The sequence below is a fragment of the Trachypithecus francoisi genome, unplaced genomic scaffold (assembly GCF_009764315.1).
Source record: "Trachypithecus francoisi isolate TF-2019V2 unplaced genomic scaffold, Tfra_2.0 Lachesis_group2, whole genome shotgun sequence".
In the NCBI taxonomy this organism is placed as follows: domain Eukaryota; kingdom Metazoa; phylum Chordata; class Mammalia; order Primates; family Cercopithecidae; genus Trachypithecus; species Trachypithecus francoisi.
Window position 1 is genome coordinate 100,078,019 of NW_022681465.1, and position 144,179 is coordinate 100,222,197.

The 144,179-nt window shown below is 40.6% G+C and overlaps 1 protein-coding gene across 4 annotated transcripts; it reads left to right on the top strand.

Annotated features, from left to right (window-relative positions):
• The first annotated feature begins 13,083 nt into the window (after positions 1-13,083).
• On the top strand, positions 13,084-97,514 carry PIK3R1 (phosphoinositide-3-kinase regulatory subunit 1). 4 transcript variants are annotated; one of them, XM_033179750.1, is made up of 16 exons: positions 13,084-13,219; positions 24,066-24,785; positions 69,569-69,661; positions 70,109-70,183; positions 75,993-76,124; positions 76,921-77,122; positions 77,319-77,398; positions 88,664-88,766; positions 89,467-89,565; positions 89,669-89,849; positions 90,074-90,199; positions 90,888-91,030; positions 91,266-91,442; positions 91,538-91,606; positions 92,287-92,457; positions 93,567-97,514. In XM_033179750.1, exons 2-16 carry the CDS (start codon positions 24,452-24,454, stop codon positions 93,754-93,756), a joined length of 2,175 nt encoding a protein of 724 aa, XP_033035641.1. In that variant the 5' UTR covers positions 13,084-13,219; positions 24,066-24,451; the 3' UTR covers positions 93,757-97,514. The 4 variants fall into 4 exon arrangements, with proteins under 4 accessions (XP_033035641.1, XP_033035642.1, XP_033035644.1 ...); XM_033179751.1 differs by lacking the exons at positions 13,084-13,219; positions 24,066-24,785 and adding an exon at positions 36,294-36,312; XM_033179753.1 differs by lacking the exons at positions 13,084-13,219; positions 24,066-24,785; positions 69,569-69,661; ... (2 more) ...; positions 76,921-77,122; positions 77,319-77,398 and adding an exon at positions 83,875-85,136.
• Positions 97,515-144,179: the final 46,665 nt, after the last annotated feature.

The window sequence follows — 144,179 nt, forward strand, 5'->3', positions numbered from 1 at the left end:
ACAGAAAGTATGAAAAAGAAAAACTTGGAGACGTCACCTCTGCTGAAGTACTGAGCCTCGTGTTAGGGAGAACACTAGGTTCTGGATATTTATTTATTTATTATTATTATTGTTATTATCATTTTTTGAGATGGAGTTTCGCTCTTTCACCCAGGCTGGAGTTAAGTGGTGCGATCTCGGCTCACTGCAACCTCCGTACCCGCCAGTTTCAAGCGATTCTCCTGCCTCAGCCTCCCGAGTAGCTGGGATTATAGGCACCCATCACCATGCCTGGCTAATTTTTGTATTTTTAGTAGAGACAGGGTTTCGCCATGGTGGCCAGGCTGGTCTCAAACTCCTCACCTCAGGTGATCCACCCACCTCGGCCTCCCAAAGTGCTAGGATTACAGGTGTGAGCCACTGTGACCGGCTGGTTTTGGCTACTTAGTATGTAGTAATACTAGGTTTATACTATTACATGGAAATTGGTAAGGGAATTAGGGAAATATTCAGATATCATTTTAATGGGACTCAGTGTGGATTGGATAAAGGAGATGGTGATGGTGGTGGAAATGAGGGTGTGTGCAAACATTCCCGGACAGGTAAAGGGCTTAGGAAGAGATGTGTATTCTCTTTTCCTTCCAAATTCAGTGACTGAAAAAAGAGCAGTAATTGCCAACTCCTCTGCCACAGTTGTGTGGTAAAATTATGTGATAGAGTATTTTATAGCATTTCAGGTTTAAGTGAGTTTTGCCTTAGATTGCAACATCAACCTGCCTGGTTCCTCCTGTTTTTCATGTGGCGCGGTGCCCAAATTTTGTACAAGATTATTAATCTTTTACAAGGGTATTGTTGACAGTCCTGTAATCATGTATACAAGTCATAAATCTTTTCTTCAATAAGTCAATGGTGCGTGTCATATTTGGCAAGTATTTCCCAGGCATTAGCTAAACTGGAATGATAACAGTGAGGCCATGGGCTAGAACAATGAGGCCTGGATTTATTTATTATTATTTTTTTCAAGACAGAGTCTCGCTCTGTCGCCCAGGCTGGAGTGCAGTGACGCAATCGCGGCTCACTGCAACCTCTGCCTCCCGGGTTCAAGCAATTCTCCTGCCTTAGCCTCCCAAGTAGCTGCAATTATAGGCATGTGTCACCACGCCTGGCTATTTTTTTTGTATTTTTAGTAGAGATGGAGTTTCACCATATTGGCCAGGCTGGTCTCGAACTCCTGACCTTGTGATTGCCTGCCTTGGCCTTCCAAAGTGCTGGGATTACAGGCATGAGCCACCGCGCCAGGCCCTGGATTTATTTTTTATTTAACTATATATATATATTTTTTTTTCTTCAGAGACAGGGTCTCACTCTGTCAGGCTAGAGTGCAGTGGTGCAATCATAGCTCACTGAAGCCTTGAACTCCTACCTCAAGCCATCCTCCTGCCTCAGCCTCCCAAGTAGCTGGAACTACAGGTGTATACCATGGACCTGGATTTAGACTTAGGTTCTTGTCATCGTTCTGTCACTAACTAGCTGTGTGACTTGAAGTATTAACTAACTTTGTATTATAGGGATAATTATCTAGCTTCCCTGGGTCTTGGTTTTCTTATCTGAAAAATAGTTAAACTAGATGTATGCAGCACTTGCCAATTCTATAGTTCAATATTCCTGAAGTAGACAGATTAGGTGATCCCAGAGGTCTGAAACTCTGTGTTAATTATCCCAAAGTCTTTTTGGGCCCTTTCAGAATTTCTCCTAGGTTTGTGGTAATGATAGATCAGTTAATAATTACAGAAGTTGGACTGAAAGTTGCCTGGAAGTGACACAACACGGATTTAGAATACGGAGCACATTAACCCAAATGGAAGAATCATTCAGACAGTGAGGCAGCACATGCTGCTCTAAGAGTCAGAAGACCCAAGGGGAGATTTGGTTCTGTTGTTTCCCACCTGTGGGACCTAGGCCAAATCATGGAGTTTTCCCAAGTCTTTTTCTTCATCTATAGAATGAAAATCATGATACACGCTCTGCTTATCACCCAGGGCTGGTGTGTCAAATAAAACAATTTATGTAAAAGCCCTCTTTTTTTTTTGAGATGGGGTTTCACTCTCATCCAGGCTGGAGTGAAGAGGTGAAATCTTGGCTCAATGCAACCTCTGCTTCCTATGCTCAAGCGATGCTCACACCTCAGCCTCCCACGTAGCTGGAACCACAGGCACATGCCACCATGCCCAGCTAATTTTTTGTAGTTTTGGTAGAGATGGGGTTTCACCATGTTCCCAGATTGGTCTCGAACTCCTGAGCTTAAGCAATATGCCCACCTCAGCCTCCCAAAGTGCTGAGATTACAGGCATGAGCCACCACAACCAACCTGTAAAAGCCCTCTTTAAACATTAAAATTTAATACAAAACATAAGCTACCTTTTCCAAACACATTAGTGGTTACATAATCTAATAACTTCTAAAACATCCTAAATTATCCATAGTCACTCTGTCCAAAGTCATTCTTCCAAATAGAAAGTTGTTGCTTTCTATTTATAACAGAAAGGAAATCCTTGTTAACATTGTGATGCATCTACCAACGAGTTTAAGTGTTTAAATGAAAAATTCTAACCCTTTTTTTAAAAAATCAATATTATCAGAATACAGCCTTGCCTGATCTAAAGTGTTTTCTTTGCACAGAGCTTAGCAGGATTCAGAGAAAAGTCTATACGATAGGAGCTAGACCGGGGAGGCCGATGGGAATGTGTCTCCTTTATTCTGTGAGCTTGTCTGAATGCTAGGGGCCAGGTTCTGTCGGCAGCACTGACAAGCTCTGGGTCCCCTCCAGTGGAGGGAACAAAGGCTGGGGTTTCTTTTGAAAAATTCTTTCTGAGCAGCGAGATTGTCCAACACAGTTTCCTTGATAAAGGGCTCATTATCTATCAGTGTGACTTTGCCCTTAATTTTTACGCCGGCAGTGCCAACATGAACATACTCAGGCAAATCCTTTTACCCAGACAGCTGTAACAGTACCCTGATAATGTGTGCCAGTGCTCAAGGCTTGGGTGTGGAATATAATCAACCACAGCCTAAATTTTCTATTAGTCGAATCTCCAAGAAATATAATTTATTAGCTTGCTCTTCATCATGTTTACGCTCCTTGTCACTTTTCAAACGCAAGCTCATTTTCAGATAAGCATAGTGGAATGTTTCAGAATTGCATCTTTAGTTCAACTAACACATTCCTTATGGATCTAAGAGAGTTGGCTTTTGTTGGAGAAAGGTAGGTCCAAAACTTTGGAAAAAGTGACCTTCTGAGAAAGAAATCAATACAACAATGAACACATGATGAATCAGTCTGACAGAATCTTTAAATGGTGGAGAAAATCTGGTTATCTCCCAAATCTGAACGTAGTGATTAAGTTTTAGTCTCTAAGAGGTGGGACTAGAATATGATGTTAACTGAAGAAGCTGGATGCTAAGTGTACTGTAAGTGTTGTAATACAGTTGTAATCTAATGGAATGGTTGTGTAGAACTTACACAAAAGGAAATCAGATAATAAGAGTTAGTTCACGTTTATCAGGCAGTCCAGGGGAGAAGGTTCCTGAGATGGGGGATGAAACATTCTGCTCACTAGGAAGATGAACTCGATGGGGTGACCGTGACACTTCAATAGGGTTCTACAAAGCCAGGATGAAATATCCCTCAAGACTCTCCACCATCATTTACTCTGAATCTATGCTCATTAAAAACAACTTATCAATGAATAATTCTGCTTCCAGGTTTTCCTAATATTGGGAAGGGGGTTCTGTGAACATGATTTCAGGCTGCTATGCACTGAGGTACAGGCTGTGCACTGGACAAGAGCATCGTATGAAAGGGAGCATCAGTCACAAGACAAACCTGGTAGATTTAAGTATTTCTTATGACAACTTTGTGGCATATATTAGAAAATTTTCATTGTACTTAACAAAATCAGTATTTCCTAATAATTTTCTGACTTGATGAAATTAGAACACCATGAAGAAGAAAATCCTTTTACTTTTCTATTTTTCTTATGACTTCATTGAGATATAATTGATATATAATAAACTACACATATTTTAAGTGTACAATTTAATGAGTTTTGACATATGCATATACTCAGGAAACTATAGCCTTCACTCCCAAAAGTCTCTGTGTGCCCTTTATAACTCAACCATCTTTTCACTCCTGCCGCATCCCAGCAAGGCAGCAGAAAACACTGGCATGCTTTCTGTTGCAGATTAGTTTGGATTTTCTAGAATTTTATAAAAAATAAAACCAAGTTGTATATATACTGTTTTTCTTGTCTTGTTTCTTTGTATTAACATCATAATTTTGATATTCATCCATGTTGTGTGTATCAATAGTTTGGGGTTTTCAGGGCTGTGGTTGTGAAGAAGATCGAGACCTGTGATGGGAAGCTGGTGTCTGAGTCCTCTGATGTCCTGCTCAAGTGAACAGCCACAGCAGCCCCTCCCAGCCTATCCATCCTGCTGCTGCCCCAGAGCCCATGAGAAAGGCCCCTGTGCAGGAGAGCACAGGGAACAGGGGACCCACCTGAGGCTCAGCCCTATCCCTCAGCCAACTAGGGGAGTTTACTCCCTGGGGCACCCCCCTTGTCCGTGCCTCCAGCAACAAAACCATTCAATTGTTTTTGTTTTTTTGTTTTTTGTGGTTTTTTTTGTCCAAAATAAAACCTCTGCTAGCTCTGCAAAAAAAAAAAAAAAAGTTTGATGTTTTCTTTTGTTTTGTTTTTTTGACAAGTAGTATTCCATTGTATGGGAATACCATAATTTGTTTATTCTTTTACCTGTTAATGGACATTTGGGTTATTTACAATCTGGGGCTACTAAAAATAAAATTCCCATGAATATTCATCCACAAAATTTTGTATGGACACATGTTGTTATTTTTCTTGGGCGAATACACAGAAGTGGAATCACTGGATCTTACAGTGGATATATGTTTAGCTTTTAAATAAACAGCCAAACTGTTTTCTTGATTATATCATTTACATTGATTGCCATCACCAGAGTTATAGAGTTGCACCTGTTCCATATCCTTGTCAACACTTGGTATTACCAACCTTTATAATTTTAGCCATTCTAATGGGTATGCGGTCATATCTCACTGTGTTTTCTTTTTTAATTCAGCAAGTATTTATTGGGTATCCAGAGAATACAAAACAATGTCCCTAATGTGGTTTGGCTCTGTATCCCCCACCCAAATCTCATCTCAAATTGTAATCCCCAAATGTTGAGAAAGGGACCTGGTGGGAGGGGATGGGTTCATGGAGGCAGTTTCTCTCATGCTGTTCTCATGATGATGAGAGAGTTCTCACTAGATCCGATGGTTTAAAAGTGTGGTAGTTCCCCTTCATTTATGCTGTCTCTCTCTCCTGTTGCCTTTCAAAGATGTGCCTTGCTTCTCCTTCGCCTTCCACCATGATTGTAAGTTTCCTGAGGAGAGGCTTCCCTAGCCATGTGGAACTGTGAGTCAATTAGACCTCTTTCCTTTGTAAATTACGCGGTCTCTGATATTATCTTTATAGTAGTGTGAAAACAGGCTAATACATTCCCTTTATATATATTTGGCCCTTAATTATTTTTTAAATTTTTATTGAGGTAAAACATATAAGATAAAATTTGCCATTTTAACCATTTTAAGTGTATAATGTAGTGGTGTTAATTACATTCACAATGCTGTTCAAATATCACCACTATCTATTCCAAAATTGTTCATCATCTCAAACAGAAACTGTATCCATTAGGCAATAAGTTCCCATTCCCACCCATCCAATCCCATACTCTATTTTCTGTCTCTATGAATTCATCTATTCTAGATATTTCATATAGAAGAATCATACAATATCTGTCCTTTTATGACTGGTTTATTTCATTTAGCATAATATTTTCAAAGTGTATCCATGTTGTAGCATGTGAAACAACTTTCTTCCTTTTTATGACTGAATAATATACCTTTGTATGTATACACCACACTTTATTTATCCATTCATGTTAATAAACACTTGGGTTGTTCCCACCTTTTGTCTACTGTTGAATACTGCTGCTGTGAACACTGGCTTACAAGTATCTATTTGAGTCCCCCCTCATTATGATTTTAATTTGCATTTCCCTAATGACTAAAGATGTTGAGCTTCTATTCATGAACTTGGTTGCCATCCATACATCTTTTTTTTCTGTTTTTGGAGACAGGGTCTCAGTCTATGGCCTACATTGTAGTGCGGTGGCTGAATCCTAGCTCACTGCAGTCTTGAATTCCTGGGCTGAAGCAATCCTCCCACCTCAGCCTCCCAAGTAGCTAGGACTACAGGTGCATACCACTACACTCAGCTAATTCTTAACATCTTTGTTTTATTTTTTGGAGACACAGGATCTTGCTATATTGCCTAGGCTGGTGTTGAACTCCTGGCCTTAAGCAATTATCCAGACTCTGCCTCCCAAAGCTCTAGGATTATAGGCTTGAGACACTGTTTTTGTTTGATTAATTGTTTTGGCACTGGAGTGCAGTGGCAAGATCTTAGCTCACTCTGGCACTGGAGTGCAGTGGCAAGATCTTAGCTCACTGTAGCCTCTGCCTCCCTCAAGTGGTCCTCTTACCTCAGGCTCCTAAGTAGCGGGGACCACAGCCACATGCCACCACTCCCAGCTAATTGTTGTACTTTTTGTAGACACAGGGTTTTGCCATGTTGGCCAGGCTGGTCCTAAACTCCCAGGCTCAAGCAATCTGCCCACCTTGTGTTCCCAAAGTGCTGGGATTATAGACATGAGCCACCATACCCAGCGCCATCTATCTTCTTTCGTAAAGTGTTGTTCAAGTCTTTTGCCCATTTAAAAAAGTTGTAGTTTTTTTTTTTTAATTAAGTTGTAAGAGTTCCTTATGTATTATAAATACAAGTTCTTTGTTGCATATGTATTTTGAAGGTATTTTCTCCCGCCAGGCACAGTAGCTCAAGCCTGTAATCACAGCACTTTGGGAGGCTGAAGCAGGCAGATCATGAGGTCAAGAGTTTGATACCAGCCTGGCCAACATGGTGAAACCTTGTCTCTACTAAAAATACAAAAATTAGCCAGGCATGGTGGTACATGCCTGTAGTCCCAGTTACTTGAGAGGCTGAGGCAGGAAGAATGCTTGAACTTGGCAGGCAGAGGTTGCAGTGAACCAAAATTGTGCCACTGCATTCCAGCCTGGGTGACAGAATGAAACTCTGTCTCAAAAAAAGAAAATATTTTCTCCCAAGATAGGGCTTTTCATTGTCATTGTCTTTTGAAGATCAAAATTTTCAATTTTAATGAAAGGTCAATTCACTGATTTTGTTTTTTTCTTAAGTTCAAGTTTTTTTGGTCCTGATATTTAAGAAATCTTTTCCAAACCTTTTTTTTTTTTTTTAAGTTTTTTGAAGTATTGTGTTAGCTCTTAAATTTAGGTTTATGATCCATTTTAAGTTAATTTTTTATATGGTAGGATATAAGGTTCAACTGGTTCTCCAGTTGTTTCATGCCCACAGATGTTTCAGCACCACTTGCAGATTGCCATAACGGGTGGTCCTGTTGATCTGTTTCCAGATCTGGTTCTGACTTACCAGACCCTCAGAAGGATAATCTAGACAGCATTTGCATTCTATTGTTTCCACTGCCACAAATGTAAGAAACTGGTGTCAAGTTTCCTTTCACCCTTCAGACCTTTCTCCCTCACTGAGTGCCCATGATGTACCAGGAAGTCTGTTAGCTGCTGGACTCATACAAAAATAAAAATTCGCTCTTGCTTTCAAGAAAATAGCACAGAAATCTGCCCAACTCAACTGGGATAATTGTATTTTAATTTTTTTAAGGCGAGTTTTTTTTTCTTTGCAGGTGATTTTGGGATCAGATATTGAGCAACATTGAACTGAAACTGTAACTCAGGTGGCTCATTTACTTCCATTCCATACTGATTGACTATTTTCAGAGTCTTATTCCTCAAGTATGAGGACTGAAGAACTAAAAGAGACAAGAATCCCTAGAGTATGCATTGTTATCAGAGACCTTTGAGTATAGGTGATTATTACCTGATTTGCTCTCTGGGATACATTAAAGTTTCCTCTCCTTCTAATGCTTCAACATGAATAACAGCTTGTAAAAGCTCAGAAACAACAGAATGGGAATTACAGTACTATTGGCCTTCTGAATTCTTACTCTGGTAGTATATTAGTCCATTTTAATGCTGCTAATAAAGATGTACCCGACACTGGGTGATTTATAAAGGAAAAGAGGTTTAATGGTCTCAGAATTCCACATGGTTGGGGAGGCCTCGCAATCATGGCAGAAGGTGAAAGGCACATGGTGGCAGGTAAAGGGAGAAAGAGAGCCAAGTGAAAGGGGAAACCCCTTATAAAACCATCAAATCTTGTGAGACTTATTCACTGCCATGAGGACAATATGGGGGAAACCACCACCATGATGCAATTATTTCCCACCAGGTCCCTCCCACAACATGTGGGAATTATGGGAGCTATAATTCAAGATGAGATTTGGGTGGGGACACAGTCAAACCATATCATTTCACCCCTGGCCCTTCCCAAATCTTATGTCCTCACATTTCAAAACCAACAGCGCCTTTCCAACAGTCCCCCAAAGTCTTAACTCTTTTCAGTATTAGCTGAAAAGTCCACAGTCCAAAGACTAATCTGAGAGAAGGCAAGTCCCTTCTGCCTATAAGCCTGTAAAATTGCAAGTAAGTGAGTTACTTCCTAGATTACAATGGAAGTACAGGCATTGGATAAATACACCCATACCAAATGGGAGAAATTGGTCAAAGCAAAGGAGCTAAAGGCCCCATGCAAGGCTGAAATTCACCAGGGCAGTCAAATCTTAAAGCTCCAAAATGATCTCCTTTGACTCCATGTCTCACATACAGGTCACGCTGATACAAGAGGTGGGCTCCCATGGTCTTGGGTAGCTCCACCCTTGTGACTTTGCAGGGTACAGCCTCCCTCCCGGCTGATTTCACAGGCTGGCATTGAGTGTCTGTGGCTTTTCCAGTGGCACGGTGCAAGCTGTCAGTGGATCTACATTTTGGGGTCCGGAGGACGATGGTCCTCTTCTCCCAGCTCCACTAGGTGGTCCCCCAGTAGGAACTCTGTGTGAGGGCTCCAACCCCACATTTCCCTTCTGCACTGCCTTAGCAGAGGTTCTTCATCATGGCTCCACCTCTGCAGCAAACTTCTGCCTTGACATCCAGGTATTTTCTTACATCCTCTGAAATCTGGGCAGAGATTTCCAAACCTCAGTTCTTGACCTCTGTGCACCCACAGTCCCAACCATGTGGAAGTTGCCATGGCTTGGGGCTTGCACCCTCTGAAGCCGCAGCCCAAGCTGATTTAGGTGTAGATTTTAAGCTAAGTAATGCAAAGATTCATTCCACTTTCCCACCCCCCAACACATCAGTTAGCAGGCAGGAGAAAGAGAAAATAAAAATATTGCACAGAAGAGCACAGTGTTTTGCCCCAGGGTTGCAAGCATTGATATCTCACCCATTACCAGTTCCCAGTCATTGAATGCCTACAGTGTTTGGTTCTGTTAGAGAACAGAACATTTAAAATACTTGACTCTTTAGATCATCAGGCTGACATTCCAACAATCCAGTACTCTTCTTGGGTGACTTTTCTTTTTTTTGGCCACTTTATTTTGTGATGTGTAGCATCATAACATCACACTAACCTAACCCACATTTCAAAAAATCACACGAATGTGGCCTAACCCATATTTCAAAAAATGTTGAATTCATTGCCAGCATTCAATAATTGGAAAATTGCTCATAAAAATCTGAATTTCCAGCTTCTCTAGGAAAATTGGAAAATTTGGGTTCACATTCCTGTGTGTTAACAATTAGCTAAACTCTAGTTCAGCTGCTCTCTTTAAGACCAGCCATTTGTACTCTACTGTACCCAGAGGGCTTTCCTAATGGCACCTTTCTTAAATGGCTCCTCCAAGGCAGTGGTTCCTAAAACCTGGCTTCACACTGGAATAATGTGAGGAGCTTTAAAAGTTACTAATGCCTGCATTTCACCCCGGAGATTTTGATGTAATCCATCTGGGGTACAGACCAGGTATTGAGATTTTTATAGGCTCCTCAGGTATTTGCAATGTGTAGAGAAAATTGAGAACCCCTGTCTAAGACAGAGCTTCTCGAAGTTTAACTAGCATAGGAATCACCTGAAAATCTTGTTAAAATGCAGATTGTGATTAAGTATGCCTGGGATAGGGCCTGGGATTCTGCCTTTCCAACAAGCTCTTACATGGTTCCAAAACTGCTGGTCTATGGGCCTCACTTGAGAAGGGTCTAAGCCATTTGTATTTCATGTTGGTTTTGAACCCTAAGATACATTCTTAGGTTTCAAGTCTAATGAAAGCTAATTCTAGCACTCACAATATTGATGTAGCGGGAATGATGATGCCAAATGAGAGTATCCTACCATACTTTGGGGAGAATTCTTTCTCAGCCTGTGGCCACTCAAAGCCTTTCTTGATATTTGGGGGTCCTTGACTTCCTACGGCTGACTTCCAAAAGACCTTCACCTTTATGCCCTGTGACACCCCTGTATCACCCCTTCTGTTACAAGTTGTACATCTTCTGTTATTTCCAGTTCCTTGCTGGTGTCACTACCTGCCAACCGTTTGGCCATCACTGATTGAACTGTGGTGTTTGGGTACTTATGTGAGTATTTTATTGCAGAGGTTTTCAATCAGTGTTTCCAGAAGTCCTAGAGTAATAGTTCTGAAACCATAGCATGCATCAGATCACTTGGAGAGCTTATTAAAACACAGATCGCTAGGCTCCACCCTCAGCATTCTTGATTCAGTGAGGACAATTTGAATTTCCAACAAATTTTCAGGAGATGCAGATGTTTCTAGTCCAAGGATCCAGAGGTTCTAGACAGAAGGAAGGGAGGTGGTGCAATGGGCCTCTTGGCCTTGTTACATGACTTCTTAACTTATAGCAGTTGTATTTGGGGATTCTAGACTAGATATTTTTAAATAAAAAGATTATTTTTAAAAAGTTTGAATATTGCTGTTTTGTTGCCTTTGCTTCTGTTTCATAGAAATCGATTGAAGGTGAAAATAAAAATGCTAATACTAGTGATATGCGGGGAATATCATCAGTTTAAAACAAATGAAATAGTGAATTTATTCAGTATATGAAAAGAGAGCCTTATTTTCTTCCCTTGGGACACTCTTCAGACTTATATGTTCAAATATGATGAAAAACTGTAAAGGAAATACAACGTACGCTGGAAATAAATTACTAAAGAATGTCTAAATGAGGAGGTGCATTTGGGAATTTTATTGATTTTAGGTTTGGGGGTGAACAGAACCCCACTGTAATAGTGCATAAGGCTCTTTCCAGCTATCTCCAAAAGAAGGAGATAACTAGCAAGGTTTTCACTCTTAGAGTTTGTTCAGAGTGGAACCTAAAGGAAATACTGTGAAGGTCACAGCAGTTTCATCTCAGCTTATTGGATTGGATCAAAGCAATTCTACTGCAAGGCAAGTTACATCTTTCATTTACAGACAGAGAATGCATGAGGTCCTTTATTTCACACAGTAGTTGTGAAGGAGGTACCTTGGTAAATTTCATATTTGCTTTTAGATAAAGTGTATTCTTAAACCTGATGTGGGTAGCTGCCTGTTTTCGTGTCACCTCTTCAAGAGACAACTTGGAATAATAGAAACACCAGTGTCTGAATAGCCTAAAGTGGAGCTTACTTTTCTGTTAGGTGAGTCACCTTTAAAAATTATATTTTTTAAGGATAATCGATGAATTTTAGGACGTTCTTCCCTCTACTTCCAACGCCTACGGGAATAAACCACCAAATTCAACGTTTTACAGAGGCCAAGTGCTTAGGTTTTGTTTGTTTTAAGAGTTTTCTTGCAAGGAAACTGGGAGGGAACGATAAAAGGGCTTTAGGCACGCAGCGTGGGCAGGTGCAGGGCTTTAAGTTGCAGAAAGGAGAATCTGGAAAGAGCTTTCAGGAAGCAGATTCTCACATGTTTTAATATGAAAGAGTGGCACACACGGGGTGCTGGCATTCCATCTTACCATCAGTGGAAGGTTTGAACCAACAATTTTTTTCTGGAGCAACTTAGGTAATTATTACTTGAAGAATCTGCATTTCAAAACTAACACCTTTAAGAGACAATGTAATTCACCTGAGCTTCCCCCCGAACCCCTCCTGCCCGCCGCCACCGACCCCGCGAACGCCGAGGGGCCCGTGGTCTGCCTAAGTGACCTCCATTTGCTCTGTCATCTCAGGACTGGAAGGCATCAGCATACACCCTCAGAAAACTCTCTTCCCTTCTCGTGGGTCCGCCTGGCTCCCGGAGGTGGCGGTGCCAGGCTGCCGGAGTTAGCCAGCGGCAGGCTGCGGGCGCCCGTCCCTCCGGTTCACCCTTTCACCCCTCCTTCACCCGCGGAGGGCCAAGCGGGTGGCGCGGGTTTTCCGCCCACTGGGGAGGCTGTGCTGGCGAGGCCAGGAATTGCAAGGCCTCCCCGCTTTGGCGAGCTCCGGAATCCGAGTTCTCCCCACCCCAGCCACTCTGCTGGGGCGCTAGGGGCTCGAAAAAGCCTGGGGTTGGCTGCAAGACACTCGGATTAGAGACGCAGCCAGCCTCCGGGGAGGTCTGAACTTGTCTTCGACCTCCCCGAACCCCTCCGCCTCTGCGCTGGGAGACGCCCAGCAGCCGGGCCGACCCGGGACGCGCAGAGCCAGAGCACTCCGCAGCAGAGGCAGCGCGCAGCACCGCTGTCCGGGGCATCCCCGTGGCTGGGGGCGGAAGGCGAGGGCGGTGGCAGGAAAGGTCCGCCAGGCCGGAGCTCGCTCCCCCACAGCCGGCCGCCGGCTGGGAGGCCAGAGCTGTGCGGGCGGAAAGGGGCGGAGCCGCGGGCTCTGGTTGGTGTGGGCTCGGGGGCGGGGCGCGCGGGGCCGGGCCGGAGGCGGGGCCGGCGCCGGGCGCTGGAGCTGCCGGCGCACGGAGAGGAGTCGCTAGCAGCTGGAGCGGAGTTGGAGGAAGCAGCGGCCGCGGCGGCGGCGGCAGGCTAGCGGTCGGAGACGGCGAGCACAGATCGGGCACGGCCGGCGGGTCGCAGCTGGGCTGGAGGCGCGTCGGAACCGAGCGGGCAGGAGGCCGCCGCTGCAGCGCGGGCCCCGCAGAGGAAGGAAGCCGGCGGGCGGGGGAGGTAGGCAGCGGTGGCCCCGGGTGTGTGTGCTCGGGCGGGGGAGGCGGTGCATGTGTGCGCGGCTGCCGCGGCTCTCTTCCTGTCACTGGCAGCCGCTTCTCCTTCTGCAGAGCCCCGCCGCGGGGAAGCGGGCCGGCCACCGGCCCTCCCCGCCTCCGGCATCTCCTGGCCACCGGACAGCACTCCCCCTTCTCGCTGCCGGCGTCCTGCGAGATCCCGGCCATCCTGGCTCCCGTTTCCCCTGTCCTCCTGTGAGCTGGTCCTGCACGCCGCCGGTCGCATTTGCCCCCGGAGTTGCCGGCGAGCTTGGGCTTCTCCCCACCCTCCATCATCGCACACTTCCGAGGGTCCCCGCTGTAGCCTTGCTGCAGTTTTCCGCGGCCCCTCACCGGAGGAGAGCGCCCTGGCCGCTGCTTTCGTGTTGCGGGAAGGAGCGCTCCCTTCGCCCGTGGTCCTCCAGCTGCAGCCAGGGTCGCTGCCCGGGCCCTTCCCGGGGCGGGAGAGGCGGCGGTGGTCCGCAGAGCTCGTCCCCTAACCCCCGCCTTCCGAAGTTTGCCGCCCTCCTCTTCCGGGATGGGGGAAGTGCGCCTCGGGGCGGTTGGTCGCTGGGGCCCTAACTCGGCGTCTAGTGCCAGCCAAGCTTGGGCAGGTTGTTGGAGGTATATTTAGTGGGGTCCTGGAACAGCCCGGAAATCCAGCTTTTTGGAACATGGGGCGAGACGGGAGGGACCTGCCCAGCAATATGGAGCCGGCTGGGGAAAGCCAGGGAGCGTGCAACCCGGAGCTAAAATATCGTGGGCAATTCTCTGGAAACCACAGCTCTAACACTAGTGAACTCTAACCACAGCTCTAACCTAAGCTCAGAAATTGCCCCTCAGATCACAAGACAAAGAGAACAGAAAACCTGTGGCCAGGCACTCCTGTGCAGAAATACACTTTGGGAACCAGAATTGGAGCCTGAACTGCAAGGGTATACGCAGAATGGCTGTTACATGTTGAATGCAGAATGTGTGTCAACTGGATTTGGGGGAATTCTTCTGTTTCCCGGGGCGCTATTAATACCGGAAAGGTCTCACTTCCACCGTTAATCCCTTGAGCTACAGCGCTGTTGGTGTCCGAGTGTGAGTCTGCTCTTTATTTGGGGGCTTCATCATTTTAGGGTTTTTTTTTTTTTTTCCTGTTCTTTTCCTCTTTGTCAGCCAGTGCGAAATACCAGTGGATAAAGCAGTTCCGGGTTTTGAATGCAACATAAGATTGTCATTTTGGTGTGATGAGGCTCAAGTTTTAGTAATCAGGCGGGATAGTCACAGAGCTTATTGGTCAAGGCTTGATGTAGAGTTATATTTTAATACTTCATTAGTTCTGTTACGTTTTGGCAACCTTAAAGATGGTTAGATATTAGGTAGGAAGGGTTGGAATAGGCAGATAGGTTAATTTCTTAAGCGGGCTAGTAAAGTATTAGATCACCACAGTTTGAATTACTAGGTATTTGGTGACTTCTGCACAGGAGAAGGCCACAGGTATCTTTTAACATTGAAAAAGGAAGAAAAAACAACTCACTAGCTATAACTTTTTGACAGATTACACTGTTCTTGAAAAACAGTTTAGAAGCAAGCAGATAATAGTTTTCTTAGGTGCAAAAGTTGAGTAAACTTTGGGAAGCAAATGTTTCTGACCAGTATAAAGAAAATAAGAGTAATGTGGTGTGTGTGCGCGCGCGCGCGCGGCTAAAGTTTGGGAAGAAATATTGGTTCAGAGTAAAGGTTTAAGTTGGAAAGGCCAGTGGAGGAGGCTCCCTGCCTTGCAGAACTGCTGGGCAATGTCACTGCTTGCCTCTTCAGCTTTTATATGCAGGTCATACTGCTTTTTCCAGAGAAGTGTATATAGATTTTTATGATTGGAAGAAAGTTCAATGTATCTGATACTGGCTTGCAAAGTGTAATGTGCATTTACTTTTAACTTTCATCTTGACTTGGGACCTGTTCTTAGTTGCATAACAGAACTCTGCAGTGTACACACTACTATCTGATGTTTTATCTGCTTTTTTAAATCTGCTTTTTAAAAATGATATCAGTAAGTCTTTTCGTATCCATGATGCTGTATAGTCAGTGTAAAAAGCATTTTATTTCCCACGTATTAAATGTTTTTTCTTTAGCGATTTCTTGAGTTTAAATGTACTAAGCGCAGGAAATCCTCACAGAATAAAGTTGGTTTTGGGAAACAGAAGTGGAACAATAAGTCATAGGAATACATATTTTGATTATCGATAGTGATGATGGTGATATGCGTTTATCTTCTGGTAATATCAGTTTCACCTAAAATGATTTTTGAAGGACTTTGAATTGTAAATGCAAACCTACTCAAACTAACCAAAATTTTGTACCATTAAAAGTGTTGGCCGTTTCTTTACATTTTTCCATGAATGTCATGTAATTTTTAGGTTGATATGTTGATTGAAATTTCCTTTTTTCTCTTAGGTCATTCAGGGGAGTATTGTAAAAAGGCATCCAGTCTGAAAGACTGTTCACATGATCATTAAAATAGGAACAATTCTAGTTCAGCTTTTATTGTGTTTGCATTTTGTGATTTGCAAAATGCTTGTTTTTTTTTTTTTTTTTTTTTTTTTTGAGACGGAGTCTCGCTCTGCCCCGCCCAGGCTGGAGTGCAGTGGCCGGGTCTCAGCTCACTGCAAGCTCCGCCTCCTGGGTTTACGCCATTCTCCTGCCTCAGCCTCCCAAGCAGCTGGGACTACAGGCGCCCGCCACGTCGCCCGGCTAGTTTTTTGTATTTTTTAGTAGAGACGGGGTTTCACCATGTTAGCCAGGATGGTCTCGATCTCCTGACCTCGTGATCCGCCCGTCTCGGCCTCCCAAAGTGCTGGGATTACAGGCTTGAGCCACCGCGCCCGGCCGGTGCAAAATGCTTGTTTTATTGAATAAAGAGATGGTGAATGAGCAGGCTGAAAAAATGATTTTCATGCTCAAGTAGAATATAGCCAATTGAGATAATGTTTGTGTTGGGTTTTAGAATTCTCTCACGTCAAGGCATACACAATGCAGATGATATTGTATGTTTCATATGGGCTTCTCCAGCTCTCCCTCTTGCAGGGCACAGGGTTTGCAAGTGAAGGCAAGAGAATGAAGCATTTTAATGAAGTACTGGAAGCCTAGAAAGTTAGTTATCAGTGGAAGGAATTATCAAGTTAGTTTTTACTTTAGAAAGCAGAATATAAATTATATCACAGCTTTTTATCAAAAACCTAGGTTGTAATTAATTTTCCAAGTATTCATATCATTTACTGCATTTTCCCATGCCTCCTTTACATACACCCTAATGTGATTACTTGCCATGATTCTGCCAATACTTGTATGGAGTTACTTGCCTAAAAGAGTGGCAATTAATGACCATTTCATGTACATTAGGCCACATGAGCTGAAAAAGTAGACTATATAATTACTTATAAACTTGTCTGTTTGGCATTTATTTAGGTGTTAGGTGTTTGTTTATTTGAAAGACTGGAGTGATTGTAGTATAGCATTACTAGAAAAAAAAGTCTACTGTAGAAACATTTTTGGAGATTTTATTCTGCTCACATTGTTTTCCTTAAAGTAAATCAAATACATATCCACAGGCACCTGTAGTCAAAATAGTTGTCAGGTTAATGATCATCTAACAGAGTATTGAAGTCACAGGAGTCTGGCCAAAGTGTGAGGAGACTCCACCAGTGAGTGCAGTGAGCTAATAAAGCCAAGGCATCTGGGCCAGCCATTCCTTGCCTGTTGTCTTCCTCCCTGGATGTCCCAGTGTCCCAGCCTGGGGTTCTGCCCCAGGATCAAGGGCTGTACCATGAGCTACTTATCTCTACATCCCGGAGATGCGCACACATGGGCACATCCCTTCGCCTCTCCCAGGCCTCCTTTGTCCTGACCTCTGCAGAGCCGTCCTCTACCCCAGGTAAGGAGAGAGCTACATGGGCAAAGTCCACACTTAGCCTTTATCTATTTACTCCAAAAGGGGTTTAAGAAAGCAGGGAGTTTTATTTTAGTTAGATTCAGGATTCATTTAGAACTGTTTGCGAGTTAAGAGGCAATGCAGAAGAAAATTCCTCACAAATGTTTGTTCCTCTGTTAAATCTGAATTGTATAAATGACAGTAGGTGACATTCAATACTAATAGAAATAACAGTAATATCATAGTTGCAGTTTACTAGCTATGTAACTTTAGGCAAAGTATTTAACTTTTATCTGCTTGTTTTCTCATCTGTAAAATGGAGATAATAGTTGTACTTAGAGTGGTTGTAATGATTAAATGAGTTGATATATGTACAACTCTGAGAACTCTGTGCCTGGCACATAGTAAGTACTATGTTGGCATTAATTATCCTAAACTCCTATTATCAAGTATGGAGCTAAGTGCCTTATATATGTCATTTTGTCAATCCTCATAGTGACTCTGTGAGGTGTAGGTTTGCTTATATCTGTCTCACAGATGATAAAACTGTGCCACAGAGAGGTTTAAGTAACTTTCCTGAGGTTACATATTTAGGTACTGATTGGGGCAGCTGCTTGAATCTGAAGCTCAGTGTTCACACTAACCTTGCCAAGAAGTTTACAGAATAGCATCTTTTTTTTTCAGAAGAAGTGAGACTTAAAATCATCCCCTTCAGTCTTCTCATTCCTGCCCCCTCAGGTCCTCTCTGTTGTGAGGATGCAGAGAACCGGAATGGTCAGCCTCATGGCCTTTTCTGGGTGATAGGATCTGTCCCTCAGGTCCCAGAAGCTACGTCACCCTTTCTCCCAGCCTCCGCGTAATGGTTACTGCGTGCCTAAGCGTTGCCATCACCTGGGCCAGGGTCATTCCTCTGTGTCTCCTGCAGTGCCTTCCCATCATGTTGGCTGCTTTCTGAAGAGCCCTGTCTCCTTGTTGTGTTACCTGGGCTTGTGCTACCGGTTCTCCTCTCCCTTGCCCCATAAACCCAACACCAAAAGGGCTTGTAGGTGAGAATTACAGCCTATACACCCTATTTACCCACACCACACACCCACCCCTGAGCATGGCAGCATGCAACACATTCTGTTTAGTTGGTTGGTTTGGAAATGAATTTGATGTCTATTATTTGGGGTTAATCTGAGCCCATTATTTTCATTTTATTTTAATTGATATAAAATCCACATACCATAAAATTCACCCAAGTTCATCATTTCAAATTGAAGGCAATTTATTATGTTTTCTAGGTGCTATGGGTTGAATGTGTCCTCCAAAATTTACATGTTGGAAATGTAATCCCTAATGCAATAGTGTTGGGAGGTGGGGCCTAATAGGAGGCTGTGCTCTCATGAATGGACTAATGTCATTATGGCAAGAGTAGCTTAGTTATCTTGGGAATGGGCTTGTTATAAACTCAAGTTTGGCCCTATCTTGCTGTCTTGCCCTTGCAAGAGGAGGGAGGATGAAGGCCTTCACCAGATGCCAGTGCTGTGCTCTTGGACTTTCCAGCCTCCAGAACCAAATATACTTCTGTTGCTTATAAATTATCCAGTCTCAGGAATTCCATTATAACAACACAAAATGGACTAGGATATTTTAATTTTCTTCAGCTTGATTTTCATGATTTCTGGGACACCATGATTTGGAAGGTAAAACATTTTTAAATAATGATTTTTTAAAAGACTATGAATTTAGGTGAGGAACTTGACCTAGACTCTGAGCTAGCACACTGGTGTTAAAAAGACAGAATGTAGAGAGATATGGGCTGTGGGCCCAGGAATCCTTCCATACCCTCCTGCCTTGGTTGAAGACCCATTTTGCTCTGCCATCCAATGCCGAACTGCTAATTTCATTGGGAGATACAATCACATGACTTGGATATATTCTTGATCAATTTAATGTGATTTAGAAATATCCTGTATTCCTGCCTCTCCATCACGTTTTCCAAATTCTTGTCATTTCTAAAGGGGGAGTGGAGTAACTCAACAAAGTCAGAGAGGGCTTTTTTGTTTGACTCTTTGCCAAAATGCCTATAGGTTAGAGGGTTACACACAAAATCTACTTTACAGCAGTTGTACATTAAGTAGCTTTGGATTGCTACTTGTCAAACATCAGAAACAATTTTATTTTGGGGAATAGAAAGAATTGCTCTCTATCTTAGCAGGGACATAAAATATGCTTCTGATTAATGGGATTGCAGGCAGTCATTAGAAGGATTGAAAGACTGGAGAAAAATTCCTTAAACAAAATTTTGAACTGTTGCATATGATATTGTATAAGAGTAAGTTAGTTTACTTGTTCGTAGGATTCCTTTATACCCTTTGTTACAATAACTTATGCATGCACTAGCTTGGAGCCTGTATCAAAAAACTGCCTTGGTTATTTGAAAATATTACATTGTAGATAATGTTATCTACATATAAAAAACCTTTGCTATGTGAATAATCATGTCACAACTGGGTGAAAATCGTTCAGTGGGCAGGTATATGTAGCGAAAGAGAATGGAGGTATAATAGAGTGAATCTGAGGAAAAATCCTGTTGATCTGGATAGTTTAGGCTCCAGGTCCATCTCGGTGCGGGGGATTGGTTACACAGGTATTGCCAAATACCTCAAGCTGCTGGGTGCAGTACTGTGAAGAATTTGAGGATGAGAGAAAAGAGGGACTTCCCAGTCCTCTAAATGTAACAGTCCTTGTGGCAGTGCCATATCCCCCCAAGTAGGAGCGGAGTTGTTGGGAATTGTTCAGTGGAGGGGCCTGGGATAGTGGCAGGAGGCAGAGGTGCTAAGAAGGATACAGGTGGCAGAAGCTAAGCTCATAGAGCAGAAATAGGCAGGATTCCAGAAGTGGGCAGCCTTCCAGAAGTGGTGTGCCCAGTATTCTCTTATTCACTAGTTTATGGACTTCTTTGGCAGGGACACATTTTAATGAAGTCTCTTTGGAAGAAAATTTGCATGGCTGAGATGCTGGGTTTTGGAGTTGATGGAACTGCTGCCGAGTTAAAATAGCTTTTTTGTGTGTGCAGGTCGTGTGAAAGAGCCACATACACTATCAGTGAAGCCGCTGTCTGAGACAGTTGAAGAGGCACACAGACAGTTAAGGTTAATTGGAGTGATCAGCCTGTGTAGGCCAGGAATCTGCATCATTGACACCAAAGCAAGTTGAGTTCAGGCAGTAGATGCTAGAGGTGTTAAAAATGGGACTTACGGAGTCAGACTGCCTGGATCTGAATTCTAGTTCCTCTTCACAATTGCTGAGTATTATCATGACAGAGATACTCTCTGTCCTATGTTAAGTGAGACTACTGATAGTACCTGTTTTTATATAGTTATCTACACACATACACACACACACACACACACATATGACTATATCTATATAGTCAGCATCATCATATCATCTAATACTAATTGGGAGCTATATGTGTACAAACTCAATCATCATCATCATCACCCAATGCTTAACTGGAGCTTTATGTGTATTAACCCATTCAATCCTCAAGAATGACAGACATCAAAATGGACATGGCAGTCAGGAGAAAGTGTACAACGTGCAAAAGAGTAGGGGTGGCTGCCTTCTCTATCTAGCTAAGGGCTCTCTACACCTTATCACCTTTTGGTCCTGTCCCCACCCCAATGACTTGTCTGCTCTTTTTTTTTTTTTTTTTTTTTTTGAGACGGAGTTTCGCTCTGTCACCCAGGCTGGAGTGCTGTGGCCGGATCTCAGCTCACTGCAAGCTCCGCCTCCTGGGTTCATGCCATTCTCCTGCCTCAGCCTCCCGGGTAGCTGGGACTACAGGCACCGCCACATCGTCCGGCTAGTTTTTTTTGTATTTTTTAGTAGAGACGGGGTTTCACCGTGTTAGCCAGGATGGTCTCGATCTCCTGACCTTGTGATCCACCCATCTCGGCCTCCCAAAGTGCTGGGATTACAGGCTTGAGCCACCGCGCCCGGCCTTTTTTTTTTTTTTTTTTTTTTTTTTAAAAAAACGTTGCCCTCAGACCACTTAACTGACACTGACTAATGGCTGGCCTTGAATTAATGTCTGCATCAATGGATGGATGCCCTGTTTGTATCCGTCTTCCTGGCCTTGCTTTGGGATCTCAGAAGACAGAAATGGTGTGTTCCATTTAGCATCCTAGAGTCATAGAAGATTTGTGGTTCTTTTTATCAGATGAGGACCCAGAGTTCTGCACAGGGTTCTTCTTACACACAAAGTAAGGTTCTTCTTACAGGTGGCAAGGGAGAGAGTTTGTAGAGACCTCTAGTTCTCTGTCACTTCTGACAGGGATTGCCTCTCTAGTGTCTAGCCTCTAAAAAGTCATCATGTTCCTTAGGTTTTTATTTCCCTTTGCACAAATTTAGCATCAGGCAGAGTCAAGCACAGCTTTTAGATTTGTAAAACCTTGACAAGACTTGGAGCCTTTTCTTAATACAGAGCCCCCTGTCAAGGAACAGCTTCAGAGGTAAGCTGTGAGCAGGGGCTTGCTTGATGGTTCCTGGGGGATTGAAGATGGGGGAGAGTTTGTTCATTATACTTCCCATTCTATTAGGAATGCCACCAAACTGGCCCACTGGGTGGCTGGAATAAAGGAAGTGTGAGGAAGCAGCTGGCATAAAGATCTACCCAGTCTACTGGTTGAGGATTTTTTTTTTTCCCCTAAAAGACATACATTGCCAGGAAAAGCTAACAAAAATTTCAAGGCAGATTTGGAGGAATTAAATTATTCTTAGGCATATTGCCTGGTTTCTAAGCATTTAGGGATATGTAAATGTTCGTGTTCTTTAGAGGTCTATGTCTCTTTTGTACAGAGTACATTAGTACTAAAAATGAGATTTGCTAGTTCTACATTTTCATGTGAATTTATGCAGTGAATATTCAATTTGATTCTGGATCTTTTGAAAGGAAAGGCTTTCTTTAAACAAATAATATGGCTTATTTTTCTGATATGGTCTACTGGTTGCTTTAATTCTTTTCTCCGACAACTGAAATGCAAAGTAGAGTACTGTCCCCAATTAATATTCTTGTTCCACAAAGACTTCCAGTGTTTGTTTTTGCTTCTTTTAATATGTAACTCTCCTAAGTGTGTTACTGTATTACAGCTAAGAGGCTTTAACCATGTAAAGTTGAATACTTTACACTTCTGAATGCCAACATAACAATTAATCTGTGATTAGAGTTTGCTTCTTAAGATGCCTCCACTGACGAGTGCCTATAATATTAAACTTCTAAAGTGTTCCACTCTTTAAAACTTATAAAAGCTCTCTTTGATATAGCCCACTGAAATTGTGTGGCTATGGTTTTTATTGCTTTATTGTGCAGCCAGCTTAACTGAAACCTTTGGGTGGCTTTTACTCTTTATAATAAAGATAACATTGAGAAATGCCTGGAGTACAAAGTGTACATGTGTACATGCCGTTCTCAGCCATCTACTCTGACTTAGTAACTCTCTAATTCCCTTGCCTCCACTATGTTTAAGAACAAAAAAGAAAAACACTTCCATTTCCCATTTCCTCCATCAAGCTCTCTTTAGAGAGTGATCTGCAGCAGCCATTGCTACTTCCTCTCTGATATTTTTGAACTCCTTAAGACGTTCTTACTGTCCTCACTACTGGACTGGAATCTGCGTGATGATTCCATCATGGGCGAAGCCCCAAATTATCTCGCCTTGACTCAGTCTCTCCTGTCTGGATGCCTTTGTAGGATTTAGTCTTAGGGATCACATTTTCCTATGTGAACTCTTCTTCCTTGTTTTTGGGACGTTGTCTCTAAACCTTGACTTTCCCTCCTCAGTTACATACATTGAACTTCACTATTTGGCCCTTGGATCATTTTTTTTTTTTTTTAACTTTTAATTTGTCCTTGTGATCGCTTCCATTCCATTGAGTTCAGCCTTGCCTAATTTTGGCTGATTGCCAAATCCCTAGTGTGTTTCCTCTTCTGAATCACAGACCAGGGTTTTATCAGCCACTAGCACACTTGCACGGGGGTGCCCAGAATCACCGTCAGCACATCAGGTCACCTGGCTTCTCTTTGCCTGATAGTGCTACAAACTCTCATTCATGCAGGATCAGGCATCCTTTGCTCCTCTCGTTCTCGCCCTACATTTAAGCATTTGCCACATCCCACATGTTCTTTCTCTGCAGTGTTTATTTCACTCCTCCCCTTTCCACACCTGCTGCCACCTCGGTTTGTGTCCTCACTGCCTCTTGGCCAGACCTCTGCAACATACCTTTCTCACACATTGTGGTTAGACTGATATTCCTCAAGTGCAGCTCTGATCCTATTGCTCACTTTTCACCAAGCCCTGTCAGTGTTCCACATGGTGGACTGAATCACTCACAAACTCAGCATGGGCATGCGTGATGTCCTACAGCCCCTACCTAAATCCCTAACCCCAATGCCACTGCTCCCTCTTTGGCTTCAGACTGCCTGTTCTAGCTCTTCTCAGAATATGACATTTTCTTAGTAACTTCTGTAACTAACATCCCACCACACATTCCGTTCTGTCTTCAGATTCCTGCAGTTAGTGTGCTTTCTCCCTCATTTGAACCCTGTAATGTTTAGTTTCTGCCTCTCTTATGACATGTACTAGTGTTGCGGCTCTTTGTGTACTAGTCTTATCACTGAGACATTGCCTCATGCCGACACTCCTCCCCTCTGCCCCCGCCCAGTGTTCTTAGAAGGCAGGGACTGCCTTACTAATCTTTGTTGTGTATATTGTGTCAAGCAATAGCACACTGGCCTGTGTCTGTCTGCCAAATCGATTAAGTACTTGTTGAATGGAAGTAGAAATTCCAATTAATACAGATGGCAAAGTGTGGTGTTCATTCTTAAGTCTCGTTTTTTCATTCCTAGGTGAAGCTCGTGTGTGGAGTGCCATGGTACAATCAGACGACAGATGGACAGTGTGACAAAAGTGTCAGAAAGGATTGGGCCTCGCTGTGAGAGTCAGCCTGGATTCAAAGTGTTGACAAGTTGCTGAAAAGGAAGCCAGTGGGAGGACTGTGGCACGCAGAGGAAGTGGAGCCCTGTCTTCGGTCACACCATTGATGGAGGACAGATGGACAGCCGTATGGCCAGTCACCTCTCCTCTTAAACCTTTGGAGAGTGGTCCTTTGTCCTCTACTGGACACATAATAGGAATTCTAACACACTGTCTGAATTCACTTTTCATAAAAACGTAAAATCAGACTGCTTTGTACAGCCAGGCTCAACTGTTGCATGGTAGCAGATTTGCAAACATGAGTGCTGAGGGGTACCAGTACAGAGCGTTGTATGATTATAAAAAAGAAAGAGAAGAAGATATTGACTTGCACTTGGGTGACATATTGACTGTGAATAAAGGGTCCTTAGTAGCTCTTGGATTCAGTGATGGACAGGAAGCCAGGCCTGAAGAAATTGGCTGGTTAAATGGCTATAATGAAACCACAGGGGAAAGGGGGGACTTTCCGGGAACTTATGTAGAATATATTGGAAGGAAAAAAATCTCGCCTCCCACGCCAAAGCCCCGGCCGCCTCGGCCTCTTCCTATTGCACCAGGTTCTTCAAAAACTGAAGCAGATGTTGAACAACAAGGTCAGTATTGATAAGTGATTGCTTAATGACTCCCTTTCTTTTTCTTTTTAAGGAAAAGTCTTAAGTTTGGGTTGAGTTATTACGTTCTGGGCAGAAGTTATCTTGGCAAGTGCACCTGAATTGATGTGTGGTGCAAAAAAGCTTGGTCAGTCATTACACAACTAGAAATTTGTGTTTTTTTTTTTTTTTTTTTGAGACGGAGTCTCGCAGTCGCCCAGGCTGGAGTGCAGTGGCCGGATCTCAGCTCACTGCAAGCTCCGCCTCCCGGGTTTACGCCATTCTCCTGCCTCAGCCTCCCGAGTAGCTGGGACTACAGGCGCCTGCCAACTCGCCCGGCTAGTTTTTTTTCTATTTTTTAGTAGAGACGGGGTTTCGCCGTGTTAGCCAGGATGGTCTCGATCTCCTGACCTCGCGATCCACCCGTCTCGGCCTCCCAAAGTGCTGGGATTACAGGCTTGAGCCACCGCGCCCGGCGAAATTTGTGTTTTTGACACCCAAAGGAAATTCTCATTAGAGCATTTTAGAATTCAGATTTTCAGATTAAGAGTGGTCAAGGGGTATAATGCAAATATTCCAAAATCCAGAACAACATGATATCTACAACACTTCTGGTTCAAGGCATTTCAGATAAGGAATACTCAACCTGTGTATATCTAATAATAATTTTGGGAAAGTGGAGGGTAAGTCTAATATAAGTATGTTTAACATAGTTTGTATGGAAAAATGTAGAGAGTAATAAAATGACCACAGAACTCAGGTGAGAAGAAACCATTGTTTTTATAACCCGGTATCTACCTCTTGGTTTCCTCTCCAGGATCACTGTGGCCAAAGCTGAAACCCAATCCTATAGTTAGTATAAAAGTAAAGGGATTTCACTTCCTTTGTGGGTAGTGTCATTTGTAGCATTAATGCCTATAGTCTGGTTCACCTTCATGAGGGGAAAAAGCATTCACTGAATACTTTTCTTAAATGGAAACCACCTTCATTCAAAAACCACTTATTGCTTATTGGAGATGGTCCATACTTGCGCTTCGGGCACAACTGTGTCTTTAAGGTTTATCTTCTGTTTGGTTTCACACAGAGACAAGCCTTATGCTCAGCTTTAGTGTTATCAGCTTTGTCAAATACCGGTTTCCTCACTAGTAAATCACATGCATTTTTCTTTTTTCTCTTGTAGTCTTTTTTGTTAGGATCTAAGAAGGGAATGGGAAGGAATGTTTAAGATGGGTGAGCCTAACTGCAGTAGTTATATATTGAGGAGACCTGACTGGCATCACAGGATATTTCTGGAAGAGATTCTGGTACCATTAGTAAGCTGTTATGCCTTCTTTAATGTTGCCTTATTCTAACACAAGTGAATAAGACAATGAGAACAGAGAAACAGAATGCAAGGGTAAGAGCTGCCTTTCAGTACTGAGTAATAATAGATTGGGAATGTTGTGTTAAAGTCAAGGAATTTACTAATGATACCTGAAGAGAAGCCCTTTTCTTTCCCACACCCAGCCCAAAAGGGATACTTATTTCATAAATGTTACACTTTATAATGTTCAAATAACATCTTTTATTATATTGTTCAAAAGCCAAAGTTAATTTTTCTTTGCAGATGAATCAAAAAACCATGACTCTCCACACATACATAAGTGATTTTGTCAACCATTGCAGCACTTAGCAGATTGAAGATACATATGTATAATCGTTTTTCTGCACCAAGTTATATATTTTTCACCTTTTATTTTTTTAAGTTAAAAACATTTTCTTCAGTAGGCTAATTCAAAAGGAAAAGTGATTTAATTTTTCCCAGAATACAGAGCTTTACAGAATCATAAAAATATCTCAGTTGAATAAGAGAAGATTATTTACAAGGTGGAATAAGGGCACCTTGTCAAGAATAGTTCCAAAACAATTTTATAAAAGCAGTTTCTCAACAAAATTGCATTTGATAATTGCTATCAGGCGTAAGTTTCTTTGGATATGGTGTACAGAAAAGCAAGTCTTTCCTTATAGAAAAAGTCATTTTTTTCTTTTTATATCCTAAACTATTTTATAATGCTTGCTTTCTCATGTAATGTGATGACAATTGAGATTTTTAGCAGCTTTTCCATTTTTCTTTAATACATGGAAAGGTGGAGTGAAATGAAAATTTTTACCAGAATTCAAGAAAGAGACTCATGATAATGGCATAAAAGTATTAGAGCCTGAATATAAATGAGAAATTAGGAATAACTGAAAGGTTGAAAAGAGAGTGGGGGGGGGGTCATGTGGGGAGTATAATACTAAACATTCAATTTTCTAGAAATGTTGGTCTTGTATTCTCATTTAAATATTCCTACAAAGTGAGAATTCAATAGCTCCTATGAGTTGCTTGTTGAATTGATATGGAAAGTAGTTATAAGGATAAATTTTATATGTTGGAACCTATGAGACTGGTTTCTTTTGCCTCCGTTTGTATTTCTTTGAAAAGCTTTTGTAGTGACAAATTGTATGAAGGCAAGAAATGATAGTTCTGTTCTGTTCTTACTGTAATTGAATTCTTTAGTTCTTTTTTTTTTTTCCTTTTAACACCCTACACCTCCACCTGACTTAGCCAGTTTTTCATGTTATGCTGTGTTTATTGCATTTAGAAGGTTATTCCTCACCAACCCCCTGCCGCAGGTCTAGGATTTGTTTTGTGGACTTGGCACACCTCATTAATGGGCAGCAGGGTAGATAGAGGGTGTGAGGACAGCCTGCATACCAATCGTGTGTCTGTGTCCTGCTGAGCCTTGCTACCCTCTCTGTTTTTGAAAGGAAGTTGTCATTAGACTCTGGCCAAAAGTACATTCTGTGAGAGATTCCTCCCTGTACGATAGAGTCTTACTTTTCTACTTTGCTTGTATGTTCTTGGAAATAAAGCTGTGACATTTTACTTTTTGACAGAAAGAGTCAGAAACCCTTAGGAAATCTTATATACAGTGCTGTACTTTCTTCCAATACATTTTGCATGCAGTTTTTTAGGAAGCCTTGGCATATAGATTGAATGAATTGTTTTAATTGGATAATCTTGGATGTTTTGGGACTTAAATACATTTAGTAAGCATGGCCCGAGTCCTTATTTTGCACTAGAAAGCAAAGATAAAAGATGAAATCAAGACTCAAGAGCCAGCATGCCCTGAGATGCTCTCTCATGCCTCTCTTCCACCTTAGAGCTGTACTTTGTCCCCTCTGCTTGGACAGATCTTCCCCTAGACATCTGAGACTGACCCACTCTCACTTCTCTGCTCAAATCTTTCTTCTCATGGAGTCTGACTCTACTCACGATATTCCATGCTGGGACCTACCTCTCTGCTTTTGCAAATCATTGATTATTTAACCCATGATATCATTTACTTATTATGTTTATTGTTCATTGACTGTTCCCTCTGTTAGATTTTTAAGCTCCGTAAGGGGAGGGATCTTTGTGGTCCTCCATTATCCTAGGTATCTAGGACAGTGTGGTAGGTTCCCAGCATGCTGGTAAACATGGGCTGCTGCAGCTCATCTTCTAACTATTTCACTTTCTGCATTGCTTTTGAAATTGACCACATGCTCTGAATGTCATGTGCAATCATACAAAGCTTAATGGCCCATCTTGTTTTAGAAAATAACAGCTTATTTATTATCCATATCCTCCACATCTGAGGCATTCTGCCTTGGCCTTCACCATTGCCTGGTTTGTCTCCAGAACTCTTCATTTTCTTCCCAGGGCCTAGGACAGGTAGTTCTGCTGGTGGGAAAGTGCGTTAAGCTGATAGTGCCTTCAGTCACTTAAGTCAAGTGCGTAGAGGGTCTGTCATGGCCAGCGAGTATCCTCAGAGCAAATTCTGTGCCCTTTCTCCCATCCTTTTATCTCCTTCCCTTTGCATGGGGGCTAAAATTGCCAATATGACAATGACATTTCATTTTTCTACAAACCAGTAGAGCCATATGTTATGTTCTTTGGAGAGAACCTCTTCCATGTTTTGTTTGGATAAAGAGTGTGCTGGGTGTGCAAGGTGGGTGTTACATGCTCTTGGGTGAGGCAGCTATTGAAAGGCAATCTTCTGGCTTAGGCTGCTCAGATCCTGGCATCCTGTCCCGCTACACACAACCCCATTCAGCCAGGGTCCTATATTTTCTGTTGTACACAAGGAAATGAGTTGATTGAAAGTGGGGATATAGGGATATGGGAATAAAAATATATTCCTCTGTCATATGTAAGCCATACCAGTGAGGCTATTTCTCAGGACAGTGGTTTTAACTCATACTTTGAGATCCTTTAATTAAAGTCATACTAATGCAGAATATTTAGACGAGTGAGTCTGTGCCCATGTTAGTTTGTGGAGTGCACTGAAACCTGCTAATATAAGAGATTACTTACTGCATCTCCACCTCCATCCTGACCTACACAACCCTCCCTGGCTCCTCCTGCAGACTCTGACAGTGGATTTCAGCTGGTTTCAAACGTAAGACATAAAGCGTGCATTTGGCATGGCTTATGTTAAATTTTGATCAAAATCCCTTCTAAACAGAAAAAAAAAGTCCGCCATTGGCGTTGGTTTTCATGGTTTCCTGAGGCATGTTATTGTTACATTTTTCACATTCAGCATTTGAGTGTCCCTTCATGGTTGTTGTTCCCTGTCCAGAAAGCAGGGCTGCAATAAATCACAAACGTTGATACACTGTACAGAGGTCACAGAAAATAGTGACCTGATCCAAAATTACACACCTCTGCTGAGCCCGTTGGTCATAACCTACTGCTGTCTCCTTCAGGCAAATAGTGCTTGTGCAAGTTATTTGCTTTGCTTCACAAATTCCTGCCTTTATGAATTCTGTTTTCTTTCAGAATATACTTTCTCATAACATTCTTCACCTTCCTTCCTACTTAAATAAGCCTTTGCTGTGAACTTGGAGGTTTGTCTTGTTAAGCCCGAGTGATGGGGAAAATCACCCAATTTATGGTGCTGACTGCTCGTTCTGCATCTATCAACCACTTTGTTTTTGCAAGGAAGTTGGGTCAGTTACAGGATCTCAGAAGATAAGGGCCTTTGAGCTCTGTCTCTAACTTCTGACCAACCAGAAAAGTTCATCAGGACATTATGGAGATTTCTACCCAGGCATAAAAATTTAAGTGTTGGCCCTCTGTATTTCAGTAGGAAATGAAATGTATTTCTAAAAGATGTAATGAATATAATTGATTAAAGAGTGTGTCTGAAAAAAACAAATGTGCTAATTATTTTGAATAAAATCAAATTAGCCTAACCACTTATCTTAGGGTCAGAGAATATGTCATTTGCATATTAAGTTACGTATTGCAACACAGTTCACCCTCTCATGAGTATTTATTTATATTCTCATTACATTTTTGATTTTTTAAAAACATGTTTTCTGTTAATTTTAGTTATTTTGTTTCCCTAAAAATGTGTAAGAGAAAGGAAAGTAGCCCTAATTAACAATTTGTGTATCCATGGTTTTTTGAAAACGAAATTGACAAAAAGAGGATTCTCACCTTTGTTGCTTTTTAGCAGGAGGGTTCTGATCCTGAGCTGGCCTGGCCATTTGAGGAATTCACAGGCACGCTCTGAGGGGCCTGTGAGTAGGGAGGCTCTCTCGCCCAGAGAGGACAGGAAGGCATTTCTGCCTCCTTCTCCCAATCTGTTATTTGAAGGGAATTACTTGAACTTCTCTCCTAGAGCTTTGGTGACAGTTAAGTCCAAGCTTGCAGAATAAGACATTATTTGAGGGGAAGCTTTCTGCCAGGTGTCCGTTTCTGCCTCCGTCCTTTAGAATGTTTGTTCAGATGCTTTTGCTAAGGCTTCTGGCTCTATACACTTCTTCCTATGTTCTTTTTTCAAAAATGGGAAAAGGGTCCAGTGTCCTTATATGTACATCGTAAGTGAAACCCTCACACACCTCTGATTCAAATAGGAGTTATGTAACTAGAGGGAGCATATTTTGTTTTTTGGCAACTAAGTTAATGTTGATATTCGAATACAATTTTCTTTGTTATAAATATGGAACTCTCTATTTAACTTGTCAATAGATTCTTTGATAAATTTGATGTCAGTCTTCTCTGGTTTCTAGATGAATGCATCTTTGTCTGCCAGAAGAGACATTCTGATTAGTAAGAATTTCTTCTCTGAGTGAGAAAAAAAACTAGGAATTCTGAAATTCAACAACAAATGGTGACTTACATCTGCTAAGTAGCACCCGAAAAGGGGAGAATTTTTCACCTATGGCAAATAAGAGTGCCAAATATGACATTATTTGCATATCCATGTTTTGATTAGTAAAAACCAAACAGACGTTAGTACAGCTGGCTCTTGCCTATATGTGTATGTTTGTTGCTAACAAATTTCCATGGGGAAGGATGTAACATTGGTCTGAAGGTTCAGATAGGTGAAAATAACGTGGTATAATAGCTTGAAATGAGAAGTATAATTGCATGATGGATTATATCTGAATGTTTTGAGGTCGTGAGTTTACATCATTCAATATCAAAGCAGTCCTCAGGCTTTCAATAGAGGAGGACACGTGGAGGGGGATGAAGCGAACTAGAAATGGGCTTTATTTCAATTACTTGGGTATAGTGTACCTAAAATGTCAAGTTGTTTAACAAAATATCAGACTACTTTATAAATGTGTTATTCCTTCTTACCAATTTATGTAAAGGACCATGATATTTTATTTTTACTATGAAAATTCCATGCAGTATACAGTGAGTAGAATTACTGTAGTAGAAACATTGTTAAAATATAACTTTGAATTAAAAACAAAACATGGTATACGTTGTTATATAATGGATAACGTAGTGTATACATTGTTAAAATATATCCTTGCAGTTTAAAACAACACAAATTAGCTGCAAATCTTTGTTTAATTATGTATGCAGAACTTTCTCCCAAAGACTTTATACCATCTAAAGCATGGTTGTGATTTTCAGGAATACACTCTCTGGACTGTTTCTTGCTTGGAGGTGTTTGCAATGTGTTTGTATTCATCTCTCTATTCTCAGTTGGTAGATTATGTAATGCCTATAGATTATTCTGTCCTGTCACAGTTTGATTCATATTGAAGTTATAACTGTGAATTTATTATAGCATATTGCAGGAGACGTAATTTGATGATCAAATCTGATATCCAAGAGAGTAAAGAATATAGACATAAGTGAAATATAAATCTGTGACATATTATTTGAATCAGAAATTCCACATTGCTTTGCTTTCTATACGTTTCTTAACCTTCTAGTTCCAGTGTTCTCTAATTGTAAGATGAAAAGCTAAATGCTGTGTCTCTTTTGAGTTTTGGCAGCGTTTTTGTTTTAATCCTTCTCTTCCTAATCAGAAGAATTGTTGGAGAAATAAGACCCAGAAAAATTGGTTCTCACTAGTAGTGTTTCCCCAATAATGCAACCCAGAAGCCCTGTATATGAGAATAAGGGAATGCAGTGAGAGGATTTATGCAGAGAAGCAGCCTATGATGGTCGGAAAGATGTATTTACTTGATCTCATTGCGCGATCTGATTGGAGACTGATCCATGGATTGTATGGGATTATTGCTTATGAAAATTCCTACCTGGTTCCAAGTTTTTGCAAATGCATGTGGCGTATGGTTTTAAGATATGTTTCACCAGTGTGAATATTTAGGCTCTACCTCTGTTGGTGGGCAGTTAGCAATTGCTGGTATCTAAACTGGTGTGAGACTTACTGCCTCCTTTGAACGGCATCTGTGCAGTAGAGCTAAACTCATTGACATGATCTGTGCTCAGAGTTCCTACAGATTTGTTTCATACATATTTGTTAAATTTTGCAAGGTAAGTAGAGAGTGATGGTTATAACATTTTGTTTATTCAGACCCCTCTAAATCTACCTAAGAGGTAACACGTTAGCATAAGCATTAGACAAGGCTGCATTGTGAAGTCAGAGTGACTGTCTGGGGTTGTCATTGTCATCTTCCAAGCTTTCTCCTAAAGAAGAAAATTGACGTAATGCTGTCAGACTCGGCACATGAGACCAGTGCCACAGCAAGCACTGGTTCCAGCCTGCTACTGGTTTTTTGGTAAAATGCAGTTTTCAGAATTACTCAAGGGCATTAATAAGATTAACTTTTATGATATTAGATATAGTGTGTTAACTTTTTAGCTATTGTTGGTCTTAAACACTGATGGTTTTATTTTTATTCCATTTAAAAGAATAATTTTTGAGGCCAGTTGCAGTGGCTCACACCTGTAATCCCAGCATTTTGGGAGGCCAAGGTGGGCAGATCACTTGAAGTCAGGAGATCAAAACCAGCTCGGCCAATATGGTGAAACCCCATCTCTACTAAAAATACAAAAATTAGCTGGGTGTGATGGTGCATGCCTGTAATCCCAGCTACTAGGGAGGCTGAGGCAGGAGAATCACTTGAATCTGGGAGGCGGAGGTTACAATGAGCCGAGGTTGTGCCATTACACTTCAGCCTGGGTGACAGAGTGAGACTGTCTCTAAATAAATACATAAATAATTTTCAATGCTTAAGAATTTTTTTATCAGTAAACAGTTCATTTGAAATTTTTTTTTTCCTTTTGCATTATTGTGTCCCAACTATAGAAATATAGCTGAATATTTGTGGCATCATTAATGCATAATTTCAAAGCATTTTACACATTGTTAACTTAAATCTTACCATGTTCTTTCAGGTAGCAAAAAGTAAGTTTGTTTATTATTTATTCAGAAGTATTTGAAGAAGTTAGAACAAGATGACTTTATTGCTAAATAATAAGGAATATCTGTGGAGTACCAAGGAATGAGATATAATGAATTTGGTTAGAGTATATCAAAGTACATATTATAGTTTTTGTCTCACACTTCCCTGTGGATCTGTTTAACTGTTGAAAATGTCTTCTTCAAAATGAACCTTAAACATTTGCAAATTTAGTCTTTGCTAATTATTCTGCCAGGCTTTTTTTTTTTTTTTTTTTTTTTTTTGAGAGTCTTGCTCTGTCGCACAGGCTGGAGTGCAGTGGCTCAATCTCAGCTGACTGTAACCTCTGCCTCCTGGGTTCAAGCAGTTCGCCAGCTTCAGCCTCCTGAGTAGCTGGGACTACAGGTGCCCGCCACCACACCTGGCTAATTTTTGTATTTTTAGTAGAGACGGAGTTTCACCATATTGGTCAGGCTGGTCTCGAACTTCTAACCTCAGGAGATCCACCCGCCTCGGCCTCCCAGAGTGCTGGGATTACCAGTGCGAGCCACCACGCTGGCCCTGCCAGACATTTTATAGATATTTTTCATCTGACCCTCACAACCACCCTGCAAAGATGGCATATTATGACCATTTTTGAGATTTAAAAACTGAAGGTCATGTGATTGTGTAAATATTTAAAAAGAAAGGGGACTTCATAGTGATGGTGCATTCACAAGATTCAAGAACATTTTGGGCAAGTCAGGCAGTCGTGGGGATCGCCTTAAGCAGTCCCTTGTGAAGTTATCGGTAATTGAATTCTGCTTTTTGGGTGGTCTTCAATTATGTCTGCTCTATCTGTTAAGTTTCACTAGCTATTACATTCATACAACTCCAGAAATTTACCTCCAATTTATATGTGACTTACAACATTTTCTTATGTCTGGTAAGTATTTGAAAGGATTGAATTACAAAGAGACGGATAAGGCCATGAAGCTAAGACAAAGTTTTGGGTATATGCATGTAAATGCAATTTTTCTCAGGAAGAAATACACCATGATCAGATAACTCAAAAGTTTTATAACCTTGATAAATAGATTTACCTTCATTTCTGTTGTTTTTGAAGAAGTTAAATGTCTGCTTTAAATGTTTCCCTGCGTTTCAAGTTTTCTTACTTCAGACTCATAATTATATCATTTTGATTAAAATGAAGCACAGACTGGAGTTATACTTGCTTAAAAGCCAAAAACTTGAGGGTATCCTGCATAAGAATTGTGTGCTTTGGCCTGTGGATAGCAGCTGCTTGAAATCCGTAAAAACAAGAAACTTGAAGTTGACTCAGATAAATCTGAAGTCTTGTACCTGAATTATGTCAAGGTTAGCAGTAAATGCCATTTAAAAAGACTGAGTACAAATTGCCAAATTCCTTTGAATGCCAAACCGTAATTCTCAGGAAAGTCGGCCACTGCCAAATTTATAACATTTGTGTTTCTGTTACCTGAATTCCAAGGGCAGAGGGGTGGATGAGGGGGTAAGTGAAAGGCACAGGTGAATTTTATTTTCAGGTGTCTAATAGGACAGTATGACATTGCCCAGAGATCGTCTCTCAAAGGTAGTGAGTGCCAGCAGAACTTCGTGAATGCATTTATTTTTGCTTATTTACTTATTTTCCCATTGAATTAAAAAAACCTTTAAAAAATGTTTTCTGAGTTAAAAAGGCCTCTGGCTGGTAGTCCTGAGACAGCTTCTTGAGAGTCTCCAAGAGAACCTCTTCTCACTACAGTCTGAAGAAGATAGGAAGAAAAAAAAATTATTCTAAATACATAAAACTAGAATTAGTGGGGAGAAATGCATAGTGTAAACTCAACAGAACCAGGGTTAAAAAATATAGGATAAGTTTTGACTACCTAAAAATAGCAGGGCAGACCCATCCCCTCCCTAATTCTGTCCATAATTCAGAAAGGGCGCAGGGAACTGTCCTCAGGAATGCTCTTCCCCCCTCTTCCTTGTCCTCTCTGACAAAGCCTTTCTAATCAGTAGGAGGTTACAAAATGAATTACTTTTAAATTTATACCTCTTGTTCACGTGGGAGGACCTAAAGGTTGCCTTTTTATTGTTAAGCTTTATAATTTAAAAAGGTATAAATTTAAAAGTAATTCATTTTGGTTAACTTAAAAAGTAATTATCAAAATAAAACTATAAAGTGTATATCTTCTAAACATGTAGAAATATATATTCCAAAAGATAGGCAACAAAGAATAAAAATATTACAGGGAAAATGTTTACTGTATATGAATATTTTAAAGAAATACAGACATAAACATATGTATGTACAGAGATACACATATATACATATAAAATTGACCATATACATGTATTTATGTGTTCAACACACACATTATTTTTCAGGTACTGCGCTAACCTTTTATTCCATTGACTTGTTACTTTTCCTAAGAACTCTATGACACTGGCCTTATTATACCTGTTTTAAAGATAAACAAGTGTACTTAGATGATGGCCCAAGGTCACACAGCTAGTGGAGGAGCTGGGATTTCACCCCAAACAGTCCGACTGTTGACCCAATGCTCTTAAGCAACTGTGCAATACAGCGAAAGAACTGGTGGGGGTTAATGTTCACACTGCTTCATGCTGCTGACTTCTGACCAGCCACAGGGCACCCTGGAGCCAAAGGCAGATGACTCCCTGGCTTGCCAGTGACGTATGATGCAGTCTGATATGACAAAGTGAGTTAAGCAAGCAGATTTTTCCTCTCAGGAAACACACCCAAGAACAACTAAAAAGAATAAAGCAGATGTGTGAGTTATTGTCCTTACAGCAAAAGAACCTCATCAGAACCACAGGCTGGAAAGAGGTGATTACTTTTAAAGGGCAGTTCATTCCCTCTGCATGTTGGAACCTGTGGCTCTTAATTGGCTAAAATTTTAACCTTCAGTGTGGCCCTCACTTGGCTTGTACTTCTTAATGTTGTAGATAACATTATAGATTTATATAATAGTCAACTTTTATATATATTACTTATATATAAATGTTTATAAATATGTATTTGTATATAATATGTATTTATATATGATGATATAGAGTAAATGTTATATTTAAACCATCATATAGAAAAGCCATTATTGGGTACACTGTACAAATCTGCCTTTATAATTGAGTATGCTGTTTCACTAAAAGCAGCTTTAGAGAAAGGACTGAAAGCTAGCTCTAACTTGCTACTTCACTAGCCTTCATTGTTTGGATTGGCGTTGCATGCACAGTTATATTGTAACTGTCACTTGTGGTCTAATCTTCCCCTTAGGGGAAACTTGAGAAACCTGGTCAGCTTTAACATTTAGAGGAAGTTTAAACATATTGGACCATAACATTCACAGTTGTTTAACCGAAACTCCAGTTCTTGTCAGACCACATCTCTGCAGCCCTTCTGTGATTGGAATCATCTAACTTTGGCCCTCACTAAGGAAAAATTTGACAAGATGCAAAAAAATGTTTACTCTTGTTTTCTTTGCCAGGAACCTGAGTCTGTGCAGCAGACTCTGAGACCTCTTTGCCTACCCCAAATAAGTGAATTGTCAAATTCAACTAAGTGAATTATCACTGTAACTGTTTTTTATTCCCATAACTGCTTTCAGTGAATTCCAACCTAGTTGTTACATCCTTTTAATATTTTGGGTAATTATGTTCTTTAAAAATGAAAATATTTTTTCCTTCCTTCCTTTCTTCTTTCCTTCCTCGTTTTGTTATAGTCTAGCTGTGAGACCAGTTGCCCTTCATATATTCTAGAAGAGAATGATGGGGTGAGTTTCACAGTGATCTTTTTCCAAAATGCAAAACCACTGTCACTCTCTACCTCCCAGGCAACCCCACTCATTCTATTTTCTAGAACACATTTAAAATATAGTTGAGGGTTTTGCTTAGATGATGACGAGTCTCTTGATTCAGTGGACTCCTAAGGGACCATCTTTCACCAGCACTAAATGCTGTTTAGTTCACATATTGAAATGTTTTAAATTATAACTTAGCAATTGTAAGTAGTAATCTTCAGATTATATCGTCTCACATTTAATGTATAATTTCCTAAGAGAAGGAAATGGTCCTAGTAGGGGTTAATAGTTATAGTAACTATTAATAATACTGATGACTACTAGTTAATAGTAATTAAAGCCTCCTAAAATGAGAGGAAAAAAAATCTTTTGTTTATAAGGGTTAAAAAGAAGAGTTGATACTTAATATTTTTAGTAAAATCCCAGTGCATGTTTGATTAATTTTGTTACTTTATTCTGGCATGTAGTTGAATAATTACCTGAATTTTTGACTTGCTGAAAAGGTGGTAGTTGCAATTTTTTTTGTTTTTTTTTTTTTTTTTTTTTTTTTTGAGGCAGACTCTCGCTCTGTCGCCCGGACTGGAGTGCAGTGGCCAGATCTCAGCTCACTGCAAGCTCCGCCTCCCGGGTTTACGCCATTCTCCTGCCTCAGCCTCCCGAGTAGCTGGGACTACAGGCGCCCGCCACCTCGCCCGGCTAGTTTTTGTATTTTTAGTAGAGACGGGGTTTCACCGTGTTAGCCAGGATGGTCTCGATCTCCTGACCTCGTGATCCGCCCGTCTCGGCCTCCCAAAGTGCTGGGATTACAGGCTTGAGCCACCGCGCCCGGCCTTTTTTGTTTTACATTACTGTTTTTAGTTCATTACATCTAGATGCTACATTTTCCTTTTCTTAAATACAAGCAAGATAAAATGTTTTACCTCTGAGATGAAAAATTTGAAATTTCTTTAATGTGATTCCTTACTAACACAATTGCAAGCACGCATTGAACGTTTGCTTTGTGCCAGGCACCGCGTGCTGTGTGCTCTACCTACCTAATCTCACTTAGTCCACTTAGTCCTATTTGCAGGTTGAGGCTTAGAAAGAAAAAGAAACTTGCCCGGAGTCCAACACTAGTAACTGGTAAAGAGCAGGTCTTTGCATTAGCTTTTCTCACTTCAGGATGGATTCCTCCCAGCACCACACTGTACCACCCTCAAGACGAGTTACAGGAGGAAAGGAACCTCTGGCGGTATTAACTAAATCTTAGCAAGTAGTTGCCTGTACATTGTAGACTTTTAAATACAATCTCACATTTCTGTGATCTTTATCCAGACACCAGTTACCTTCAAACTAATTTAAGAATCTTATAGATATTAAAAATGCTTGATTGGTGTCAAATCAGAGACTTATTTGTGACAATTTGCACACACATTTGGATAAAATGCATCAACTTCTTTCAAAGTTTACTTGAAATAAAAAGGGCAGAATATGAAGTATCACAGGTTAAAGCAATGTCCTCATTCCATTTAGGCAAAAGTATTGTGATATTTGAATATTGTTAGTTTGAGAATATGGAATCGTACTCCTTATAGCAATTCCAACCTAGAAAAAGATTTGTGTTTTAATTGATGGGTTAGGCAAAAAAATTAATCTTGGCATAGAGGAAAGAAACAGCTGTGACTTAGAGGACTTGAGGCTAGAACATAGATCCAGTGTCTGAAGTTTTTCACGTGGCCTCAAGTTGAATCTTGCTCAGAGAATACATGGTGGTCAAACTTCACATCATAGTCATGATGTATGAAGCCAAAAGAAAAGTCCTAGTTTAGTTGCTGAGTGGTTCCATTAAATCATGAACGTAGGTTTAATGATTTTATTGGAAGCATGACTTCCAGTGAGGCAAGGCAGCAGGCCCCAGAAGAGAGGTCTTCCATGGGTAGATAGGAACTCAAATGCTTTCCCAGACTGGACCCAGGAGACCGTGTCAGGGACTGTGATATGGCTTACCACCAGGACAGATCATTCTATCTGTCTAAGGAGTTAGGGTATCCCCAGGAGCTGTGATGGGAGGTAGAAATTCACACCTGTGAAATGGGAGGTATGCTGGGTTGAACGAGATAGCCCAAGGCCTGTCCATGAGCTGAGCCATGGCCAAGGATTTCTTAATTCTAGAGGCCACCTTCTTGAGCTTGCCTTCTTTTGAACTTGGCCCTCAGTGTCTGGGTAAGTTGGAGTGTGACTATCCAGGGAAAGCCCCTGGTTTGTATTTAGTCAAGTTGGCCAGAGAAAACTGGATCTAAGCGGGAATAAAATTTGCTGACCCCCATCTCAGAGGTTAACATTTTCATTTGTGTTTTCCATGACTCATTTTAAATTACAGTGCTCTACAAGTATAGAAAGAAGCCTTCCTCTTCCCACCCTCCCCCAGACACCACATAATGGAAAAAGCAAGAATTTTGTGCATAAGCAAGTCCTTAAAACACACACACACACACAAAAAGGCCAGCCTCTGATGGGACTTCTTTCCTGCCAGAAATCCCACTGGTCCACTGTCGCAATTTTTACAAAAGGCCACGATGAAAGAGTAAGGCCCATTTTGAGCCCTTTGCTTCTGTATTATGTGAAACATAACTTGTATTTCTGTTCTTGGTATCAGAGTTGTTAGTTTTTGAACATGTAAAATCTACTAGGCTCTCTGACTGTTAAAGTATAATTTTGATTAAGGAAAGATTTGTTCCACCGCTTTGATTAGACACATAAAACTTTGAAAAGTTTTGATGTTCTGTTTCCTGTTTTAAAAAAGTGTGTCCTCTCCTATGAACTCTAACTAGATGAGAGGATTTTCCTCAGAGAAAATTCAGCCCTGGGAAGAACCATCTATGGAGGTCATAACCTAGAAAATTCTTCAAGGGAAGTTGCAATGAATTAAAAGAGGTTGGAGTCAGAAAGTTCTGTTCTACCAAATTTGTGCTAATAGTTGCACCTTTCTTTCCCAGAATGGTCACTGGAGAAAATGTGTAAACCAACTGCAGACAAGTATATCTGTTGCAGCTTTTCTTTTCCTTTAGTGACGGTTCAATTAGTTAACCAGAAGAAGCTACTGTACCATCAAGACTAACTCCCAGCCCAGGGCTTCAGCATAAAGTAGCTGCTCAATTAATTTTGGTGGATCAGGGGCAGAAACAAGTTACCTTTGGGATGCAGATTCTGAATAGTATACCATGAAACGATTAAATGAATGAGAGTGATGGGGGCTACTTAATTGGAACTATGTAAAATGGCTCCTTAAGCTTCATGGACAATTGAGTAACTTCAGTTTCCTCTCCACTCTTGTTTACTTCCTGCTCTTCTAGAATCAAGTGTTAGGTATTCTGGTCTCTTACAATGAGAAGATTAAACAGCTGTAGTTTAAAGCATTAATCTAGAGTGTTCTGTGGCTGCATTAATTATATTTTCTACTAAGATTAAATTGCAGATGGATATAAGCAGCAATATATATTTATCCAGGGCAAACCAAAATTCCGTTAACCAGCCATCCTCGGTGACTTTTTATTTATATATAAAGACCTTTTTAAGTTGAAATAATTTAACTTGATTTTCCCTCAGTTAGGTAGAAGAAAAATGAATTGGATGCAGAAAACAGTTGTATGGAGTGTATTTTCATAGGTACAGGACTTGAGTGACAGAAAATTCTTTTTTTTTTCCCCGGTGGGATTTAGCAAAAATCATGTGTTGAAAGTCTCTTGACAAAATGGGTCATAATTAAAGACTTTGGGATTTATTTATGGGTATTTTAATTAGAAACATTAAGTTTACTCAGTGGTCCTTGTGAAAACTTTTCTCTCACTGCCTATTTTATATCAAGTAACAACATTTTTGTGAGTATGAAGATGAGTTTTAGGGCCATTCATTTCTCTGGGACCCCCATCTGCTTCAGAGAGCTTTTCTTTTTCTTTCGCCTATTAAACTTCTGCTCCAAACCTCAAAAAAAAAAAAAAAAAATGAGTTTTAGCTGTAACCACATTGTAATTCGTGCTGAATATATGAATGCTGCTGTTCACTGAATAGTTAACTGGTCATATCCCTTGTTAATTTGAAGTTTTCTTCCTTTGTTTTGGAATAATAGTTATAAGGCAACAAGTATTTTAGAAAAAATGCACTTGTTTGAACTTGTCAGATGTAGTGTGACTCTGTGGGACTAGACGTTAAGAAACCATATGTTTAACTGAACATCATCTATGATATTCCATCTCATAACATGTTCCATGAGTTTCATGGACAATTTCTAAGAAAGTAGCATGCAGTTTTATCAACCTCTCTGCCTCCCTTGGCACAAGGAGTAATTTTTCTGTTATTGAGGGGGCAAAACAGAGGGGTAAAGGGACTCATACAGTTAGTTGCCAGATTAAGTCAGGCATCCAAGTCACTCTGCTTTGGGTTGATTCTCTGAGACTCAGCCGCTGATTTCAAAAGGAGAAATAGATTTCAACATTAGAAAAGAATACAGTATGGAATATATGATGGGTCTTATTAGCTATCTCTTATTTTCTAATCCAGAGAGCCTCCTAGTTGGAGGAAAAGCTTGAACTACATACGTATATCAGCAAATCTTTGTTATATTTTATAATTCTTTATTGCATTGTACGTGAATATATTTAGCAGTGGTTGTACATTTTGGAAAGTTTAAGAATTTAGACAAATATACTTTTTTTAAAACAAAGCTGGTTGAGTTTTGAATATGCTGTTTTGATCCTTATGAGCATGTGGGAGATACATAGGAGAAAGAGTTTGTTACTGATGTTATAGAATCACCAACGCAGCATTGCACTTTTGTTCTTTTCCATTCATTGTTCTTGCTTACGTGGAGCACTTGCAAACAGGCTGGACATCTCAGAGTTCTGAACAATGCCCTTGGCTAACCGTTAGTCCTAATTGCTGTGACTAATGTGCTGTGTGACCTAAAGACGGTAGCATACTTAACCTTGGTTTTCTCATCTGTAAAATAGAATTGATGACCTCTACCAAGCCAAGGATTTCAGTGAGGCCCTCAAAAATAAAAATTAAAAACAAAAATACATTTGGGACAAACATGAAAAAAATTACTTTTTAGACTGAAGTGATGCATTTAAACCTGAAGAAAATGAAAGGAATTGAAATTGTTTAGCCACAGAAAATAAAGACCAAGGACCAATTTAAACAGTTGAAAATTATATGAAGTAGTGTTTTATGGAGAGTAGTAATAAACTCTTCTTCACCTTCTTTGAAGCTGTCCAAAGAAGAAATGAAGTTAAATTATTGGAGGCTTACATAAGTCAGTGAGCATGAACTGACCAGTTCTTTTGAAGACACATGATTGAGTATTCTCTTCAGTTGCAATGAAAGTGACAGTGAATTTGCTGAACACCTGTGTACATGTTTCCCCAAAGAGACCACTGGAATAAAGTTTTGTTTTGAGACAGAGTTTCCATTGCATTTATAAGTCTTGTCCCTTGAAGGATGTTTTCTGGTAAACACCTTTATTCTTTTTACATTATATGTCTTCATTACCTGTACAAGTTGGTTGTGAGCCATTCCAGAGTCTTTAGTATGCTGTATGGGTGTATTCTATACTTTATGACTTATTTGGAAGTCATAATAATGTCAAAACCATGCCTAGCCATCCCCTCCCCTGCAAAGTCTCTTTTGCTTTGTCTACTTGGTGTGTGTTTTTTTTTTTTTTTTTGAGACAGAGTTTTACTCCTCGCCCAGGCTGGAGTGCAGTGGCGCGATCTTGGCTCACTGCAACTTCTGCCTCCTGGGCTCAGGCGATTCTCCTGCCTCAGGTCGCCAAGTAGCTGAGATTAAAGGTGCCCACCCCCATGCCCAGCTAATTTAGAGAAAGGGTTTCACCATGTTGGCCCTCCTGGTCTGGAACGCCTGACCTCAAATGATCCATCTGCTTCAGCCTCCCAAAGTGCTGGGATTACAGGCGTGAGCTACCGCGTCTGGCCATGTATGTCTTTTTAAAAAGATTTCCGGGACTTCTTTTTCCTTTATAAATCCAGAATTGCATTAGCTTAATAAATAACAAGTATCTTGGTTATATGCTTACTAACTGTCAAATAACTCATTAGTAAGAGAAAAAATGCTGAGCCTAAAGAGGGGAGAGGAAAGGCAGTCTTTCTGAAGCCGAAGCCTTTGCCTAAATCCTTAGCAATAAAGATTGCCACCTATTGGTAAAAAGAAGAACTAAAACTCAAAGGTGTTTGCTGTTCTTACAGGTAGTTTTAGTGTGATCGAAATAGAATTCTTTCAGTGGTGCTCTTGGATAAGGGACTTGGAAATCTGTGATTTGATAAGGAACTTTTCCCTCTGTTTTGAATTTGTCATGGCTCATCTCTAAGTCATAATAGTTTTTTGAGTAGAGGAGGTATGCTGCTCTCATGGTCTGTCTTAAAATTATATTTTTGAGATAGAATTCCATTTTAATGAATAAGTGGATTTTAATTGGACACATTTTAGAGGCTTGGTGATTGATTTTTGAAAACATTTTTCCTTTTTCTTTCTTTCTGTCTTTCTGCCTTTCTTTCCACCACAGCTCACTGCAGTCTGAACCTCCTGGGCTCAGTTGATCCTCCCGCCTCAGCCTCTTGAGTAGCTGGGACTATAGGTGTGCACCACCATGCCTGGCTGATTTTGCTGTAGAGATGGGGTTTCACCATGTTGCCCAGGCTGGTCTCAAGTGATCTGTCCACCTCAGCCTCCTAAAGTGCTAAGATTATATGTGTGAGCCACTGCACATGGCCTTGTTTTTTCTTGAGACAGGGTCTTGCTCTGTCACCCAGGCTGGGGTATAGTGGCGTGAACATGGCTCACTGTAGCCTTGACATCCTGAGGTCAAGTGATCCTCCTACCTCAGCCTCTGGTGTAGCTGGGACTACAGGCTAAAAACATTTTTCTAACTCTGTTGTTTGTTTGGGCTTTCCTTCATTCCAGCCTCTGAAATCCATTATTTCCTGCCCAACTGAAATGGGACAGGCCAGTGGTGACATTGGCCTTTGGTCCCAGGGCCTGTTTTTCCAGATCATGGGCACCATGCAAAGACGACTGCCCTAAACGGCATCATTTCCCCAGAGTCATTGAATGTCCTTAAGGTGTGTTTGATAAAACAAAAAAAGTTTTTTGTTTTGAAAATTCTCAAGCATTTCCATACTAGGAAAATGTTCTTTTTTTTTTTTTTTTTTTTTTTTTGACAGGGTCTTGCTCTGTTGCCCAGGCTGGAGTGCAGTGGCAGGATCTCGATACACTACGACCTCTGCCTCCTGGGTTCAAGCAATTCTCCTGCCTCAGCTGGGACCACCGGCATGTGCCAGTAAGCCTGGCTAATTTTTGTATTTTTAGTAGAGCTGGGGTTTGCCATGTTGGCCAGACTGCTCTTGAACTCTTCACCTCAAGAGTGACCCGCCTGCTTTGGCCTCCCAGGGCACTGGGATTACAGGCATGAGCTACCACGCATGGCCAAAGATGTTCTTTTTAATGGTGTTTTCCCCACTATTTGGATGGATATATAAATTCAGTTACTAAGATGACTTAGATTTAAATATAAAACACCAGCGTAGCAGATTTTGATTCTTAAATACACCTCCCCTCATTGTCCCCTGTATCTAAACACCCTTCAATTCTTGAGAAAATTACGATTTCCATAGATCAGTATTCTATTTGTGATAGTGTGTGTTGGTAGACACCCTAACAAATTTATAAATAAAGCCAATACTCTTTTGTATAGTGCCCTTATTTTTTCTTTACGTCTGTTCATATTTGGAATCTAAGCTTTTTTATATGAGGCACTACCCAAATAATCATTTGATGCCCTTTGTTGGCATTACACGTTTGGTCAATTATTTTGGCAAACATTATTTATCCGCCACTGGGAACTAAGCACTGTAACAGCTAAAGAAAGAGGTCATACGAGGGAAATTGGAAGACTCATATGTGATTTGTTTCAGTTTTTATGTAGTATACCTATATATGTGTGCAAAAAAATGTAAACTGTTACAAAGCAACATATTGATGAATTTAAATGAGTAGAGCATAATAAAAGCAAAAACTGAACAGAAGAGTGGTTGGAGTGAGGCCATCATAAACCAAGAGATATTTTCTGAAGGAGATGACCATGTTTGTATTTTCCAGCATACTGCTATGGATGTCAGCATTAGGCTCATACATAGTATTGCAGCATGATTCAAAAAGGTGAGATAGAGGGGAAATAAGATAGCTTCATAAATATTACCAAGGAATTTAAGACATGAGCATTTTATGTAGGGAGGTTGAAATGCATTGTTATAATCAGGCTGTGTAATTTCCTTCTGTCAAGACCTGCCCATTTACCGGTAATGATACCTTCTTTCTCTTCTATTTTTGTCTCTTCCTTTAGGAAAAGGAGTATATGCTTACTCATTATTTAAAATTCAGAGTCATTTTCCTGTTGCAGTTGGTTTTGTTCCTAGAACCACCAAAGAAGAGTAGAATTAGGTGCATGTGAAACTTTTATTTCTGCTTTTTCTACTCAATCAACTTTTATCCCTTTTTAATTTTTACTCTCTCAACCATCAGTTCTGTATCATGGTATCTCTCCTTGGTCTTTGTGTATTGTATTTCTATAAAACCCGAGGTACGGGGTTGTTAAAATACTGCTTGGATATATTATCTACCCTGGCACTAAGTGGTCCTGTCACAAAATCCAGTTAAACACTCATTGAAGTATTTAAATTGTTTCATTTTTAAATAGCATCATATTGGGCATTGGACTTCTTAACTAAACTATTTCTTTCCTTAAATGACATTGGTTAATTCAACAAGCCATTGTAGGAATTCTGTTAACCCAGTAGCTTCTACTACTGTGCTACTATGGTAATGACTTAGCTTCCCATAAAGCTGCATTTTAATAGGTGTTTATAGTCACCAATTACCAGGTACTCTTTGAAAGGAGACTGCTTGTGGTGGGGTGGGGGGCGTTAACATAGATACTTTCTCAGTCAAGTAGCCATTGAATTTTTTCATGTAGAAGACAGTTCATAGCCTATTTGGGCAAATGAATAACTGGATGAATACCCATCTGGGAACCCCTAAAGAACTGAAGATAATTCCCTGGCCACCACTATTCACAGTCATCTATTATGTGCTTACTGTATGCCAAATATTGGGCTGGATTCTGGGGTCACCAAAGGGAAGAGAAAATCTTCACTGCCTTGAGGGCAGCTAAAAACTTAATGGCGGGAAGCTGAGAGCATGAGTGAGTGTGCCAGCCAGCTGGGTGAGCAGCACAACTTGGCAACAGCCGGGAGACACCCAGTGGTGTGTGTCTTCCTTCGCCCTTAACACTTGCTCCTCTCCAGTTCACTATGTTTCTTTTCTCTCTGGGGTCTAAGGAGCTTAGGCTTCACTGCCTGCTCCTCAGATTGTTGGAGCAGAAGCAGGGAGTGGGTGCCTGCCACAGGACATGGGGTCCCTAGAGACAGGCCCCGGCATGGAAAGTCAGTGGAAACCCATGCATTGCTCTCTGGCATTGCCACACCTCTTCTGCCACCTGCCTCCCAGCCCTTTGCATTTCCCCAGCTCTGTCAGCTCCTTGCCTCTGACATCAATGATGAAAGTCAGGGATGGGGGGATTAGATTATTTCCATTGGCCTTGATAGACTTAGACATATAATAGAAGCTATAATAAGTGAGTTAGGTTTCCATGTTTGTTTGCTGAAGTTTACATCACCCTTTATGTCACCAAAACATGCCCATTTGCAGTCATCGCCATTGTAGTCATGCAAAATCACTTGAGTGAAACAGGCTTCAGAGGTCTAATCTGGGGACCTAATCACCATTTATAACGTTTTTTTGGGGAAAATGTGTTCTGGATTTTGCACAGCCAACTTATAAATGAGCTTTGGGAACACAATCCACATGTAAGTTGGAGACTTCCTATTATTAGCATTCAACCCTGTGAGGAGGGCCCTTGCTTTGTTATCAGGCCTGTGTGTCCTCAGCCCTAAGTTCCTAAAACCAACACTACTTGAGGAGCTTGAATTGGTGCTCTTGGAGTTCTTTAGATTAGTTATGAGACTTCAGAACCTGTTTACCAGCAGTACTGAGCTCAAGGAGACCTAATTCATATCCTTAAGAAGATTCTTTTAAATCAAGAGAGTGTGTGTGTTTTCCTTTTGTGAACATAGGAAAGTTAATCTGGTGCTCGGTGCCTGTTTTGTGACTCCCCAAGGGAGAAGGGAAGGGAGGGCAATGATTGATTTCCAGATAGGATAAAAACCAGTCCGCACACAATGGGTTACTGCCACAGCTTTCTGATAAGGATCCTGCTTCAACTATCTGAAGAGATTCTTCAAGGTGGAGGATACAGTGGTTATATTACTCTCACCCTTGTTATTATGGAAGGTAAAATTCCTAGATCCTAGATTTAATTTTGAAATAGTAATTTAATAATGTCTGGTGGAAACCTCTTAAAAAAACACTTGGCAACGCATCTCTGGTCGCACTGTGCTTGAGATGACTTTTAGGCTGCCAGTTCAGAAGGTGGAAGATGTAAACTGTGTTGATGAGTTGGTTTTTCAGTGTACCCTGTTAGGTTCCTTCTTTAAAAAAATAATAATTTTTATAACGAGTATGTCTTTGTGAGCCCTCACAGCTCTTGAAGTTTTTACTTGTTTGGCAGAACTAAGGGCACTGGACGTTTGTAAGCCGCTCACTGACACTTACAGGAAGGGCATAAAAGGGTGCTCAAGTCAGTCTGTAGGTGGTGGGGGCAGGGTGGAAAGAGGGGATTCCTGTAGGCCTGGATGAATCAGCCACTGATTTCTGATGGTAACCCCAGCTGCAAAAAAGTAGGAAGCATTTTTTATGGACAGAACTGCAACTCCTTTCTTTCAGGTTTTTCAGCCTTTTCACACTTTTCCATTCTTCAGACTTTGCAAGTTTTTAAACAAAATCTTTGTATTTCCTCAAAGGAAAGCACACAGTTGACTGCCTTATGAGAGGGTAAGGAGCAAACTCTGTCTCATTTGAGGAGGGGCTCAGATCAGGAGTTGGGTAGGACCCTTGCCCGATTGGGGGTGGTGGAGCCTTGGCTGTGTGCAGGAGTGACTGTTCTTGGAGATGTTCTGGTTGGATCATGAGTTTGGGCTTGGTTGGAAAGCACTGCCTCAAGTTCATCAGCAGGAATGAGGCAGAATTCACTACTTGCTGTCTTAAGACCTTTCTGTCTGCCAAGTGTTTGAGCAATCCCTCACATCTCCCCCTTGAACTAAAGAGCAATGACTGGTCAAGAGCCCAGCAGGGATGAAAAAGGTTGGCCCCTTGCATCCTTCATCTGCTGTTTAGACTAAGGGCCACATTCTAGACCACTCTCAGCCACGCTGTCCTGAACCCTAGGATCAGCAGAATTACAGGCCCAATTTCAGGCAGACGTGAGCTTGCATCTGATGACAGGCGAGTACCTACATGTGTCTTTCATTATTCCATTGCCTTAGGAGATGCTGTTTAAGTTGGCAGATATACTTATTGAAAGCAAAGCTTGTTGCTGGTGAGATTACTGAATTTACAAAAAAAAAAAAAAAAAAGGGATCAGATGCCAAGGGAGAGGGAGGGAAGTGTGTAGCATTTAAAAGTGTGGTGAAGCCATCAAGTTAACAAGAAAAAGTAGAATAAAATGTGGTTTCAATTTGTTGTACTGGGCTCAAGATGATAATATTGCAATAGTAAACTGGAGGGATGTGTGTGTGCAAATGTGAGCACATGTGTGCTTTCTTTCTGAATTCAAAATCCTAGAAGTTATTAGAAGTTCTAATTTTAGTTCCCAATTTAATGTACTCTGATAGTAAATTAGTAATTTTCAAGGGATTTACTGATAATCAGAACAAAGGTTTGCAATTTCTAGGACAGATCCCCAATTTTGGGGGCGGGAAGGAGCACTTTATATTTCCCTGAAACCTTGAGTTATTGGGGCCGAACATGTAGGGCAGATACTGAATGACCAATCCTAATGCTCTTCGCAACTTTGCTAAGTAAAACCCCGCTGCCATCCAGTGGCAATTGGCTATACGGCATGGTAGCTATAAAATAGGCCCTTTTCTGCCTTTTCTCCCTCAGATTCCACCTTTCTCAGATGCTCCCAGTTTTGTTTTTTTCCCAGATGGCACCTGACACTGTACTTGACAGGAAAAATCAAGTTTATGTCTGGCTTAAGTAATTCAGGGCAAATGTGCATTTCTTTACCTTGTCTTTTCTAGCAGTACTAATTTTTATCTGCATTGCATTTTTATTTTCTCCCCTGATTTGTCATAAAGCACATACTTTTTCCTTGAATATTTTTATTGCCTTAGCTAAAGAATTAATGCTTGGTGGTATTTCTGCTTGTCATAGTTTTACTTTAGAGTAGATTTCGCTTATATCTTTGTATTTATGCTTTGAGCTGTGGTTTACCAATTTCCTAGCATGTTTCATGACACTTATCCTACATTTCAGACAAGGATTTATGTGTCCCATAGGATTCAAGCTGGACTTGGAGAAAGAGCCAGCTAGCAAATGGAATTATTCTGACTTGTGAAAGGTTCCAGCCTTTTTAAACTAGGCTCTGAGAAATGAAAAAACAAATATTCTTGGGAAGAAACTGGGTTTGTGAGTACTTGGCTAGAAATTTTAGGAAAGGAAAGAACATTTCCTCTGGCCTCAGGAGCACATTCAATGTGAAATATTGCTGCCTTTAAAAGAGCCAAACTTAAATTTCTATTTGGGTCATTTATTTGACTTGAAAATAAAGGGATCTATCTATCTATCTATCTATCTATCTATCTTTTTTTTAAGGTTCAGAACCCTATTTTAAATAAAATGACATTCTAGTAAGTCAGGCACAGGCAAGATGCCCCCAACATGAGCTATTAATTAAAAACAGCCGGAACTTCTGGAGGTGTTTGCAAGTGTCTACCATGAGCTTGGGGACTGGTGAAATCTGGTACAAGTTAGTTCCAGCTGCACACATTTGCCTTATTACAGTTCTTTATAATAAATTAAATGCATGCTTCATACATCCTTTGGTGTAGTCATATTCTCTCAGCACTTGACTAAGCAGGTGGAAAGTTTATTTAGTCAGAGGATGACTGAAAACAATGAACTATAAACGCATCTATATCTACTCCAAGAAAGAGCTAATAAATGTCATGTTTTTTATTTTCCTGTGGACCCCATTTTTTTTTTATGACCTTTCCAGAATCTTGAGTGATTTTTAAATGTTTGCCCTTTGGTCATAAATACAGCAAGTAAATGTGAGTCTGCACACTCGAATGTTATATAAATCAGTTGACCAGTCAGTGTTGGAGAAAACTTCTCAGGATTGCTCTATGAACTCCCTGTTCTCTGGCACAGTCACCAAATACAAAGATAAACCAGGAGAGACTTATTCCCAAGAAAAGAATTATTCTGCATCCTTAACTTACATATAAACTGTTGAGATGTTTCATTTTTTTGTATGGTCAAGCCCCTTCTCTCTCTTCATCAGTTAGTATGGAAATTGGAAGTTTACTGAAAAGAGTTTTGAATCGTGGGATTTTAGATTTGAAAAAGACCAGAGGGATCATCTACTACAAACTTGCCAAAAAATAAAAAATGAAACCCCCCAAAGAATAAATGATCCATTGCTGGGACACTGGAATCTCTCTATAAAGGAGAAATCTTATTAAGGTATTTTCATCTTAGGCCTCTAACCCCAAGGGTATCTTTACAAAGACTTTATTTTAGCGAAGCCTTCAATAAAAAGTGACCTCATGTCAAGAATTCTGAAGAGAGGGTTACGGAATATTGGTTTGATATTTAAGTCATTGTTATCTTGGAGCTGGTCTGAATGGACTGATAAGTGGCCCGTCACCAGTTGTAACTTACTTTTACAATTTTAATGTGATTTAAGGGAGGACACTCTTGGAAACGCTTAGTTATGGTTCATACCCATAATCGTGTTTCTTTTAGGTCTTAAAATTTTATATAATACAGGGGAGTAGATTGCATCAGTACAGTCTTTTTCTTTTCTTTCTTTTTTTTTATGATGCAAACAAAGCAGTATCTTAAATTAAATCAAGGTTTCTTAAGGTTCCAGATTCTCATTCCTAAATTTTCCACTGAGTAACCTCCAAATTCTTCTCCTGCCTTTGTCCCTAGTTGACACAAGTCAGGCCACAATTTTTTTTTTCCTGCAAATGGACGAGCTGCTGCTCAGAGGCTGCACTTACTGGTGAGAGATCCTTCAAGGGAAATGAATCTAGAATGGCCTGGAACATTTGTCGTTGGGTTGCTCCAGAGCTTTATTAGAGCTTCTGAGATTTCTAAGTAGGTGATGAAATTTAACAGCATCTGATTTTCTAAAATGACCAAAGGAGAATTGTTTCAGTCCCTGATTTGCAAAGTACTCACTTTTTGGTCCTCTCAAAATTTTTATCAGATAAAGATTTTTCTATGCCATGAATATAAGAAATAACCCACTCTTACTGATAAAGGGAAGTTAGTGTTGTAAAGGAATAAATGGTGATTCGGGGCTCTTGGGAGTCTTTGGAGGTATTCATTCTCCATTAAGCTATATCCCAATACCATCATTATCTGGGTCAGCCTCTGATTCAACCTCATCCTGTGCTTCAGCAGTGGGGTAAAACAAATGTCACTTGTTAGCTGCTTCTTCGTGACCTTTATAGACTATGCATTAACTTGAAGTCCTGCCCCCAAAAATAGTGCTTGTGGGGAAATGAGTTAGTGATTTTATGAAGATAATGGGAGTTGAGGAAAACACTTAAGTTTGCTTTTCTGAGCTCTAGCTTCATTTTACTTCTTAGCCTATTTCATTGTCTCCACTGTTTTTTCTAACTTGGAAGGAAATCAGATGGCGAAAGTGAAACATACTGGCTGTCAGTGTGAAAAAGCTGCTGCCTATAGCACTGGAATTCTCTTGTCATTAATAGCTCTTGTAATCAACAGATTCTAATGTACAGAGTCATAAATGCTCTTGTTGTCATTTGGAAAATTACAGATTCCCAAAAAGTGGTGATTATTTGGGGCTTTGGGTCTGCAAGACAGTTCACATTAAAATGCTGATAATATCTTCAAAAACCACAGAGCCATGGGCCTTGCAGGCTTGGTAACTGACTGCCTTTGTGGTGTGGTTTTATTCTTTCTACTGAAGCACCTGGTTGAAAGGAGTGGGATGCTGAATTCATAGGGGCGTGTTCACAAAAATCTTTAACACCAAGTATCTGTTTATTCAAAATAGTGCATAGTTCAAAGCAACCTTGATTCCTTAAACTAGATGTTTTTATGTTCTTTAATGAAAACAGCCTGAACGTGGTTATTAATTTGAGTCTTTCTCCATTATGACCACCCCACTCTGCTTTTCTCTTTGAGTATCAAAAAAAGTATAAAAACATTTTGTAATTATTTATTTATTTATTTATTTTGAGACAGAGTCTCACTCTGTCACCCAGGCTGGAGTGCAGTGGCGCCATCTCAGCTCACTGCAAGCTCCGCCTCCCGGGTTCACGCCATTCTCCTGCCTCAGCCTCTCCAGTAGCTGGGACTACAGGTGCCTGCCACCATGCCCGGCTAGTCTTTTTGTATTCTTAGTAGAGACGGGGTTTCACCGTGTTAGCCAGTATAGTCTCGATCTCCTGACCTCATGATCCACCCAGCTCGGCCTCCCAAAGTGCTGGGATTACAGGCGTGAGCCACCGTGCCCAGCAACATTTTGTAATGTTTTAAAGTGCTACATAAATTCAAGGTAATATTGCTATACTTCTTTTCTGTTACCTTACGAAGTTGATTGTTGTTGAAGCACCAACAGTATGCATGCATGGGTATTCAGAATGACCATCTAGTCTCAGCTGTGCAAAATCCATTATTCATGCTGGGCACAGCAGCTCATGCCTGTAATCCCAGCACTTTGGGAGGCTGAGGCAGGCAGATCGCTTGAGCTCAGGAGTTTGAGACCAGCCTGGACAACATGGTGAAATTCCGTCTCTACAAAAAGTAGCTGGGTATGGTGGCATGTGCCTGTAGTCTCAGCTACTTGGGAGGTTGAAGTGGGAGGATCACTTGAGCACAGGAAGTCGAGGCTACCGTGAGCCATGATCTCACCACTGCACTCCAGCCTGTGTGACAGAGCAAGACCCTGTCTCAAAAAAATAAAAAACAACAACAGCAAAAATAACAAAATTCACTATTGAGGGGAGCATTTTAATGATATTAATTAGACCTATTTCAGTGATTTATTCACAGCAAAGTACTAAAGAGCTATGTTTTCAAGAAAGAGTGTGCCTGAAATTCTACAATTAGAATTTGGCTTGAGGCCCTGTTAAAATCAGCAACATCTCTGTAATATAACACATAAAGCTTCATTGGTCATTTTTCCATTTCATTTTTGTTTTTTCATTTCAGTGTGAGTTTAATAGACTCTTCTCTAAGAGGCTAGCTTTTGAGTGGGGCAAGACTAGAGAAGACCATAAGGCACTATGCAGTCTCATGGATTGAGAGGCGTGATTAGCAAGAGTGTGAGATAATGGAGAACGAAAAATAATGCCAAGCTGGGTTAAAAAAAAAAAAAATTTGGGAAAGAAAAAACAGGTGCTCAAGACAAGCCTCCTATTTTTCAGTTTGGCCTAGCCCTAGCCCTATTGAAGAAGGTTAGTACATTCACCTGGCCAGTTGTAGCTAACTTGGTTACCTGGCAAGTGGCAGGGACACAGTACATTAGTACTTGTCCTATGGTACAGGGCATGCTTCTCAGGGTGTGGCCACGCCAGGGAGAGGGAACACGTGCTTTATGGGGCCTACTCAGCCATTACTGTGATATGTGCCACCAGGATCCCAGGACCTTTCATGGTCCAGTCTGAGGTGGGAGCACCACAGAAGCAAGAGCTGTCTGGCCCGGCCAAGCCCAGATTACCCTAAAATCTTACGGCTTTTTTCCCTTCAGCATTTTAAATTATAGGAGCAAGTAAAAGTATACATAACACAAGGCAATCTGAACAGGTGGCTGATAGCTGCTTCATCCAGAGGAAGAGCCATGAAGTTCCCCCTACCCGCACATTTCACCCCGTCTTGTCTGCCAGAAATCCTGTGGAAATGCAGACATAGCCATGGAGGAGTAACCCATGAACAAAGGGCTGGTGATTATAATTTAATGTTGTTCTTTTTACCCCTTTGGCTGGCTGGCTGTGCAAAGACAGGCCCTGCAGGGAAGTAATGTATTTGTGACAGCCAGTTGGGGTTGGGAGAGATGGGCTGTACTACACTTTGAATTTATTATGTTCTGCTAATACTTTTACTCCTATGCTGGAAAGTTATGTTTTCCTTCCTTTGTTAGATAATTTTTGCAGAGTAGTTTAACATTTTCAAACATTCACTATATATAGCACTTTTAAAATCCAGGAACTGTCATTTCCAAAGAAGACTCCGTGTCTATAATATTAATTTCCTGTCCTCTCCTCATTGCCTTTTTCAGACATCCACTGTAGACAGCCTCTGTTCCCCAGGAACTAACATTTCCAAAGGAAACTCCCTTGCCTATAATTCCCTGTTCTCTTCTTGTTGCCTCTCCTGAATAATAATTTTTGATTCAGTACCTTTTAGCTATTTATAATGTTATCATATAATCTGAGTTTGGGAACTGCTTGCCACTTCCAGTTTCTGACACCTAAAACACATTTGATACTTAGGGAAAACAATAGCATCCTGAATTTTTAGAAGACATAGTTTTCTCTTGGGGATCCAAACTGGAAGCAGATAGCTGTGAAGCACATTTTTTCTTAGAAGAGTCAATTAGGAGCTGGGTTGAAGCTTCACAGTCTATGCACTTAGAGTCAGGTTTTAGGACTAGAGCAAGCACTGTGGGCACCTGTTGTAAGAAAACATCTGACAGCACGAGGTGCTAAATTGCTTCAAAATCCTCCACAGCTCGTTGGGATGCTACCTTTTTAGCAGGAGTTTGAAGCCCAGGATGCACTTAACATTGTAACCAACACAATTGAAAAATAGGTTCCATGTTCTATAGGGATGGATTCATTAAACTGCATGTTCTGGAAAAAGGATGTATTAGAGACTTTGAATTTGAGGTTCCTGTGTTATATACATCTCTGAGCCATCGAAGAAAAAGCAGCTCCTTAAGGTGCCTGCCTCTGCCTCTGATACTAGGTACATATTTCGACCTCTGCCCTCTTTAAATTCTTTTCATTTGTCTTGTAGCCAGTATCGGACATGTTAATGACCACTAACTTTATAAATGAAATTATTGCAGCTCATAATGTCAAGATGTGAAACTAAGCAGGCCTTCGGTTTTCTGACTTAATAGCTGAACCATACAAGTCTTTCCCTGATCATGGAACCTTCTGTCTTCTGCTGTCAGCAGACTGTCTCTAATGAGAGGTGCACAGATACTTTTGGTGCTTATTTTAAGGGAAGCCAGTGGCAGATGGAGAGCCATCAGATGAAACTGTTATTAATCACGCCATTTCTGAAGATGTTCTGACTCCACAGCCTGCATTGTGACAAACGCCAGGATGCCAAGTTCCTAGTATTCCAGCAGGTTCTTAGTATATAACAAACACTATCAGTGCCCCCAGCTCCCCTGTCAACTTTGACTAAATGCCTTCCAACAGAGTTAAACTGTTTTAATCTAATACATGCTAACAGTAAAAGGACACAGAACTCTTATTTGACCCTCTTAACATCTAAGGAATATGGTACTTTTTTTCTTTATACTTATCTTTGAATTCAAAGCTAACACATTCTTCAAGTAACTAAGTTCACACTAAAGAAAAATTGCAGGCATCCTCTAGAGCCATGCTGCTCAGTGTAGGAGCCACCAGCCACATGTCAAAGCCACACTGAGCCACTGAAAGGTGGTTGCTATAAATTGAGATGTGCTATGAGCGGAAAACAAGAGAGAAATAAAGACTAACATATCTGCTTAATAATTTTTATATTGATTGTATGTTGAAATGATTATATTTTGGATATATGGGGCTAAATAAGAGATTAAATTTCACCTGTTGATTTTGCTGGTGATGTGGCTACTAGAAAATGTAAAATTACATGTGTGGCTTACAGCAAGACCCCACTATTTACAGAGCACTGAAAGTCATTCTTCCCCTTAATTCCTTATCTAAACTCTACTCATTGACTATTTTGTGTTTCTGCACCTTTTCTTCCAAAATAAAGTTGCTAGAAGGCATGACTATGGAAACACTTTATCTCCTACTGTGATTTTTCAAGAGTGAGGAAGTTTAGTTGTCACCATGAAGGGGAGGGGTTCTGTTCTCATTTGGTAAACATAGACCAGATATGCTAAACATCCCATAGAATATCTTAGAAAAAGAAAATTACAGTAAGTAGAGAAATAGATCAAAGAGTGGCTATTCTTGAACTCTCTACTTTCCAGGTCTTTTTGGCTAGAGAACTCTTTTTCTAACTTTGTTGCCTGGCTTTTGGCAGTTAACGTCCAAAGTAGTGCACTGAGCTGCCCCCAAAAAGGGGTAGTTTGTAAGGAAACCATATGCCCTGTGGGACCTCATGGGATGACATTTAGTACATAAGGATCTCTTGGAAGGGAGCTGCCTTTATGTCCTCTAAACCAGGTCATCTCTTATCAGTTAAATCCTGGTGCTGACTAGTACAGCTGTGTGAGCCTGGACAAATCACGTCTGAGCCTGTTTTTCTTCTCTGTACAATGAAAATGATGATAGAACCTTTCTTATAATGTTGTGAAAGATTATATTTTCTGAGATAATTTTGGTAAAGCAACTTAGCATAGAGCCTGATACATACTAAGTATGTTGTGTATGTTGGCCATGATTATTATTGGCTTCTTGGTAATGAGAGCCTCAGATACTAAGGGCAGTTTTTAGTGTATTATTTCTGATCTTGTGTAATCAGAAATACCACATTTTTAAGAATGTATTCTTTTCCAAAGAATTAAATGACTCTCAGAGGGGAATGGATAAACCCACAGAGGTTTTGGAAATGGAGCTGTTTCCTCTAAGTTTCATGACTTCTAATTAAGCCCCTTTATCTGTTTTATCCCTGACATTTGTACTCACTGTGTAGATCATGAGCTAATTTTGCATGGACTCTCCCCTCCCATCATCTCTTAGAGCTCAGCAGTGCTGTGCATGCATTAGTTAAAAATCTCAAACTATCCAAATGAATTGCATTTATTAGCAATTTAATGCTGAAACTTAGGGAGGAGAAAAAAAAAATCAAAGATGAAGTAGCAAGAGAAGGACCCTTGGATACAGCCAGACAGGGGTTGTAATATCTGCTCTGCCAAACATCAGTTAAGTGATCTTGGTGTAGTCACCAAACCTCTGAGTCTCTTTCCCACATACAAAATGAGGTTGATGTATTTCACAAGGCTGTTATCATGACTCAAGGAAATGACCTAAATGACTAGGGTAGTGACAGTTCACCTCTCTCTCTTCATGTTGCTCTCAGTCTCATGATCTCCTCCTCCCCGCAACCCCATGATTTATAGAAGCCAAGTTACATTCTCTGATTTATAGCTGCTGTAACTTTGGAATACATTTAAGAACATGGAATTGGTGTCTTTTGTTAGATCCACATACAGAAGTCACAGAAATGTTTTCATCATTTTGAATTTTACTGTTCATTCTGGCAAAGTGAAAATTTATACCAAAACACTATTTTAAACCACCCATCCCCTGGGTTAGAAATTATAAGTTAGTGTAGCCCAGTGAAGTATAATTAAATGTTGCCATTCTCCCATTTATTTAACTTCCTTCCCTCCATATTTGAAGTAATTTTCACTTGGTGCCAACTCCAGTCATTCTCCAGATGCCTGTGATTTCTTCCAGATTTTCAACACATAGTGGCTAAAGATAATATAGAATTATTTTTTAAGTAATTTGTGATTAAATGTAAATTTAGTAATGTTATGTTGGGACATGTGATCTCCTTGACATTTTCTCTAAAACACAGAATTTAAGAACTATAAATGACTTTAGAACATCTAGTTAAACCTCTACCACTTCACTGTTATGACAGTGAGGCCCGGAGACATTAAATGTTTTGCCCAAAGTTACCAACATGTTGTTGGCAGAAAAATCTGGAACATATGGCCTCATCTATTGTCTGATTTTTTTCTACTAGCACAGTGCCTTTTCAATTGCTTTTTATATGATATAGTGACAATCATAAATAGGTAGGAGATTTAATCAATACTCTTTAAAAAAAAAAAAAAACTCAAAGAAAGCAATTGTATTGAAAACCCCTTTCTAGTTTTTCCAGTAGGTTACATTAAATGGCCCCAAAAAGTAATTTATGGGCTAAAATGAATGTCTTCAGAAGGCTAACATAAAAGATGACCAACAGGGGGAAACCTGAAACAGCCTTTTAGATAATTTGCTTAACTTCTAGCCCTTTAAAAAAAATTACTCAAGCTCCTATTAGAGCCAACAAAAAACATCTGTTGTTTTATTTATAGCCACAATTTCTAAGAAGCATATTCTATAGCAGATGAAAAAGTAGTTGACAGCTTATAATTCATAAAGTTACTGAGGCCTAATCTAATAGAACAAAATGTACAAACTCCCTCCTGTGGTTCAGGCCCTATCACTTCCCTTTCAGCTGAAGACAGAAATGGCGCAACAGAGAAGTGGAGCATAGGTTGTTATGGTTGTTAAGGAAGAGGCGACTCTGAGATGATAATGCAGAAAGGAATACCCTGCAGTGATAAATGATTGCTTTCACCTCTGGGCCGTCCACCAGCCTGAGTCACTGCTACTTTTTCATTAACAACATTGTACGGATTTTCATTATAGGAAGCCAACATTTTGCTGTGTTCAATCTACAGACTGTTAACATTGTATTTCCATCAGGAATCTAAAGTGTTAATTAAAATGACCGATTGAATAGTTCCCTCTCTGAGTGAAGCTTTCAGTTTACCCCTTTCACCAGTTAGTTCTAGTCTATATTGACATAACTTTCTCCCTGCTGACTCTTGAGCAATTATTAGAATTCACTCACTACTCAAATATCACCTCTCTGTATCTGTTGGCTTATTTCTGGGAATCTTTTTGAGAACATGACCAGGCTTCTTTCTATGATCGATATATATATATATATTTTTTTTCTATATTTTGGTTCTACTCTATCTACAGGGTCTTCTGTATATCAGTTTTGTATGTTTTTTTTTTTAAGTGCATTGGTTTGGCACAAGTAACTGTAGTACTATTTATTACCCTGAGCTTTTTTGAGAATGTAGTGATAGGGTCCAACATCTGCCCAAATTGACCCATCTCAAGTTATAATGCTAAAACCATAACCAGAAGAAGCTCATTAATTTCTTTAGCAGAGAGGTGAATAGCCTCTTGTTCATTTCACTGCTGATCACAGTCTGTTTTTGTCTGAGGTAGTGAAAGTATATTGCTTCATTTTATTAAACTCTGATTCCTTACACAATTAAGGATTGTGTTTACTTTTATCTCAAAATTGTTACTTTTTAATATATATAGTCTTGTATCAGTGATCTTTTCAAACTTTTAAAATGAAGTCTGAATAAATATTATCTTAAGCATTTCTTCCGCACCAGCTGATAGGGAATTTTCTGTACAATATTTCCAGGCCTCTTGCCTTTCTTGCCTTTATTTTTGTTCGCAATTCCACATGCAGGTCATTGCTTTCCCTTTCTCTCCCTTTTTGATCATGGGTGCTTCAACTCCCTTCATATATTTGTTAAGCATATTTTACTAAGATTTCATTTTGGGGTGCTTGCAAATATATATTACAAAATATGTATTTTTAAAAAGTTATTTGCGGGGCCCTCTGTCCACCTGATGATTAACTAGAAGAGTCTTTTGTACCTTGCTAAAAGTGATAAGTTAGCCAGCTATATTTAGCTGTATAAAACCCATGACATCCTTGGGGAAGAATGTGCTTTGTTTAGCTTTATGAGAAAATATTTAATAAATGCTGTCTTGAAAATATTTAGCCTGGCTGAGTGGGCTGGCAAGGCTTCAATACTGATAAAGCAGAGGTGATGGTGAGAAGCTGGCCTTCTAGTCCAAGCTCAAGTTGAAAAAATGCACCTCTTGTCACTAAGGGTTGCAACTGTCGCCAAGTGCTTGTCCATCAGTGTCATGTAAAGATTTTTTAACCTCACATATGGCGTCACGCAGCGTGTCTGCCTTAAAAGGCAACCTAGATTCAGAGGGGTTACAATTGGCTTTGAAGTCCCATCTGTTCTTTAAAATCCTAGCTTTATTTCTTACTACTGGTATGACTTTAGGCAACTTGTTTAACTTTTCTTAATTTCAGTTTTCTCACCTGTAAAATGGGGACAATGATAATTCCTTCCAGCGTTGTACAGATTCAATGAGATAAAACGCTGAGCAGAGTTTCTTACACTAAGTGTTCACTACGTGGGAATTATCATCAGTAGTAGTAATTTGTCATCAGCCTAACATTTTCCGTCCCTCCCTAACTCCTCCCACCCCACAGGAAATACAAAGAGCAAAGTCCTCTTGAATGTGGTGAGGTGGGAAAGGCTCTGGCGTGGGCATCAGGAGGCCTCGGTCCTCGGCTTGAACTTCCTGTGGGACCTTGGGCCAGTTGTGGCTTACATAATCCCTCCCCACTCATCAGTACACAATGCACAGGGCAGCAGAGCTCCCAGCTGCTAGTCTCTCTTTTGATACCTAATTCATTGTGGTATCAGACCGAATTTGATATGATAGCTAGACCCTCCAGTCCGTAAGCATCAGCTGGGGTCTGGTGTAAGATCAGCCTGTAAAACTCAGGCATGTAGGCAACAAGTTATCAGTAAGAAGGTCAATCATTGGGATTCTGTCTCCCACAGTGGTCTGGATTTCCTCTTTGTGGCAGGTGGGGTCAGCCTCAATCCTTGCTACTCAGAGTGTGGTTGTGGTGCAAGGACTGACAGTGTGGGCATCACCTGGGAGCCTGCTGGAAATGCAGAATCCCAGACCCCACCCCGACCTGAATCAGGATGTTAATATGTACATTAAATTTGGGGAACCACTGCCTCAAACCATTGCTCTTGGTAATATTCTGACACATAGAGGGTATTTACTAAACACTTACAGAATTTGTGTTTGACATTGACATTTTCTAAACAGGGTTCCATTCCTTTCTTTGGGTGTAGTGTACTGATGTATTAGGTCAGGGTTACCATAACAAAACACCACAGACTGGTGTTTAGGTCTGTACCACCATAGACATTTAGAAATTATTTCTCACAGGGTGCCAGTGTGGTTGGGTTCTGGTGAGGGCTCTCTCCCTAGCCCCCAGGCTGCTGCCTTGTCACTGTGATCTCACATGGGAAGGGTAGGAAGAAAGGTCTCTGGTGCTGCTTCTTATAAAGGCACTAATCCCATGGTGAGAGCACTTGCCCTCAGGACTTCCTCTCAACTCAGCTGCCTCCCAAAGGCCCTGTCTCCAAATACTATCACATTGAGGGTCAGGACATCAACATGAATCTGGGGGGAAGGGGCACAATTCAGTCTGTAGCAGCTGACTTCGCATCTGACTTTAAAATGCGTCTTTAAAAAAAAAGATGTGCTGGCGGATAAACATGTAAATAAAGCAAATATGATAAAATGTTAATTATAGAATCTAGGTGAAAGATAATGTGGGCATTCACTAAACAATTCTTTCAACTTTTCAGGATATTTAAAAATGTCAGAGAAAAAAACCGCTACTCTCTGTAGTTATTTGAAAGGAATCTGGTGCTGCTTTTTTCTCCTCATTTCCATCCAGGCTTTCTTAAGAGTGCTTATTCGGTCTGGCTGGACAAACTTGCCTTTTTGGCAGTTCCTCTCTCTCTCCCCACTCACTTTCTCCTTGGTCAGCCAGTGGCCTGCTTCTGCACTGTCAGTGAGGTCCCAGCCTGTATCCAAAGCTTCTTTCTGGTCTCTAGTCTGCCAGTAGCATCTTTCTGTCCAGTTCCTCTCCATCCCCTGCCCTGTCCTAATATTAATCAAGGGATCTTTCAATTGCTTGTGACATCGCAGCTTCTCAAGTTACGTTTTAAGACTCTGCTTTATTATTTTTAAGCATTTCTAACATGACATTTATAAGTTTGACTCTGAAATTTATCATCACATATAAGTAGGAGAGAAGTGTCTCTACAAGTTTGCCCTCAGCCAGAGATAGTGTGGTTCATCTGGAATGCCCCTGCCTTTCTCTGGTTATTAATAGGGGCTCCTATTGCTTTTCCATTTACAGTGTTAATTATCTGCATTTCAAAGTAGTTCATAACGAGAGAGAAATATTAACTTGTTATTTGGGGATGAAGTACAAAAACTGCTATTATCAAGATCATTTAACTTGAACATAATCAGAAAGTATTAAGGTTATTCCCTTGTGGGGTTGACCATCAGATATCTGTGTGTTTCCTAACACCCTTATTGCAGATACCTTTTAAAGAAGGGAGGCTTGCGAGAAGTGTTGGGAAACTTACTATAAGCTTCTTTCCTTGACTGGCACTTGTATACTGTGGCGCAGGGAAGACAAGCCCAAACTAAATACCTAGGCACTACTTAAGAACTTTGTGACATTGGCCAAATAGTTTCCTTGCCTTTAAATTGGGTATAATACAGACTATATACCTTTGAACTGCTATGAAAAATAAGTGAAAATATTTCTGTAAAATACTTACTGTGGGAATGTGGCTTCTAGTTGATGTTCAGTACTAATCATTCATTCAGCAAACAGCCTACCGCCCATTGCGTGGTATGGCCTATGATTTGTCTTTTTTCTTTTTGGGGGCTTCTGGGTCACACTTTGTATGAAATGTTTCTTAGCACACCGAAAGACCAACTTTCCTTATAAATCATTGGCTTCAAAAGTCCTGTGGACTCAAGTATAAATTATTCTTCTGGTGAAGAGAGGAGGAAGCCCCTTTCTTCCCCATTTATATCCTGCCTAGCATTTTAATTTGCTACACACTGTAAATTGTAATCTTAGAATCAAACTCCAATTTAGGTGATAAGGATCACAATTAATTAGGCTAGCCTGTCAAAGATTAAATGTAATCTTGCATTTCAGTTACCTCTTAACTCTGAGGCTTTAGCTAAGGCCATCAGAAACAAAGCTGTTAGGTCTGCTTATGTTTAATAAGATTTTTGCCTGCTGTTTGTTTTCTATACCAGTCTGTTGTCTAGAAATAAAACGAATGGACAGAGGATCTCAAATCCCTTTCATTTGTTTTTAGCTGTGCAGCAGGAGAGATAAATGGGAGAAGATAAACTTAACGATATTAAAGACTAATTAGGGTATCTGAGGAGATTTGCAAACATCTAGTTTAAATCTGTTGGCAAGTCTTTTAATTCACTCCTGCTAGTTTTCTCTGAAAATAATATAGTTATGGCTGAAGATTTATTTCCACATCTACTCTTTGTACTCTCATTTTCAGTTGCCCATACTTTTTTTCTCCTTCCTCCAAAAAAAAAGAAAAAGTTCTTGTTTCCACCACGCTCAATATAATTTAGTACACAGTCGTTCCAACTTCATTTTTTCTTCACATTCAGTGTTCTGAATGTGAAGAAGTCTAGTGACTCAAATATATTAGTATTGTGGTCCTTTTGGGGAAAAGTGTGATAAATTGAAAATATTTTGGTTTTGACTTCCGAGGATTTTGAGTATTATGTATATATACAAAGGCAAAATGCAAGTGTTTACCAAATATGCTTCCAGCTTGCTTCCTTAGAAGAGTATTGAGAAGACTCTAAGTATGATAATTTCTGGTCTTAAAACCTGCATTTGCAATCGGTGTATTTCCATAATCTAAACAATAATAAAGATTACATGACTAATTCTAACAATAATAACTACCTATTAGTTTGTGCTTTCTACATACTGGGCACGAGCCTTGTCATGTTTATATATATATATTATTCATTTAATCCTTATTATTGCACATAAGTATTCCCATTTTACAGATGAATGAATGGGATTCAAGTTAATTAACTTGCCCAAGATTGCTGAATTCAGTAAGTGGCAAAGCAAGGATTAAAACCTAAGCTTCTTTGGCTTTAAAGCTCTGCTTCTAATCACTTTTTTACTACTGATTAAACAGATGTGTCCCCAAAATTAAGGAACTCGTCGTTGGATTTTTTGCTTTGTTTTTGCTTAAAGAACACAGGCCATCATTTGTTGTAGTGTCGCCCATAAAGCTTAATACGTTTAAAGTTCAGGGTGTTAATCATTATAAGCATAAAGTATGAATATACTTAAAAGGTTTGTTTAAGAAAATAATTGGGATTAGATTTGCCCACCAGAATATACATTTTTCACTTGAAGTCCTGAGAGAGATTCAGACAGAAATAGCTTTGACTCAGTAGCAGTTAGCAGACAGACTAACATCTTGATATAATATTGATCCACACTTTGCATATACACTTTCTTTTCTTTGTATTACATTTTTAGAGGTAAGTGGCAGTTTTTCACACACTTCCAAACTGCTTCCATCGGTAATGAAATATTTGGCTTGGGCAGCCTCTGGAGTCCCAGTGTTTCAGCTTAAACTTTCCACTCTGCCCTGCCAGGCACTAACTTGAAAATATCTTTTTTTATGGAGAATGCTTCCCGAAGGTGCAGCTGTGTGCTGGTTTCATTTTGCACTTCATAACGGTGTTGGCACCACTTAATGCAAAGAATGCCACTGTCTCCCACACACTGCTGGTGCCCAAGGACTGTCGAGGCCTGTCCATGTCAGTGGTTTGGGAAGGGCTGAAGTTTGGAGAGAAGGCTCTTTTTCTATTCCATGTGATTGGCTGTCACCAGGGCAAAGGGGGAAAACCAGAACTAGTGGAAAATGCAGCATCGGATGTGTCATCAAATTTTCTTCCTACAACCTGGAACACCTAGTTCATTGGTGTTCTGGTCAACATTGAAGGCTGAATCCTCCTTTCTTTTGAAATAATGCATGTCTTGGATTCACTACTTTTAAACATTTCTGCTGATATTTATCCTTTTCTTTCTAAGCAATACTGATTGCTCAATGAAAAATGATTCAGCTAGTGAAAAACTGGGATTGGGTTGTAGTAAAGGAATCAACAAATGTGCCCTGATTCTGAAGAGTGGAGTTGGTTCTCCAGACTTATCCACTGTGCCACAGCACGCTTCACAACCAAAACCCATTACTTATTCAGGTATAAAAATCAAAAGCTGAACTGTAATGAGAATTTGTATGTAAACTGTTGGAGGATGGTGCTCTGTTAATCTGTGTTTGTTCCATACCCCCCCATATAATTGATAATATTTGCATCTTTTTGTTTTTAGTCCTGTTATTTTTTGGTTCATCAAACTTTGTAACGTGGTGCTTTATCGTGGACTTTTCAAAGAACAACTTGCCAAATTTGGTAATTCCTAGCAATTGTCATTTCCTGTTGGAATTTCTTAAAATTGAATCTAATGGAAAAGTGATTCTTGACCTTGTGTATTTAGTAAAATTAAAGGCATAGTTGATTTTAGGATTGTCATAAAAATTAATATTTTGTTTTAAAATACTTTTTAGACTTTCAATGGTACTTGATCCTATTGTTGGAAGTAGATGATATAAACTTTAAAGCTTTTTGGATAGAACTTTCACATTCCCCAAGTCTAAATATTTTAAAGAGGAAACGGATTGACTCACAGACATTTTGTACTAAGGAATAGAAAATCTTTGAATTGCCATTTTAAAAAAACAACCTTGTAAAATTTACCATTTTCAAACTCCAGTTGCAAAATCCTGACCAGCTATGATGATTCATACATTTGAGCGATAAAGCTTTTTTCAATATTAAAAATTCAGTGGGGAGTCACTCAATACATTACCAAAAGAGTACTTATGCTTCCTAGTACCTATGTGTATTTTTTTGTTTTTTTCTTTTTAAAGCAGTCTGGTGTGCATTTTGAGAAAAGTTCCAGTGTTCTCACAGACACCTGACTTGGTGTAGCACAGTGCTTTTTAGAAACTTCGTCCAACACCTGCATGAGTAATGCATAAAACATACGATGTTTTGTAGCTCAGGATACTGCAGGTAAATTAACACTTTTTGCCAAAAAAAAAAAAAAAAAAACATTGAAAAGACAAAGGAAAGCAAGGAGGTTTTGCTTTTTTAAAAATTTTTTTCAAGCTTGATGAAGAAAGAGAGAGCTGGAAACCCTTCTGTATGAGCATTTGCCAGCCCAGCAATATAACAACTTTTGGGTGCGTATTTCAATCACAATTAGATGAAATCTTTAATTATCATTTAATTTAACTTTCATATTTGCCTGCAGAAATGATTGTGTTGATAAGACTCTGGATTGAGGCAAACCTTTATTAAGTAATTCTATTTTCAGAGCCAACATTAAAGTTTTTTTTAATTAAAAAAAATGCCTGTGTAATTTATGAGAAAAGGGGAAGAGGAATTGGCATGTTGGTTGCATGAGAGTTGCATGGATATGTATTTAATATGTGATCTTTAGCTTTTTGAGATCTGGGGTGTGCTAAGTCTTGTTAGTTTGAGAGGCCTAAGGAATGACACAATAATGGATCTTAATAACACTTTTCTACATCATTTCTCTACCTGTATATTTCCCTTCTATTATATATGCTGATAGGATATTTCATTGTGTTCAGTGTAGAAGGTGTTTGTGAGAGAGGATACTTTTGTGAGTTGATATTAAGGCAAAGGGAAGTGGCTTATAATTTATCAGAGGAAATGAAATGGTGTACCCTTTCATTTTATAATATTTCTTTTAAATTTTTTAATGCTTTTAAGTAGACTATGAAATCTTTAAGACATTTGTATTTTAAGTGCTTTTCAGATATATTTACATTTTAACATATAGAGATTTGAGAGATGTCATTGCTGAACTTTTTCATAGGATCACCCACACGAATTTTCTTTTCAAAAGAGTATGTCCTAAAGCTTATTTCTAACCCCAAACAGATTGCTAGCCCATTCCTGGATGTTCTGATTCTGAAGATTTAGGGTGGTACCTGGGAATCAGTATTTCTAGCACGTTCTCCAGGTGGTGCTTAGCTCTGGCAGGTGTGGGAGACACTGGAGAATGGTGAAGTTCTCACCCAGCCCTCTGCACAGTGACTGGAAAGTTAATGGCTGGTCGTTCATGCTTTTATGAAACCTAAGATGTGTTACAGTGATGTTGCAGTAGGACAAAGTCACTCAGGAAATCGAGTGGTAAACATTGCAGGGCTTTGAGTTCAAATATTGATTAGCTCTATGTTAAGATGCCTTGTCTTCAGGGATAGCTTTAGAGTGGGGTCTGTAACACAAAGCTGACTCGGGAATCTTTCATCTGCCATTGACAAAATTTGCCCTTGTGCAGGCAGATAAGACTATACTCTCTAATACCGTGGGCACTAGCCACATATGGTTGTTTCCATTTACATCAGTTAAAACAAAAAATTCAGTTCTTCAGTTGGAATGTGGCTGCATTTTACTCAATAGTCACCGTGGCTAGGCATTGCTTTATTGGAGAGCACAGCTGTAGAACATTTCCGTCATCACAGAAAACTCTAATAGACAGTGCTGCTATAAGATTTTCCTTCATAATGTAACTCTTCTCTTTTTATCCTGGGTAGTTGTAATGCTAAATAGAATTAGGTAGAAAGATCATGTGTCTATCTATGTACTGCACATTGCATACTGCAGTCTGAGTGTTTTTGCAAAACGACTTAATCATACTTCATTCTCTGAGATCAAAATTTAGTAACACTACTTTGGTAGCATGAATGTGTTCTATGTTGACTTTTAGTACTTGAAATACAGGCTTAATTAAAAATTTGTTGGTCAGGTGCAGTGGCCCACACCTGTAATCCCAGCTTTTTGAGAGATTGAGGTGGGCGGATTGCTTGAGTCCAGGAGTTCGACTGGACTCAGCCTGGGTAATATGACAAAACCACATCTCTACTAAAAATATACAAAAAATTAGCTGGGAGTGGTGCTGTACACTGTAGTTGCAGTTACTCTGGAGGCTGGGGTGGGAGGATCACATGAGCCCATGAAGTTGAGGCTGCAGCGAGCCATGATCATGCCACTACACTCTAGCCTGGGTGACAGAGTGAGACCCTGTCTCAAAAAGAAAAAAAGGAAATTTGTTTACCATAGTATATGGCTTATAATAAAGAGCTCTACTGGTAAAATCTCACAGAAACAAAACTGCAAATATTTAGTCTTTCTCAGATTATATAAATTGTTCCTAGAAAAGACTGCAAGTGATGAGGCTAATCAACAGGTTGTACATATATTTTCATAATGACTTTAATTTACCTTTATTTTACAGTTTCACAAATTTAAGATGAATATATTTAGCTCCCTCTTCTGGCATAATTTGAGAATTTTTTTGCTTACAATGGTTTTATTTTTTTGGACTGAGAATAAGGTTATCAATGTAATGTTGAAGAATGTTATTTATGAGTGTCATCCAGTTAGATTTTTTGGTATCATTACAAATGGTTAAAATGCATGGAAAAAGTTTATGAAAACACCACATTTTAAAAACTACTAACTGACCAAAAAATATATAAACAAAGGCTTTGACAAAGTTACACAAAAATTTAATTTGATATCAAGTGGGCAGTATTCATTCATATTGGCTTCTGGATCTGAGACTCAGCCCATACCTGGCATTTGTGAGGCTTGGGGCAGGAATGCAAAAAAGAGGCCCAAGTAACCCGTGCCTAAATATTTTTGTTACAAATCATGTCAACATGATTTATAACAAAAAAAATCAATAAAATCTGTCCAATAAAATTTTATTATCTGTTCAATAAAATCTGTCCCATCCTTTCTGGACAGTTATTTCTTCCTAATAACCAGGAGGAGAGATCTGAATTCAGATTCTTGGGCTCCTGAGAGTTCTGCCCTAGAGTGTGGTATTATGCAGAGAGCTGGATCCTGGTTCATCCCTGGCTTCTCCCTGCACATCCAAACTCCCATCCATCCTGCCACTCCCCTCAACTTTGGGGCCCAGGGGTGTACCTAGACAGGGGGGTTTGCCCTGGGGAGAGTGGACCTGGGGGAAAGGCCGTAAGAGGCCATTTAGCAGGAAATTTGGGGGCATTACTCTGAACAGACTCTGGGTAAGAAGCAGTGGGCATATCACTTTGGCCTGGACAGTGCGAAAGCCCAGAGCGGGAGTTCTTCTTGCTCGGGCCTGAGTTTGCTAAGATGAGATGTAATTAAATTATTTTGTACGTCCTTCATTGTGGCCTAATGCATTCAACTATCCAAATTAAATACAATGGTAGGATTTTGTTGTTTGCAGCTTTGACTCTCCCGGACCTTGCAGAGCAGTTTGCCCCTCCTGACGTTGCCCCGCCTCTTCTTATCAAGCTCGTGGAAGCCATTGAAAAGAAAGGTAACCAGACTGCCAGAAGGCATCAGTTCACCCTTATTTCATGGCTGTTATTATTTGTCTCTTGTGCATTCATTAAGTAAATTTCCTACTATCAGCTATGTCCAGATACTCTGCTGGACACTCAAACTGTTTAGGGCTAAGTACTGGGGAAAATGTCTTGGTCTATAATTTCTAACTCTAGATTAACATGTAGTTTCCATATGGAAACTATTAAATTCTTCATAATTTAATAAATACGATTAACTTTCTTCTTAGAGGCCAGATGGTTTTGCCAAAATTATCTACATGCCAGATAAGATTAATAGTAGGAGTTGACTTCCAAGAATATTTGGTACGCATCTAGAACAGATACTGGATGGAAACTGGAATGTCTCTGGCAGCAGGCTCACAGGTTCTCCAGAGAGCTGCGTTTTGCATACATAGTCTGTGGTCTGTTTTGTGTCCTAGGTCTGGAATGTTCAACTCTATACAGAACACAGAGCTCCAGCAACCTGGCAGAATTACGACAGCTTCTTGATTGTGGTAAGTGTCACAGAGCTGGAAATACAAATGGGAAAGACAGGTCTTGGCTTTTTGTTTCAGGTAATGCACACACAAAAAATTGAATTTAATCTATGCAATGTTCTAAATTTAAAGGGAACTCAAATCATGCACAGCTCCCCCTGCCCTGTTATGGTAACAGTGCAAACCTTTGACATTTTTCTCCTGAGTTGGGCTGCAAGTGTGTGCATGCCTCCCTTCAGGCATGTTGGCCATCATCATAGCCATCAGGCCCTGGGTCCTGCAGAGGAGAGAAACCACCTCTTGATGTTTCTCTCTCTCCGTATATCTACCATCTTTCCTTGACCCTGAATTTGGCTACATCTATTTCATCTGAAGCAGTTAAAAAATATTTTTAACCGGGCGCGGTGGCTCAAGCCTGTAATCCCAGCACTTTGGGAGGCCGAGACGGGCGGATCACAAGGTCAGGAGATCGAGACCATCCTGGCTAACACGGTGAAACCCCATCTCTACTAAAAATGCAAAAAAATTAGCCGGGCGTGGCGGCGAGCGCTTGTAGTCCCAGCTACTTGGGAGGCTGAGGCAGGAGAATGGCGTGAACCCGGGAAGCGGAGCTTGCAGTGAGCCGAGATCGCGCCACTGCACTCCAGCCTGGGCGACTGAGTGAGACTCCGTCCCCCCCAAAAAAAAAAAAAAAAAAATTTTTAAGCCTATGTCACTTAAGAAATGTCTCTTCTGACATCCTTTTTCTTTTATTATCTTTCCCTTCCATTTTCCTTTTCCCTTTCCCTTTCTTTCTGGCTTGCCTTCTTTCTTGCTTTTTCTTGTGTTGAGTACATTAAGTAACATCATGATATTGTTATGTTCAGTGCTGTGCTGATAAACCAACTCTCTAGGAAGAAAAAGGCCCTGGTTTGTAGCGTCTGCCAATTTTTGTGGCATGAATATTCCCACCGGGGCTTATTTCAAGCTAACCAACATGTCACTGGATGTGGAACTGGGAAGAATTGAGGACAGTTTGGTTAAATGACACTAATTAATTTAGCCAAGAGGTCGTTAGTACCCCACACACCCACTTCCTCCTTTGGCATAGAGAAAAAACTACAAATCAATTTACTTGCTAGCATTCCAGCAAGTCATCTTCTTATATTGACTTCTAAAATCTCTCAAGATCCTTCATTCCCTCATAACACTGAACAAAAATTATATACTGCCTCACATCATTTTAACTGAACTTAGGTGTTTAAACCAAAAAGAGTGAAACCCAGTTTTGCACTCCTTCAGAGGTATAATTGTACAAAGAAGGCCCACATGATAGTAAATGAGAATTTGAAGCGTGAGGCAGTTTCAAAATGAGGCAGCTTCTGAGACTTTCTAGAAAAGAGGTCTTTTTGGAGAAAAGGAGGAGACTAGACCTTTATCAGTATCAGTAAATTCTTACACTTGAAATGTTCTGACCAAATGTTTTAAAAGTTAAAAAAATGTTTAACTTCATTTTTCCTTTGTACATGGAAATCAGTTGCATGCGAACAGGGCATATCCTCTTTGCTGCTCTGCCTCCTGCACCTCCCACAGAGCAGATCATTAGAAGTTAACATGCAGAACACTCAAGGTGAAAAGGCTTGTTTTTTGGTCTTTCTGACAGCTTTATCAGGGCATTAAGGAAATGCTGAATTTTGTCCTTAGCCAATTGAAATAAAGACACATGTTTGGGTCAGAAAATTGGTCAAATTATGAACATGTTTAGTCACAGGAAAAGTTTAGACATCAGAGCCTGATGAAGTGGAAGTTATTTGAGAAATAGTGGTTAGGTTTGTAATGTGATCAACACAAAATGATGCAGTTTAGTTGTTAAAAAAAAAAAAAAAAACTCTTCACACCACTCGCAAGATAGTGTCAACAACCAAGACTCACGTCAACGGTACATTTTGACCGACAGCTTTCCTTCCCCAGTGAGATCAAAACACATAGAAAAGTGGTTTCATTTGGAGTCTGTGCTAAAAAAGTGAATTCTGTGCCCCCCCACCAAATATAAATAAATGTTGTCCAAACTTGGGAGTGGATCTGCCAGGTCTGTTTCCAACTCAAAGATTTTTCAATACATAAAAATATTGTATAATATCCTGGAGGAAGCTCCAAAATAGTCACTTACACCAAAAAAAAAAATTGTGGCTTTTAACTAACCTTATGAATTACCAGTGTTTGAAAAGGACAGACATGGCAGACAATAGCCCACTTTTATTAGCACCTGCTAAGCTATTTCATCCACACACTAACCTTGTGATGTACATCCTAGTAACTTTAACTCTCCAGAAAAGAAAGCTGACCCTCAGGTAAATAATTTCTTTCACAGTTTTCAGTAGCTGAGTGACTCCAAAAGTCCTTGAATTTTTTCTGTTTTTAAATTTTGCCCTAAAATAAATTGTTTCTTTGTCTCATGCAAGTTTTAATGATTCAGATTTTCACCTGACAGTTTTTGGTGTCTTCTAACCTGACTCAGGCTTTCTTAGCCTTGGTACTATTGACATTTTAGGCTGGATAGTTCTTTGCTGGAAGAGTGGCAGCCTGTCCCGTGCATTGTGGGATGCTTGGCCACATCCCTAACCTCTACCCACGAGGTGCCAGCAGCATTCTCCCCGAGTTGTGACAATCAGAAATGTCTCCAGACATCTAGGGAGAGACCTGAAGAAGAGGGGACTCCATTCCAGGGGGAGGGAGGGAGGAGTGAAGAATTGGAGAGTTGACGGGGTACCTGTCATGAGTAGCTCAGTGAAAAGTGAGGTAGGAGAGAATGCAAACTCCTCCAACCAAGACCTAAAGATTATGTAGCTCTTCAAAAGCCATCACATGACAAGTGTGAATAGCTAGTGGGAGAGCACGTTAGGCCAGTTTCAGTGCAGAAAAGGATTCTTAGAGAGCAGAAGTCAGATAAATAAAACAGACTTTGTCACTGACTCTAATTGAATTTGACATAAGGTAAGTTTACCCAAAGACCTGCATAAGATAATTTTATTCATACACTATAAAAGTTCTTTTGATATACCTCATGTGTTAGAGAAGGGCTTTGACAAATTAACTTCACTCTAAGAGCCTTCTAGTTCAGTCCACAAACATTTAACACATTGTATGTGCTGGACACTGAGGGATGCGAGAAGAGCAGGTGACAGCCACAGTCCTTGCCCTTGACATACCTTGGTCTAGTAGGGGGAAACATAATCCCATATGATGATTATACTCTTTGGGAAGTGTCTTGATAGAGCGATGGCTCATTAGCACTGCAAAAGCACAGAGGGAGACCCTGCCTGAGGGAGGGGTGTGTGTATATTTATTATCTTAACATTTATATTGCATCACCAAATGTTTTATCACGTATTTTAGGATAAGCAAATTCAGTAATACTAATTTTCCGGGCAAAGAGACATTAGAGGAAACACACAGGGGCAAAGTGTATGGGAAACCAGAAGCACGGCCAAGAGTGGTGACCATAGAGAATTCCTATAGCGACACACACACACGATTTTATTTGGCGGTATTTAATTATGCTCACAATTGCATTACCTTCAACATAGATCCTTTAGGCAAAGACCTGCAATGGTATTGCCCCTCCTACATTTGTTAAACATGTGATAGGTCTCTGGTTAGTTGTTTGTAGGACATATAAGTGATTTAACACTTTGTCTCTCACCTTTTAAATTTAGTAATTCTTTTCCTCAAGTTGACCTGTCCATATCCTATTCCAGTCTGACTTTTCTTAGAGCTCTGTGGTTGGGTGACTCACTTTTGGAACGTCAGCCTACTTAGTGGGGCAGGTTTGGTTTATGATAACGATATGTCCAAGGAATTTTTGTAGTCTTAGGCTCAACCTCGAATGATTTATACTATCATACTTCATTGAAGGGTATCTAGGCTACTACCTTCTCCCACTCACTTATACTCAAACACTTTGCAGTAAACTTTCATACTTCCTCATTCTCTCCTAGGCCACAGCCCAATGCAGTCAGTCACTGAGGTCTTGATAATATCTTGCACATTTCTAACTGCATTAGAATTCAGACCCCCATCACCTTGATTCAGAGAACTAAAACTGGTAGTTTTACTTCTAGCAGCACTCCTTTCCAATTTATTCTTAACACTGTCATTAGTAAAGCTGTTACAAATGTACTATCTTGCCCATCAGCCCACCTTTTCTCTACTGAGTACACAAGTCCCCAGATCACTTTCCTCAAGTTACCCTTCACATTGCTAATGTACATCCTTCAGCAGCAGCCAAAGGCCTCTTCTTTTCTGGAGGCCCGTGGTCACCCCTGCCCCCAGATCTTTGTTTCTAGCATCTCTTTTTTCTGCTGGGCATTGTGTCTTTTTCCAACCCAAGTACTCAGAGTGCCATGCATAGTGAGTGCCTGGAGAGTGGTTTTGATTAGTATCATCCCCGTTATTGGATCGCTTGACTTGTTTCCCAGCTGCGGCATTTACTGGACAGGTATGCTTATCTTATTTTCTGAGATAGTCTGATGTCCACAGGTTAGATTAGTAATACTCAGTCAGAATTAGGGAGAAATATTGTAAAAATGTTGAAATTATTTTCATAGATATTGTTGAGCTTGGTTGCTAAAAGTCTGTAGTATCTTACTGTTGAATCCGCCACTCTGTTGGTGACATTTACATGAATTCTGAGATGTATCAACTCAAGTCTTAGGAAATCTGGGAATATGCATTTTTCAAATTTTCCAGTTGAGGTTTTAGGAAACATTTACTATATGACTAACCATTCCTAGTTAGAACCCTTCTCAGTCAGGGCAGAACCACCCTCAGAGGGTGTTAGGAAATGTTTGGATTCTATATTCGTTTGCTCAGGCAATTATAACAAGTTACCACTGACTGCTTGGCTTAAAACACAGAAACTTGGCCGGGCACAGTGGCTCACGCCTGTAATCCCAGCACTTTGGGAAGCTGAGGTGGTTGGATCACAAGGTCAGGAGTTCGAGACCAGCCTGACCAGCATGGTGAAACCCCGTCTCTAGTAAAAATACAAAAATTAGCCAGTCGTGGTGGGACGCGCTTGTAATCCCAGCTACTCAGGAGGCTGAGGCAGGGGAAATCGCTTGAACCTGGGAGGTGGAGGTTGCAGTGAGCTGAGATCACACCAGAGACGCATTCCGGCCTGGGCGACAGAACGAGACTCCATCTCAAAAAGCAGAAACTTACTTCTTGTGGTTCTGGAGGCTAGAAGTCTGAGATAAAGGCATGTTTGGTTTCTTCTGAGGCTTCTGTCCTTGACTTGCAGGTGGTTGCCTGCTCACTGTGTCCTCACAGCGCTTTGTCCTCTGTGCCTGTGCATCCCTAGCGTGTCTCTCTGTGTCATTTCCCCTCCTAGAAGGATATCAATTAGATTGGATTAGAGTCCACTCTAATGGCCTCATTTCAACTTAAATGCAGTCACTTTCTGAGGCACTAGGGGTTTGGGCTTAGAGGGGTGGGATAGAGGATGGGGTAGGTAACCACTGAAGATGCAGCCCAATTCAGCCCATAACAAAGGTATTATTTTTTGTTGCCCCAAAGTCCAGAGGTCTGCTACTGGCATCATGGGCAGGGGGTCAGGCATCCCAAATGCTTGCAATATGTCGGACAGACCTCTATAGGAAAAACTGTTCTACCCCAAATGCCAGGATCAATTCCTACAAGAAGTACAGCTAACGAATACTTTGTGTCTTATATTTATCCTCATATTGCTTCCTTTTTTTTGGTCACACGAGTCAGATGTTCAGAAAATTAGCCAACTGATGTATTCTATAAAATAAATGTCTGAAATATTTCTTAAAATGTTTCCTAGATACAGCCTCTGTGGACTTGGAAATGATCGATGTGCACATTTTGGCCGACGCTTTCAAACGCTATCTCCTGGACTTACCAAATCCTGTCATTCCAGCAGCCGTTTACAGTGAAATGATTTCTTTAGCTCAAGGTTTGTTTTTTCTCTTCTGAGAACCTCATTGGACATACATGGAGATGTAGACATGCTTGTATATGTGTTGCATATAGAGATAGTGGTTAGAAAATAGTAGTAGTAGCCACCTGTTCCTCCCCCAACAATACCACCTCAAATTTCCTCCTCCACCCAAGCATCCAAGAGAAGACCTAGATTCTCATTTGCTTGGGAAGCCTGTCTGCATGTCAGAATCAGAAATGGCTCATTGTTAACCTATCGGTCTTAACAAAGTTTGTACGTCCATGAAGGACATGGTCTTCCAAGTACCAGTGTCAGATTCAAGGAACCGGGACTAGGATCCAGTGATGGGGGATGTTCTTGTCACCTTCCCTGAGTGGCCATAACAGAATGTGTTGAGGGAAGAGGGCTCTCAGTTTTAGGAGCTAAGGTTCAGTTAAGTGCTTTGGGGACAGGAAACTGTGGTTCGTAACCTTCAAAGTTAAAACCTGTGATACTTATCTGATGCTCCTCTGAGTTAGCCAATCACACTTGAAGCTGCTCAATACTGGGTAAGTTGCTGCCAGCACACCCTAAACAGCTTGTGGTTTTTTTTTACACACTGAGCTTCTTGCTTTTCCATTTGACCTGAGATTTCTTCTTTCTCATAATGCATTTTTTAATGAGAAGGACAAATGTACTGTGTGCTTCTCCCAACTGCTTTTTCAATGACTCCTATAGCTTGAAGAAAGAACAGAGCTTTTCTCGGTGTTTATTCACTGATACCTGGAAATAGTCTCTTACTCATTTCTCTTTTTTTTTTTTAAACTTGCAGAAGTACAAAGCTCCGAAGAATATATTCAGCTATTGAAGAAGCTTATTAGGTCGCCTAGCATACCTCATCAGTATTGGCTTACGCTTCAGTATTTGTTAAAACATTTCTTCAAGCTCTCTCAAACCTCCAGCAAAAATCTGTTGAATGCAAGAGTACTCTCTGAAATTTTCAGCCCTATGCTTTTCAGATTCTCAGCAGCCAGGTAAGTGAAAGGAGACAAACATGTAGTTTGGGGTGATGAGGGTGGTCCTAAATGGATTAGTCATGACAATGTATTCTAAATATACTACTCCAGAGATGCATGCCCAAATGCTATCACATACGTTCACTTGAGTGTATATAATGAAAATGAGTTTGCTTTTAGGGAAACGGTTTCTAATAAACTCTCTTTCTTACAGCTCTGATAATACTGAAAACCTCATAAAAGTTATAGAAATTTTAATCTCAACTGAATGGAATGAACGACAGCCTGCACCAGGTAATGCTTTTTGAACATTTAACATTCTCTCATTGTTCCTTTTTTTAGAGCCTTAAAAAATGATGGCTGTAAACCTCCTTTGAAGTAATACAGCTTCTTATGGAATTACGAATGGTAGTAATATGTTACCTTGTGATTTAAAGAAAAAAATAGCTGAGTGATAGTGTATATGTTAATTATTACCTGAGTTTCAACATTTGCGGATTTTACATTAAACTTGGTTTTAGGTGAGAGTTTGGAGAGTTCCCTGTACCCTTCAACATTTATGCTTCAGGTTGTTGAAGAAATTTATGGAGTTCATTTTAGTTGTTGACATTTTTGTTTTTCTTTCTAATACTCATAAAGTAGGGGATTTATAATTACCATATAATTTAAAGTATTTTAGAATGTGTTTTTTGGAAGTGGGTATGCTGAGAAATGCCTGTCAAAATAAACATTTTCAATAATGCGAGCAGTATGAAACCAGAGCGTTCACTGCAGCAAGTTTGAGCAAGCCAGACACTTCTTTGAAAGCGGGCTGCTGTTCAGTTAGCCATTTAACAAAGCAGGAAATGTAGACCGTGTTAGCAATGCATTTAATTTAAACTGATGTATTTTTCTTCTACTGTGGAAAGTCTAAACAACCTCATTTTGCTATATACTAGTTAAAAGTTAGCTAATCGTCACTGGTGATTTAGAATAGTGATTAGGGTCCTATATGTAAAGTTTCAGGACCAGTAAAAGGTGTTGCTTGTAGTCTTAATTTATGCCTGGAACTTAAATGAAACTCCATGAATATATTTATTATAGGTAATATGTGCAGATTACCATCTTTATCTCGGTATGAACAGGCATGGGGACTCAGTTTCATCATCATGCAATGGAGAGTTAAGTTGTGCTTTTTCTTAATTGGGTATTGCACAGCCAGGCTTGGTTACTTGCATCTGGATGGGGCAGCCTAAGAGAGGCCAGGGCCTAGACTCAAAAGCCACCTGCAAGGGGGTAGGATAGAGGATCGGGTAGGTAAACACTGAAGATGTGGGTATTGGGAAAGATTTATGTGGACAGGCCCAAAATGGTACCTGTGGTACCAGAGGTGAGAAACATCAGGTATAGTAGATAAGGCAAGCATGGGATGTTCCAAATCACAGCAAGCAGAATGTTTAACAGGGTGCCCAGAATTCTAGGTAAACTACGTCAAAGAAGACTGTCAACAGGTAGGGCCTAGGACTTCAGTCCAGGGGGTGGCCAAAAGGCTTCATCTCGTTTGAGTACACAGGTCACTGTGAATGGATTTGACAGCTCTGTGCTGGTGTTCAGAGGCTGCCTTTGGACTTAGTGGGAAAGAATGGGCATAGGGATGTGGCATGTGGCACTTAAGTTGAGGTTTATGTTAAAGACTAGGGAGAGCTGGACCCTGCTTTAAGTGAAGGCTAGTGGGGGTAGTCCTGATCTTTTCAGTGGCCACCCCTCTAGAGGGAAGAGACACAGGGAAGCCAATGCCAGACAGGGTTTGACAGATACCCACAAATGAATTTATCACATGGAATTTTGGAAAATTTCTACTACACAAGGTATAGTAGAATCAGTGGTAGAGTTTGATTAGCCTGACTGGTGTCACCTGGTTTAATGTCTTTGTTAGTTGCATCCTAATTCCACCAAAGTAAAAATGGGTATCTGCACTATTTTCATAATGCCACCCAGAAAGCTGTTTGATATGTCAAAGGACCCTATATTTCTCTACTGAGCAATTGGTGCGCCTGTTTCAAAGGAGGATTAGTTCCATCAGCTCTGCTAAAGAATGACAAAGCCTTGAACATTTGCTGGATCATCCCAGTATTTATGTGGTCTCTTTAAAAAATTAAATCCAAGTAGGTTTTAAACTCTAGTTTGAGCCGTTTTCCCAGGAACTTTGTGTGATTTGTATAGGACCTTTGGAATTAAATGGCTGTTGTAGTATCTGTCATGTGTGCATACATTGTACTGCCCATTCCAGGAACAAAACATCCCCATCCAGAACATCTTTGTATTCAGGAATGGCCCCAGTGCAAATGACTAGTTTGGCAACCTGGGTTGAAGAAATGCTTAGGCCTGGTTTTAAAAATGCAATAATTTCTTAGAGTCCTTCAGCATTGCCACAGCATGTGCTAGTACCAGACAGAACTTTGAAAGTATAGCACCTTACATCTCCAGTGAATGGCCATTTACAGTAACATTGTTGTGAACACACATGAGTACCTGAATGATATTTAAGGGAGACAAAAGCAAGACTCTGTTATAGGGCAGATAGACAGCATTTCTAATTATTACCAGATAGAAGTTGAAATGACAAAGCTTATGATGTTTGAGGCAAAGTATCAGTTCAAATAAGACCCATTAGCACATAGTATCTAATTAAATGGTAGGTGGGAGTGCACATACTCTAAGTACAAAAAGGACTTTAGAGATGCAGCTGGTGACTAGGGTAATGGAGTAGACAGAAAAGGCTCATAGAAGAAATAGGGCTTGAAATGTGTCTTGAAGAATAGGTACAATTTGAATAGGCAAAGGAGAAATAGCATTTTGATGCATGGAGTTTAAAGACCTATTCAAAATAAATTACACAGTACAAAATAATGGCTTGGTATTTTACAAAAGCAGTACATATTTTAAGTGATAGTATCACAAAAGAAGCATCATTTTAGAGTTGAAAGCATTGTCCAGCTTTACCAATTTAGACATGAGGAAACCGAGACCCACAGATAGAGATTTGCTGTGTGCTACCCAGCCAGCAGGGGCCCAAACCGGGTCTGCCTGGGAGCCACCTCCTACACTCCAGCCCGTTCTATCTGCCATGCCCCTGCTGCCTGGGTTTTTGGAATCTTCATGAGCAATGAGGCTGCTTTTAGTGTCCAGTCAAAAACTCATCTGAAGTTTCCAGCATGTAATAAACTAAAAATATGTGAAATTAGCCCCCATGGGTCACACATAGTAAACAATGTCAGGGCAATGTTTATACTTTTCAGGATAAGGCTCCAAATCACTCCATGAGCCATAGCGGTGGAAAAAACAGTGGGCTTCTGACTCAAATAGATCTGGATTGGAATCTCAACTCTTTCCAGAAGCTCAGCTTTTCCAAATTATTTTCCAGACTGTGGAACTGGGTTAATGCCTCTCTCCTGGGGTTGGTATGAGATTTAACGAACTGATCATTTATCTACTATCTATCGCATCAACTCTAGCTTTTGAGGCCTTATGGGAGCTGTCCTCATTCAGCAGGTCTGATTCCTTCAGTCCACCTATTCCTCATTAGTTGTGTGAATTCTGTCAGGCCTTTTTCCTTACGCCATGTTCCCAGCCAGCAGAGCTACGGCCTCTAGGAGCCTGTAGGGGGCAAAAAGAGACACTCTGGGAAGTTGCCTCCCTGATGTGGGTATGTTGCTTGGAGGGAGGAAGGTGCGTTTGTATGAAGCCATTCCTCTATATGTGGCTTGGTGAATGGAGCAGCCTAGATTTCATCACCATTCCTCCATCTTGCCTAGGTGCCTTTGCACAGTGCACAACATATGCAACCATACGTAGCTGCCCCAAGCAGTGCCATCCATTTATCTCCACTCAAGTAGGTCCTTCCCCTGTTTTATATGCAAGTTAAGTCGACCCTTTCAGTATGTTTATGCCTTTAAGCTTTCTGTCATCTTATATTTAACTGTCTATAGTTTTTCCTATTAATCTACTTAATTACATTTCTAACGGGCAGGGGTAAAGGCTTCTTCTCCTTTTGAGCTCTTCCTAGCAGAGAACTAGATACAGCATAATAATTATCCAAATTTATTCTTTGATAAACTTCCAACTTTCAAAGAATAGTCACACATCAACACATCCAATGCATCCAGAAATCCTGTGAAATAAGGATTCTCTTCATTTACGGAGGGAAGCTAAGATTTGGAAAAGGTAGGGCACACAGTAAGCTCTCTGAGCTTTGTTGATAGTTTGCTGTTCTATTTTGTTAAAAAGTCTTAAAAATATTTAAAGCCAAACAACAAGTTTTCTTGAATCATTGTGTTCTCTTTACCCAATTAATACTTAGGTAGGTAAAGTAGATTTCTGTAGGCAAACCAAGGTAAAAATAAGTCTATTTAACACAGGGTGCCTTTGAATGAAACCCATTATAAGTGTATTTACATATTTCAGATTTCATGGATATATTCAGAAATATTAATGTAGTATAATTGAAGTCTAATATTGCACCCTCAAGCCCAGAGTGGAAAATAAATGACTCTTTCTCCCCCTTGCCCTTCTACACCTGTCAAAGTTAATTTTTAACCACTGGCACATTGCAAAACATTCATCCTGAAGAGCCTGATTCATAAATCTTGTTTTAAATGCTCTGGGCTTGGTTCTCAACCCAGACTAAAGGCAAGCACTAAGGTAGAGGGAAATGACATTCAAAGAGTTTTACTTTTCTCCGATTTAATTTTTATTGGGTTTAAAATGTGGTCTGACATTAGAGGGTTGCTTCAAAGGGGATAAATGCAACTTTGAAAAATTACGTGTTTTTAGATGCGTAGAACTAAACAGGCAAGCCACACTAGATTTTGTCAAACAATAGTTTTATTTGTGCCCTGAAAGAGAGACACAGGTATTTTGGTATGTATGTGTTTAGGAGGGGTATATAGTCAGTTTTACTTTTGTTTTCACAGTGCAGACTTCTCTTTATCTCAAGGGACAGGATCTGAGGGAGAATTGCAGGGGGGGAGTTCTTTATTCTGCTAAGCAGTGGGAATGCCTTTTCAGAAATCTGGTAGAATGTGTCAGATTTTATACATATGTAAACCTGGGCTTATTTATACACGTAAATGGATGTTTTCGGTAGCACAACATCAATTAAGACCAGTGGATATGGAGCAAATAATTTGAATTACCCTAAAAGGCCCTCTGTTCTACACTGTCTTAAAGGTATGAAGGGAGGTATTCATTTTACCCTTAGATGAAGATTTTGGTTAATTAATTTTTGTTGTCTATTCTTTTTTTCATGGTCTTTGTTCATAAATGATGTCCCACAGAAAGAAGTGTTCTAGGTTGAAAGCTGCTTGTGCAACATTTGCCACTTGATGGTGAATTGCACGTATGAAATATAGTATTCAGTTTGTAACTTTTGCACAGTTTAAGGATCAAGAGACATTTTCCTGACTATATCTGCTGAGATGTGAAATAATGGCCTCTGAAATGAGTTTTCTGAAACTTGGAGGAAAGGGAAAATGATCCATATTGTTTTCAAGTATCCAGAAGGTAAAGTTAGTTTTCCAGTGTGTCTAGGCCTTTGAGGTCCCAGAGAAATGCTGACATTAAAATACAAGTTTTCCTAAAAGACTATCAGCTTCGTGAAAGGTGTACTTTTTACTGATTATTTGTTAGTGAGTCATATAGATCAAGTGACAGTAATTTAACTATGTGCATTAGTTTGTGTCAAATTTGGACATACAAAATATACAGAAAGTTGATGGTTTTCTCCCAAAGCAGGAGTTACCGATTCATTTCTACCAGCAGAGGGCTCCCTTTTTTAAGCTAATAAAGAACATGTGTCTTGCAGATCACTTTTTAAACACTAAAATTCAACGGGAAAAAGATTCAGCTCACACTTTCCTAATATAATAGGACTTCTCTGGTAGATGATTGTACATATTGTGAGAAATTTGTTTAAGGCAAAGTTTTTCCAACCTATTTCAAGACTTAACTTTCTATGCATTGAGAGAGTACTGCTTTCCAGTGGCTCATTTTCTTCTGAAACAGAAAATATACTGTTGGACTTAACAGAGCATTTTAATCTTAGAAGGTTTTGACATGAAACATCATGTGAATCCAGACAGGTATGCTTAGGAGACTGATGTTTCCAATGTTTCTAGCTTTAGGAAGGCTATTTTTAAAAGTAGGGCAAGATTATGCAGCTCAGGATGCAAGGGTATTCTCTGAACTAACCATATGTCCCTGTGATCAGATGGCAGATTCACTTATAGACTTATTTCCATTGGGAAAGTTTTTCAACATTTTATCAGTTGCACGAAAGGAAAGTTTGTAAAATCACTTTCATCGTGGGTTTAACAGCACTTGCCAGATATTTCGAGTAACCTTGAAGCTGGTTCCTGCTGTTGGCCTGTGTGGACTTTATGTGACCACTGGATCACTTTCCCTTGCAGAGTATGAGGGTATTATTGAAAGAACCTATGTCTTCAAAGGGAATGAAATGTTTTGTTTTAATTTAAGCAAGCTAAAAATAGAAAACAGAGAGTTTTGTTGGGGGTGTGAAATTTTTTGCACGTGGCTTAAAAGATTAACTTCAGTTTTGTCCATTTTTTTACTTTCTCTAGCAAAGAGAAGTGAGGACCAGGGACAGTGGGTAGAAAAGGGCATTTGAAACCATCAGAAGATGGGGTTCTAGTCTTAGGGCCATAACCTTCTGCAAACCACTTCACCTCCCTGGGTCAGATTTTGTTCCCCCCCCATGGCATGAAGGAATTGATTGATCTCTAACTTACTTTCTGGTGTAAAGTTTGGTGATTTCCCTGGATAACCTTAAAGCTATCTATGCTGATGCAACTGAAAATTTTCTTAGATCAAATTTTAATTATTTAAATAGTAGTCAATCCCAAGTCTTGTCTGTTGCCCATTTTCTCAAATAAAGGGCAAACATCCACTAGAAAGGTATGCCCTTCTCTGCCCTTCTATCCTTTACCCCATTAGTTGGCACATAAACCTAATGCAGAGACACCTTTTAATTAGCAGGTCATATGGCCATTTAAATGCGAGTTGCAATCAACCTCATAAAAATAGCCGCAGTGTTGTTTTTTTTCTAAATCGTCACATGATCATGGAGTATAGTATGCATGTGGTGTGGGGTTTAATATTCGTCCGAGGATGCCCTCCTACTACTTACTATTGAACACTTTTGTAATCTGCTCCCTGCCCGAGTTGTTCACAAGGGCTTTCCTGTTACACCTGCGGGGCTGTCTGTGCTGGTGTGTGGGAGGAGGTGCAAGAGGTAGACACGAGCGAGGCACTGTGTTCTGGGTTGTTCCAAGAGGTTCAGGCCTTTACAAGTGAGGCTTTGATTCTATTTTTTGCTGAACTAGCTCAGCCACTTCCTGTGTTTGGCGGTGCATAGTGCCTCGCTTCACTGTCGGCTACTTGAGCCTCGCGAGCCAGCCAGCGCGCTCAGCAGCCAGTGAGACTATTTTAGGTCCTCTCACAATGGCCTTCTCATTTCCTAGGCGAAAATGATCAAGTTGGTCTTGCATTGGCCACTTGTCAGCCGATGACAACTTTGACTTGGGCTCCCCTCCCCCTCCCGAAATCCCTAGCTCAGCAAATATTTGAACCTGCCCAAGTTAATCATGAAGCTGCGATCTTTATCTAAGGGAGACGTGCGAGCGCCTGAGCTCCTTTCCTCCCCAGTACAGTAGCGAAATCCAGTTGGCTTCTCAATGACGAGCCGGCGGTGAGCGGCGGTGGCCCGGACGCACTGCCGGGCGGGGCGTGGGGCGGAGGGACTAGCCGAGCCTAGCGGAGCTGTTCCACTGTGCGTGCCCGGAGGGTCCTGGCGGCGCCCCTGCTCCTGCGCGCACTCTCGGCGCCGGGCACGAGCACTGCCCGCCCGGAACAGGCTGGGGGGAGGTGCGGGGGCTTGGCCCACTTGGTGGAAGAACAGCTTTGGGGATTTTTTTCTTTTTTCATTGTCGGATACAGGCATTTCAAAGGGAAACCGTTGAAATGCATAACCTGCAAAGTAAGTTGCCTTGAATTTGTGCACTTCTCTATTCCTTCCCTGTGGTTTATCTGAGCGGTGCCTTTCTGTAGTTTGTCTTGGAGTACGTGTGTGTGCGTGCGCCCCTGTAAGCGCTGCCTGGGGAGGACAGATGGGAGATTAGGGGAGACACTCCCCCTGTCCTCGAGAGGGACAGTGGCTGGGAAAGATAGGGTTTAGGTTGGAAGTTCAGGAAGAAGGTACTAATTACAACGTGTTTGGTTGGAAGTTGGTGCCAGGCCAGGGCTTGGAGAGACCATGGAAAATCACCTGTCTCCCTGCCTTCTCCCTGGGTTTTGCCACAGCAAATCCAACAGCCAGACTGGTTTGCACCGACGGTTCCCAAATGCACGGACTGGTACTCTGGGCTGTTACACCGGCCACAGCTGCTCGGAGAACTTGTCTCCTTGCTTTGGGGGAGGGTCGACATTTTCATTAAACTAAAAAAGAATGTTTTTCTGAATCTTATCTGAGGGCACAACGCCACTTTTACCATTTTTATTTGAATTTGAGTTCAGGTTTATCTAAACTTAGGCAAATAGAAAAGTGGGAGAGGGTGGGAGGGGACAAGGTGAGCCTGCTTTTCCCAATAATGGGAAAATGAATTAAACTAGACGGGGGACGTCAGAGAACAGAATGCCTTGCCTTTGGTCTGCTTTTTCGTATATTTTATGATCCCAAATTTTACAGAAAGTCTCAAGGGTTTCTGTGTTTTTTAAATGGTCACACACATATGTGACATACATGTGTACATAGATCACAGAGCCCACTATAGTTTTTTAAATGAGCCACATTTACGTGGGGGAAGAGCCCTCCCCCTGCCATCATAATATTGTGAATGTAAAGAGAGATTGGTTCACAATGAGAATGTACAGTAGGCTCCTATAAGGGTGACAGAATTATATGCAGAATGACTTTGAAGAACCAAAATTGATTTATTTATATTAAGTGGTGCTAAGAAGGAATAATTGTCCCGGAGTGAGGCATTTGAGATAGAGGGGAAAAAGAAAAAAAAAAAAAAGTGATTACATCATCTTCCCGTTCAAGCAGTATTAGTAGTAAAGATGGGTTCATCAGTGAAACATTTTGCAAAGATAAATATACCTCTACTCTGCATTCTGACCTATAGCCTCTTTCTTTTTGGAAGAAGCATTTTCTTTGCCCAGTTTTTTTAGGCAGTCACATTAAAATTCTCATTAATAATGTTGACAATTACGTTTATTATTTCTGCTAATAGGCATCTGCATTCCTATTCAGAATTTTCATTGTTAGTCTATAAAGTCTAGTTTTAACTTTGGAATGTTTGGTAGAGGAGGACATTTTATCTACACATTTTCTTTTAACTGTCCTTTCTAATATGGTACATTTGTGACAGTGTTTAAATTCTAGGTTTTCAGTGAATTACGGAGGACCGAAATTAAATACCACGAGTAGTCCGTTCTGCTTCTCTTATACATGAGAGAGATCTGAGGACTATAAAATATAGCTTCAGTATACCCTTTTAATGCCTCTGTAAGATTTTTAAACCAAGGAATGACTGGGCTATCTATAAACCCAGATGCACTAAGTGGGGAGAAAAGCTCGGAGCTGCAGCATATCAGCTTTTGTCAACCTGCCAACAGCAGAGCGTACCATGCTGCAAGGAGTAATAAACAAGGAATTAGAAAACTCGCTGCTGGAGGAGAACAGTCAAATTAAACACCTTTTTGAAAGGATGAGCGTGTATATATTGCAGTTCTCTTAAATGTAGCTTCCCAGTGAGGTTGGCATTATATTAAGGCTGGTATAGAAGAGAACCGATGAAGCAGGAGTGGTCTGGTGACATTTTTCTGACTTGATTGGCTGGGGCGTGTGATGTAATAGGTTTCAGTGCAGCCCCTTATAGGTTTTAAAATGAATTCCAAGACACCATTACAAAGAAAGCCGGACTCTTTTCTTATAACTGAGCTCAGCCAAGGAAACTCTTGCACAAATGTACAATACTGTTTGGAATATGGAAGACCTGGATTTAGAATATGCCAAGACAGATATAAATTGTGGCACAGACTTGATGTTTTATATAGAAATGGACCCACCAGGTAATACTGCGGTATTAGAATTAGTTAATTTCGTGGCTTTTTAATTTTTTGAAAGCTACTGTAAAAAATATCCTTTTTAGATTTGTTTTTATTAATTTGTTTCATTGATAAAAATTAGTTTGTTCATGGCTTAAGAATTAAACAGATTGTTTGACTGTCTGGAATCAAGCAGCTCAGGCTGTGTGTGGTAAATGCTTATTCTTACTTGAATGGATATGAATTGAACTCCAGTTTTTCACTGGTGTCTTTTGTTAATCGAGATCCTTCCCTGGGTGAGTTATGTTGTGGGATATTGTCCCTGTAATTAAAATGATGCATCCTTTGTGCTGCTTTTCTCTGTTGCCAGTGGATGAGAACAGTGTGGCACTTTGCAGTGATAACAGTACTTTAGAAAGCATGTAAAATGTAGCAGTGATTACAACTCAGTTCTCTAGATATTGAGACTTTGCTTGTCCTCTCTTATATTAAGATATTATAATGAAAAAGGAAGTTGATGTTCCATTATTGTTAGTCTGTAAAATATTCTTGGTAGATAACTGAAATCATTTTTTGCATAAGTTAAAATAGTAACAGTGCTTTAAAACTTATGACAGAATTTACCTAAAAATCCTAGATTTGTTTTGTTTCCTAAGTTGTTTTATTCCAATATTAGCTCCCCTGCCCCCATTTAAGATATTCAGGAATATTGCAGTCTTTTATTTGTCACCAATTGGTATATATGAATACTGATTTGACATTGAGGAAGGGGGATATGGTTTTTAATCATACCTGGCATATAGAGCACAATTTGTCCAACAGAATATTAACATAAATACTAAAGAGATTTAGGGCACAGATGAGAGTTTCTTAAAGTGGCTTTTTGCAGAACAGTGCCTGAAATACTAAGATTAGAGAAACCCAATTCCTCCTCTTAAAACATACTGCTGTAGAAAACATACTGCTGTAGATGAGCCTTTTTATTACTGCAACAGCGTTTGTGGAGGACAGACACCAAATCTGTCTTTCATAATTAAATAAGAGGAGGAAATTAAAGCCAACTCATGTTATTCCTGCTACTCATATGTTCATAGTTTCTTACTGTAGATGGATTTGACCAGGCATGAAACTTTAATATAACTAGAATCTAGAAGTATAGAATGTCATGACTCTGGATTTACTTTGAAATTTATTCACATGGCCAGCCCAATTTATTTGTCACTTTCTAAGTTTCTGTCTCTTTTCTCCTTTTCAGTTTCATTTCTTTTTGAGCCATGCTCTGAAATATTTTTTTTTTAAGAAAATTCTCTTCCATATTGCATGGAATTGTGAACTAATGCTGTATATTTCAGTTACTCTAATTTTTTGATTTTTTCAAAGTAAAGGTACTCATCTAAAGAAATTTAGTTCTAATGTAGTTGGGATTGTGAACAACTTTTTCTTTTTCATCTGCAGCACTGCCTCCTAAACCACCAAAACCCACTACTGTAGCCAACAACGGTATGAATAACAATATGTCCTTACAAGATGCTGAATGGTACTGGGGAGATATCTCGAGGTAAGGCTACAGAAACTTCGTTTTCACTAGATACAGAGAGTTTTAGATTAAGAGAAAGAAAAGCACCAGCTTGCTAAGTTCCATTTTTAGGATATCATCCAACATAAGCATGAAGCATAGTTGGTTCTCTTCCAAAGACGACCAGAAAAAGTCACTGAGCGCTGGAGAACTGTGGGTGCTGGATGCCACAGGAAATTAAATACCTGGGAAGTTTCATTATTGACAGAGTTTGAAGGCACTCTATCTGTTAAGCACAACTCTAAGAATTCTTGTCTAACACAGTAAGAAAACAATGCCATTTTATGTTAGCTTTGGGAAGGGGGAGTAAGGTTGGAGAAACCTTTTTGAGATCATGAATTTCTGTGCTCATTTGTCAGAGAGATTGTAATGTTTACTTGAAAAAATAAAAACTTAGTACCACAGATACACCAGTAGTGAAAGTGATATGCACCTGTTTGTGATGAGACTGCAATTGCTGACATTTCTATTTAAACAAATTATTAGTAAGCTTTTATTAGTAAGCTCTGAAAATGCAATTCATTTAAATCTATGTGGGCAGGAGGAATATGGGCACTCACTGTACTTTTCACTTGATTTTGCTGTGAACCTAAAACTGCTCTAAAAAATAGTCTATTTGAAAAAATATAAATCTGTGGTCACTGAACCTTAAGATGAGCATTGTTTTGTGTTTTCATTTCAGGGAAGAAGTGAATGAAAAACTTCGAGATACAGCAGATGGGACCTTTTTGGTACGAGATGCATCTACTAAAATGCATGGTGATTATACTCTTACACTAAGGTAAGCCGGGGAATATAGCTGAAATTAGGGTTTTGGGCTGATAGTAAAACATATTTCTTTATTTGAAAATGTTAATACCTTTATTTTTATATTATTTTTACAGGAAAGGGGGAAATAACAAATTAATCAAAATATTTCATCGAGATGGGAAATATGGCTTCTCTGACCCATTAACCTTCAATTCTGTGGTTGAATTAATAAACCACTACCGGAATGAATCTCTAGCTCAGTATAATCCCAAGCTGGATGTGAAATTACTTTATCCAGTATCCAAATACCAACAGGTAATAAAAACTGAATGAATTATCCAGTTACGATGTTTAGACAAGATATTTGAATACTTAGAAAACATTTGAAACAGATGAATTACATGTAATCAAGTCTAAAAAACTTTACATTTGTAATTACATAATTGCAATTTTAAAGATGTTTCCATGTCAGCTATTTTGTTAAACAGTTGTTATTTGATTAAATACCTCATCCATTGAATTTATTTTAATCTTTTTAGGATCAAGTTGTCAAAGAAGATAATATTGAAGCTGTAGGGAAAAAATTACATGAATATAACACTCAGTTTCAAGAAAAAAGTAGAGAATATGATAGATTATATGAAGAATATACCCGTACATCCCAGGTGAGTTTTCTATGAAAATCAGATTAAAAGTTTAGAACTCTTAGTTTTTAAAGACTAACATGGAAAAAAGAATTTAAAAGGTTTTTATGAATGAAGTGGGGGTGAGATCATTTATTTGTGAATCATTGTTGATTATTCTAGCATATCTCTAAACCTTTAAACCAAAAATTTTAAGTATCAGAATAATAAATTAAGTTCACGTGATACCTGAAGCAGTCACTGCGTTTCAAGTTGATTTAATTCCTGATAGAAGGATCCTATTTAGATTGGAAGTTAGTAATAACTGGAAGTTTCACAGACTTGTCTAATCCCTGAAACGGAGAGTTAGGCATTAATATATATCCTGCAACAAAAAGGAAGGGCTACATTTACTGCTGTGTTTTTCTAGACCCTTACTCTTCACTGGTCACTCATGTATCTGGGAATGCCAGAGGGAATAGAAAACAACAGAGATGCTATAGAAACTACAATAGCTTTTAGGAAGATAAAAACTATGGGAAATTGCCAAGCAATCATTTTTCATAGATTCTCCAGAAGAAATATTTGTTTCTGGGATACTATTTTAATGGATTTTATGAATTTGAGTCCCACTCTGCTAATAATACAGATCAAATGTCCTGGTAGTGTCTTGCAGTAAGAAATTGTTCTATGAAAGGTGTGACATTATCTTTTTAAAATTATGTTGCAGGAAATCCAAATGAAAAGGACAGCTATTGAAGCATTTAATGAAACCATCAAAATATTTGAAGAACAGTGCCAGACCCAGGAGCGCTACAGCAAAGAATACATAGAAAAGTTTAAACGTGAGGGCAATGAGAAAGAAATACAAAGGTTAGTGAACCATGGTTGTTTCCCTTGTTCTTGTGCTAGAGATAACCAAAATCCTCTAAAACCGTTTAAAAATGATCTCACTTTCTGTGGTTTGAATGATTTAAAAATGACAGGAAGAGAAGCCACGCTTTACCTGAGGAAAACTGCTGGGAAACCATAGTGAAACTTTTCATAAACTCTGGGGACTGTTCATGACGTACCCAGATAATGACAAATGCATTTCTTTTGCCTGCAGGATTATGCATAATTATGATAAGTTGAAGTCTCGAATCAGTGAAATTATTGACAGTAGGAGAAGATTGGAAGAAGACTTGAAGAAGCAGGCAGCTGAGTATCGAGAAATTGACAAACGTATGAACAGCATTAAACCAGACCTTATCCAGCTGAGAAAGACGAGAGACCAATACTTGATGTAAGTATTTGAAATGGAATCCTATACATGAATAACTGGTGATTGCTACAATTCAGGATGAGTTAATGCGTTCTTTTTTCACAACTGTTTTTCAGGTGGTTGACTCAAAAAGGTGTTCGGCAAAAGAAGTTGAACGAGTGGTTGGGCAATGAAAACACTGAAGAGTAAGTAGTTACTAAAGATGGTGACAGCAGAAGATTTTTCTCATTTTAGGAAAATGCATGACTTGCTTTGTTTTTAGAACAAGTGAGGAATTTTACTGAGTTTGGAACATCTTGTAGGAGAAAATGTATAAACTCAGTGCCATTATCCAGAATTTTAAAAAAGGAAAGCTTAGCTAAGGAGGACTAGGATTTATTTTTACTCATAATGCTGTGAAACAACTCTGTGTCCATAATGATGTCCCCGAACATCTGAAAAATCCCAAAATATTTTTGGAACAGCCAGAGAAAAAATAATTATGCTTAATATATTTTAAAGCTTAAGTATATACTTTGTTTGAATTATTCAAAAACTGGCAATCTTCCTAGTCAATTTCCTGATCTAAACTGGATAAACAAGATTGTTTTAATACCTTCCACTCTGCCTAGGTACCTGAGTGTGGTTGCCTGAAAACAGAAATAGTACAATTGATTGCTAACTCTTTGTCCTGGGAGGTTGCACTGGAGGCTGAATACCAGGAGAGGAAAACTCAGGTCAGGCAGAGGCAGGCATGTGATGGCCAGTCTGACTGGCTTGGTAGGGGCCAAGAGGGAAGTGAGGGGGGTATGCCTAGGGAAGACAGCAAGGCAGGCTGATGGCTCCGGCACTGTTCATTTAGAAACTTTCTGTCCTGCCTGCCTAGCCAATATTCGCTGGTGGAAGATGATGAAGATTTACCCCATCATGATGAGAAGACATGGAATGTTGGAAGCAGCAACCGAAACAAAGCTGAAAACCTGTTGCGAGGGAAGCGAGATGGCACTTTTCTTGTCCGGGAGAGCAGTAAACAGGGCTGCTACGCCTGCTCTGTAGTGTATGTATCTCCAGCAAACTATTCTTCACAACATCTCATGAAGAGATGTTTCATTCATTCATTCATTGAGTTTTGAAATAGTCTTGAATAAGCTTATAGTACAGTAATGTAGAAGAGAAACCAAAGCAGACGTAATACCATTTTAAAGTCTAGCCAGAACTATATGTTAATACAGTCTAATAGAAACATACATGTATGTTAATACAGTCTAATAGATACCTACTGTTTAGCTGGAAGACTAGGGTTTGGATTCCCATTCATTGCTAATTAATCACGAGACGTCGCTAAACCTTTTTTTCTCGTCTTTAAAATGGAAGCGGCAATGCCTGCCTTTTTTGCCTCTCAAGGCTACTATAGTTAGAATCTGAGGTAATCTATGTGAGAACATCACCCATAGGAAAAATACTCATCAGGAACAGGTCAAAAAAGAGAAAGGATTCTGATCATTATCCTTGAGACAGGTATACCCACATGGGATCACTGATATCACCATTTCAGAGAAGTTAATGTCCTCTAGTAGGGAATGGTTCTAAAAGTATGTTATACTCCATGATCGCCTTTCATTTAATGAGGGAAATATTCCTACAGCAAAGAAGGGTCCTTTTGTCCTTACTTTGTCTAAGGGCACATGCAGAGATGGAGAGTTGTGCAGACACCTCAAGGACAGCCAGAAAGAAGGAATCCTATGAATAATTGTCCTGGGAGTAATAGTAACACTGCTAGTCATGGAGCACTGCTGATAGTTGTCCTCATCATGGTTGGAAGCTACCATTTGTTGCATGCTTACCGCATGTCAGGCATTTTCTCAAGCATATTGCACGCATGATCTCCTTTCATTTCTCAAAGTAACTGTATTACATACATTTTACTGTTGTCTTCCCTTTAAACCATTTTAAAGATGAAAATAAAGTAGGTCAGTGAAGCTGGGTTACCTACCCAAGGCACTCAGCCAAGTGTCTACCATGTGACAGGGCCAAGAGTCTACTGTAACCTAGGACCCTTTCCCCAAGTTGAGACTGCACAGTGATGCTTTTTATTAAACATGCTCTGTAGAGTTGTGAATTGTCTTGGGCAAGCTCAAAAGACAGTTTTTCTTCTCTCCTCTCTAGGGTGGACGGCGAAGTAAAGCATTGTGTCATAAACAAAACAGCGACTGGCTATGGCTTTGCCGAGCCCTATAACTTGTACAGCTCTCTGAAAGAACTGGTGCTACATTACCAACACACCTCCCTCGTGCAGCACAACGACTCCCTCAATGTCACACTAGCCTACCCAGTATATGCACAGCAGAGGCGATGAAGTGCTTACTCTCTGATCCTTCTCCTGAAGTTCAGCCACCCTGAGGCCTCTGGAAAGCAAAGGGCTCCTCTCCAGTCTGATCTGTGAATTGAGCTGCAGAAACGAAGCCATCTGTCTTCGGATGGGACTAGAGCTTTCTTTGACAAAAAAAGAAGTAGGGGAAGATATGCAGCCTAGGGCTGTATGATGACCACACGTTTCTAAGCTGGAGTGCTTATCCTTTCTTTCTTTTTCTTTTTTTCTTTGGTTTAATTTAAAGCCACAACCACATACAACACAAAGAGAAAAAGAAATGCAAAAATCTCTGCGTGCAGGGACAAAGAGGCCTTTAACCATGGTGCTTGTTAATGCTTTCTGAAGCTTTACCAGCTGAAAGTTGGGACTGTGGAGAGCGGAGGAGAGAGAGGCAGAAGAATCCTGGCCTGAGAAGGTTCGGTCCAGCCTGGTTTAGCCTGGATGTTGCTGTGCACGGTGGACCCAGACACATCGCACTGTGGATTATTTCATTTTCTAACAAATGAACGATATGTAGCAGAAAGGCACTTCCACTCACAAGGGACGCTTTGGGAGAATGTCAGTTCATGTATGTTCAGAAGAAATTCTGTCATAGAAAGTGCCAGAAAGTGTTTAAACTTGTCAAAAAACAAAAACCCAGCAACAGAAAAATGGAGTTTGGAAAACAGGACATAAAATGACATTCAGTATATAAAATATGTACATAATATTGGATGACTAACTATCAAATAGATGGATTTGTATCAATACCAAATAGCTTCTGTTTTGTTTTGCTGAAGGCTAAATTCACAGCGCTATGCAATTCTTAATTTTCATTAAGTTGTTATTTCAGTTTTAAATGTACCTTCAGAATAAGCTTCCCCGCCCCAGTTTTTGTTGCTTGAAAATATTGTTGTCCTGGATTTTTGTTAATATTCATTTTTGTTATCCTTTTTTAAAAGAAATGTACAGGATGCCAGTAAAAAAAAATGGCTTCAGAATTAAAACTATGAAATATTTTACAGTTTTTCTTGTACAGAGTACTTGGCTGTTAGCCCAAGGTTAAAAAGTTCATAACAGATTTTTTTTGGACTGTTTTGTTGGGCAGTGCCTGATAAGCTTCAAAGCTGCTTTATTCAATAAAAAAAAGAAAAAGATATATGAATATGACAAAGTATTGCTGAGTCCAACAATGTTGTTTTAAGACTCTTAAAATACGGTACCTGGCAATGTTTATTTCATAAAGAATTGTGAACTTCTTGAATCTAGGGAGGGGGGAATGTAGTGAAGGGATGTATCAGGTCGGGTGGTGGGAGGGAGAGGCAAGGTTATATGCACTTTGTCTTTCTCATGATTTACGGAGAAGTGAATAACTGCAAAGTGAAGTTGCTTCTTCTACTTCAGTCTTTTCTCACTTTGATTTGCTAGTTATCAATTAATGACAATTACAAACCTACTGTAACTAACACAGTGTGACTGGTCAGGTATTTCAGTTCTTAGGAAGGAAGTGCCACGTTTGTTTTTGGGTTCCTGGAACAATGCTCACCTTTGTTTAGAACAGTGGTTTAAAGGGATGATCTCTGTCACATTGGACCATCCATCACGACCAGCAAATACTCATTTTAGGAAAAAAAAGCATGATCTGAAAAAATACTTTTGGTGGGATGTTGGTTACTCCTAGCTTTCCATTCGGTTTAGAACATAAAGCAAATGGACACAATCGTACTGTCACTGCTCTGGACTGTGTGGAGCTCGCTAAGGTCATGGCCATTGCAGGAATCCAAGTGGCAGTCCTTCTCATTCATCCTAATCATTGTATGTGCTTCACTACGGGGGGAAAGGAAGCATAGTTAGCATAATGTTTCCCGTTTAGGGCAGGAGTGAGAGATCTCTCTTCCTGATTTAGATCTGCAAAAGCTGGTATGTTCAGTAGGAACTGTACATGTGTTAGGAGGAATAAAGACTAATTAGCAACCATAATATGGTCACTACCCTAATAGATTTAAATGAAATCTTGCAATTTCAAATTTCCCTTTCTCCATATTAGATTTACCCACAGCTATATTTCTGTTTAAGTACTAGGGTGAGGGTTTTCTGTTCCTTTGTTTTTTAATGTTGTTCCTTTTGAAAGAATCAGTCTTGCAGCTGAGTGAATCATCTGTAGAATGTATTTTTCCTCTTTACATGAAGCTACTCATACTTAAGCAAAAGTCAGTCTTACAGCAAGACTGTTAGCCCTCAAACTTGACTTCACTGATCTGACCATCTCCCTCTCATCGCCAGACAACAGATGATTTCCCTGGTTTAGTCTGTGTCTCTGCTTTAAAGTTATTGTGATATCCTTCTAGATCACACACAAGTCTAACAGTTAATTGGTTAATAGTTTTTAAACTAGGTTTGTGAGTTTTCTTTGGTAGCACATGTATGCTATTACATACAAATTTTTATTTCTAAAATATAAGATCTGAGATTGACTATTTTTATTAAAAGCTGCAGTTTTGTGAATTTTTGCTTCAACAGTCTTTGCAAGATGACATGGTATTTAGGCAGTTGCCTTATTTTTGCATCTCACAAACATAAGTGCAATAGATCTTTTCATTGAACAGCAAAGTAGGATTCATCATTCCATATGACTGAGTTACACCAGACCTATTCTGCCCAATGCCTTTTTGATTGCGGTGTAGCTTGCTTACCGCATTTGTCTTTTTAGGTATTTTGCTAGCCGGGCACTTTGAGTTTCATCAGACAGTCCTCCTAACAATAGTCTGAACGGCTGAGTATACATAGATAACAGCAGAGGCACTCCTGATATGTGATTTTATCCATACATCAGTTTTTCCCACCCAGTGTAGCATCCTAAAGATAAAGCCAGAAGCTAAGCTGCAGTGAGGCTGTGATAGGGCATAGAAGTGGGAGCATTGGGACCTCACATTACACACACGAGAGATCATAACCACGTGAAAAAGCAAAAAGCATGTGTTTGCAACATCTGATAACTTCACGGCCTTTTGATATATGTATATATGTATATGTGCATGGACTGTGTTTCCAGTACACCTTTCAGCCAAAACAGATCCACAGTAGTTGAGTTCAAGTACATAACAAGCAAACGTCTAGTACAATTCTTATATATGTGTATGGGATTTTTCCCATTGAGGTTGCTTTGTTTTGTCTTACAAAGATGAAAATTGTTTGCAAGTGAAGTGAGAAGTTCATATTTCTTTGGCTTTTTTGTGTTTTTAAAAGTTACTCCTTTTAGGGAGCTGGTCAGATGACTTCCTTAGCTTGGAAATCCTTGTTTTCAGTGTGTCGAGTCAAAATGTGTTTATGTGAGCTGTCACTGTGGGGAACCAATTGCTTTGTCATATAGCTGGTTATGAACTAGTAACATGTTGGGGAAGTCCTACTGATGTTCCTTTGGAAGAAAGATTCTGCTGGTTTTAACAACTGTGCTTTTGCTATGCATGGTATCCAAGTTAGTTGAATCGCAGACCCTGAGATCCGTTTGAGTTTAGGGTCATTTTTAGAAAGGGGCAGTTTAAAGCACAATGTCTCACATGGGACAAAGTTCCAAAATGCCAAATTCTTATTTTGTAAAAAACTAGTTCTAGAAAATACTGGTGGGGAGGAAATAGAATTGGGTCAATTGGAAAGACTATCCAACTTAACATGAAACTTGTCACCATGAGATAGCATTAACTGCCCAGGATGCTGCTATATATATATATATGAATATATATATACACATATATGAATATATATATACACATATATATGAATATATATATACACATATATGAATATATATATACATATATATGAATATATATATTTTAAAAAAAGAGCAAAACAAAAAAAACTCATTTATACCTGTGTATTTTTTAAAGCTACAATCAGTTCAATGTTTTTACAAATCTGTTTATATGACATTATTAAAATAAAGTTGGTCTTTTGACGAGAGGGAGGATGTCATGGTCAGTTGTAATTTTGCCTTCACAAGGCAACTGGGGTGGGGGGTGGGGGTAGTGTGCCTCCTTGACATTTCGTTCAAGTTATAGATTCAGTGGAGCTATGTCTTGTTTTAAGTTGCTTTAATGCATTGTATTAGATCTTCAAACAGAATAAAGGTTGTTTTGAAACTTAAGTTTTGGGTTGGAATTTCACTTACCACCTAAGAAATCTTTCTAAAACAGCTGTCTTTTGGCTTATAAATATTGCTGCTATTTCTATTTCTCCCACCCACCCCCTTTGATTGTTATCACAGTATCTCATTTTTACAAAGTTGAGAAGGACATTGAGTGTTCACATGTAAGTAATATTGAGCTGTTGTTAATATATTTCACCATTTTTTTTTTTTTTTTTTCTGAGACAGAGTCTTGCTCTGTCGCCCAGGCTGGAGTGCAGTGGTGTGATCTTGGCTCACTGCAAGCTCCGCCTCCTGGGTTCACACCATTCCCCTGCCTCAGCCTCCTGAATAGCTGGGACTACAGGCGCCCGCCACCATGCCCCGCTAATTGTATTTTTAGCAGAGATGGGGTTTCACCTAGCCAGGATGGTCTTGATCTCCTGACCTCGTGATCCGCTCCACCTCAGCCTCCCAAAGTACTGGGATTACAGGCATGAGCCACCGCGCTCAGCCAATTTCACCATCTTAAATGAGGAAATACCTCTAGGTGATGTCCTTTCAAGGCATATTCTCGCTATAGGAAAACTAGAATGCCCATCATCCCTCAATTCTCGCCGCCTCTGCATTCATCCCCAAACCTTGAGGATCACCCTTAAGAACCAAGTGTCTAGTTTTGTCTCTGTTGTGCAGTCTGCACATTTTGAATACTCACAGTGCAGGGATGACATGGGGCTGTAGACCGCAGCTAAGCTATACCCCAAATGCAGATTTTACATTTTATCACCTAGTCAAGATGCACAAGTCTTACTGTAGATAACTTTCCCATTTGTTTTTATTGCTAAGTGGACGTAAGGCAATACCGCTTTGCATGTATATGGTGTTTACTTTACATGTAGGCACATGTGAAGGTGAGGGTCTAGACCTGAAGACATAGTCTAGTAGTAGAGGGGAGAGGGACATACAAATAGTTACTCTCAGGGCAACAATGATTAATATTTTTTGAGTATGGGCAGTAGCTCCAAGACTGAATTTCTGCTTTCCCCCTGCTCTGTTTAGTATCACAGAGAACTATATTCCCTGGATCTCTTGCCCTCCGACTTCTAGGTGTCTCTTCCCTGACTCTAGCTCCTGCCAGATAGACCCTCATTTTCAGGTCTGAGCAAACCCCCTCTGCTCTAGCTCTCAGGAGAAGGCTCTGGAAACATTACCTCCTCCCATTTTTATTCTAGCTCAAGAAGTGGTTGCAGCTTTATGCTGTTGCTAAATGTCTGATTTCCCTCACCACCCCTATTTGGTTTCCAAGCCCTTCCCTCACCCAAGTAATTATCATCATTCAATTATTCCAGTAAGAGCTAGGGTAATTCCCACCCCTACCCCCCACTGGTCTCTGACATATCAAGTGATCATCATCTATTAAACTCTTTGTCTTACTCTTTCCACAATTATGTGGGTAAGATGATTATATTCCCATTTTTTAGATGAGAAAACAGGCATAGATGTGAAATGACTTGCTCAAGATCATGCAGCATCTGAGAGCAGAGTTGAATGCATAGACTTCTCAAGCCAGAGCTCTTTGCCCCATGCTGTAATGTAACAGCCTTTCAATGGAAAATGCACAAGAGAAGGTTAAAAAAAAAAAAAAAAAAAAGCTCACTGCTAACATTTTGCTGGGGAGGTAACCATGTGGCTTTTAATTAGTAGACAGTGCACAGGTGGCCAATGATGAATGGCAGGAAATAGCCTGGGCTTGCTTTAAACCAGTGGTTCCCAAAGTGTAGTTCCCAGATTAACAGCATTCACATCAGCTTCACTTGGAAACCTATTAGAGGTACAAATTCACAGGCCCTACCCCTGACCTACTAACTCTGACACTGGAGCCTAGCAATCTGTTTCAACAAGCTGAGTGATTTTAATGTATACTAAAGTTTGAAGAACACGACTTTAGATCACCTGCTTACTGAAATAGTACGTCTAGTATTTTAACTAAAAACCATTGCCATTAATGAGTGATATGTTACTTTATAATTTATGTTCATAGTATAGGCCATAGAAAAAAGAAAATAGATTGATTTGCAGTTTAGGAGACCCAGCCTGGTCTTTTTATCTGTCTTTAACCAGCTGTGGGAAGTGGGCCAATTCAAGGCACCTTCCAGGCCTCCAACTCCTTATCTGTGAGATAAAGGTTTGGGCCTCTGGGACTCCTTCTAGAGCATATGCTGTGATTAAGTGAGAGCTGAATGAAGCTTCTCAGTCCCCCAATTCTCCATTTACAACCTGACCACCAATTTTAACCCACAACTGGTGGTCTTTTATGTTGCCAGTGACTATGGCCAAGTGAAAGCATGCCTAGAATTGGGGTATACTTTACTTGCTGACATCTTAAACGTGGCACTTGAGGTGAATCTAAATTGGCAGCCAAGTTCTTGACAGTGTGGAGAGGAGTGTATTTGGAAATGACACTCTGCCCATCTACCTAAAGCATGAAGTGCTAAAAGAATGTGGCCTACCAAACCCTCTGGGCATGGTGGGAGGCAGGCAAGTAGAGTCTGTTAAGACCTGATACAGTGTCAGTCAATTTAAGACACATTTTTTTCCCTGAACTTGTCCCTTAAAAAGTCTATTTAAAAATAAAAATCAATTGCAATATCTTAAATAGATAGAACTGATTACTCACTATCCAAACTTCAGATTATCTTCTCAAAAGATAGCACTTTGTAACCCCCAGTTTGGTATTGCTGTCATAAATCAACTCAACAGAAACCGCTGAGATGCTTTGGGGGAGGGAGGGTGTGGAGGATAAATGAGTAATCACCAACATGCTAATCTGCATTTTGCTTTCCAGAAGGAAATGAGAAATTCCCTTCTCTCTGTAGCACTCAATCATAACAGTCTGAAGCATAACCTCAGGCTTAACTTGTTAAATAAAATATTCTAAGTCTATACCTGTCTTGACAGGTGTAAAGGTTTGGCCTACAATATGAGAACAGGACAGTCAACCTCTAACTACCACCACTAATCACATTAGGAAGAAAGTTACAAGGGAGGTCTATTCATCACCACGACTGCTCATTAGAATTATAGTTTTGACTGTGAAATATACCATACGTTGTAAGACTAACTCACTGGAACCAATTTATTTATGGAGCTCTCATTTCAGAGCTCAGTGATTTATAGTCCAAGCCCTCAGAAACCAGAAAATATAGATAACTTCATCACAATGGAGACAATGTGCTAGTCACTTTGTGCCATATTTACTGTCCTCTAAGAGAGGCCCAGTGCCATGTTTAAAACTATTTAAAATAGTTTTGTTGACAGTGGTGATGATCTGTTTCTTTGGACGTGCGAGGATAAGATATCCGATGAGGTGTCTAATGTACTGATTCATTCAAAGCTTTATTGAGCGCCTACTATTTGCTTGACACTGTATTTCCCTCTGAAGGTCCAGTGATAAAACAGATGAAATAAAAGATTACAGTCTTCTGGTGAAAGCAAACTCAAACAACTGCCCTCTATCATAAGAGATACAGAGAGGAATGAACATTAAGTCTCAAGTAGGGCTGCATGAGGAGCTAGGCCAAGCTTCAGACAGGAGTTGACATTTCAAATGTTTCCTACTCTAGTAAAACAGGCCCATGTACTCCTGGTGGTTGCTCCTCCCACCAGCCTTCATGGAAGCTGCTTCTATTGAGCCTAGACCATTGCACTTCTTAAATATAATCACTTTTCAGGTGACATGTTTGGTTTTTCAGTACTGTCAAAGGCATTATCTACATTATAAGTTCTCTAGAGTTGAATGTTCCTATCTAAAGTTCCCATGCTGCAGGTGGTTCAGACAGCTGACATCACACACCTCAGCTTCAGGCAAGCCACTTCTCTCCCTGTCCAGGGACAGATGCCAGGGCCTCAGTGGCTCTTTACCTTGGCACATTAGATGTGATCTGCATGCAACTGTACCTTTTCCTTGTATTTTAGATGAGAAATTCTCAACCCTAGTTGAACATTAGGATCACCTGGGTATGCATTTAATAGAAAACCTAACTTTTGGAGTCTCTAGGAGTGAGCATTAAATAAGATGTACGGTGGCCGGGTGCGGTGGCTCAAGCCTGTAATCCCAGCACTTTGGGAGGCCGAGACGGGCGGATCACGAGGTCAGGAGATCGACACCATCCTGGCTAATACGGTGAAACCCTGTCTCTACTTAAAAATACAAAAAAAAAACTAGCCGGGCGACGAGGCGGGCGCCTGTAGTCCCAGCTACTCGGGAGGCTGAGGCAGGAGAATAGCGTAAACCCGGGAGGCGGAGCTTGCAGTGAGCTGAGATCCGGCCACTGCACTCCAGCCTGGGTGACAGAGCAAGACTCCGTCTCAAAAAAAAAAAAAAAGGCCGGGCGCGGTGGCTCAAGCCTGTAATCCCAGCACTTTGGGAGGCCGAGACGGGCGGATCACGAGGTCAGGAGATCGAGACCATCCTGGCTAACACGTGAAACCCCGCCTCTACTAAAAAATACAAAAAACTAGCCGGGCGAGGTGGCGGGCGCCTGTAGTCCCAGCTACTCGGGAGGCTGAGGCAGGAGAATGGCGTAAACCCGGGAGGCGGAGCTTGCAGTGAGCTGAGATCCGGCCACTGCACTCCAGTCCGGGCGACTCCGCCTCAAAAAAAAAAAAAAAAAAGATGTACGGAATGCACCTGCAACATGGCTGGCATTTAATCAATGGAAAGCAATACATATGGTTGTTAGTAAGTCATAAGTCTTGCCTATCAAGATTACATTCCCCAAAACTATCGCTTTCGATTTCCTGTCGTTTGTAGGATAGGGCTGGCTGGACACATGGTAAACCACCCAAAATGTATAACTTTTAAGATATTTTATATAAAATATTTATATTTATTCATATCTGTACCTACTTCCAGGAAGTATTTACCTTTTATTGGCTCTTAGGTACACAGCATTGATTTACTCATCATCTAATGGATTAAAAATCACCGATGTATGTGATTGGCTGTTCTATTATTCTGAAATATTGTATAACATTAAATACATTAAATGTATTTATAACATTAAATACATTGTATACATTAATATACATTGTATAACATTAAACACAAGTATGACAAAAAAGTAAAGCCACGAAATAGACACAAAACAAGTAGGGAAGGAAGAAAGGAAGGGAGATGTTATTGAAAATAAAAACTAATTGTCTCTAAGGAAAGTTTCAATAATTGAAGGAAAACAAAGCTTCCTATTAGCCAGGCAAAAAAAAGGGGCACACAATGCTTTCATAGTTTCAGTGCTCTGGGAGGAGGAACTTGTCAGTTCAGTGTGAACTAAATGATCCTCTTGCCCTGACACTTGAGAGGAATCTGTCAAAGAGATCTCTGCAAGCGGTAGCGCCTCTTACACAAGGTTTGATTAGCGATGGTTCTTCAGATACATTCTCCATATGGTGCTTTCTTATTCAGTCTGTGGCAGAAGCAGAATACTGTCCTAGAAAGGAGGTTCTGTGACATTGGCTTCAGAAGTCTGCTCGAGGTGCATCTTGCCTGTTTCCTAGTACTGTTTGGGCTGCACCCACTTCAACATGCCTGAGAAAGCCGCCCTGCAAGTTCTACAGAAAGAAAGGCCAACAAAATCAGGGCCGCTGTTTATTTGCTAGACTGTTCCAGGCCAGCAGCTCAGTGGTGAATCTCTCTTCGGGAAGTCCTTGTGACATCTCAGGCAGTGCCAAATCTCAAAGCTGTGGGGGACTGGCCACTCCACTCTCTTATCCAGACATCAGCTTCATCTGGTCTGGAGCCCAACTTCATGTGGCACTATGTTTCATTCATCATTTTCCCCACAGAATATCCTAGTTTCAAGTTCATTTTACTATTTTTAAAATTTTGTCTCTCAAAGATACATTCCAATGATACATTTTAATAACACCCCGTAAACTGGAAGTTCAAGTTTTCTGGCTTTTTCCCAAGAAGAAGGGTTGTCATCAATATATAGAACTTTTGAGGAATTTCTGCAAAAGTCGGTAATCACAGTAGAATGAAGGAAGTTTTAACCAGAAGCTTTAACATATAAGGGAAAGTGTCTCTGGTAAGTGGCTGTAAATCCTTAGCAGAACTGAACAGTATATTCTTCCACATCTCCCTGGTTTAGAGAAATTGAGGCTAGGGCTTAGGGTGAACCAGCAAGGGTGCACCGGAAAACGTTCAATCATTAGCTCTTCTGCATGTCACTGAACACAATTGGGAGGAGGTGCACAGTAGCACACCAATATATAGTATTGCCACCATCCAGAAGCAATCGATGAAAAGTAATCTCAGGAGTATTGATAACAAAGTGAAATAATTAGGAAGTGGTGAGTTTTTAGTATTTGATTGTAAATTTATGATTTAATTTTTAATGATTCCTGTAATTATAATTTATGTGATATTAAGCTTACATCATTTAATGTTTAATAACAGCTGTGTATCACAACCAGCTCACAAAATGCCCAAAAAATGTAGCCATTGGCTCTCAGGGTTTGGTTTGAGTTGGCCACAGCACACCCTGGCAGTTGGAAGGGGCAAAATCTTAAGTTTAAGGATGCTTTGGGACATGCATTAGATGTCAACGTCCACCAGTTGGCTGTGGACCTCACATCCAGCTTCTGCTTGGAAAGATATTTGCTAAGAAAAGCAGAAGCAGCTCCATATCAGGTTCCTAACAAAATCAGTTAGGAGGAACAGACTATGTCCTGGCATTGAGGTCTATCACAGTAAACATACAAAAAAATTTAGTTCAAGTTCTCCCTTATCCCCTTCACAGAAAAATGTTTCCTATCTAGTCTAGAAAAATCAAACCTTTTAGAGTTTAAATATTTTTAAATTAAAAACTTTAAATTATTTAAAATATACATATAATTCCTCACCCCTCTCCGATATCTGGTGTTAAAGGATTTGAACAAAGACCTATATAATCTCAGGCAAAATTCATATGGATTCTCATTACTCAGTCACACAGTAACCTCCTTCCTGCTACAGAAGCTTTACAGCCGATCACAAGGCATATGAAATGTTTCAGTAATTAAAAAAGAAGGGTTGGAGCAAATGTCTCCCATACAAAACAAATTGGCTCTAGGAAAAGGGGGAAAAATCAAATCAATGCCTCTGAAACTTGAGAAACTTGTATTTATTAATAGGAAAAAGTTTTGAGCTCAGGTCTAATTGCTATCACATGAAACACTATTAGCACATTTAAAAATGGAGGGTTATCAGTAAAAGACAAATTGGATGCTACAGAGACAAATTAGTAAAATAGAATTTACAATTCAAGATATCCTCTCAGAATACAGACACAAGAGAAAAGAGATGACCATGATAAGTAAAGAGATGACCTAGAGAATAGATTGAAAAGATCTAATACATGCACAGTCGGAATTCAGGAGACAACAGAGCAGGTCGAGAAGTACTAATCAAAGAACTGATAGAAGAAAATTTTCTTGAGCTAAATAAGGATTGAGCCTACACATATCAAGGACCCACTGAGTAGCATAAAATAATAAGACCCAAATTGCTTGGTAACTTTTCTTAGGGTTCAAGGAAAAAATTTATAAGTAACCAAACAAAAACAGGCTACGTATGCAGTGTGGCACATGCCTATAGTCCCAGCTACTTGGGAGGCTGAAGTGAGTGGATCACTTGAGCCCAGGATTTCAAGTCTAGCCTGGGCAACAGAGCAAGACCCCATCTCTTAAATTTAAAACTTAAAAAAAAAGATTAATAATGACTTTCCTACATAGCACTTAATGACAGAAAAAGGATTATGACAACAGCTATATAAGCCAAATAACTGTTTATGTTTGGAGGCAACAAAAATTTAAGACATAATGCCAAAGAGTGACCACTTTTACCTTTTCAGAGAAAAAAAAGCCTAAAAATCTTCCAGCCAAATGAAAAGCAAATAAAAAGAACACAAGTAGAAGGAAGTTGTCTTCTAAAAATGGTAGAGAACAATGATAGCAGTAACGGAACCAATATCCAAATAATAGTTAACATATTTATGAAAAATAATGAAAGAAAGTATTGAATGAGAATATATGTAAAGATAAATTAAGATTTAAAAAACTAAGATGGATGTAAAAGTTCAAACTATTCTAATAATCCTGAGAGCTGGGAGAGAAATTAGGCAAGTGTGTCAATATCAAGGAGCAATGATGCTTATTGGTACATTCCTTTTAATACTGAAATTAATCTAAATGACTTCTTGAATAAATAATGGTATAGTATAAGTCAGAAGGATACCATCAGCAATTAAAAAGTTATACATTCATATCCTGTTTATTGGCATGTAAATAAATCTATGTTTTATGTATTCAAAATATATTTTTAAACAATGAAAAAGTATTCCATTTCATTCAACATATGTGTATACATTTATATCTTATAGAGTATGTTTATGACAATTCTGGAAGTCTATTGGGTTTAGTTAATAAAATTACATGGCTGATTTTTTTGAATGTATGTTTTTCCTCAGCAAGCATGAAACACTCACAGAATTTGAAAAATTAAAAGCAAATGTCTAAGAAAGCACAGGAGTAGTAAATTTAATTGGGAGTGTCAGAAAGTCTTTGATGAGATACTGTAAATAAGTGAGGGAAAAGATTTTGAAAGGCAACCGGACTGCAGCAGGAAGAAAGGTGTGGAGGGGTAGGAATGTGCGTGTATGTACGTATGTGTGTGTGTGTGTGTGCTCACGTGTGCACATGCACAATTACAGCCTCAGATCCAATCACATACCTGAAGAACCAGTAACTGAGTTACTGTGAGGGAATTTATGAGTTCAAGAGCACATTCAGATGGTACCTTCCAGGTTTCTTCTTGACACTATCTTTGTTCTACCTCAACCTTCCCTTCTAGCCCCCATCCTTTGCGGATGGTAGAGACAGCACATAACAAAATGGTCTTACCAGAAAAGAGTTTCCTGCCCTTGAATTTTCCACAGTGTGCCTTGAAGTCCAAACGTCTTTAGAACTTGCCAAAGTCCGAGCCAGTTTACTCCATACAATGGCAACCCTGAACCCTTCACTGAGTCTAAAGGTCATTGTTTAAAGTTTTCATCTTCTTGCCTTACATAATTCTTGTATCTTCTGCTGGGGGTGGGGGGATGGGGGAGATCATAGTGATTTTTAGCTCAAAAATCTACTTAAAGGGCTTAAAAATAACAAAATGCTGTAAGTTATTTACACACTCCAGGCAAACTGGTTTCGAGGAAACTTTCTCAAGGATCCTCCTTAACAGGTAATACAGCTTTGAGAGATGACATTCCCATCTGATAGATGTAAATTGGATTCTAGAGTTAAGCAGGCATCCCTATGGTGGCATGTAAAGATGGATATAATATCTGATCACTATAATGATGATAGTAGTAATTACCACTCAGGCTAGTAAATGCTTACTACATACTAAGCACTTTGCATATGTCACCTTGTTTAATTTTTATTGCCCTCAACTTAAAGATGAGGAAGCTGAAGCTTAAATAGGTTATGCAGCAGACTCAAAGTTATGCAGCTGGTTTGTGGCAGAGCTGGGACTCAAAAATAGGTCTATCTAGTCCAAGAGCCCTCGATGTGACATATCATGTTGTGCTGCCCCTAATTATACAAAATGGCCCAGCCATGTGTCACATCTTAGGGATCAGGGACCCCTGACAACCTTGTCTTTAGAGATATGGATTCAGTGATCAATTCTTGGTACGTCCACTCTGGAATGCTATTCTTCATCCCATCTGCTACATTTCCATCTATTCAAGCACTCCCCATTGACCCCAATTCCACCAATCGAGCCCTTTCACACCTCTCCAGCTCTTGCTGAATTGACCTCACTGATCTTTCAGTGCATTTACTCTCTAACAGTCTCATTTGGCCTTAGTCTTCAACAGGAATAATCAGTAAATACGAGAAAAGCCACCTAAAAGTGGCTTAAATGACTACTACTAAAAGTCTGCAGGTAGATAGTTGCTGGAATTGGTTTGGTAGCACAACAAGGCCATCCAAGACTGTGGTTCCTTTTATGTTTTGCTCTGTGTATGGGATTTTCAGCCAAATGTTAATTGTTTCATGAGCACAAGGTGACTGCCCCACTTCAGCCATCACATTTATATTCAGGCAGGAGGGAAAAGGAGCAGTGCCAGTGAGCTCTCCTTTCACACCTTCCTCTTTTATAAGGGAAAGGAAACTTTCTGAACTGCCTCCAGCTGACTCTACACCTCATTGACCAGGACTGGGTTATGTAGTCACCTCTAGCTTCCAGTGAGGCCAGGAAAGCAAATAGCTCACTTCTGCGTCTATACTGGGAAGTGGGCAGGGAGAAGGTACTGAATGCCTCTGGGCCAGACTGTCAATAGTATCTGCCATTGTTGTATTTTTCAGCTTTTTCTTTAACACTTTATCACCCCTAATAGACTCTTCATTGTGCCTCTCTGCTTCTCACCATTACCTCAGAGTTCTGGGGTACATTGTTGGTATTGTATAAATATCTGCAAAATTTAATTAAGTACAAAATACATATCCTAGAAATATAAGGAGCATTCTTTTGATGCTTTATTTGATAAAGTTTTGACTGAGACACAACCTTCGAGTTGTGAAAATACATTGAGAAGACCTGTGAGAGATTGCATCGTGACTTCATTGTATTTTCCCACTGCAGGAAAAAAAAATACAACAAATGGTGCAGAAAGGAGGTTGCTGGGCCCAACACCTTTTGTTTTGGCCACCTTTTCTATCCATTTCTGTGATGGCTGACCCCTTACAGAGGCTGAGTAGGAAAAGGCACAGGAAATTAGGCTTACATTTGCTCTCATTGGCAAGACTGATTACAGGTCTGGTGGGGTGGAAATTTTAAACTATTGACTTTATTTCTGTCTTATAACAAGCACAGTGAGGGCTGGCCATGAACCTGCAGCCTTAGTGCACCTGAAGCTTTTCTGAGCTTCTTTGCTAAATCTTAACTCATTAAGTGTTTACAGCATTTCCTTGCCTCCTCACACCTATTACCTGTGCTCATCCTGCTCTTCCAAATGACCTTTGGAAAGATGCATTTTGACATCCTATATTCAGAGAACAGAATGAGATACCGGGCTGAGAAACAGCCTGAATGTTAGCCAAAGTATTTTCCTAAGATAGTACTTCCAACTTACAGCAACATTCTCAGAACAATAAATCTAATGACACCTGCAGTAGCAGCTTATCAAATGGCCTCTAAGATGGCTCCTGATATTCTGATTTCTGGTATTCATGTTCCTGTGTACTGTAAAGGGCCAACTTACATGGTCAAGGGAAGGCCTGCTGAGGGAAGCCTGCTATAAAGTCATGAGAACACCAAAACAGCTCTATGGAGAGATCCACATGGTAAAGGACTGAGACCTTTTGCCAAAAGCTAGCATCTACCTGCCACCACACGAGTGCACCATCTTATAAGTGGATCTTCCAGCCACAGTCAAGGCTTCAGATGACAGCCCTGGAAATCATCTTGACTGCAACCTCATGAGAGTTATCAAACTAAAGCTCTCAGCTAAACTGTCCTCAAATTTCTGACCTAATGAACCTGTGTGAGATAACATATTTGTTATTTTATGCCACTAAGATGCTCACCATCTCAGTATTCACTATGTCAATTGATCCTCATCACTGCCTAATATGAAGTAGAAAGAATCAGTGTAACAATCTACACTCCACTGATGAGAGCACACTGGCTCTCATCACACTGGCACATGGTCAAGATCGTATTGCTAATACATGTTGGGGTCTGGCCAAGGGCCCTGGTTACCTGATTTCTAATTGGAATGTTTTCCACTGTGGCCCTCTGCTATACCAGTGAGGCATAAGGAAAATGACAGAGTCCTCATTTAATTCCCTGCCCCAGAGCAATGGATCACTAGCTTAATAGAATTAGTTTTATTCAAGTTGTCACCAGCTTGGATCTCTAGGCCCTCACTGGGATCAAAGATATAGTCTTCCTCTGATCATCTTTCTCTCCAAAGAAGGTTTTGAAGTAACGAGGGGAAGACGACTACTCTAGATGCTTGGTCTCAGCCCATGGTTACATTTGTGGTATGTCACTCTCACATGGTTCAAGACCTTCCCAGGTATTTGGAGTAAAGTTTTGGATAGAAAAGAAACTCCCATACTTTCCATGACTCCTCTTCCTATCTTTTCCCCATCATAGCTTTTTTTGAATACCACCCTCCACTTCCAGAAGATCTCTGGTTTCAGTAGATAAAAAATATTATGTGGCCACTAAATTATGTTCACACTTCAAATTCTCTGCTTAGAGGGAAGCTCTCCAGGCTCTAAATGTTAACCATGTTTACTCAGCACAGACCACATCAAGGAAAGGACCGTAGACATAAGAGTTTTAAGCAACCCCTTTCTTCAGGACAATAAAACAGGAATTAAGTTGGGCATATAGGTGATAGCAAACTATTCTGGCCACCTTCCTGCAGTTGAGATCTGCCATTGTGGTAGGGAATGTCCAGCCAAATCCTGCTGGCCAATACCAAGTCAAATCCCCCACTGGTCCACTTTTCCAACAGGCAGGCTTCATTTCATATTCACACATAGGAGTGGAGCAAATACCTAGAGTCAAATGGGGCTTCAACTTTTCTAAAGCACCTTGCCTTTGGATAATTACAAGCTGTCACAGTTGGAAAAGTTCTTAGCAGTATAGCTCAACCACTGCATTTTACAGATTAAGAAACCCAGGACTAAAGAGTAAAAAGAAGCACCTAGGGTTAATGACAGAGCAGGACTATAGCTTCCACACATCTCATGGCCTCACCTGTAGCCTACTCACCTTGCGAACACACAACTCAGCACACTTCCTCTTCCGCCATCCCTCTGCCTAAAGCTCAGTTTGAAGATTGACTGCATCAGGGGTTTGGAGTAACCTGCCCTTGGTCTCTCCTTAATGGAAATCAGTGTATGGCAGATGCATCTAACCAATAACTTAATGTAAGCCTACCTCAAGAATGACCCAATAGTCAAGAAGAATGTGCGCTTGGAGTTCTAAGCCTAAGGAATCTAGGAGTGGCCAACACAGGGATTCATTCCTTGTCTAGGAAGAACATCTGAACCTCCGGGCCATCCCATGGAATGCAGGTCATACAGGGGATTGAGGCTCTTTGTTTCAGGTCCAGTGAAGGTTATCAGGTGGAGTTTGCTAGGGTGAGGGTGCTAAGTGAAAAGCTGTATATAGCATGCTTTTTACAAAGGGTAGTGGCTCTCCTGTCCAGCCCACTGCTGCTGCACCACCCTGTACATCAGTCCCCTCAACCTTATATCTTGTTCACTGGCTCCAGGTCTCTTTTTCAGCCTCTTGAACATGATGTCATCCCTATTGAAGTCAATAAGGGTCTGGCACGAAGATCAGCTACAGTATTCTGGAGTAACACATACTAAACATTTTTATGTAACCCCTCCGTGACTCAGTTTCTTCATCTATAAAATGGGTACAATAGTGTGTTGAGGTATTAGAAGGATTAAATGAGAAAAAAATATGTAAAGAGCCTGACGCCAGAAAACTCCCAGCAAATGTTAGCCATCCATAAGAATAGTCACAAAGAACTTCCTAGAGAGTAGCAAATATTTACCATGAGGGAAGGTGGTCTTTTAAGAGGGCATTAGTCTTTCAGGGGGAACAGCAGTTCTCAAACTTTGGCCAAGCATCAGAATCACCCAGATGGTTTGCTATAGATTGATGAGTCCCACCCTCAGAGTTGAAGGTTTGGTAAATCTCAGAGTCCAAGAATCTGACTTTCTAATAAGTTCCCAGGAAGCTACACGTTAAGAACCTCTGGTGTAGAACATTAGGAAACAGGAGAGAGGTGTTTTTTGTTTTGAGACAAAATTTGCTCAAATACAATGGCGCAATCTCAGTTCACTGCAACCTCCACCTCCTGGGATCAAGCTATTCTCCTCAGTCTCCCGAGTAGCTGGGATTACAGGCACCTGCCAATTTTTGTATTTTTAGTAGAGACAGGGTTTCACCATGTTGGCCAGGCTGGTCTTGAACCCCTGACCTCAAGTGATCCACCCACCTCTGCCTCCCACAGTGCTGGTTACAGGTGTAAGCCACTGTGCCCAGCCCATGAGAGAGTTTTGAAGACATATCAGTATCAGTTCTTTCAGAGCAAACCACACCATACTGCCTTACAAGGGCTTCTGTCACTCAAAAATGAAGCCCTCATCAAAAGTTGAGCTGGCCATGTGATATTACCAGATGGCTGGATCAGGCCAAGGGGAGACGAGTCAAAGCCATTTTTAGGGGAGGATAGGAGGAAGCAGCCAACAAGTGGGAGAAGGTGGGTGGACAGAATGAGCAAGATGAAAAAAGGAAAAGGAGAACTAGACCAACATGTTACAATGAATTCTCCTGCACAGCTGGAAAAAAGCCTTTACCTTCCCAAGTCCCCAGAGAAAGCAGCCCTAGGTCAGCTCTTTGCTAACAAGGTAGACATGAAGGAAACAGACTACAGGGTCAGTGAACTCTTTGGGCTACCCACCTATCACCAGCACTCCCTTCAAAGCAGGCACAGGGCTGGGGCAGGCCCTTAGGCTTTGAATTTCCCCATCGCTGTCTTTCAGCCTTAGCTCTTCCACAGGCCTGCTGGACTGCCTCCAGGTGCGGCTGTGGGCACCTGCTTAGAAGAAAGGATGCGGGAACCTCCATTATTCCCCTGTCTCCAACTGCAAGCCCCACCCCAGGCTTGCCCACCTTGACTTACCTCAGTAGCATTTTCTCCCAGGAGGATAGCTGAAGAAAGCCGGCCTGAACTCATGGCTTTTTGTTGAAAAGCCCCAGGGGCATTTGTGGGTAGTGACCACGTCTTAGCACCAACTGGCTAAGTAACTGTGGCAGGCAGGCTAGCCTCAGATGCCACATCCATAATGTGACGTGAATAAAACCCTCCCCTGCTGTTATCCCAGGGAGGGAGTATGAAGCAGTGAACTGTTCAAAGAAATTGCCTCAGGATAACAGGTGTGAGTTAAATGCCGGCCATGAGTGATTCATCCTGGACTCTCCAAGAGAAGTGAAAGAGAGGGAGAGGGGAAGGGAAAAAAAAAGAGAAGGAGAAAGAAATAAAATAAATTTTTAAAAATCTAACTCCACCTATAAGTGAACATCATTCCCACTCACTCCAGCCTCAAAAATAAGTCTTTGGCTTGCTGTATGGCAGACACACCTGACAGGAGTCACTTAAGCATACCCTGAGAATGACCCTGCACAGCAGACGCATCTGAATGTGTGTTTGGAATCCCAAGCTAAGGAATACAGGAGTGGCCCACTCAAAAAGTCATTCCTTATCTTTGAGGAACATCTGAACCATCTTGTCCCATGGCACGTGGGCCTCACAGAGGATTGAGGCCCTGTGTTTTGGGTTAAATGAAGACGGTCAGGTGAAAGTTGTTAAGGGAGGGTGCTAAGTGAAAATGAAATATAAACTGAATGCTTTCTTTGTAAAAATTATTTATTTTAGAGATAGTCTCTAAAGACTGAAAGGGGCAAAAATGATGGCTGGAGTCTGGGATCGCAGGCTGGGTTATCTGCTTTTCAATGAAACCACGGCTCTGTAAATTGTAATGATAGTGATGCAAACTATTTTGTTCATAAAAATGTGAATTGTGTGATGGGACAATTAGTGTCCCATATTGACCAACGCACATCCGTCTGCAAATTCTTTCAGCATTCCTGAAGGTCTTTAGGAAGGTCTTTAGCCTGCTCTGTCACCCAGGCTGGAGTGTAGTGGCATGATCCGAGCTAACTGTAGCCTCAAATTCCTGGGCTCAGGCAATCCTCTTGCCTCAGCCTTTGAGTAGCTGAAACTACAGATGTGTGCCATCACACATGGCTAATTTTTTATTTTCATTTTTTAGATATGAGGTTTTGCTACGTTGCCCAGGGTGGTCTAGTACTCCTGGCCTCAATCAATCTTCCCGCCTTGACCTCCTAAAATGCTGGGGCTACAGGCATGAGCCACTGTGCCCAGCCTCAACAGCATGCTTTCTGCAGGAGGCGGTGGTTCTCCTATCCAGCCCACCACCACTGGATTGCTCTGTAAGTAAGTTCCCCTCCATAAACCCTATCTCTTACTTGCTGGGTCCAACTCTCTTCTTCAGCCTCTTGCACCTGGTGCCATCCCTAATGAACTTAATAGGGGTCTGGCCCAACCCTTTTGCTCCCAGGAAAGCCTTCCAAAGAGTGAGGGATCCTGAGGGATTTTAGAGGGACAGCCAACTTGATTCTGCCCAAGATGCACCTGCACATTCTTGCTCTCAAGACAATCTCCCTGTCTGGCTAAAAGCAACTATTTTTAGGATGGTGCTGAAGAGTTTTGGGTGTGTCAGTCCAGTTATTTTCTTAGAGGACCAACCGGCTCAGTGGAATGGATAAGCCAGCAGTATGGTGTAGTTAACCCTGAAAGAACTGACGCTTTCTCAAAATTCTCTCACTCTTTAATGTTCTACACCAGTGATTCTCAAAGTGTGGTTTCCTGGGAACTTGTAAGAAAGTCAAATTCTTGGAGGCTACTGAGACCTACTGAATCTGAAATTCTAACAAGCCATCCAGGTGATTCTGATGCTTGGTCAAAGTTTGAGAAGCACTGTTCCACCTGAAAGCCTAGTGCCTTCCAGAAGACCACTCGAAAGGCCCAGTGCTCCTCGAACTTTCACATGTATACAAAGCACCTCAGATCTTGTTAATCTTCCAGATTCAATTCAGAAAGTCTAGGTGGGTCCTGGGACCTGATAGCTCTATCAAGCTGCAGGTGTTGTGCATGTTCCAGTCTCTTGACCTCGTTCTCAGGAGCAAGGTCCACAGCAGTGATTTGCATAAGAATTCACGTGAGACTTATCTGGGGAGACCTTCAGAAGTGATCTAGAATTGCATCCCCGCATCAACAGGTTCCAAAAAGTTCCCAGGTGATTCTAAGGGGAGTGAAAATTGCCGCCTACACGTTCAGCTTTATCGCACTCAGTTTACAAAGCTTTGATTCCTGCTTTTACAGCCACCCAGGAGTATATGTATTTTAAGTTGCCACCTGATCATTGTAAATGAATATCAGTGAAGTAGTTACCTAATGATGTAGGGGTGGAGAGAACGCAGGTGGTTAAGAAGGGTGGAAACTGTTCTGAGGTGGAAGGCTACAAAGGAATGGCTCTGAGGATCCAAGGGAATTTTTTCATTGTAGAAGGTATCAGGAAACATTTCAATAGACTGAAAGGGGGAAAAACAATTACTGGAGTCTGGGATCGCAGGCTGGGTTATCTGCTTTTCAATGAAACCACAGCTCTGTAAATTGTACAGTACTGATGATAGTGATGCAAACTATTTTGTTCATAGAAATGTGAATTGTGTGATGTACCCAATTAGTGTCCCATATTGACCAATGTACATCCATCTGCAAATTCTTTCAGCATTCCTGAAGGTCTTTAGATGTGTGGGAATTTTCAGTTTTCCTTTGAAACAGTTGTATCATTTTAACTGTTCCTTAATGAGTTAAACTAAATCTGTGATATGTTTATTTTATATTTATATGCAGGTCATGGCTTTAGCACTAAAACAAAGCCCTTAACAAAGAGCATGAAATTCATTGGGTAGTTGTAGCAGGTTGCATAATGACCCCCCCCAAAAAGATGTCCATGGTCATAATCCCTGAATATGGTACTTTTTTTACTAAGAGAGTTTTTTGGATGTGATTAAATTAAGGATCTTTAAATGGAAAGAATATCCTGGCTATTTGGTGGGGCGGGGGGGCAGCGGAATGTAATCACAAGAGACTATGTAAGAAATAGGAGGATCATAGTCAGGAGATATGAGGACAAAAGCAGAGGGTAGAGTGATGAGCAGTGGGGCCACAAGCCAAGGGGTACAGGAGGCCTTGAGGAACTTGAAAAAGCAAGGATACATTCTCCCTGAGAGCCCCCCAGAGGAATGCTGCTCTACTAACACCTTGCATTTAGCTCATAAGAACCATCTTAGACTTCCGACCTTCAGACATTAAGATGATAAACTTGTACGGTTCTAACTGGTTGCAGCAGAAACAGAAAACTATAAGAGTAATCAGAAAGCTGCTTTCCATGCCCCCTGAATTTGTTGAGCTTGCATGGGCATGTTTGCCATTGTCTTTGACATGGAACGATGCCTCAAGCTGTGCTCCTGCCTCTGGCTTTTGATGGCTGACATAAGCTTTGACTTATCTACTCTCTGACTTTCCCTCTAGCTTGGTGTTTCAGGTTCCAGACTGAACCAATAAACGCCAACCCACCTCTGATGACCTTAAAGTTAATAACCTCTTCTTTCCCCTCTCAGTCATGCTTACCAAACTCACACTACAGTACTGAGGTTTAAACTCTCAATTCTTGGAGGCTATCTGAAGCATTCCTCAGTCTTCTCTCACCTTGTGAAACTATTATTCTTGTCATTTTAAAATAGGGAAATCAAAAGACCACACTAGAAGTGACTCACCAAAGGTCGGCAAGTGAACCTCACTCATCCTCCCAAGGAGTTCAGCAGCCTTGGACTCCTTATTTAATGACTCTCCACACAGATTTCAATCTTTGAAGGAATGAACTGCAAAATGCTGCTTGGTCCCTGAACTTGACCTTCTTATTCTCATGTCTAAATCCAGAGATTTCTTTTACTTTTCCAAACACTATCGGAGCTTTAGAATCCTTCACTTCTTCCTCACTTATGAAAGCAGCACAGAAACGCCTACATGTTTGTCTTAGTTTCTTAAGGCCGCTGTAACAAAACACCTAGATCAGGTAACTTATAAACAGGATACATTTATTACTCACTGTTCTGGAAACTGGAAAGTCCAAGAATGAGACACCAGCAGAGTCAGTGTCCGGTGATCTATCCCTCTTTCTACGTGTCCTCACTTGACAGAAAGGGGAAATAGGCTTCCTCAAGCCTCTTTTATAAAGTCACTAATCCCATTCCCAAGTGTGGACCCTATGAACTAATCACCTCCTAAAAGCCCCACTTCTTAATACTACCACAGTGGGGATTGGGTTTCAACGTGAATTTTGGAAATACATAAACATTCAAAACACAGTATTGCTGTAGCAAATACTGCAACAAGAGAATTGCAAAGAAACGCAACCCTTAACCCTTGGGCGTTCACAATTTAAAACATGGACAAGATAGGTCACTGAGCCTAAAATAAACATTCAATGGTGAATAGACACAAAAGAATTTACCCATTTAGGTCATGGATAAGTGCACAAAGGGCAGGGAGCCAGGCTAAGTGAATAGCTGGGGTGGGGAAGGAGGAAGGAGGACCTTAAAGTCCCAAGTCCAGATAAGAACAAGTAAGGAACTAATCTCCAGTGGTCAGTGCTGGGTGCAGTTTTGTGGAGGGAGTGGCATTTCAGGGACATCAATGAACACCTTCTGAGGGGGCAGTAAGTAAGAGAAGCTCTACTCCAGACACCTGGAATTCAGTGGGTCCACAGGAGGACAGCCTAGAGTAGAGAAGTGCTGGCCTGAAAAGCTTCAGAGCAGAACGAGTCAGCAGATGCTGTGTGCTGCTAATAGGAGCCCTACAGACAGCCCTCTCCAGGAGAAACACAATCAAGTTCCAGCTGTATCAGCTATCACAGCTGTTTCTCAGCCAATTGCACCTAGAGTGAGCTGGAAAAGGTACCAATTAGCTATTTTGATTTAGCAACACTCACGAAAGCAACCTGAGTGAGCTCCGTGTATCTCCAATCCCACCTTGTCGTTTTCCTCATCTAGATGAGTAAAGAGATGACAGGGCTGCAGGAAAGCCCAACATCCTCAGGCCTGTAAATCCACACACTCTCACCACAAAGACACTAAGAGGACCATGCCAAGGCCTGAACAATTCATGAGGAGAAATCCACAGGTTGTCCTCTCGCCCACCTTCAAAGAAACAGAGCTAGAAGGGGGACTATTTCTGCATATCTGAACACAGGAAAGCTAATGACAATATTATCGAAACAAATCTATTTTTAATAGCAACATTAACAGGAAGCTTCATTCTCTCACTCTCTCTCTCTCTCTCACACACACACACACACACACATCTTTGTTCCCTTCCTCTTACTTCACAGGAAACACAACTCATTTAGTGTCTTTTTCTAGGCATGGTGAACTGCAATGCAGCTTCAGGGTTGGTGTGGTTAGAAAGCCTCCCGAAAGCTCCCTTGTCAGGGATCTCTCTTTGCCCTACCTGCTTGCTCGCCCTTCCTTCCTTCCTTCCTTCCTTCCTTCCTTCCTCCCTCCCTGTCTCTTTCTTTCTTTTTGTTCCTCCCCTCCCTTCCTTTCCTTCCCTTTCTTTCTTTTTTTGAAACAGGGTTTTTACTCTGTTGCCCAGGCTGGAGCGCAGTGGTGTGATCATGGCTTACTGAAGTCTTGATTGACTCCCTGGCTCAAGTGATTCTCCTGCCTCAGCCTCCCAAGTAGCTGGGATTGCAGGCATGTACCACCACGCTTGATTATTTTTTTTACTTTTTTGTAGAGATGGGGTCTTCCTATGTTGCCCAGGCTGGTCTCAAACTCCTAGGTTCAAGTGATCCTTCTGCCTTGGCCTCCTGAAGTGCTGGGATTACAGGCATGAGCATTGCTCCCGGCCCTGCTTTCTTTTTTTTTTTTTTTTTTTTGAGACGGAGTCTCACTCTGTAGCCCAGGCTGGAGTGCAGTGGCCGGATCTCAGCTCACTGCAAGCTCCGCCTCCCGGGTTCACGCCATTCTCCTGCCTCAGCCTCCCGAGTAGCTGGGACCACAGGCGCCCGCCACCTCGCCCGGCTAGTTTTTTGTATTTTTTAGTAGAGACGGGGTTTCACAGTGTTAGCCAGGATGGTCTCGATCTCCTGACCTCGTGATCCGCCCGTCTCGGCCTCCCAAAGTGCTGGGATTACAGGCTTGAGCCACCGCCCCGGCCTGCTTTCTTTTACATTATATTTTTTTCTTATCAAAGTAATACATGAACATAATTTAAAAAGTGAAATGATAATGGATAAGATGCATCAAATGCTTCCTATGTGCCAGACACCAAACTAAATGTTTTACAACGATAGTCTCAGTTAATTCTCAGCACACCCTATGAGTTGAGTACTATCTGTGTCAGCCCCACTATATTGATGTTAAAACTGACTGAGGCACACAGAGAGCATCGGTAACTTTCTTAAGGTCACAAGTTACTAAGTTAGTAAGTAGTGGCATTAGAATTTCAGCTCTAGCCGTTTTTCTTTGGTGTGGCAGCACACACCTGTGGTTCTAGCTACTCAAGAGGCTGAGGTGGGAGGATCATTTGAGCCCAGGAGTTCTAGGTTGTAGTACACTAAGATCGCACCTGCGAAAAGCCACTGCACTCTAGCCTGGAGAAAAAAAATGCTACCAAGTCTCTTCCAAAAAAAAAAAAGACATGGTATTATGATATTCTCCTTCAAGAAACTTTATAATAAAACTGTAGATTCCAAGTGCACACACACATACACACACACACACACACACCCCTTCACTGCCCTACTCTTCAGAGGCAGCTACTTTCAATTTTCTGAGGTGTATCTTTGGTATGTACCACTCTACTTGTAAACAATATTTGTATACTAACATATCTTGGTTTATAACTTTGGCATAATCTATTTAATTCTTATTATGGTAAATGAGCATTTTAGTGCTCATATCCTTCACGATAATTATCACCACAACTTCTTGTTAAATTCATAATCAGTGTTTTTATTATTTTTGATGATGGTTCATTTCTGAGTTAAGTGATGTACACTGTCTACATTTCCCATCTTACATAAGTTTTTGTTTTTCCTGGACTTTTGTTACCTAATTTTGATTTGCTTAGGTTATTATTCTTTAATCTATAGCATGTCTTCCTATCGCTACTTACAATGGCTTTCAATAGAACTTTTTACATCTTCAAACTCCTCAGATAACTGTGTTTGAATATCTTTTTCTGACGACGTTCCTCCCAGGACCCTCTGTTCTGCTCCACTTGGGGCTGACAGGTCCTTTTCTTTGAGACAGGGTCTCACTCTGTTGCCCAGGCTGCAGTATAGTGGCATGATCTTGGCTCACTGCAGCCTTGACCTCCAGGCTCAAGCGATCCTCTGATTGTTCTTTATTCTTGTTGCACAGCTGTTGTTTGGGGACTTCCCTTTGCCATCATCCTGGGATTTCCCTCTTACCTCCTTCCTGTGTGGTCTCCGGATTCCTAAAATCCCTGTCTTCCTCTCTGTTAGGTTAGTCCCTGTGTTGGTCAGTACATCATCCAAGAGTTTCCTGACAAAAGAGATGGGAAGGTAATTTGTTTCTCCAGAAGTATATTTTTCTAACTGCAGGATGAGGGTGGAACTCAGGGTGTTTAAGTAGTTTTTATGTAGCTTTTAACCACACCCCCTTCCATTTTTTTTTTCATATCCCCTGCCCCCAGTCTCCTCCTATATATTACAATACTTGATGTTACCAATTTTGATGCCTTTCTACAGTCCCACGGATGAATTGATTTAATTCAGTTCTTCCTCTATAGATTTCTAGTTTTTTCTTGTACTGTTTAGCTAAGTCATTTAGCAATCTTCCATTTGCTTTTTGTCACCATATCTGGTGTTTCAGGCTTTTATTTGGCTTCTAGTATCATGAGAAAGAAAGTGATGCTGATTTTTGTAATTCTTGTTATTAAGGGAGCGAGTTTTGAGATGAAAATGGGCTTTGCCATTGTTACTCTGCTGCTGGTAAACCCTATGCCCTTTGATCACCAGGTGTTCTACAGAGTTGATATCAGGTAAGGTTGATCCTAAAATGACAAATGTTCTGTACTCAATTTAAATGTCGTATAAAGCCAGCTCATTATTATCTCTCTGGTCAATTGATGTCCTGAAGGCCTAGGAATTGGGATTGTCTTATCAAACTTCAACAGGCACGCCTGCTTTTGTCCAGCTGCAAGTCCACTTTGACCCTAGTGGGATGCTCTTTCTCAATCCTTGGATGGATGCAAATCAAACTTTCAAGTGCTTAACAATCACTTAGTGTACTTATTCAAGAAGAAAGCAAGGAAGGAAGGAAGGATGGAAGAGGAAGAGGAAGAAGAAGGAGATGGAGAGAAAGAGGAAGAGGAAGTAGAAGCAGCAGCAGCAGAAGAAGCAGAAATGGATGATAGAAGAGGAAGAAGAAGAGGAGGAGGAAGAGCAGGAGGAGGAGGAAGAGCAGGAGGAGGAGGAAGAGGAGGAGGAGGAAGAAGAAGAAGAAGAAGAAGAGGAAGGGGAAGGGGAAGGGGAAGAGGAAGAAGAAGGAAGAAGAAGAAAAAGAAGGAGGAGGAGGAGGAGAAAGAGGAAAGAGAAGAAATCAATTCCCAGGGCTTCTGAATCAGTAGGATTCAGGTATATACATATTTTAAAGTGCCCAGAGAAGTGGTCCTCAGACTGCACTTTGATCAACACTTCTGACAGCTTTACTCACATGCAAATAATGGGGTGCTGCGCTCTCTCTCTGCAACCCTGTCAGTCCTCCCTTTTGCTTTACTTCCTATTTGATTAAAAAAAGTAAAGTTATTGCTTAATGATAACATGGTAGTATGTTTGTAAAATAATCACTTGCCAGGTGTGGTGGCTCACGCCTGTAATCCCAGCACTTTGGGAGGCTGAGGCAGGAGGATCACTTGAGGTCAGGAGTTTGAGACCAGCCTGGCTAACATGGTGAAACCCCATCTCTACTAAAAATACAAAAATTAGCTTGGTGTGGTGGTACACGCCTGTAATCTCAGCTAGTTAGGAGGCTGAGGCATGAGAATCGCTTGAACTTGGCTGCAAGTTCAAGCAGCAGTGAGCTGAGATTGTACCACTGCACTGCAGTCTGGGAGACAGAGTGAGACTGTCTAAAAAAAAAAAAAAAAAAAAAAAAATCACTTTTCGGTCTTGTTCTATAACCATGTTACAATTTGTTTTTATATATAATTATTATTTTTAAGTTGTGGCTTGACTCTAGGGCCCAATATTTCCAATGAACACTTGAGAAGTTCTGGAAACAATAATAAATAAACATCGATTGAGCACTTACTATATGCCGGGCATTATTCTAAGTGCTTTAACATTACTCACTTAATTTCACAGCCCTACAAGGTAGGTACTATTATTATTCTGATTTTATAGGTAAGGAAATTGATGATTAGAGGGTTAAACAACTTAGCCAGATCACACAGCTAGTAAGATGAAGTGCTGGAAGTGACTGAGTTATAAAGAGCTGCAGAACATTTTGACAATGATCAAGGAGTGGAGGAAGGCACCAGATCCAAGCAGAAATGCCTCATCAACTTCTATAGGCAGTCGGCTTCCTGACCACCACACAGGTGTTCCCTGGCAAAACAGGTGGCGAGGACTGAGGGTAATGGAGGAAGTGCTAGCAGCAGTGGCTGATAGAAATGCTCAAACAATACACGTAGATCAAATCTGGGACAATTACGATGGTGTGAGACACCCAGTACTGAATCTGCACTGAGTGCCTCTGAACTCCCTCTCAGTGGGAGTGTAAGGATCCCAGCAGTCAAAGCTACCTAAACATAAAGCTATCAGTCTCAAAAGGGTGGTGGAAATGGCAACAAAAACAAAAGAAATGCCAGGTCAGAGTCTAGTCATGGGACAGTAACAATGCTTCCAGCAAAGCCAATCTTTTGAGAAGTGAAACAGCCTCTTTCCAAGCCCCTCTTTCCCCATTTGTAAAATGAAGATAATAGAGTATACCTGATTAACAGCTTGTAAGGATTAAATAAACTGATGTGTAAATAGTGTACCATAGTACCACACACTAAATAAGTGTTCAAGGACTGTTAATTATTATTAAATATCTTTGCACATTCAAGTCTAATGTGCATAAGAGTTAAAAAGATAAATAACATTTTTGAATTTTATTTTTGTAATTTGGTCTCCACTTTAACCAACTACTGGATTTTTTCTCTCTAAAAATAAAAACATCTTAATTTATAATAAAACAAATAACCAAATCAGGCTCCTATAACCACTGCAGCCTATAGGAATCTCTTTTGGCCTTCCAGTAGCATACTGTATCCACATTATTCACTGGAAACTTACTTAACAACAGGAGGCCACATACTTGGCCTTCTGAACAAATGCCTCTTCCCAAACACTGCCTCTCACTTCCCCTCATCCTGATTTTGAGATCCTTAGGGAACTTAGATGATGATCTTTTTTTTTTTTTTTTAATTTCTTCTGACTGTCTCCAGCACACGTAGGTACCAAATATTTTGTGATGAATAAGTAGTGTCACTCTGAGAATATTCTTGTTCAATAGAAAAAAGTAAGTGCGAGCACTAGTCATTTTATTAAGACCTCTCCTTTCTAGTAACTCAAGCTGGACCTCAGTCTCTGTCCTTCCCTGCACACCAGAAGGTCCCTTGGGATCAGTTAGCACAATTTGATCTGAGTCCTCTCATATCAGGCTGAATCCATAGGAGACTTTCTCTTCTGGCTGCCTCCCGCTAGTCTAGACCCCCACACTTGACCTCTGTTGCAGTGCAAAAGGCTCAGTACAGTTGATCTTCATGGTCTAGGTCATCTTTCCTCCAGGCTGGCGGGTCCCTGCCCAATCTGCTTCCAAGGGCACAACTTACACCAATCCACAAGCTTGTCCTAAAAACCGGAAGTGGCTAAAATCTAAGCTTATCACAAACTAACCCCAAACCACCTCTACCACCTCTCTCCCACTTCTCTCCTGCATGAACCCAATGCTTCAGCCAGAAGGGCTTATATATTGCATCCCCTTCTCATAAGAACATGAGACACTTGCATCCTGGCCTTCCTGAGATGCTCTTAACAAGCACCTCTCCTTCTCCCTCTATGTTAAGACTCTGGACAAACCCCACTGCCTCTAATTCACAGTGATCTTTCCTCCTGTAATTTGCCAGTTACCATTTCATATGTATGATATGCTACCTGATTTGGGCAGTTGTGTTTTTATCTGCAGATATATTGTTTCCTCCTAACTAGAGTATTTGGGTGCTTGCTCTGTGCCACTCATTTTGTAAATGCTTTATATGGATTAATTCTCATAACAAATCTATGAAGAAGGTCTTGTTATTAGTCCAACATTAGGTTGGCTAGCTAGGACAGAGAAAGGGAAGTCGGTCATCTGAGTGGAGTAAGTGGTGGAGCTGGTAGATATAATGCCCATATGTTCAACCACTTTGCTGTGCCCTGCACAGGATAGCCGTGCAAGAAATATTTGTTCAACCGCTTACACACTGTTAGTGGGAATGTAAATTAGTTTAACATTTGTGGAAAACAACATGGTGATTCCTCAAAGACCCAAAAACAGAATTACCACTTGACCTAGTAATCCCATTATTAGGTATATACCCAAAGGAATATAAATAGTTTTATCATAAAGACACAAGCACATATATGTTCATTGCAGCACTATCCACAATGGCAAACACATGGAATCAACCTAAATGTCCATCAATGGCAGATTTGATAAAGAAAATGTGGTACATATGCACCATAGAATACTCTGCAGCCATAAAAAATGAATGAGATCATATCTTTTGTAGGAATATGGGTGGGGCTGGAGGCCATTATTCTTAGCAAACTAATGTGAGAACAGAAAACCAAATACCACATGTTTTCACATATGAGTGGGAGCCAAATAATGAGAACACATGGATACATAGAGGGGAACAACACACACTGGGACCTTTCAGAGGGTGGAAGGTGGGAGGAGGGAGGGGATTAGGAAAAATAACTAATGGGTACTAGGTTAACACCTGGGTGATTCAATAATCTGTACAACAAACCCCCATGGCATGAGTTTACCCACATAACAAACCTGCACATGTACCCTTGAACTAAAAATAAAAGTTAAGTTAAAAAAGGAAACATTTGTTTATCAATTGTTGATTTCCCCACCCCTCTTCTGACCCAGTCTTGCCTATACTACCTTCTCAAAGAGAGCCCAGCTTGGGAAGATGATCAAACATCTTTATTATGTTGACCTCCTTGGGAGGAAAGAGTTCAATAAAAACAGTTGAAACTGTTTAATTTTGATTCTGCATTTTATCACTATGGTTTGTGATTCTATTCTGATATCCTTTGTTGACAGAACCCCCAGATATGCAGCCTGTTGCAAAGTTATTATTTTTGATATCAGAAGGGTTGGGATATTTCTATTTGAAACATTGTCTATTTACATTCTTTAGCTTAAAATAGTCTGAAGTGTCATTATTATGTCTTCATGTTTCTAATACAATCTCATGATGTTACATCAATATTCACAAGTCCCCACGAAGTATTTTTGCCCTCTCTGGCTTTTGGGAAAGCATATTATGATAATGACTAAGATCATATTTATAAATGATGCCAGTATATCTTTCCTCAATATGTGAAAGAAGATAGAGTGTGTATGGAATTAAGTGCTTGGCATTGTGCAAGAATAATCTGCCCACATTAGAGCAATAGTTCTCACGCTTTCTCCTCACAACTTTCTCATTAGAGTGTCATGGTTCAACCCACTACTTCTGATTTTATACTGGCCCCCAAAAGAAAACCATGCCCTTAGTCAAGGCCATTCCTGTGGGACTATAGGACTCAGAACACGTTATACTACATAAGGTCCTTCATTTTCTCCTCGCATTATTATTGAGATAAATCCTAGTTACAGTAAATAATATCAAGGACAATCTGCAGGAGGAAAGTCATAAAAACTCATTCTGACAGTGTGTGAAAGGGAAGGAGGGTGGTTTGCTGCCAGTCATGGTCATATCACAACTCTATTGCCTGCTGTGTGTTCATGAATTTATAATAAAGCCAAGGAAAGTATAGGAGGTGGTTTATTTGAGTATTTTTAAAAGCAAACATATCAGAACTTGTACATTTATATCAATGTGTTCTTAAAAGCAGTCACATTAGCAACTTGAGCACTAATCCCAAAATCATATAATTGCTTACATATTTGTTACCTCTTTTTTAGAATTGCCTTCAGGATAGTGTATAATAATGCATCATGCACATACGGGCATTTTGAGAAAAATAGTGGGTGCTATTAATAAATTATATTGGGATAATCATAAAAAACCCAGACTGGGTGGCAAGGATGGGTGGTCACTTTGCTCTACGGTCATGTAAGAAAATCAGTTTTCGTCCTTTTTTGACCAGAAATGTTGTCATTCAGTTGGTAACTTCTTTTGTAAGACCTGACTTATAATTACCTTTGGTTATCTTCAAAATAAACCTGTTCTCAAAAGGTGACTTCCCTGCTCTGATGATAGTCAAAAGAATGTACTTTTGGTTTTAACATAATTCCAGAAATATTTTCATCAAAAGCAGCATCTTTGTTATACATCAACTCCAAAGGGAAAGCATTCTGGCTGCACCTGGTCTATTGTACGTGACTTATACACACACACCCACACACACACATATGACACATATCCTGGGTTTGAGCACCTCCAGGCTTATTTTGAGCCAACTGTCAGGGCCACCTCCTTGCTCCCCAGCCAACTCTACTCCCTGAACTGTTGGTACTAATTTCCCTTATCCCAGAGACAGCTCTTCTTTGAGCACATAGCCTAGACACCACTGCTTCTAACTCGTCCCTGGACTTTTGCAGTGCTTTCTCATCTTCCTCTTCATTATCACTATAGATCTTAAAGCTTTCAAACTATGAACTTGTGAGGGAGTACATACAAGGGCCAGGACTTGCAGGCAGAGGGCAACTCCTCCATTCCTATGCAACCTGAACAAAGCTGGGCTCCCTTAGGGTCAGTCTCAGCAAGGGTTGTATCCAAAATAAAGACAAATCTGACTCCAAAAAGACCTCAAAGAGTAAAGGAGGAAAATAAAACTCTACTGTAGATGTATTGCCAAGAGAGCTCTCACATGAGAGCACCAATAGAAAGATGTATATATATGGATATCAACTGCAACATTGTTTTAGTAACTGTGATAGGCAAAATAATGGCTTCCCCAAAGAAGTCCATATTCTTATCCCCAGAACCTGTGAATGTCTTATGTTACATGACAAAGAGGAGATACAGCTGCAGGGAGAATGAAGCTTACCAAATCAGCTGACCTTAAAAAAGGAAGATTATCTGAGTCAGCCCAATGTAACCACAATTGTCGAACTTAAAAGTGAACAAGGAAAGTAAAAGGGGAGGGTCAGAGAAAAAGCTCTGATGATGGAAATAGAGTCAGGGAGCTGTCATGATGTTGCCTTTGAAGATGGAGGAAGGGGAGCATGGGCCAAGGAATGAGAACAATCTCTAGAAGTTGGAAAAGACAAAAATAAAAAGGATTTTTTCCTAGCACCTCCAGAAAGAAATGTAGCCCTGCCAATACCTTGATTTTAGCCTAGTGAGACCTATATTGGACTTTGGAACTACAGAGCTGCAAGATAATAAATTTGTGCTGTTTAAGCCACTAAGGTTGTGATAATTCATTCTGGCAGTAATAGAAAACAATATAGTATCTTAGCCCAATACAGGAATAGATAATATGTATAGTATTTATTGAAGACATGCAATATGGCAATTAAGAACAAATAAGCTAAGATGGAAAGTAAAATAGAGGTTACCAGGGGCTAGAGAAATGGAGTAATAGGGAGTTACTTCTTAGTGGATACAGAGCTTCTGTTTAGGGGAAGTGAAAGTTCTCAAAGTAGATAGTGGTGATGGTTACATAATGTGAATGCCTATAATGCCACTGAAATGTACACTTAAAATGATTAAAATGATAAATGTTTTGTATCTTTTTTTTAATTTTTTTTTTTATTATACTTTAAGTTCTAGGGTACGTGTGCATAACATGCAGGTTTGTTACATATGTATACTTGTGCCATGTTGGTGTGCTGCACCCATCAACTCGTCAGCACCCATCAATTCGTCATTTATATCAGGTATAACTCCCAATGCAGTCCCTCCCCCCTCCCCATGATAGGCCCCAGTGTGTGATGTTCCCCTTCCCGAGTCCAACTGATCTCATTGTTCAGTTCCCACCTATGAGTGAGAACATGCGGTATTTGGTTTTCTGTTCTTGTGATAGTTTGCTAAGAATGATGGTTTCCAGCTGCATCCATGTCCCTACAAAGGACACAAACTCATCCTTTTTAATGGCTGCATAATATTCCATGGTGTATATGTGCCACATTTTCTTAATCCAGTCTGTCACTAATGGACATTTGGGTTGATTCCAAGTCTTTGCTATTGTGAATAGTGCCGCAATAAACATACATGTGCATGTGTCTTTATAGCAGCATGATTTATAATCCTTTGGGTATATACCCAGTAGTGGGATGGCTGGGTCATATGGTACATCTAGTTCTAGATCCTTGAGGAATCGCCATACTGTTTTCCATAATGGTTGAACTAGTTTACAATCCCACCAACAGTGTAAAAGTGTTCCTATTTCTCCACATCCTCTCCAGCACCTGTTGTTTCCTGACTTTTGAATGATTGCCATTCTAACTGGTGTGAAATGGTATCTCATTGTGGTTTTGATTTGCATTTCTCTGATGGTGAGTGATGATGAGCATTTTTTCATGTGTCTGTTGGCTGTATGAATGTCTTCTTTTGAGAAATGTCTGTTCATATCCTTTGCCCACTTTTTGATGGGGTTGTTTGTTTTTTTCTTGTAAATTTGTTTGAGTTCTTTGTAGATTCTGGATATTAGCCCTGTGTCAGATGAGTAGATTGCAAAAATTTTCTCCCATTCTGTAGGTTTCCTGTTCACTCTGATGGTAGTTTCTTTCGCTGTGCAGAAGCTCTTTAGTTTAATTAGATCCCATTTGTCAATTTTGGCTTTTGCTGCCATTGCTTTTGGTGTTTTAGACATGAAGTCCTTGCCCTTGCCTATGTCCTGAATGGTACTACCTAGGTTTTCTTCTAGGGTTTTTATGGTATTAAGTCTAACATTTAAGTCTCTAATCCATCTTGAATTAATTTTCGTATAAGGAGTAAGGAAAGGATCCAGTTTCAGCTTTCTACTTATGGCTAGCCAATTTTCCCAGCACCATTTATTAAATAGGGAGTCCTTTCCCTATTTCTTGTTTCTCTCAGGTTTGTCAAAGATCAGATGGCTGTAGATGTGTGGTATTATTTCTGAGGACTCTGTTCTGTTCCATTGGTCTATATCTCTGTTTTGGTACCAGAACCATGCTGTTTTGGTTACTGTAGCCTTGTAGTATAGTTTGAAGTCAGGTAGCATGATGCCTCCAGCTTTATTCTTTTGACTTAGGATTGTCTTGGCAATGCGGGCTCTTTTTTTGGTTCCATATGAACTTTAAAGCCGTTTTTTCCAGTTCTGTGAAGAAAGTCATTGGTAGCTTGATGGGGATGGCATTGAATCTATAAATTACCTTGGGCAGTATGGCCATTTTCACGATATTGATTCTTCCTATCCATGAGCATGGTATGTTCTTCCATTTGTTTGTGTCCTCTTTGATTTCACTGAGCAGTGGTTTGTAGTTCTCCTTGAAGAGGTCCTTTACATCCCTTGTAAGCTGGATTCCTAGGTATTTTATTCTCTTTGAAGCAATTGTGAATGGAAGTTCATTCATGATTTGGCTCTCTGTTTGTCTATTACTGGTGTATAAGAATGCTTGTGATTTTTGCACATTGATTTTGTATCCTGAGACTTTGCTGAAGTTGCTTATCAGCTTAAGGAGATTTTGGGCTGAGACAATGGGGTTTTCTAAATATACAATCATGTCATCTGCAAACAGGGACAATTTGACTTCTTCTTTTCCTAACTGAATACCCTTGATTTCTTTCTCTTGCCTGATTGCCCTAGCCAGAACTTCCAACACTATGTTGAATAGGAGTGGTGAGAGAGGGTATCCCTGTCTTGTGCCAGTTTTCAAAGGGAATTTTTCCAGTTTTTGCCCATTCAATATGATATTGGCTGTGGGTTTGTCATAAATAGCTCTTATTGTTTTGAGGTACGTTCCATCAATACCGAATTTATTGAGCGTTTTTAGCATGAAGGGCTGTTGAATTTTGTCAAAAGCCTTTTCTGCATCTATTGAGATAATCATGTGGTTCTTGTCTTTGGTTCTGTTTATATGCTGGATTACGTTTATTGATTTGCGAATGTTGAACCAGCCTTGCATCCCAGGGATGAAGCCCACTTGATCATGGTGGATAAGCTTTTTGATGTGCTGCTGAATCCGGTTTGCCAGTATTTTACTGAGGATTTTTGCATCGATGTTCATCAGGGATATTGGTCTAAAATTTTCTTTTTTTGTTGTGTCTCTTCCAGGCTTTGGTATCAGGATGATGTTGGCCTCATAAAATGAGTTAGGGAGGATTCCCTCTTTTTCAATTGATTGGAATAGTTTCAGAAGGAATGGTACCAGCTCCTCTTTGTACCTCTGGTAGAATTCAGCTGTGAATCCATCTGGTCCTGGACTTTTTTTGGTTGGTAGCCTATTCATTATTGCCTCGTTTTGTATCTTATACCATAATAAAAATGAGATAAAAAAATGTGCTGGAGCCCTATTTCTTGCTGTGGATAAATATTAAAAGTATAAATTATAGAATGGTAATTGAGCTCCATGGTGTTGTTGACACTGCTGGTCCATGGATCATACTTGCAGTAAAGAGGTTTGACAAAGTGAGGTTTGGGTAAGTATGGGAAGGGCTCATAGGAGCCTAAAATTTCAATTTCATGTATTTTCCCTGTATTCCTTCTCACGCACATCATCTGCCACTCAGTGACCTGAACAAATACCCATTGTGGCCTCTCAGTCTCTGATTTTCATCACTTCCTTGAAACTTACTTTCTATACTTGCAAATTAAATCTAAACATAGCGTTAGGCTCTGTATCAAAGGGAAGCAGGTGTTATCAGTAGAACATTTACCGAAATAAATTCAGGTTGTCAGGAGGTTAGATATTATATTCTGATGATATGTATAATGCCGCATCTAAAAAGAATTGAAAAGGCAAAAATTATTGCATTACATAGCATTTTATTAGTATTTTTATAACAGTTAACTGCCATTCATTTAGAGGTGTTATTAAAATAATCTATTTGCCCCATCACTGTTCTTTGCACTAAAGCTCTAAGAGAAGAATTTCTTGTTTCCAATGGTCTTAGTACTAAGCCAAAGCCAGGCCCAGAGGAAATGACTTACCAAGTGATTTAGGAAGCCCCAGTAAATGGTAACTCATTTCCTCATCTCAACCAACTGAGCTGCTGTGACCTGAAGCTGTTGGCCATTTCTGTCCAAAGGATGAAATTTACAGGATGACAGATTTCACCTCACCATGAGGAAAAGCTCTGAAACAATGGCTGCTATATTAATGTAGATACTATTATTATCCCCATTTTATAGATGAAAAAAACCAAGGCACAAAGAGGTTTAAGAAACTTGCCCCAGGTCACAGAGCTAGTAGTGTCAGGACGTGTATGTCCAAAGTCCACATGCTTACTGACCGCAATGGAATACACTGTATTTTAGTTTGGATTCCCTCAAAGTCAGAGCCTGAGGTAATTAGGGCTTGAATGCAAGCCACTTATTTGGGAGGTGACCCTAAGTAACGAACAAGAGGGGACAGGGGGAGTAAGACAGGAAAAAAGGGGAAGCCACTGTAAGCCAGAGACCTCTGAGAATCCTGCAGGAAGCTGCCCGGAATGAACCCCCTGAGGCGAGGTAGACTGCCACACTGCCTCGAAGCCCACAGATGCACGGTTTACGTCCGGGCTACACTTGCATAGTCAGCAGTTTGGGAGAAGGTCTTAGGCAGATGTAGACATAGTTGGGGCACCCAGCAGCTGATGTGAGACACTATCAGCTCAAAGTGAGTCTGGTCTCAGCTGCGACTGAAATCCAAGCTGCGCCAAGGCAATGTGCTGGGGCACTAGCAATACCTGCTACAGATGGCCTGTGGAAGAGCAGCATTCAAGGGTGAAAGACAGTAGTGGAGAATGTTGCCAAGAAAACTGGAGCATGTAGGCTAGATAATTTCTTCACATGAAATTCTATAATTCTCTAAGTAAAAGTACATAGGGACCATCGCATCTTGTCAACTAATAAATATATTGTTAATATCATAATTATCAGGAATAATGAGAAATACAATTTAAGGAAATACTGTCAATAGCATCCTACTCTTTTCATCCAAGTTAGACATGAGCCCAAGTTAGTAGTACTTAAAAGGAAGAACTGAATTCTTCTGAAATGAGTGTTAAGGTATTCCAACTTTGAGCAGTTAGATATTATAGCAGTTATTATTATTATATTATTAATAGATATTATAGCAGTTGCATGGGCAAAGCTGAAGACTCTTCACCAGAGGTTAGCACGACTAAGAAAGTGAGATTGGCAATCTTCTAATTACAATTTCCAGGTCAACAATACATATTCACACAGGAATATGTATGTGTGGCTTCCTTGCTAAACAAAAGCAATCAAGTAATAATGGGTTTTTTTGAAAACTGAACCTAATATTCTGTGCCATCCATCTCAGAGATCTTGCTGAATTCCTGAGTTAGTATTTGAGGGATACTTGACAAAGACTCAGTTTTATCCACTGACTCACAGTTGTGGTCAAAGTTGAAGAAATTCTGAGTCTGCCGCCTACAGCCCACTGGCCGTTTCTAAGTTTGGAGGTTCTATTTGGTCAATTCAAGGCACTCTGAAGAAACATGTGTTAGGATGTGTGGGGAGTGCGGGTCAGCCCCCCACTGACCAGGGAGCTGGTCAGAATTTGGCACAGTTGGTTAAAGCATGGAGCTGAGGTCAACTTTGGTGGTTTGACCCCTCTGTGGACCTTTTATCTTATAATTCTACCACCACAGACTCTAACCTCTTTCCAAGAAGTGGTCTCCTATATGCCACCTTTTGGGTTCAGACAGCGAACAAGAGAGCCACTGTGGATGAGTCAATGAACATTCATCATCCTTTCTGGGGGAAACCTCAAAACCTTTGATCTTTTCCCCAAAGGCCCAAACTAATGGTTGGAAAATGCCTAAAGGCAAATCAATGCCTAGAGAGAGTACTATAGTGGAATAAGGGCAGGACCAGTTTCTCTGTATTGTTTTTCTTTTCTTTTTTCAGAGATAGGGTCTTGCCCTATCACCCACTCTGGAGGGCAGTGGTGTGATCATGACTCACTGTAGCCTCCATCTCCCAGCCTCAAGCAATTCCCCGACCTCAGCCTCCTGAGTAGCTGGGACCACAGGCACATGCCACCACGCCCATTAATTTAAAAATATTTTTGGTTTTGGTTTTTGGTAGAGATGAGGTCTCACTATGTTGCCCAGGCTGGCATCCAACTCCTGAGCTCAAGGAATCCTCCTGCCTCGGCCTCCCAAAAGTGCTCAGATTACAAGCGTGAGCCACCACATCCAACCTCTTTATTGTTTTTACTTGCAAGTCAAGATGATCAATATTCATTTTCCCTTTGTTTTATTTTTGATGACTGGTGAATTTTCCCTTGAGTGATTTGGTGATTAAAATAAAACAGGAGCAGTTTCAAGTCCCTGCTGCTGACTGTTAACACACTCTTCCTTCTCAGGAAATGGAAAAGGGGAATGTAATTATACTTCAACAGGGGAACACTCATAAAGAATATAGAAGAATTATAGCCTCTGGGGCAACCAAATGTGTTGAGGACCCCACTCTGATATGCAGTAGTCTTGCTTTCCATGGGAAGGAGTCTCTGAAAAGAAAAAGATAATTCTAGATTGTCACACAAGTCTGCAGAAAAGGCTATGATTGTGAAGACCCTCAATATTGCAAAGGACAAAACATACTTCAAATTAGCTCAAAAAAAAAAGCGGGGGAGAACATCTTTACAACATCAGTGAGAGGTTCAAAGGGTCTTGCAGCCTTTGTGTTCCAATACATCCAAGGATTCAAATGAGGTCAACGGGATTCTGTTTTCTTTATCCCTTGGTTCTGCTTGCTTCTGAAAGGCTTCATTTTCAGATAGGCCCTCTCCTCATGGAGGCAAGATGGCCACCGGAAGTTCCACGCCCAAAATGTCTTTATTGCTGGCAGTGTCAGAGAACAAAAGAGGTGGAGTCTTTCCTGAGAGCTCCGGAAAGCCTCAGGAAGCCTTTTTATTGGGCTGGTATATTAGTCAGAGTCACTGGTTTTCTTGTGGGCACGATGAATCCCAAATCCGAGGCTTACCACTCCAGCCTGTTTCTCACTCATGTTACATGTCCAATGTATCCTTGGTCATTAGGGACCCGGGATGATGAACACTCCGCCATTTGTAGTTCCACCATCTGCAACTTAATATTTTCTTTATTGCTGTAGTAGAGCAAGGAAAAGACTGTAGAATCAGGCATGGATTTTCACTGCTTCAGTCCAGAAGTGATCCGTAGCACTTCCTCTTACATTTTATTGGCCACAGCTAGCTACACGGCAAGATGACTAGGAACGGGAGGGAGGATTTAGAATGTTAGATGAGGACTACTGTCTCTGCCACAGTTGGCTCAGGTCATACGTTCATCTTTAGGTGAGGACTGTGGCCAGAGGATTGAATACTTTGATTGTTGGTCCTAAGTCATTTGCTATCCCTAGGACTGGTGGGGGAAGCACAGCTTAACTACTTTGGACTTACCAATATCCCTAGGACTAGACCTAAGGCTAATAATCTTTTTGGAGCAAACTAAGCAATCAGATGTTTAAAGCCTTGGAAAAAGTTGTTCAGCCATGTTTCCCCCAAGTGAAATTTCTATCTAAGGTAGAGTTTGGTGAACTGGTCACAGGGTGATTACTGAGGACACAGAGCATGTGTCAGCTGAAAGGGAAAGGACATTAGGATCCCTGGAAGCTGATTCCGACCACATGTCTGGGAAGGCTGCCAAGGGAGACTGATCACCATCATTTATCAATGACCAGGAGGAGACAGTTCAATGGGTGGGGCTGCCCTAAGTCCAGCATGTGACCAGAACTGCTTTCAGCAATGGTCCTGTACAAGCTCTGCCTCATGGAAAAAGGATGAATGTGTATGGTATACAAAATAATGCCCCCCAAAGGTGTCTACCGTCTAATCCCCAGGATCTTTGAATATGTTAGGTTACATGGTAAGATGCATTAAGGTTGCAGATGGAATTGGGGCTGCTCATCTGCTGACCTTGAGATGGAAAGAGTATCCTGGATTAGCCAGGTGAAATCAATGTAATCACAGGGGTCTTTATAAATAGAAGAGAGAGAATAAGAGAGATGGCAGCATAGGGCCTCAGCCTCACCTTGCTACCTTTGAAACGGAGGAAGGGGGCCATGAAGTACGGAATGTGGGTGGTCTCTAGAAGCTAGAAAAGACAAGAAACTAGATTCTTCCTTAGAGCCTGCAGAAGGAATGCAACTCTGCTGACACCTTGATTTTAGCTGAATCTTTTGTGAGGCTTCTGATCTCCAGAACTATAAGATAATAAATCTATGTTTTATTAGCCACTAAAGCTAATAAAGCCCCTAAAGTTATTTTAATTTTTCGCTACAGCAATAGGAAGTTAACACACTGTGGCTCAGGCTTCTGGCACCCTCACCCCAGCAAGCACAGGCACAGAGGAGTTTAGATATGACTGAGCCTTTCAGGATGAGGACTGGGCTGCAGAGACCTCCTAGGCTGACTCCCAGAGATGAAAGGGGACACTGGCCAGACAAGGCAAGCAGATGTCATGGTTCCTGTGATGTGGGAGTAGACCAAACATGAAGAAGGTACCAGAGAACAAGGCCTTCTTCATCCCTTAGGTCCTTCCTGGAGTCAAGTCTGCCCGGAGTTTGTGTATCATTTGATTGCCATCCTCGCCTGAAATACAGATGTTCAATTAGAACATACTAAAGCCAAAGCAAAACACAAACAAATAACTGGATATTTTCTCACCAGGACCAGTTGCGTGGGGCATTGCAAGAAATCAAACTTTACAGGCCAAGAAGTCAGGGCCAAATCCACAGACCTATAAAATGAGCCCAAGTTGAGAGGCATGCACACAGCCTGGACTTAAGAACAGAGACTCTTTTTTTTTTTTTTTGAGATGAAGTCTTGCTCTGTCTCCCAGGCTGGGGTACAGTGGCCGGATCTCAGCTCACTGAAAGCTCCGCCTCCCAGGTTTACGCCATTCTCCTGCCTCAGCCTCCCGAGTAGCTGGGACTACAGGCGCCCACCACCTTGCCCGGCTAGTTTTTTTGTATTTTTTTAGTAGAGACGGGGTTTCACCGTGTTAGCCAGGATGTTCTCCATCTCCTGACCTCATGATCCGCCCGTCTCGGCCTCCCAAAGTGCTGGGATTACAGGCATGAGCCACTGCGCCCAGCCCAGAGACTCTTCTAACAATCTTCACATGAGTTGACTCACAGTATGCTCCATATGGTCGTGTAGAAGGAGACAATTATGAGAACAGTACTCCTTTACATGTAATTTATGAGCTTGCATAAATACCCATATACACACGAACAGAGAAAGCTAAAACTTTCTAATGTCTTCAGTTACCTTGTCTGCCAAGAAGAAGTGAACACTAGCAAGAAAGGCTTGCCTCCTTAGAATCAGATGGATTCCTCACTCCCATCTTTGGTATAATGCTACCCATGTGCAGGTGGCATACCAATAGGGTCAGAAGAATGAGGCTTCGATCATTGTTAATGGGGCCCACAACTTGCTATTGCTCTCAGAAGTATAGCAAGTGAATGCTGTGATCCTTTCATAGAGACTTGTAGCCCTCATACTGTGAGCTAATGGTCCCAGTCTTGTTCTTAGGTGACCATGTGTTCACATTAAGCTTGAACTTTAGTGCTCCCACATCTATTAGTTATCAGCATCCAAGTCACTCAGAACAGACAAACCACTCCAACATTTGGATTGAATTAACACCCTTACTGGCAAACCACTTACAGAAGGAATCAATTTCCCTTCAGAGGCCAGAGTATTCTCAGTGCCCCTTCTAGGAACAGCTCTGCTTTGGACAGCTGAGTCTGAGAACTGCTGAGATGCTTGGCCACCCTGCCAAGTATCCACTGTCTCTAGTTTGTGGGCATGAGAAGGCTTCATGACTCCAGGGCTTTGGTTACTAGACTTTGCCAAGTGCTTACTTGTCAAGCTAAGGCATGAGGTAAAGGAAACCCACATCTATTGAGCATCGATTTGCCAGGTGCACATCTATTATCGAATTCAGTCACCACAGCAGCACTATGAAGTTGACACTGTTATTCTTCATTCAGAACTTGAGAACTTGAGAAGCTCCAGCCTAATATGGTTAACTTGCCCAAGTTGCACAGCTAGCAAGCAGAAGAGCTCATGCTTTTTCAGAATCCCCTTGGGCATTCTAATTGGTTATGTACTAAAGTCTCCTTTTACAAATTCCAATCCCTCTTGCTCATTTTTTGTATGATCTGAATAAACTCTCTTTCCATCTCTGGGATACAATTTTTCTAAAAATTGATATGAGAGAAGGCAAGAGTATGAATTTTCATCGGTTGCTTCAAAGAGAACTGATATATAGATTCTAGTGTGGTCAGGTAGAATGAGCTGTGAATACAGTTTCAGAAGACTGGTATGTGTCTCAGCTCTTCTCTTTATAAATTTTAAGGGTAAACCATTTAACTTTGCTCATCCTTAACATGATAATTTTTTAAATTAGGAAAATAATACCCTATTATATACTACAGGACTTTTATAAGGATCAAAAGGATACAGAATTGCTATTTACCTGCAGTATTTTTAGCTCACAGGAGCAGGAATATGGGCATCAAAACTCTGTATCATTATTTTTGAAATCACACAGACCAAAAGTCTATACTTTTCATATGGTTCATCACTAGACATTCCATTACCTTTGGAAATGAATTCTAGAGTGGTTATCATAATGTTAGCTACCATTTATTGAGAGCCCCCCCTGCATACATTATTTCTAATCTTTACATCTCACTCTTTCAAGCAGATATTACCCACAATTAAATCTTAAGAAACTGAGGCACAGAGGTTAAGTAACTTGCTCAGGGAATTGAAAGAAGCAGGATGGGACACCAGTTATGGCTAATCCAAGCTCTGTGTTCTCTATCTTACATTTTGTAGAAAAAAAATACTAAGAGGTTATTAATTTATAATAAAATTTACTTATTACTATTCATTTATACATTTACTAATTTATATAGAACAAATAGATAGCCTGTGGGTCTGTCACAAAGAGTTTGCACCAATTCCTAGGAACTGTTGTATTTACTGCTGATTCTTCATTTCTGCTCTCTCCTTTTTTTTTTTTTTTTAACTTGGACACAGAGGCAAACGTTACATACAGGATGACATGGATCAGATCCTGCCAAAACCAACACATCCATGAGTTGGTCTGCACTTGTGTTCCCACTGAAACTTGCCCTGGTGAGCCCTGGTGAGGGGCTGCCTGTGCTCCACTGAGGTCATGTTGGGGTACCGGGCAAAGGGCAAATTTCATGGCAGACAGGCAGGCTCATTCAATTTCATTAGTAAATTCTCCAGCTCCCATCCTCCCTGTCAGTCTTCCTACTTAACCTTCATTTCAGTCCTTTGAACCAACAGCCAAGGAAGGAAAAAAATTCCAACTAGACCACAGGATGAAAATACAGCATAGGTAGAGGACAGAATGTCTTCAGGTGGAGACAAGCATTGAGTCTCCCTTACTCCCCAGTCCCAGACCTGTGTGATTTCAATGGGAGAGAGCATAGCAGAGTGGTAAGAGGAGGATGATCTGTGCAACTAGGCCTCTTGGATGCCTATCCCAACACAACCACTTTCACATTGTGTCTAGACAAATTCCTTAGCCTCTCTGGATGTTTATCATCTCTAATAATGAAATAACTTCATCATGTGATTGTGAGGATTATCTGACCCATGTGAAAGCCCCAACACAGTGGCTGACAAATAGAAAGCATTTAATACATGCTGCTATTAGTAGCTAGTAGATGGAGTGGTTGGCTGGAGGATGGACCAGAAGCATCATATTCCCATAGAATGGTCCTGGTATGACCCAGAAATGCCTTTCTTAATTGTCTGCTGAAGGGCAACCAGACTGGGTGTGACTCAGAGGTTCCCCGGAGGAATGGTATCCACTGCCCTGCATGCAATTTCTGTTTAACACATTGTTTTCTCAAACTGTGGTTTAAGAGCCTCCTGAATAACAATCACCTTGGGTGCCTTTAAAAATACACGTAGCTGTACTCCACCCGGATCTACAGACCCAGCATCTCTTGGGTAGGGGCTGGGTGGGAATTTACCTCCCGCCTTTGTCCAGAGCCTAATGGGATTAACCAGGCTGAGGATGGGCAAGAAGAATGAGGGAATGAGACTCCAGAGCGGTGGTGTAGCTGAGGAGACCTCTGAATGCCTTCTCCACCTCCCAGGGGTGAACTCCTGCCACTGAATTCCCAAGGACAGAGTTAATCCATGGTCTGCAATTTTTTTTCCCCACAAAAGAGCATCCTGGATGATAGGGTACTTTCTGACAAAAAGAGGAATTCTCCAGCCTTTTCTTTTTTTCTTTTCTTTTTGAGACGGAGTCTCGCTCCATTGCCTAGGCTGGAGGGCAGTGGTGTGATCTTGGCTCACTGCAATCTCCGCCTCCCGGGTTCAAGCGATTCTCCCGCCTCAGCCTCCTGAGTAGCTGGGATTATAGGTGCATACCACCACACCCTGCTAATTTTTGTATTTTTAGTAGAGACGGGGTTTCACCACCTTGGCCAGCTTGGTCTTGATCTCCTGACATTGTGATCCACCTGCCTCAGCCTCCCAGAGTGCTGGGATTACAGGTGTGAGCCACCGCGCCCAGTCCAGACTTTTTCTTAATACCCCTGAGTTACTCTAATAATTTTGTCAAACAATATTTATAGGAGGCCATTGGTTTGGACTGAGCCCCTGCCCTAAACCCCACAGACCAAGCTGAAATGGAGTTTCTCCTGCTGAAGTTTCACACCACCGAGCCAAAACTAAGATCTTTATCTGACCTTCAAGAAATGAGAGAGATAGTAGCCAAACCACCAAACAGGGCAACTTTAATCTGCAAAAAGAAGTCCCTTCTACTTTAACCTTTACAAGAAAACTAATTTTGAAGTGACGAATTTGTATTTTGTTTTCTGTTTCTGCTTTCCTCAGCTATTTCCTGTCTACAAAACCAAATTCCTCTGCTCCACTCATCAGAACATCCACTCTATTTTATAGAGTGAGGTGCTGTCCCATTCTAGAATCACAAATAAAAGCCAATTTAAGGTCTTTAAACAAAATTTGTTGTCATTTTGTTTTTTGACAATTGTAATCAAACACTTACTGTCTAAGGCTCTCCCTTAACATCTTAATGTCTTCTAGGAGCTGCAACTCCATGAACGAATAAAACACAATCCCACATCTGAAATGTTTATGGACAGGTGATCAGTTGGCAAGACAAGGTAGTCCTTATTTAAGCAATTTAGGATAATACAGATTACAACCAAGTTGTGACTAGCAAAAATAGCCCTAATGCAGGGTAGAATACGGTCTCTCTCCCATGTGGTTCATCCCACGCACACTGATAACCCACTTCTTTAACATTTAAACAAGGGAAATGACGATGACCAGGCCAAGGTAAAGTCCTGAGAACAAGAGGTATGGGCTTTTTTGGAAGCAGGGTGTTTTAAAGGTAATGGGCCTTGCACTAGAGAACTCTGTGTCCTTTGAAGAATGAGGGGCCATAGAAGGAAGAGGAAATGGATTGCGGACACCTCCCGTAAGCCAGATACACACACCCAGGACTCTTCTAGGAGAAGGGGTAAAGACCAGGGAAGAGCCACTCTCCATTTTCTCCCCAGTGCCCTGGATACTGTGATGAAGAGAAAAAAACCAATGCCTCAGCTTAATCTCAAATCCACTTCTGGATACCTATTTAACTTTGAAAAAAATATCCTCACCTCTTTGAGGTTCATTTTTCTCATCAACAAAATGCACATTATATATATATATATGTATATTTTATCTTGCAGGTTAGTTGTGAGTAATCAAATTGCATAATTTATATGAAAGTGCTCTGTAAACTCTAACATGCCATACATGTTTGTTCTGAAGGAGTTTAGAATATACCACCCCGAATATGCTGCTTTGGTGTGCTGATGACTTCAAATTGAGGGCATTCAGGGAAAAGCTAATGCAAGAAGGGGCTTTCTCTAAACTTCCCTTATCTGCCTGAAGACAGATCCTTTGAAATAACTCAATCATCATGAATCCCCCACAACTCCCACTTAGCCTGCCCACTACTGCCCTCGAATCTCACCTACCACCCATTCATCTTTCCCTCAAATGATTTACTCTTCCCTAAGTTACCTACATTCTCCCTCCCCTACAATAAGGCCATGCAGACTTCTAGATCTCATTGGGTTTTGCAATATTCCCTTTTCTTTTCTGGGATGCAGCCATGTACATAACATATTTGTCTGCCTATTTTCCTGTTAATATGATTGCTGTCAGTGTATTTTATAGACTCAGTTATCAAATTCTCAGAGGGTAAAGGGAAAGTCTTTTCTCCTCTGCGGTTCTTATTATGAAAAAAATCTATTATTTAATAAGCCAGAATATATAACTCCTATTCCACATCCGATAATAAAGGTTTGAGGTGTCATTTTCGTTATTGCTCACAGCTTCTAACACGATGTCATAACCCTAGTGGATCCTCAGAATATGTTACCAGCCAATACTGATAATCCTCTCATATGCTATTCTTTTCAGCACTCCAAAGAAACATTCTGCTCTGTTAACAGTTCTAGGTCAGGAGCTTGGTGTTTGAGAATACTTTCCAGAGAAGTAAACATTTCAGAAGACCTGACATCATTAAAAGCCATCTCTAATCACCTACTCTTAGTGTCTTCAGTTAGGAGGAGCCCTACCTTGGAAGAGGTAGCTCTGAATTGGAACGGTCAGAGGAGAACAAAAATGTGTGGTCTGGGGGATGCATTTTCAGCCAAGAAACCTTTTAAGGCATCTGCTTCCAACAGAGAACCCAATCTAGGATTCTGATGCATGGTCCAGCCCTGTGATACCTAGAGTGTGCAAATCTTGACACTGTAGGCCCTCATCCACTTAGCCAAACATCGAAGTATCCCAGTGAAATGGGTTTTTACCTGGCTTCAGAGACTCATTGCCCCTGCCCCTGACTCCCACCCACCAGCCACCACTTCTCCATGCATGGGGCTTGGGCCAGAAGGGGTAGGGACCTGTGACAACCTGATCTGGCTCTCGACCCCTGCAGAAAAGGCCATCCTAGGTGGTGCAGCGTAGTTCATTGTGCCACCTGACCGTGAATAATGAGCTCAAGCCAGCTCCTTCCTCAGATCAGAATGTTCTTGAGAAAAGGCTTTCCCTCTGCCAGGGAGTGACTGGCTGCCTGACTAGAGCTAGAGATAAATCCTGGCAACTGTGAAGGCTGATGAGTCACCAGAGAGGTTTCCAACCTATTCTTATACCCTGAGAACAGCAGTGATCACTGATTTGCATCAGCACACCTCTATTTTGGGTAGGTCTTTCTTGGAGTTGGGGTTTCCTGTAGTGTGCTGTGAGTTCTCAGTCTCTCTTGACATCCCCTCCTCTCAGATTTGGCATCTTGGGCCTGTTGAGTTGCTTTAGCAACACTAGTTACTCATGATGTCAGAAAGGGGAGGGACTCACAAACCAGGTTTTAAGTAATCACTTTCTTATTCAAGTTGCTCAGATTCTCATCAATGGGATAATAGAATTAAATACTGACATCTAGGCGTTGCGCCTGGGGTGTAATAAAGGCTCTATCAGCTGACTTCCCTATTATGGAAGTCAAACGCTGAAAAAATCCAGTGGCACATGCACTTCTCTTCTCCTGTCTGCTAATGGTGGCAGGTTGTCGTAAAACGATGTGCTCAGCTGGGATCAGCAAGACTCTTGCTATTCAAGGTGTGGTCCATGGAACAGCAGCGTCTGTTGGAAGTGCAGAATAGGCAGCCCTATCCCAGACCCACTGAATCCAAATCTGCATTTTAATAAGATCTAGGGTGATGTATATGAATGTTAATGTTTAGGAAGCACCAAGCTAAGCCACTTGGGTGAGTCTAACCACAGCTCCAAAGGAGCAACCCATGGTTACAAGAGTTGGTGCTAAACTAAGAAAAGTACCAAACACTGTGCCACTAGTGTTCCACAGGGCAAAGAAAAAAGGGCCTCTTAAGGCAAACTTCCCTCATTAGGAGCCTCAGACAAGTAATATGATGCCCCATGCCACTCAACTGACAATCCTTGGCATAACTGATTAAATAAAACAATGAATGCCCAACCAGAGCCCTGCCATGCACCGTGGACATCTGGCAGGTTCTGTTCAGCAAGAGGAGGCTGATCCATTGCACTAACACAGCAGATAGAGTTTGGACTCGCTGAGTCATCACAGATGCCTAGAAGCCATGTCCTTGTTTTAATGACACACCTACAGAAACCACAAAACTGTTTGAAGCAGTATCAACTCAGTGAGAAAATGAACATGGGCCCAAGAAAAGATAAAGGAGAAGTACGGATTGGGAAGAAATAAAGGAAAAGGGTCAAAATATTGTGAGCAAGATTGCCTATCTTTCTTAAAAACTGAAGATTTAATTTCCTTTTACATTACGACTGCCTTTAATTTGCAGGATGTCACTCCCATTTTCTCAATGGTTTTCCTAATTATCATTCAGCTCATAAGATGCTTTCTCACCCATGCACAGAAACTCAGCCTCATTGTGTGGGGGAAGACACAGATCTGGCTGCTGATGTCATCAAGCAACACTCTTCAGACAACACTGCGAAGAAAGACTTACTATTGTTCAGATGTGCTAAGATTTCCCATTTTCTTCTGACTGCCTATCTCACAGGAAGACCAAGAATAGAGATTGTATTGTGAAGTACTCTCAGCCCAGAAAAGAGAAAGTGAAATAGTAAGTGTAACAATGACATTGTCATAGGAGCAGGTTTGTGTATTATTCTTCCTGGTAACCTGCCTATTGCCACCAGCGGCTAGCTGAGATTGGGTAGACTGTGGCTCAACAATAAGTAAGCCTCAAGCTTCTGGTGCACATTGTTCACTACAGCTCACGCTAGCAGAGTAACATCTCTGAGGGGAATGCACCGACAACCCTGATTCATCCTCTTGACATCTATGGAAGGTTAAATCTATCTTGACATCTATGGAAAAATAATGTTATTTTATGGGTGACTGGACTGGTATCACATTTGCTGAATAACTTCTTCCTCCATCATCATTATCATGACTAGCATTGCTATCATGGACAACACATGTTTTTTAAGGATTGACTGTGCAGATAGAATTTTCATCCTCAAGGAGTTTATATTCTGGAGATC

Bases quoted from the DNA above. Each gene is read 5' to 3' on its own strand.
- PIK3R1 (XM_033179750.1), top strand. From the start codon at position 24,452: ATGAGTGCTGAGGGGTACCAGTACAGAGCGTTGTATGATTATAAAAAA. The intron at 90,200-90,887 runs GTGAGTTTTCTA...ATTATGTTGCAG, and splicing joins AATATACCCGTACATCCCAG to GAAATCCAAATGAAAAGGAC. The intron at 91,443-91,537 runs GTAAGTATTTGA...ACTGTTTTTCAG, and splicing joins ACGAGAGACCAATACTTGAT to GTGGTTGACTCAAAAAGGTG.